At 41.3% G+C, this 144179-nt stretch overlaps 2 protein-coding genes and 1 pseudogene across 11 annotated transcripts; 2 read left to right on the top strand and 1 right to left on the bottom strand.

Annotated features, from left to right (window-relative positions):
* Nucleotides 1-32952: 32952 nt before the first annotated feature.
* On the top strand, nt 32953-67199 carry YARS2 (tyrosyl-tRNA synthetase 2). 3 transcript variants are annotated; one of them, XR_007717893.1, is made up of 7 exons: nt 32953-33811; nt 34844-35011; nt 39950-40105; nt 40721-40891; nt 44312-44599; nt 60258-60356; nt 66886-67199. XR_007717893.1 is itself a non-coding variant. In XM_050750048.1 (5 exons), the coding sequence occupies exons 1-5, from the start codon at nt 33033-33035 to the stop codon at nt 44469-44471; spliced, it is 1434 nt and encodes a 477-aa protein (XP_050606005.1). In that variant the 5' UTR covers nt 32953-33032; the 3' UTR covers nt 44472-44649. The 3 variants fall into 3 exon arrangements, 1 of the variants encoding a protein (XP_050606005.1); XR_007717894.1 differs by lacking the exons at nt 60258-60356; nt 66886-67199 and adding an exon at nt 45860-51975; XM_050750048.1 differs by lacking the exons at nt 60258-60356; nt 66886-67199 and having other exon boundaries at nt 44312-44649.
* On the bottom strand, nt 46124-113394 carry DNM1L (dynamin 1 like). Of its 7 annotated transcripts, XM_050750041.1 has the most exons (21): nt 113129-113365; nt 89662-89809; nt 84631-84669; nt 83089-83135; nt 82298-82369; nt 79507-79593; nt 77159-77321; nt 73220-73340; nt 71362-71493; nt 69551-69757; nt 61044-61164; nt 60672-60827; nt 60241-60330; nt 58391-58483; nt 54709-54765; nt 53927-54004; nt 53570-53602; nt 51272-51448; nt 50994-51103; nt 48884-49043; nt 46124-48299 (listed from the first exon to the last, which is right to left on the bottom strand). In XM_050750041.1, the coding sequence occupies exons 1-21, from the start codon at nt 113228-113230 to the stop codon at nt 48243-48245; spliced, it is 2250 nt and encodes a 749-aa protein (XP_050605998.1). In that variant the 5' UTR covers nt 113231-113365; the 3' UTR covers nt 46124-48242. The 7 variants fall into 7 exon arrangements, with proteins under 7 accessions (XP_050605998.1, XP_050606004.1, XP_050605999.1 ...); XM_050750047.1 differs by lacking the exon at nt 53570-53602 and having other exon boundaries at nt 113129-113366; XM_050750042.1 differs by lacking the exon at nt 84631-84669 and having other exon boundaries at nt 113129-113326.
* On the top strand, nt 61455-67006 carry LOC126931688 (nucleosome assembly protein 1-like 1; annotated as a pseudogene). Its single transcript, XR_007717895.1, has one exon. The product of XR_007717895.1 is annotated as a nucleosome assembly protein 1-like 1 (transcript).
* Nucleotides 113395-144179: the final 30785 nt, after the last annotated feature.

The raw sequence follows: 144179 nt of genomic DNA, 5'->3' as shown, positions 1-144179 counted from the left end.
TGCTTCAATTGCATTTCAGTAACAAAAAAGTTCAAAATAGCTTATGCAATAAATGTTTTTATCCCATGTAACAGGAAGGCCAGGTTTAGGCTTGTGCTTGGTTATTACAGCAGCTCGTTGAAGACATCACGAACTCAGTTCCCTGCTTTTTTTTTTTTTGGAGACAGAGTCTTGCTCTGTCACCCAGGCTGGAGTACAGTGACGCAATCTCGGCTCACTGCAGCCTCCGCCTCCTGGATTCAAGCCATTCTCTTGCTTCAGCCTCCCGAGTAGCTGGATTACAGGCGCCTGCCACCACACCTGGCTATTTGTTGTATTTTTAGTAGAGACGGAGTTTCACCATGTTGGTCAGGCTGGTCTCGATCTCCTGACCTCATGATCTGCCCACCTCGGCCTCCCAAAGTGCTCAGGTAACAGGCATGAGCCACCACACCCGGCCCTTCTGTCTTTCAGCTGTACCATCCTTGACATCTTGGCTTCTGCATTCCAGTTGATCTCTTCATGTTTACAAAATGGCTGCAGCAGCTCCAAACATTCCATCTTCACAGAGCCATGTCCAAAGGCCAGAAGTATATACCTTTCTTTCACCTCTTTTATAAGTAAATTTTTCTAGAAGTCTCCATCAAATATATTTTATTTCTTATTGCCCAGAATTGCATTGCACATCCATTCCTAAGCCAGTTTCTAGTGAGAAAAGTGCAACTACTATGCCTTTAAGCCAATTACATTTCACCCAAGGCTGGGCCTACCTCCCCTGAGGCTCGTGAAGTGTTTTACTGAGCAAGGGGGGAAAAAAAGGCTGTAGACTAGTCAGCCGACATTGGTAACTGGATAACAGAGACACTCAATGAAGGAAGAATTCAACTTTTTTTAGCAAATTGATTTCACCTGGCCTATAAGAGCACCTTGGTTTTTCAAACCGTGCAGCTGTGTCTATTTAAATTTTTCTACTATGATTGTTGTGTTGCATTTAGGACCCAGTCCATGAAAATCTGTGGGTAAAGAATGATGGGCGAGCTAGGAACTGCAGTTAGCCCCGTGATTTCAGGGAGAAGAATAAAAGCGATGCTCAGTTTTACAACGGGGAGTGGAGGAAAAGTCATTTCAGAAGCTATGGTGCCTCTTTTCCATTGTCTCCTTTGCTTGACATCTACCATTTCTCACCTGTAAGTTGTAATTATGGACCCGAAGTTGTACCTTCATTGACAGAATCATTCTGAAAGAAAGTTGGCCTGTGCCTGAGGTTGTTGGATAGTCTAGTTTCCCCACTGAGACATCAACCCTGGCAGTGTAGCCCAGTGGAGAGAACAGAATTTGAATTCTGACTTTGTCTCTGACTGGCTATGTGACTCTGCAGAGTCACTTTAACTTTCTGGGTGTCCATTTTACCTCAGTTCTTCGTAGGATTGTTGAGGGAATAAAATGAGATAATGTCAAAATGTCTGCCACCTGGGCACGCAAGAAAAGGTAGCGATTACTTCCTTCCGCTTGTAGATCTGGCTGCCACCCAGGGACCCCCGGGCTTGAACATCTGCCTCCTGCCCCTTCCACCCACCCCTGACCCTACCACCACCACCCGTTTCATTCCCATGCCTTTCACCGGGTCCCAGGGATCATCCCAGAGCAGAAAGCAAATTCCACAGTGGCAAAACAGGAAATGATGAGGGGCGGGGGAAATGTACCTGCTTCATCTCCTCATTCCCAGCAGCCTCTCCTCATGGCTCCAGGTTTCAGTCACTTCTCTTGTGGATCTGTTATCCACAACCCCACAGTTCCTGAGCTCCCCATTTCCACGCCAAACCCCATCCTTCTGGAGAACTCAAATCAGGGGTCTTCCAGGGACACAAAGTGAGGTGACTCCCCTTCTTGCTGCTAGGATTGCAGCAGGAGACAATGTGGTCTCGCTAACCCAGGTGGAAATAATATGTTTTCCTAGTTTTAAAAAAGCATCTGTACTACCCAGGGTAAATAATGAATTAGGTCAGCCCAATAGTAATAATGGATTTACTTTTCTGGAAAAAAAAAAAAAAATTTTTTTTTGGAAGATAGCTTGGAGCCAGCACATGTTTTCTGTTCATATGAAAGTCAGATGTGACAAAGACTCTCATTGCCTCCACCATACCCTTTTTCTCCTTTTTCCAACACAATAGAAAGTCTAACAGAGCACATGCTACTCAGAATAAAGACTGCATTCCCTGGGCAACTCGCTCGGGTCCCCTTCAAAGCCGTGGAAGCTTTGTTGTTTCGCTCTTCACAATAAATCTTGCTGCTGCTCAAAAAAAAAAACAAAGACTGCATTCCCCCACCTCACAACGGAGTGAGGGCATGGGACTGAGAGCTGGTCCATGGGATTTGAGCGAAGGACAATCCAACAGCTTCTCAAAACCTTCCTTCAGAGATGGTGGGCACGTGTGTGCCCTCGCCCTCCTTTTTCCCCTTTGTTCATCCTGTCTGGAAGCTGTTGCTGCCCTCCTGAACCACAAGGATGGAGGCTACTCTTGTTATGGCAGTACAGTGACCTGAGAGGAGCCGGGTCACAGCAGCTCTGGATCCCTTACCTTCAGACATCTGCACATGTGAGAGAGAAATAAATTTTAATTGGGTTTAAGCTACTATTTTGTTTTTTATAAATCACACTCAAACTTAGTTGTAACTATTACTTCTTGACACCACATCTGGAGCAAAATCAAATTTTTAAAAAACAGGCCGGGAATGGTGGCTCATGCCTGTAATCCCAGCACTTTAGGAGGCCGAGGCAGATGGATCACTTGAGGTCAGGAGTTCAAGACCAGCCTGGCCAACATGGTGAAACCCGGTCTCCACTAAAAGTACAAAAATTAGCTGGACGTGGTGGCACGCACCTATAATCCCAGCTAGTGGGGTGACTGAGACACGAGAATAGCTCGAACCCGTGGGGCGAAGGTTGCAGTGAGCTGAGATTATGCCACTGCACTCCAGCCTGGGCAGCAGAGCGAGATTCCATCTCAAAAAAAAAAAATTTAAATTTCCAAACCCAGAAGACACAATGCCTCTGTCCTAGATTAGAACACCAACTAGAAGATTAACCTGCTAGTGAGAACACACAGAGAATTGAATTCAGTGAGTTAATTTTGGACTTTAGATCCCTTTATCCTGTTGATAATGCTCTTTACAAAGCAGTCTTCAGTCATGCTCTGAAATTAATTCTACTATATAGACACTACAAGTCCAAGAGGGAACTGAAAGGAACAGAACTGACCTAATGATGCCAAATTTCCCTTGGGAACCATACCTGTAAGGGGAAAAAAAAAAAAATAGTAGTACCTAAAATAATTTATAAAACTATATAACTAGCCAATAGCCAAGATATGGAAACAAACGAAGTGTCTGTCATGGATAAATGGATAAAGAAAATGTGGTATATATGTATGTGTGTAGATAGATAGATAGATAGATAGATAGATAGATAGATAGATAGATAGATAATACTATTCAGCCTTAAAGATGAAGAAAGTCCTGTCACACACTACAACATGGCAGAACTTTGAGGACATTGAGCTAAGTGAAATAAGCCAGTCACAAAAAGACAAATACTGAATGATCTAAGTTACATGTGGAATCTAAAAAGTCATAAGCTGAACATGTTGGCCCTTGCCTGTAATCCCAGCACTCCCTGCAATCTCAGGAGTCCAAGACCAGCCTGAGCAACACAGGGAGATCCCGTCTCTACAAAAAATTAGTCAGACATTGTGGCGTGCATGCCCTTAGTCCCAGCTACTCAGGAGGCTGAGGTGGCAGAATTCCTTGAGCCCAGGAGGTCAAGGCTGCAGTGAGCCACGATCACACCACTGCACTCCAGTGTAGGCAACAGAGTGAGACTCCATTTCAAAAAATAAATAAAAATTTAAAAATCATACTCGGTGAGGCATGGTGACTCATGCCTGTAATCCCAGCACTTTTGGGAGACCAAGGCAGGAGGGTCACGAGCTCGGGAGTTCGAGACCGGCCTGGGTAACAAAGTGAGACTCCCATCTCTACAAAAAAAGTCAAAAAACTAGATGGACGTAGTGGTGCATACCAGTAGTCCCAGCTACTCAGGGGGCTGAGGCAGGACAATTGCTTGAGCCCAGAAGGTCAAGGCTGCAGTGAGCCGTGTTCGTGCCACTGCATGAGCCTGGGTGATAGAGCAAGACCCTGTCTCAAAAAAAAAAAAAAAAAAAAAAAAAGTCATATTATCACTATAAGAATGGTTATTGGGGGTTAGGGGTAAGGAAATGGGGAAATGTTGGACAACAGATACAAACTTGGCAGTTTTAAGGTGCATATGGTCTGGAGACCTAATGTACAGCACGGTAACTAGTTAATGCTGTATTGTATACTTGAAATTCTCTAAGAAAGCGATCCAAAAAAAGCTAAGGTAATAGATTTGTTAATTAGCTTGATTGTAGTTGTCATTTCACAGTATATACATATATGAAAACATCACATTATACATCTTGAACATATATATTTTTTATTGGTCACTTACACCTTAATAAAGATGTGGGGTGGGGAAAATACTATGTAGCAAGCGAAGTCTGTTTGCTACAGTGTATTTGCTGATAGATGTCAAGAGGAAATGGTTTTCTGCCAAACTTAGGTCACATTTTTTAAACACTTGCAGGGAAACCATAGTTGCCTAATACAATGTATTTGACAGAGGCAATGTTTGACAAAAGGCATCCAGCTTTTCATGTACATATTGTGTTTAGGAAACACTGCCAAGTCATAATAAACAGTCCTATGTGGATTTGTGGGATTTTTGCTTCATGAATCTTGCCTTTGGGCACTCGGCACCCTGTTTGACTTCTGAATTTCCTACTGTATCCCTGGGGCTAGATTTCTCAGCCCCTCACAGCTGGGTTTTGGACGCAGCTTAGGTGCTGCCAGTAGGATTAGTTGGGTAGGAAGGTGGAGGCCGTTTTCCAGGAGCTGTTATGGGTGGGGAGGAGGTCCCAGCGTAAGTCACCAGCCTCTAGTCACCAGCTTCCTGAGTGCCGGCAGCCTTGACAGTGGCAGATGTGGTGGCAGGAAGTGCAGCAGCCTGCCCCGACTTCTGCTCTTCCAGCCCTTTCCACAGTTGTATAATACAAGCACCCAGATTCCTGTACTAAATACTTTCTGGGTGTTGGGTGCACCAAACTCTCAAATCACTGCTGAAGAACTTACTCATGTAACCAAACACCACCTGTTCCCCAATAACCTATGGAAATAAAAAAAAATTTAAATACTTTCTGCAAATATCTAGAGTGAATTGTGTTTTCTGCACTAAACCCTGGTACATATTCTAACCATTTTTATTTTCTAGGAATTGGAATAATTAATTTACTGGAAAAGCCTAATCTTGTTTGTTAATGGAGTTTTTTTTAATGTTTATAACATTAAAACAGGGATCTTTGGGCTGGGCACGGTGGCTCATGCCTATAATTCCAACACTTTGGGAGACCAAGGCAGGTGGATCACTTGAGGCCAGGAGTTCGAGACCAGCCTGACCAACATAGCGAAACCCCATCTCTACTAAAAATATAAAAATTAGCCAAGCGTGGTGGTGGGCGCTATAATCCCAGCTACTAGGGAGGCTGAGGCAGGAGAATCGCTTGAACCAAGCAGGCAGAAGTTGCAGTGAGCTGAGATCACGCCACTGCACTCCAGTCTGAGCAACAGAGTGAGACTGCGTCTCTAAATAAATAAATAAAGAGATCTTTGGCCGGGTGCGGTGGCTCACGCCTGTAATCCCAGCACTTCAGGAGGCCAAGGTGGGCAGATCACGAGGTCAGGAGATCGAGACCATCCTGGCTAATACAGTGAAACCCAATCTCTACTGAAAATACAAAAAATTAGCCAGGCGTGGTGGCACATGCCTAGAGTCCCAGCTACTCAGGAGGCTGAGGCAGGAGAATCACTTGAACCCGGGAGGTGGAGGTTGCAGTGAGCCGAGATCATGCCACTGCACTCCAGCCTGGGGGACAGAGTGAGACTCCATCTCAAAAAATAATAATAATTAATAAATAAAGAGATCTTTAGTATGTCACAAAGATTTTTATTTTTTAAACATTAAGCTTAAATATCTGGTCATTTTCACATACAAATCTAGTAGTTTTTTCTATAAGGCTTTTACTTGATCTTAGATTAATATTTTAATAATGGATATGTTTAACAGAGTAATTTACCCCCAAATAATTAACACCTTAATTAATTAAATTTAGTAATAAATAGATTGGTAAATAGTTAAGTATGTTAAACTATAATAACATAATTTCAGTGTATCTCAAGGCCTTCACACCTAACAGGGTAGACCCAGACATTTAACAAACCAAACTCACCTAAACACTTAAATGGTGCTTACCAACCTGAGAAACCTGAGCATAAAGAGATAATACATCTGATGCCTTTAAATATTCAAATACTATTTATAAACCAAATACTTTCATCATGAAAATCACAAGACAAATATTAAACATTAAAATCCCAACTACAAAATTTCAGATTATCTTAAATAGATTAGATGTGTTAAATAACATACATAGGCAGATTATAATGATTATTTTTAAACTGAACACTGAGTGTACATAGAAGTATTAATATTATTTTTTTATTTCTGTCCTAATTTCTGTTATAGTTTCTGAGTCTTTGTGGGATTATATCGTTACCTATAACTAAGGAAAGCAGATTTATAGTCTCAGGGTAGCTGAGTCCAGTTGGTGTGAAATCAAGGACGAAAAAGCTGCCGCAGATCTAGGTACAGTCAGAGATTCTAGCCCTGGACAAGGGGTCTGGTTGCTGGTTCCATTCAATTCTCCCTAAGCTACAGAAGCCCTCTCTCCCCTTCCCACAAATTTTTCTTTGTAGAGTGATGGGACTTTTGAAGCATGTGCTTTTTCTTGCTACCTAGTCTCCTTACCCAACCTCTTACACCATTGTATTATCTTAGATGGGGTGCATACCTTTCTCATACACATGCGCACACACACACACCCCAAACTGAGGTTGCAACTAATCTCTTTCCTGCCTCATTAGAGTTCACTGAATCCTGCAAGCACACACACGTTGCAATTAATCTTTTTTATGCTTTACTTTATTACCTATCTCATCAGCCATTACCTTTTTAAAAACATTATATGGACATTGCTTACTTTTGGCCCTGATTCCAAAAAATCTAAAAAAAATTAAAATTTAGAGAACAATACTCCTTTAAAAAGAAAAGAAAAACTTCCTTTTTTCCTCCTAGGGAAAAACCATTGCCCCTGGAGCTTAATAGCTTTGAGCTCATGGGAAATGAAGAGCACTTCCAGGTCTGGAATTTACATCCTACTTCAAAGACATGTTTCCTAGATCGAGAATACTTAGCAGTTCGAGATGTTTTAAAATCATTTCTGAACAAGCCCCTACTGGGGCTTTTACTTTCAAGAGTTTGAAATTTTGGCAAGCAGATGCTTAAAGCTATTGATTTGTTCTGTCTTTAGCTACTGGAACTTATCACTGAAAGCTGAGATTTCATGCAGGAATTTCTTCTGTATCAGGAAAACAGTAAGAGAAAGGTCATTTCTAGCAATACTATGCTTAGCAAATTAATCTTTTTTTTGAAATACTATTCACCACATTAGTACAATACAAAAACCCAAGCAGTTAGCCAAAACTCCTCATTCTTAGAGTTGTGGGCTGAAGTTCAACATTTCTTGACTCACTGCCCATGATTCATTATTTTGAAAAGTTGTGTTTTGGGCTCAGACCCCACCTTTGATAATCACAGCATTAAAATTCAAAAATGATGGTCAAGGTTATTTATGTGGTGACCGTACACAAAATTTATTTCTGTATTCCACAATTCTTTATTGATTCTTGCTTATGCTTTTGACTTTGTAGTTTTAAGAAAACATTACCTTATACAGTCTTTCAAGTGACATCGAGTTTATCAAACAATTATAATGTGTTTGAATTTTTTAATGTTACTGTGTCCTGACAAAAAACAACCATAATTTGGGGATAAATGTGTCAGCAGCAAAAGTATGCATCTGGGTCTGCAGCAACCGCAGTGCTTGCCTCGGCAGAAGAAAGCATTCGACTGACGGATATAAGGCAGAAGGAGAGACCAAGGCAAGTTTTACAGCAGGAGTGAAAGTTGATTAAAAAGCTTTAGAGCAGGAATGAAAGAAAGGAAAGTATACTTGGAAGAGGGCCACCTGGGCAACCTGAAGGACATGTGCCCCATTTGACATTTTGACTTGGGATTTTATAAGTTAGCTTGTTTCTGGGGTCTTGTGTTACTTCCCACGCGCCCAACTCCTGAGATGGGGAAGCGGCTGGTCACCAGGTTCAGGTGTTTCCTATCTATTAGGAGCCTGCTGTTCCCTAGTGTCAGCTGTGACCAGTTACTAGAGAGACAGTTAACGACCATTTGACGATCATCTGTTGGTCATCTGACATTCCTGATGTGTACGTGGTGTGTGGGGGGCAAGGGGAGCCCTCTCCTGCCCTGCTCTTGCCCGACTAGCTACCTACAGTAACAAATGGAGTCTAAGGAAGTGATATAATGAAGACATTCCTATCCCCCTAAAAAACGTTCCTGCTTGAATGAGATGTTTGTATCTGGTTTGTCATAGTACCTGAAATTCAACAATTGGAGATTAAGGCTTTGATTAAATGTAATCTCTTTTAAAATGCAAATTTTCTTAGACAAGTTACACCAAAAGTTTAACCAGCATCAGAAGACTATATGGAGCAAATCAATGGCATTAACATAATAAATCATCACACAACAGAATAATATACAGTAAAGAAAAAGAAGGAGCTGTGGCTACAAGCAACAATGAAAATAAATCTAAATTTATGTTAAGCAAAAGACAAAAGTATAAAGTAAGTGTGATTCCATTTAAAGTTCAAAAACAAAACTACAAAAATTAATCATACATATTTTTCTAGCTTTGGAAAGCTATAAAGGTACAGAAGGAGCAGGACTGAACATTTTTTAAATAAAAATGCTATGAAGAGTTGCCAGTAAAAATTAACACCAAACCTAGGTCAGCAGTTACCTCTACTGGGGAGATTTGTCAGGGGCTCCCAAGGTATTGAAAATGGTCTAATACTTACACATAAAGTACGAGTTTTCTAGTGTGATATATGTCATGTTTTAAAAGTATAAAACTAGTTTTATTTTTTAAATAAGTTATGTATATTTAAGGTATACAACCTGATGTTATGGGATACATACAAATAGTAAAATGGTTACTGCAGTGAGGCAAATGAACATATCCATCATCTCACATAGTTTCCCAATTTTTTGTTGCTTTGTGGCAGGAGTAGCTAGAATCCACTCGTTTAGCAGGAATCCCTACTACAGCACGGTCTAATTTCCTGCCGTCTTCATGTGGGACATTAGCTCTCTAGACTTTTTCATCCCGTACATCTGCTACTTTGTAAGCTCTGACTGCATTTCCCCACTTCCTCCTCCTGCCCCAAAACTCATTTAAACATTAAAGATGGGCTACCATGATTCAAAACTGGAGGGGTAGAGCTTGAGGCCCAGCCTCAGGCTCCTCATATCTCTAGTAGAGGCCATGGTGCGCCACTAAAGATCCTCTGTTCTGGGTCTGAAACAGACAGCCCAGCTCCTGGGAGTGTTGGCAGCACCATTTCTCAGCTGAGTCTCTCTCAGGAACTACCCTTTGGCTGAAAACAGCCATAGCCCAGGCTGGGTGCGGTGGCTCATGCCTGTAATCCCAGCACTCTGGGAGGCCAAGGTGGGCAGATCACCTGAGGTTGGGAGTTCGAGACCAGCCTGACCAACATAGAGAAACCCCCCATCTCTACTAAAAATATAAAATTAGCCAGGCGTGGTGGTGGGCGCCTGTAATCCCAGCTACTTGGGAGTCTGAGGCAGGAGAATTGCTTGAACCTGGGAGGCGGAGGTTGCATCAAGCTGAGATCACACCACTGCACTCCAGCCTGGGCAACAGAGCGAGACTCCATCTCAAAAAAAAAAAAAAAAACAGCCCAAGGGCATGCCCTCTTCCTGGGGAAGCCCATATACACAGACTGGTAAAAATATAAAGGTTCAGCCCTTGACCCCCAATAGGATACACATGTGATGACATAAACTTGCAAAATATTAGAATACTTAGGGTTGACTAAATGCCAGCTACATATCACTGAAAACAGATGTCATTCTTTACAGCGTCTTCTCAAAAGTGCATACTATTGTCAAGAACCTCTTGCTGAGATGTTTTTCATCAGCGGTCTCTTATAGTAACAAATATGTTTTAACATTCTAGAATACAAATTCCATGATGGAATTTTCAGTTTTCTTTGTATATGAGGATTTGAGGCATTCTTTCCTAAATGGAATTAAAACAAAATAAAATATACAAGCCTAAAGTTTACTTTTTAAAGAAATATTACCAATGCAAATGATACAACTTCAGTTTGCTATGACCAGGCTGCTGGTTAAGGGCTGATATTTAGAGGCAAGGAATTAAAAAGTCAAAGGGACAGGACATCTGGAGTGTGACACCAGTATTTATCTTTCAGTCTTGTTGGAAAATCAGGTAGGACCTTCCCAACTGTGTTAAATAGAAGATTCCACCCTTTGGTCAGTTCTGCTTAACAAGATGAGCTCTGAGGGGGACTCTTAATTTATGCAACAAACGGGGAATTTTGAGAGAAGTGGAAAGCCTGTATCTTGGCTGAGAGTGGAAAAGAGTACAGAAATTATCTGAAGGCTGCTGGGTTTCGAAATGTAAACCCTCACTATCATTTGTCTCCTTCCTTCAATCTTTATGAATAAAATGTTCATTCAGACGTGAACTCTGGAAACCTACCTACCCAGAATTTCTAGAAACTCCATTGGCTCGGGAATTTATCCGGCAAAATTTTCCCTCTCTAAAAATGGCACTAAGAGGCCAGGCACAGTGACTAACACCTGTAATCCTAGCACTTTAGGAGGCTGAGACAGGCAAATCACCTGAGGTCAGGAGTTCAAGACCAGCCTGGCCAACCTGATGAAACCCCGTCTCTACCAAAAACACAAAAATTAGCCGCCACCCTCAGTCCACTAACTAGAGCCACATGAACTTGTCACATTTCTCCAGATCTTTCGTGCAAGTCCTTTCATAATTCTATGTCTTTGCTCACACAGAACTGTTCACCTGAAATATACTTTCCCCCATTTCTTCACCTGGCCAACTTCCTTTCATCCCTCAAGATGTAAATCAAAAGAAATTTTTGTGATGTCTCGGATACCCCAAGCAGAGTTGGTTGTTCAAATTGTTTTAAAGTTCTAAGGTCCAGCTACTTTACCGTTCACTGTCCGTTTCCCCTGCTGGGCAATAAGTGGATTGAAGTTAGTATTGGTGGATTGAAGTTAGTATTGGTGTCTTGGTCATCTGTGGACATTCAGCTTCTCAAGCAAGGCTGGGCACAGAATAGGCACTCCATAAATGTTAATCATTGAATAGGTGAATCAATGAAGATACAATCCTTGTATTTTGAAATAAATATTGCCTCTGCAATCTATACTGTGTAGGGCCTCCTTCTTTCCTCCTTCTCTTCCCGCCTAGTTATCACTTAAAGATGTATGGAATGTTTAAAACCTTAAGCCAGGCCTTGGGAAAACAGTGAGTCCTTTACTCTTTCCTAGTAGCATCCTTGGGTCAGTTGCTCCATTCAACTTACCACCTTTACCAGTATGATTTCTCATTGTTTCCACACTTTAAAGTGTGACTATTACTTTTGCCCATTGTAAAGCAGGGGTAGTGTTATTTTTAATGTCTTAATTTACTAGAAGTGTCCTTTGGCCCTTGCTCCCCACATCTTACCCACTTTTTTCTTTTTTGGTAAGGACTCTCAGGTTGGCCTTTCTGTACCTTTCTCTGACTCCCAGGACCTTTCTCCTGTGCCATGGTGCCATGGCACATAGTAAAATTCTACACAGGGGAAAAGCACAAGCATTAAACCAAGTCTCTTAAACATATGTGTATGTCTCTTGCACTAAAACCACCTAAATCCTTTAGGGAATATGGGCAAAGCCATGGGGTAAATGCAGTCACTCATTATAAACAAAAGCAGCTACATCAATGCAAGAAAAGACCTCATAGATACACGTATATGACATAGTACAGAGGCTAAAAACTTAGACTTTGAAGCCAACCAAATCTAGGTTCAAATCCCAGCCCTCCCATGTAACATCTGAGTTGCCTCAACTTCATTATCTGTAAATTGGTACTAAAATGATACCTATGTCATAAATACATTACACCTGCCAGCATGGTCTTAGGTCATCACCTATTAAATGAAACATTTTGGCTAGAAGATCAGCACATTTCTTCCAGCTCTAAATTATCCTGTGATTTTGTTACCATATATGTTCCTCTATTTCTTCTCTTCATTCCCTCCTTAGATTTGTAAAAGAAAGGGAATTAACTATCATTGTCGATGACCAGTCTTTTAGGTTTGCCACTGATTGACAGTTCCCTTTCCCTAAACTCTGATTTCCCATGGGCACATACACAAGTACTAGTGATAGCCCAACAACATCTCTCAAAGCTGCTAAACTGCTTTCTTTTGGATAGGGGTACTCTTAGATCAAAGATTAGGTTGAATATTGTTTTCGGTATTTCAGAAACACTGGTTTCTAGTCTTCCAGGTGATAAAGCATCAGACAAGAGAATTGTGACTATCTTCAGCAATGGTTTAAACCCCACAAGAAGACTATGATTACTTCTAGGTTATTCCCCTTAAAAATGTGGATATTTTTGAAGAGAACTCAAAACAGAATCAAACAGTTGTGGGGAAAGACCATCTAAAACCTTTTTTTTTTTTTTTTTTTTTTTTTTTTTTTTAAGACAGAGTCTCACTCTGTTTCCAGGCTGGAGTGCAATGGCGTGATCTTGGCTCACTGCAACCTCCACCTCCCGGGTTCAAGCAATCCCCCTGCCTCAGTCTCCCAAGTAGGTGGGACTACAGGTGTGCACCACCACACCCAGCTAATTTTTTGTATTTTAGTAGAGACGGGGTTTCACCATGTTGGCCAGGATGATCTCAATCTCCTGACCTCGTGATCCACCCGCCTTGGCCTCCCAAAATGCTGGGATTACAGGTATGAACCACTGCGCCTGGCCCATCTAAAAGCTTTTCAAAAACTAAGATCAGCTAGGCACAGTGGCTCATACCTGTAATCTCAGCACTTTGGGAGGCCAAGGCAGGCAGATCACCTGAGATCAGGAGTTCAAGACCAGCCTGGCCAACATGGTGAAACCCCATCTCTACTAAAATTACAAAAATTAGCTAGGTGTGGTGGCGCACAACTGTAGTCCCAGCTACTCAGGAGGCTGAGGCAGGAGAATCACTTGAGCCCAGGAGGCAGAGGTTGCAGTGAGCTGAGATTGCGCCACCGCACTGCAGCCTGAATGACAAGAGCAAAACTCCATCTCAAAAAAAAAAGAGAGAAAAGCTAGGCGCAGTGGCTCACTCCTGTAATCCCAGCACTTTGGGAGGCCAAGGCAGGTTGATCACAAGGTCAGGAGATCGAGACCATCCTGGCTAACATGGTGAAACTCCGTCTCTACTAAAAATACAAAAAATTAGCTGGGCGCGTGGCATGCACCTGTAGTCCCAGCTATTCGGGAGGCTGAGGCAGGACAATCGCTTGAACCCGGGAAGCAGAGGCTGCAGTAAGCTGAGATCACACCACTGCACTCCAGCCTGGGTGACAGAGCGAGACTCTATCTCAAAAAAAAAAAAAAAAAAAAAAAAAAAAAAAAAACTAGAATTATTAACCTTAGTAAGAAGTGACAGAAGGCAAACTTAATAATGGTCTTCAGACCTAAAAGCTTTTTGCAAAAGAATAATACAAACAGTTTTGAATCTCTCTTGGGTGCAAAACAAGAAAATTCCTTTTGTGATTGCGTGGCAATGCTTGCAAATGTACTTGTTACTTTTCCTTATGGCTGTTTGCACAAAATAGTCTCATTTCCTTGTATCTTGTTTTCTTGGTCTTTAACTAACATTTATTGGCCTTTTAAATGCAGGTATATTCATTATGAAAGAGCAGTTTCTAATCTGCTTCCTCTTACACGGCTATAAAATCCAAAGCAAATGATAAGAAATATGGGCGTGTGAGCTTTTTGCTGGGCAGTCTGCCGAAAGTCTACATTTTCACAGCCAGCGGGGCCCTAAGTTAAAGGTCGCTGTTAGGAGGAGAGCTGGGACCAGAACATCCCATAGGAGTCCTTCCCTCTTATCTACTGAGAGGATGGACTGGGCCATTACCGGGAGCTTAAAAACATGTCCATCTTTTTACTCAGCATCATGCAGAGGAAGAGTCCACACACCTCTCATGGGAAGAGAAGAAAAAAGAATCCTTCCCCTTTGTCTGTTTCTGAGGACATACAAGTCATCTAGACCACTACAATCCTCACTGATTGGAGGAGAAAAGCAGTTCAGGGCAAAAGTGGTTGCAGGACAGAAATACAATAAATAATAAAGGACAGGTGTGTCCACCCTTGCTAAAAATGTTACACATGATATGTTTCTTGTCGACAACCTTATAAAGTAGACATTATTATCACCATATTTTAGATGATGAAGCTGAAACTCAAAATGGCTAAATAACTTGCTGAAAGTCACAGCCAGAGGAAAATGGAGCTGAGATTCAAGACCACCTTTATTTTACTCCGAAGCCCATTTCTTACCCGCACTGTACGGCTCCCCCGATTCAGAAGGACTCTCATCCGAACGCTCTCAGGCCGGTCAAGCTGCAGAGCAGGACAAGGGCTGCAAGGGTTGGCATGGACCAGCTCTCAGAGAAAGGAGACATCTGGTTAGCAGGACTTTCACCAGCAGCGCAGAGATCAAAATGCAAGTGTTGAGCTAACCGTCACCCGAGAATCCCCACAAAATTCAAACCCTGGGTAAGCAGGTCAGAGTGAAGAATCAAAGCCCCTAGCCACAAGATCTTGGCTAAGAGGTCTGCATGCAATGACCTCAACTGAGGAGAAGCATTATCCGGCAGTACAAGATCCAGGCTGGATTCAAGGCTTACACCAGCTATGAAAAACAAGAGTAGAACTGAGTGTAGACCTGTTTGGATTGGGATCAGCATCACAGAATCTTTAAAAGAAAAAGGTATCCACAGAGTAGGAACACAGAACTGGCTCATTATCCCAGAACAGGGCATTGCTGTCCTCTGTTCTTGCTTTAAGTTGCATTTGATATGTGGATGAATACTGTCAAGGCAGCATGTTTAGCTCTCAAAGCAAGGCAAGGCTCTGTGTTGTGTTACAGGGCAAAGACTTGGTCCACTGCAGAGGCTTCAAAGTTCTAATAGAACTGATATAACCATACAGAGAGATGATATTCATAATGATCTGTGCCTTTCCCCAAATGGTTCCCCCATTTGGTATGCTGGCTTTTGGGTATATTTATGCAAATCCCAATTTCAGGCACCAGTGGTCTTGAGCAGCAGTTGCAGCCACTGTCCACTCCTTAGCCTTGGTATGTTTTCAATCCAAACTCGAGGCTTCTTGATGTCATCTTTTCCTGCCAGTAGGATTTCATTTATACCCTAAATGCTTTCCACCAGAGATAATGCTGAACAATATCCTCTACTCAGTAGATTAACTTCATTTGAGGCATTAACAATAGTGTCTTTTTAGCCAAAGCAGCACACCTGGAAGAACAAAGCAAGTTTTTGTTGTTGGCGGTGGTGGTGGTTGTTTGTTTTTTGTTTTTCCCTGCAAACTTTACCTCCTGGGTTCAAGCGATTCTCGTGCCTCCGGCTTCCAAATAGCTGGGATTACAGGCATGCATACCACGCCCAACTAATTTTTATGTTTGTTGTAGAGCTAGGGTTTCGCCATGTTGACCAGACTGGTCTCAAACTAGTGGCCTCAAATGATCCGCCCGCCTTGACCTACCAAAGTGCTGGGAATTATTTTCACAGGAACTGTTTGTTCAGATGAGGAACAAACAGTTCCTGTAAAAATAATTTATTCTTGCTTTTTGGTTTACAAAATATAACATTACCATTCTTGATTCCTTTATCTCCCTCTCTTTCTTCCATTCTTCCTTTCTTTCCTTTCCTTCCTGTTTCTTTCTTTCCTTTCTCTTTCCCTTTTCCTTCCCTCCCTCCCTCCTCCTTTCCTTCCCTTCCTTCCTTCCTTCCTTTCTCCCTCCCTCCCTCCCTCCCTCCCTTCCTCCCTCCCTTCCTTCCTTTTTCTGACAGGGTCTTGCTCTATCACCCAGGCTTGAGTGCAGTGACACAACCATAGTTCACTGCAGCCTCAACCTCCTGGGCTCAAGCAATCCTCCCACTCCAGACTCAAGAGTAGCTGGGAACACAGGCATATGCCACCAACACCACCACACCCTCCTAATAGAGATAGAGTCTTGCCATGTTCTCCAGGCTGGTCTCAAACTCCTTGGCTCAAGTGATCAGCCCACCTCGACCTCCCAAAATGAAAAAAAGTAAAAACCAGAAAACATTACCCTTCTTTCTTTAGGCTTTTTTTTGTTTTTTGTTTTTTGTGGTTTTTTGGGGGGGGGGTTGTTTGTTTGTTTGTTTGTTTTCAGATGGAGCCTCACTCTGTCACCCAGGCTGGAGAGCAGTGGTGCGTCACTGCAACCTCAGCCTCCTGGGTTCAAGCAATTCTCCTGCCTCAGCCTCCTGACTAGCTGGGATCACAGGCCGCACCACCACACCCAGCTAATTTTTTTTTTTGTATTTTTAGTAGAGACAGGGTTTCACCATGTTGGCCAGGCTGGTCTTGAACTCTGGACCTCAAGTGATCCTCCTGCCTTGGCCTCCCAAAGTGCTGGGATTACAGGTGTGAGCTACCATGCCCACCCACCGTTCTTTCTTAAAGCAAACGTTTTTTGAAGTCAGAGCCACTGCAGATGTATAATGCAGAGTTTATAGGTTTAGGGTGGAGTTTAGAAGCAGGGCTTACCTCTGGGTTATCTCTGTGCCCAACTCAGGACAAGGAAGTGATAAACCCAGAAACTCATTTATCTAACATGAGTTGCTTTTGAATTTATTATTGAGAATCATCATCATGTTTTGTGTTAAAGATTACATACTAACCATATCTTTCACCTTTCTTCCTATATCTGACTGTTACAACAGTTAATTGGGTCAATAAATGAATATGTGAGCTCTTTCTACCAATAAAGCATTATGCCTGGCATTGTAAAGGACACATTACTCAGTCTCATTTATTGCTGGCTTCTACCTATTAAAAGTAAAAAATCACATACCCTTTGATCAGTAGTGGAAGTTTTAGGAATTAATACTACAAATGCATTAGTACCTATGTACACTGGCATATGCAAGAGTATTCAAACAGCAGTGTTTGTAACAACTAAAGACTAGTGCTATTGATTATCAATAGTATTGGTTAAATAAATAAAGTTATAGCTTTTTATGAGATTATTTAAAAGAATGCAGTTGTTCTTCCTGTACTGGTTGGAAACTTTGCCAAGATATGTTAAATGGAAAAAAGAAAGATGTAGAAGCATCTATATGGGATGTTATTATTAGTCTTATGTATGATATATCTGAAAAAATGCAAAAGAAGCTGGTAACAATGGTTGTCTTCTGAAAGAAAACTGGACCTGTCTTTCAATGCCTCATATTTGGCTCATAGGCTTTTGATATTAATCCCAGGATAGGATGGTCAAATGGCTAAAATCACAGCTCTTATTATGTATTAAAGAGTCATTTTTATAATGAAAAGTAGTACAGGTTTTATTTCTATTCACATCTCTTTTATGTATTTTTGCATGTGGGAAATCCCAATTTACTTTCCAGTTTTCCACCCAATTAGCAACTTATCCAGTCTTTGAATAGCTTCCAGGTCCTTTCCATCTTGGGCAGAATCCAAGTGGGCTTTGAAAGAAATCACTCCCTCCTTGTTTTTTTGTGTATCATTTCAATATTGCCAAGAACACTATCTTGTAAAGTCAGCATGAATACCTCTGTTCTTACATGTTAAACTATGATGGGAGAAAACAAGACCACAAATAAGGGAGAGCAAAAGGAAAGAAATACGATGGAAATCCAAAGAGAACAAGAAAAATCAAGGATTAAGTTAGCTGGGGTCTGAAGTAAGAAGGATTATGTGTGTGCATTAAGAAACTAAAAAAACCATTAAACTCTAGTTTTAAAATATTACCAAGAGGGGAGCCAAGGGAGATTTACCACTGCAGGGGGTTGGCTCATTTGCACTTTGTTCAGCATTGCAAGGCATTCATCTTAAAATGGGGAATAAGCATTCCTTAGAGGGTGCAAATTTATCCACTGGGATACAAGATGGAAAAATTAGAATTTTTAATTTTATATTTTCAGTTCACTTTGTGGATGTTTTATTAGGTACATAATACATATTATTTCAGTAGGATACGTTTAATACATGCGTACACTGAAATATTGGCTGCCCAAACTTTATTGATAAGGGTACATGATGAAAAAAGGTTTGGAGGTCACTGGACCAGTGCTCCAGGCTAAGAATTAGAGAAAACAGATGGGAAGACATTTGCTTCTTTGGTGTCCAGGATTAGTGAAATGAAGGCAGAGGACTGTATGAGAATAAGACACTAGACATTTTAGGAAGCTCAGGACAGGCTCTAAGCCAGATAAAATTCTATGGTTTTATTGTAATTTAGTAAACTACACATATTTACGTTCTAAAAAAATCCTTATAACCATAGCTTTTTTTCTACACTAAGCTACAGAATACCACCCTGGTGGTGACTTGGGATTTAGGCACTGCAGAGAAAAGATCAAAGGGACAGGAGCGATAATTGAAATTTTAGCCCTAAAGGAAAAGTATCTTTAATCTCTAAAAGACCACAAATGAAGTTTGGCAGAAAACAGGGATAAAGTTCTAAGGGTTCTTTGGCATTTTATCATTCATTCAACCAAAAATATTTATGGAGACACATTTACTTCCACCAGGATGGAGTAACTGGTTTGCTGGACTTGTCTTTTCACTATAAACAACTGAAAAAATAAGATACACGAAACAACTGTTTTTAGACATTCAATAACAGGCTTTTCAGGACTTTGATCACAGTGAGAAAAGAATAAAATAAGGTCAGCTCATCATCTGAGCTTTCCAGTCCGCACCATCTGTAAAGGGAATCCAATCAGTGAACAACAGTTGTAATGACATAAATAACAGACAGCAGCAATCAGGAACATTGAAGAAATGTTCTCATTGGTTGAGGCACCTGTAAAATGGTAACATATAAAACTGTGTGAATCGTTTGCTTTAATTTAACAAATAACAGCATAAATAACAAAAAATACGTAAATACAAATACATACCTGAATGTATTGCAATAACAATTTCATTCTTACTCATGTGAATTCTAACATGCTGCTATGCTTGAACATCACCTCCAAAACTCATGTTGCAATTTAACCCCCAGTGTTGCAGTATTGAGAGGTGTGACGTTTAACAGGTGTGGAGGTGTGGCCTTTAACAGGTGATTGGATCATGAGGGCTCAGCCTTCATGAATGGATTAGTCATAGATTAATGGGTTATCCTGGGAAGGGAACTGGTGCCCTTATAAGCAGAGGAAGAAAGATCTGAGCTAGCACATTAACACACTCAGTCCTCTGGCCATGCATGCAGTGCCCTGTGCTGCCTCAGGACTCTGTAGAGAGTCCCCACCAGCAAGAAGACCTTCACTATATGTGGCCTCTTGCCCTTACACATCTCAGTCTCTGCAACTGTAAGAAATAAATTTCTTTTCTTTATAAATTACTGAGTTTCAAGCATTCTGTTATAACCAACAGAAAGGGACTAAGACACATGCTTTCTGGAATGGAAGATAAAACCACGGGTTATACCCTTAGTTCCCGTGTTTGTCATACAAGTAAATGTCATTATATGTGTTGTGGAAAAGGTGTTCTAAAATTTAGATGATTTTTAATTACAATAAGTTATCTTATGAATAGATAGTAGCGGTGATGTCTTTGATGAAGTCATAGGGACCTACCCTCTGCTTTAACTCCAAAGAGCATGTTAAAGTCAGACACACATTAGCAATAACAACAGGAATAACACAACTGTGATTTAACAATTTCATTATATACCAGGTACTTATTATATAAGGTGGCATTTAATCTTCACGACAACCCTTGAAGTGCATTAGAATCACTATTCATGGTTTGCAGTGAAGAAATTGAGGTTCTTAAAGGTTAAATGACTTGCCCATGATCATTGTAGAGGATTTGATCCCAAATCTCATTCCAAAGCTTATGTATTTAGCCATTACACAACATTGCCTTTCAAATCATAATCAGATGGCTGTTTGGGGAACATGGAATCAGAACCAGGAGAGTGAAATGAATGAAATGAGAATTGGTAGATCAGTCAACATTCAGCACAGGAAGAAACAACCCCAGGTATTTAAGGAGCAATCAAGAAGGAATCATGATTATTGGAAGGGCCAAAGGAGCAGGAGTCAAGGGGCTGCCACTGGACCTACCCAGTGACTAGGAGATCACAAAGCTGGGATAGGAAGTGGTAGCTGCTTCTCCTACTTCCATAACTGCCTCTCAAAACCCATGAAGCTGGACACCAGAGGCAAGAACACTGAGTTACCTCTTTCACTTCCTGATACATTCCCACAACTTGCTTCCCAGGAGAAACGATGTCAGAAGGATGGCCTCCGCCTCACCAATTTCTCATGAGTATATCTAATTCAAGGAACTTATTCATGTTTAGAACCCTACCTGCAAGGGAATCTGGGAAATGGAGCTTTCAGCTTTCTAGGACCTGCAGCACAGAAAAGCATATAGAAGGATTTAGGAATAAACGTCATTCCAATCTAACTAGCGTGAATGGTATCAGACTAAGACTGCCCGAAGTGCTCATCTCGCAGCAAACCTGAACAGCAATACCAGTACCATCCGTAAGCTCCTGCTAAGCTATAAGCTCTACAAGGACAAGAGTCATTTGTCTTCTTATCAGTGAAATTCCCAGAGCCTCATATAGGCCCAACACATAATAAATACCTCTTGAATGAAAAACTACATAAAGATCTTGTGCAGAGTGGCTAAGGTGATGTCCTTTGCTGTCAGAAATATCTGGATTCGACTGTTAGTAAATCTGTTCATCTGTGAGCTAGATAAAAAGAATTGCTTTCTGGATGTTTGTGAGAATTCAATAAAATAATGCATGTAAATCACTTAATGCAATGCTCAGCGCACACAGAATTCACTATTGTTTGTTGCTACTATTAGTTGTCATTACCAAACTTTGGTGTCACTTCAAACACCGAAACATTTTACATGAGGAAAATGTGCCTTTAAACCACAATTCTTTGAATACTTACGAGCCTGAATATTTTTTGTATTATATTGGCCGTTGGGATTTGTGTGTATGTGTGATTTGCTTATTCATTTACCTAGAAAAAAATCTTCTGGACCTTGGCCTAGGCAAATAATTTATGATGAAAACCCCAACAGCAAATGCAACTAAAACAAAAATAGACAAATGGGACTTCATTATACTAAAAGGCTTCACACAGCAAAAGAAATATTCAACAGAGTAAATAGACAATGTGTAGAATGGGAGAAAATATTTGCAAATTATCCTGCTGACTAATATCCAGAATCTATCTACAAGGAACAATTCAACAAGAAAAAATGAATAAATAAATAAACTAAAAAAATTTTTTAAAAAACCCAAACATTAAAAACTGGGCAAACCATACAAACAGACATTTCTCAAAAGAAGAAATACAGGCAGCCAACAAACACGTGAAAAAAATGCTCAACATCCAGAAAACCAAACACCGCATGTTCTCACTCATAGGTGGGAACTGAACAATGAGATCACTTGGACTCGGGAAGGGGAACATCACACACTGGGGCCTATCATGGGGAGGGGGGAGGGGGGAGGGAGGAGGGATTGCATTGAGAGTTATACCTGATGTAAATGACGAGTTTGGGTGGGTGCTGACGAGTTGATGGGTGCAGCACGCTAACATGGCACAAGTATACATATGTAACAAACCTGCATGTTATCCACATGTACCCTAGAACTTAAAGTATAATAAAAAAAAAAAAAAAAAAAAAAAAAAAACAGCAACAACAAAAAAAAAAATGTTCAACATCACTAATCATCAGAGAAATGCAGGCAGCCAAATTAAAACCACAATGAGATATCATCTTACACTAGTCAAAATGGCTGTTATTAAAAGTCAAAGAACACCAGATGTTGGCGTGCATGTGAAGAAAAGGGAATGCATGGCTGGGCATAGTGGCTCACACCTGTAATCCCAACACTTTGGGAGGTTAAGGCAAGTGGATCACTTGAGGTCAGGAGTTCGAGACCAGCCTGACCAATGTAGTGACACCCCATCTCTACTACAAATACAAAATTAGCCGGGCGTGGTGGCGCATGCCTATAACCCCAGCTACTTGGGAGGCTGAGACAGGAGAACCACTTGAAACCAGAAGGCAGAGGTTGCAGTGAGCCGAGGTCATGCCATTGCACTCCAGCCTGGGCAACAAGAGTGAAACTCCATCTCAAAAAAAAAAAAAGAAAAGAAAAGGGAATGCTTATACGCTGTTTGAGGGAATATAAATTAGTTCAAGCTCTATAGAAAACAGTATGGAGACTTCTCAAAGAACTTAAAAAAAGAAATACCATTTGACCTAGCAATCCCATTATTGAGTATCTACCCAAAGCAAAAGAAATCATTCCATAAGAAAGACTCAGCACTCATATGTTCATTACAGCACTATTCACAATAGCCAAGTCATGGAACCAACCTAAGTGTCCATCAATGGTTGACTGGATTTTTAAAATGTGGTGTATATGCACCATGGGATAATATGCAGCAGTAAGAAATAATGAAATCATGTCCTTTGCAGCAACATGGGGGACATTATCCTAAGTAAACTAACTCAGAAACATAAAATTAAATACTGCATGATTCCACTTATAAATGGGAGCTAAATAAAGAGTATAGATGGACATAAAGAGGGACATAATGGACACTGGGGACTCCAAAAGGGGGAAGGGTGGGAGGAGGCAATGGTTGAAAAATTACCTATCAGGTGCAGTGCCCACTATTGGGGTAATAGGCACTCTAGAATCCCAGTCCCCACCATTACACAATATGCCCATGTGACAAACATGCACATGTACCCCTTGAATCTAAAATAAAGTAAAATTCTTAAAAAAGAATCTTACACAAAGCATTAAAAATCTTAACTCAAAAATTTTTTTAGGCCGGGCACAGTGGCTCATGCCTGTAATCCCAGCACTTTGGGAGGCCGAGGTGGGAAGACTATTTAAGGTCAGGAGTTTGAGACCAGCCTGGGCAATGCAGTGAGACCCTGTCTCTACAAAAAATAAATTTAAAAAAAATTAGCCAGGCATGGTGGCACATGCCTGTGGTCTCAGCTACTCAGGAGGCTGAAGTGGGAGGAGCACTTGAGCCTGGGAGGTGGAGGCTGCAGTGAGCTGTGATCATGCCACAGCATTCCAGCCTGAACATTGCAAGACCCTGTTTCAAAAATACCCATTTTTAAAATTAACTTGTTTTCCAGAGTAGAAATGTTAGATAGAATGTCTGTATAATTTATTCCCAAAACAGGACATTTTTGAGAATAAAAGGGGTCATATAAATAATTAGGCTGGGACAAGAGGCATATAAACCAGGGCTACATTCACCTACTTACTGGAAGCTTTCTCAAATATATAGTGTGACATAATGTTACAAGTCCATTGGAAAGGTGTCTCAATTGGTGCTATATGCTAGATATTTGGTCACCATCTGACACCATCGTGTCCCTGATTGCCACTCCCCTAAACCTCCTTAAACTGTGCTTGGAGAAGAGTTACGTGAGGCATATAATGGGAAGAGAGGCATGGGTATCTAAGATTTCCTTTGGTTTTAGAAAAAAATAGCTATGAGAATACAGAGGAGTTGTTTTCATTTGCTACCTCTGTTAGTGACACCCTTCCAGGTTGGTCTCCCACCCATGGGCAGCTTTGAATGAGGTCAATGGTGATCAAAACTCTTTGGATCTGAGCAAAGCTGCTTGGATTTTCATTGGATCTTTCTGCAAACATGATATGTTTCATTGGTTAACTATCACTTTCTAAATCTTCAATCTTAATTTTTCAAAACTTGTCATAATACAGTTTCCCTCTAATAACAGCCATGTAAGCATGGACTTAAACTGACTTCTACTGCTTAAGCAAACCTCAGTAGAGGAGAAAATAGATGAATTTATTTATTGAATGATTTTTTTTTTTTTTTTTTTTTTGAGACACAGTCTTGTTCGGTCACAAGGCTGGAGTGCAGTGGTGCGATGTCGGCTCACTGCAACCTCCACCTCCTGGGTTCAAGCAATTCTCTTGCCTTGGCCTTCCAAGTAGCTGGGACTACAGGCATGTGCCACCATGCCCAGCTAAGTTTCTGTATTTTTTAGTAGAGACAGGGTTTCACCATGTCGGTCAGGCTGGTCTCGAACTCCCAACCTCGAGTGATCTGCCTGCCTCGGCCTCCCAAAGTCCTGGGATTACAGGCGTGAGCCACAGCACCCAGCTTCTTTGTTTTTTTTTTTTTTTTCTTTGAGAGGGAGTCTCACTTTGTCACCCAGGCTGGAGTGCAGAGGCATGATCTCTGCTCACTGCAACCTCTACCTCCCAGGTTCAAGCGATTCTCCTGCCTCAGCCTCTCAAGTAGCTGATATTACAGGCGCCCACCACCATGCCCGGCTAATTTTTTTTGTATTTTGTAGAGATGGGGTTTCACCATGTTGGCCAGGCTGGTCTCAAACTCCTGACCTCAAGTGATCCGCCAATCTTGGCCTCCCAAAATGCTGGGATTACAGGTGTGAGCCACTACGTCCAGCCCAGCCCATTTACTTCTAAAATGAGGACACCAAGGCTAATGTGTTAAATGACTTATCTAAGGAGGAACAGATATTCAAGGTCAAGCTGAGACAGCTACTCATGTCTGTGACTCCTAGTCCAATGGTCTTTGGACCACCACTCAGAAGCACATTTTGTTATGGTTGTGAGAATGAAGGAAGTAATATTTGACTTTTCTGCAAACATTATGTAAATTCAAGGTATTTGTTCCCCTTATGATGTTACAGAACATTAATGAGTGAGATGTTTCCAGACTTGTTTCTCATTTTGATAGCTAACCAGTCAGTGCTTATGACAGAAACACATGAAGTCCATATTGAAGACACTGAAAAAAAAAAACACAAAAATAGTTTTAATCAAAATGGAATTGCTCTACAAAACACAGACTGATTGCTTATTGTTTTGTTTCTTCTCCAATGGAGATATAAATCCACTTGGCCTTGACAGAGGGCCAATGATGAGTTGATTGATTCACTTGTACTCTCTGTCAGAGGGACCAGAAAATTACTATGGTAACTTGATAAATAGGAAAATTCCAAAATTATCTTCACTGAAGACATTATCCGTTTGATCTAAGCTTTTCAGATGCAATCACAATAGTGTCTCCAAGATCCTGTTTCTAAGAGGGAAGCCTGCTTTTCTCATCACATTAGCAAACAGCCGGGCAGACTGCGTTGCTTGCCAATCATGGCTGAATTACAGTCCTGACAACATGGCCTGGGAAAGAACATGCTGGTGGGGGACTGCGGCAGCTGTCACCAAGCTCAGAGCAGAAGGGGTGGATGTTCGGGAAAGGGTTCTGCGAGGAGAAAAATTCACTGCAGCAGGAGCGAAGGGAGACACAATTGCACATTGAAAGGGGAAAAACTGTTTGAATTCTACTCTACACCCCAATCACCACCCTCCTACAAGGGATGTCTTTCCCTTGGTCATATTCTCAACAAATGTTTTTCTCCCACAGTCCCCTCCTAATCTGAATGTTCTTCAACAACTATCTAGGAGTCACTCTTTCTCTGCTCCAAAAATTGGGGGTGGAAAAGGAGCCCAATCAGAAAGAGGAAATGAAGAAAGAGGAAGTGAAGAATTAAACTACTCAGAGAAAAGTAACTTCAGAGAATAATGTTATCTCCATGAGGACAGGAATCTTTCTTTCCACGAATGTGTCCTAAGCCCTTAGAACAGTGCCTGACTGATCAAATAATTCTAATAAATATCTGTTAAATGAATAAGCAAACATCTATGTCCTTAACCCACTAGAATGGTAGGAAATTGTTTCTCCATCATTATTAGCCTCCTTCCCCCTTCTAGGGTTTTACCAAAATTTGATCAACGTGCCCCAGGAAATAATATCTCTAATTTCCAATTGGTTCTGGTCATTCTAGCCATCCTTGTTGGCCAAGCCTTCAATAGTTCTCTGAGACCTCCAGCTGGCACTCAGGGGCTCTCCTGCCTCAAATGAAGCAGAGGAACCTTAGGCGAAGCCAGGAGCCCCAGGTCTGAAGTGTAGCAGGAGGTCGTCCCTTTGAGGACAGAGAGCAACGCACAGCTCCTCTGGCAAACCAGGGCCATAGCCAGGGCTCCCTTGCCCAGGTTTGGGGCAGGGGCATTCTCTTTAAGCTGGAGAATCCTACCTCCTTCTCTTCGATAAGCTTATTTCCTTAAACTTCATCCTATCTTAGGCTTCTGACTTTGGGAAACAGAAAATACAAAGAGTTCCAGATGACTCTGTATTCCTCCCTGCCTTGCACCTTCCCAAGGCACTGACACACACAACTTGCTACAAATGCATAGTTAAAATGAAAAGTGGAAAATGAAAGGTTTTTTGTTTGTTTGTTTGAGACGGAGTCTCACTCTTACCCAGGCTGGAGTGCAACGGCGTGGTCTCAGCTCACTGCAACCTCCGCCTCCCAGGTTCAAGCAATTCTCCCACCTCAGCCTCCCAAGTAGCTGGGACTACAGGCATGTGCCACCACACCCGGCTAATTTTTGTATTTTCAGTAGAGTCGGGTTTTCACTATGTTGGCCAGGCTGATCTTGAACTCCTGACCTCGTGATCCGCCCACCTCAGCCTCCCGAAGTGCTGGGAGCACAGGCATCAGCCACCACACCCGGCCTGGAAGATGAAAGATTTTTTAAACCCATAAATATCTCAAAATATTATCCAGCCATATGGTATGGGATCAGGTGCATAAAGTTAAGGCAATGCTGAGACCTCCAGGTTATTCCACTGGCTACAACAGCAGAAGGGAAGGGAAGGGAAGAGAAGGGAAGGGAAGGGGGAAGGGAAGGGAAGGGGGAAGGGAAGGGGGAAGGGGGAAGGGAAGGGAAGGGAAGGGGGGGGAAGGGAAGGGAAGGGGGGAAGGGAAGGGAAGGGAAGGGAAGGGAAGGGAAGGGGGAAGGGAAGGGAAGGGGGAAGGGAAGGGAAGGGAAGAGAAGGGAAGGGAAGGGGGAAGGGAAGGGAAGGGGGAAGGGAAGGGAAGGGGGAAGGGAAGGGAAGGGAAGGGGGAAGGGAAGGGAAGGGGAAGGGGGAAGGGAAGGGAAGGGAAGGGAAGGGGGAAGGGAAGGGAAGGGGAAGGGGGAAGGGAAGGGAAGGGAAGGGGGAAGGGAAGGGAAGGGGGAAAGGGAAGGGAAGGGGGAAGGGAAGAGAAGGGAAGGGGGAAGGTAAGGGAAGGGAAGGGGGAAGGGAAGGGAAGGGGGAAGGAAGGGGGAAGGGGAAGGGAAGGGGGAAGGGAAAGGGGGAAGGGAAAGAGGGAAGGGGGAAGGGAAGGAGAAAGGAAAGGAAAGGAAAGGAAAGGAGGGAGGGAAGGAAGGAAAGAAAGAAAGAAGAAAGAAACAAACTTGGGGTATCCTTCTCTAAACTCTAATATAGAAAGGAAACATCTAGTAACATGTTTCTTTGTCTAATTATCCTCCTACAATCAGCATCTTAAAATAAACTAATCTCTTATAAAAAATTTTTGGATGTTAATATGACCATCAGCTCAAAAAGCATTAAAGCCACTTCAATCAAGGGACATAGACTAGGTTTCAAGACACTTAGCTCACATAAATTTCTATAAATTTTAATAGAACTTAATGGTCTTTCCATTTTTTTGTGTGTGTGGGAAGGGTGAGCATTATTGATTTTACATTTTAATACATTTTAGGGGCATGATGAACCTGGACAGTAAAAGCATGCTTCCCTTGCCCCACCTAATGCAGAGGAGCTTCCTGAAAGAAATTAGTTTGGAATGAAAGGAGAGCAATTGCCTTGCAGGTAAGGATGGGCAGAGTGGGAGGATCTTTAGGACTTTAGATGTAGGTTTCAAGAAAAATAGCAACATGAAAGTCATGTGTGAGAAGATGTAATTATGAGGCAGATTGAGTTATAAATTATTATCCAAAGATAACAAAGGCATGAAACCAATCTTTAGAAATGATTCTTCCCAAGTAATAGGAGATAGGAATGTCATGGAAATACTTCAACTGGAAGAAAAGCCATGGCCTTTCTGAAGTAACCTACAATTTCTTTTTTTTTCTTTCCTTTTCTTTTTTTTTTTTTTTTTTTTTTTTTTTTTTTTTTGAGATGTTGTCTCACTCTGTTGTCCAGGCTGGAGTACAGTGGTGTTATGTCGGCTCACTGCAACCTCCACCTCCCAGGTTGAAGTGATTCTCCTGCCTCAGCCTCCTGAGTAGCTGGGATTACAGACGCCCACCACCTCATCTGGCTAATTTTTGTATTTTTAGTTGAGACGGGGGTTTCACCATGTTGGTCAGGCTGGTCTCGAACTCCTTACCTCTGGTCATCTGCCCGCCTCAGCCTCCCAAAGTGCTGGGATTACAAGCGTGAGTCACCATGCCCGGCTGTAATCTACAATTTCTATTTCTTGTTCCTATCCACTCCCTTTTGCATCCTATGTCACCAATAATGTTCTCCAAGGGAAAAAAAAAAAAAGAAAACACAAATAAGAATTATATTTTATAGTGATTATAATGATCAGAATTCCTCAGACTTCTTTCTGCTATCATTTGCTGTGACCTTTGGACAGCTCATATTTCAGCCCTAACCAGATCTCTGCTGTAATCTGAATGTATATTTCATATGATGCTACAGATAGAGAAATGCTTCAAAATTAAGTAGAGATCAGTTAAAACACCATTACTGTTTACTCTGTGTCTTTTGAATTCTATTATATTTATAGTTGTTTACATTTTGAAAACCAAGCCATTTAAAACAGGGATCCCTTCAAAGAGAACATTTATGTGGCATTTTGTTGCAGGAAAAGGTAACTGTAAAACACATGTGCCTCTAATTCAAGACCAGTTAACCTCAAGTTATTACAGTTGAGATAAATCATATTTTTAAAAATACTTTTTAACCCTTGTTCATTCACTTTTTCAGCCAATAAAAACAGCAAGAATTAACTTAGTCACTTTTTTGTAACCCAAATGCAAACCATGGGTGCAATCCCAGAAAATTTTAGCCATGGATATAATTCCAAAGGTTTGAAAGTCCCATCTTCTACTCTCGCTCCTGTCTTTGGGACAAAGCCCAATTTCCCTATAATACCAACACGAATTATAAAAAGAAAGCAGTGGGTCTGACCGTGTGTTCCAAAATTGTTGCTTGTTACTGTCATTGAGCTACTGTCAAGTCTCGTCTAGCACCTCCTGTGACACCACCTTCCTTTTTTTTTTTTTTTTTTTTTAGATGGAGTTTCCCTTTTGTTGCCCAGGCTGGAGTGCAATGGTGCGATCTCGGCTCACTGCAACCTCCACCTCATGGGTTCAAGCGATTCTCCTGCCTCAGCTCCGGAGTAGCTGGGATTACAGGCATGCGCCACCACGCCTGGCTAATTTTGTATTTTTAGTAGAGATGGGGTTTCTCCATGTTGGTCAGGCTGGTCTCAAACTCCCAATCTCAAGTGATCTGCCCACCTCAGCCTCCCAAAGTGCTGGGATTACAGGCATGAGCCACTGTTCACGGCCCGACACCATCTTCTTTTTTTTTTTTTTTTAAACTTTTAACTAAAAAGTAAACTTTAATATCGAAAATGCAAACTTGGGGAAGACAGAAAAGATCACACACAAGGCTGTCACTTCACACTTGGAAGGTTGCACAGCGGCCGGGCAGAGGCACTCCTCACTTCCCAGACGGTGGGGCGGCTGGGCAGAGGCACTCCTCACTTCCCAGACGGTGGGCAGCCGGGCAGAGGCGCTCCTCACTTCCCAGACGGTGGGCAGCCGGGCAGAGGCGCTCCTCACTTCCCAGACGGTGGGCAGCCGGGCAGAGGCGCTCCTCACTTCCCAGACGGTGGGCAGCCGGGCAGAGGCGCTCCTCACTTCCCAGACATGGGCGGCTGGGCAGAGGCGCTCCTCACTTCCCAGACGGTGGGCAGCCGGGCAGAGGCGCTCCTCACTTCCCAGACATGGGCGGCTGGGCAGAGGCGCTCCTCACTTCCCAGACATGGGCGGCTGGGCAGAGGCGCTCCTCACTTCCCAGACATGGGCGGCTGGGCAGAGGCGCTCCTCACTTCCCAGACATGGGCGGCTGGGCAGAGGCGCTCCTCACTTCCCAGACATGGGCTGGCTGGGCAGAGGCGCTCCTCACTTTATACTTTGTAATAAATTTTCATCCCAGGTAGAAATTTTCTATTTTTCATCATCCACAGAATTATTCTCCATTAAGCACAGGTCATCAAGTAACCCTGACATCGGTACATACTGTTGTAACAAGTAGGATTTTCAAATTACTAACACACCTGTAAAAGCCAGAGAGTTGTGTGTCACCAGAAACACATGTGTGTCCTATGTATTAAGGTACTAAATAGAAAGCACCATTTGCTGTGTGTGTGACAGTACTGATTCCATGTTAGAGGAAAGCTTGCTTACTTGAATACAATTATTGCTTTGCTTGAGTTTGTAGATCATTCACTAAAATCAGCCTCAGGAAAACAGGATATTGAACAGAGATAAAAGAAAATACTTAGGTCAGCATCTCTGTGAATGGGCTGACCGACCTGGTAAGAATAGGCTGATGGTACCTGCAGAAAGCCACAAAATATTGACCAAGAAAGCAATGATTTACTGCCGACCTGAGACTGTACATGTTTCACAAAAATATTTTGATAATCCTTTCTCCTAATTTCCCTTAAAAACCAGAGGTGGTCTTTGAACACTAGCTCACTGCCTCCCCCGGGGTTGCTGGCCTCTTGAATCAAACTCACTTTACTTTCACTACAGCTCTTGAGATTTTGGCTTTCAGGTGACAAGTGGCCCAGATGTCAGTTTACTTACATGTGCTCAGGAGAATTGCCTGCCATACCTACTGAAATCTGTCTCTGATCAAAGTGGTGGACCATACGACTGCAGATTGGCCTTGTGAAGTAGCTCATGCCTGTAATCCCAACACTTTGGGAGGCAGAGGTGGGAAGCTTGCTTGAGGCCAGGAGTTTAGGACCAGCCTGGGCAATACAGTGAGACCTCCGTCTCTACAAAAATAAAAAATAAAAATTAGCCAGGCATGGTAGTCCACACCTGTAGTTCCAGCTACTTGGGTGGCTGAGACAGGAAGATCTCTGCAGCCTAGGAGTTCAAGGCTGCAGTGAACCATGATCCTGCCACGGCACTCCAGTGTGGGCAACCGAGTGACACTTAAAAAAAAAAAAGACTGCAGATCAACAGGTTATGATTGCAAATTTTAAGATATTTTGAATAACATAAAAGAACACACTATTTTCTTATGCAGTTCGGAGTATGTTTAATAGTCTATTGAATGAGTATCTCAAAATCCTATTGAAGTTACTATCTGGCAATGAGAAACTAATTCACTGGTAGTTATACATGCAAAGAAACTAATTATTAAAATAAGTTTTCATTTTGTTAGATGACTTTATAACGTTAAAAAATGGAAAAGTCCTGTAGGGAATGATTTGGAACATGGCCCAGACTCCAGCCCCAGGACCAAGGCACTCAATCCCCCAGCTGCTGGGAGTGTTGGTTGCTTATGGCTCACAGCTGAGTTCCTTTCTGCACCTCTCTCCAAAAGCCTTACCCAGCAGCGTTTTGCTTCCTCCCCAGAAACATCCCACATTTAATGAGCAGTCAGTAAGAGGGTCTAAAGGTCTGCCCTGTGGCCTCAATTCAGGATGACTCTGAAAGGAAATCCCGGCTCCAGAGCCCCTACTGGATTGCCTGAGGCCTCTATTACAAATTGTTCACAGTTCAACCTCTTTCTCCCTCCGCCCAACCCGGCCTCCCTCACTCCATTATACGTGTTGTTCTTAAGAGCACACTCCAGTAACCCTCCTGCAAACCAGTCTCCCCCCAACTCAGAGTCCAGGGGTTTTGAAAGCGGTCCTAGAAATCAGGCTCTAACGTGGGATTTTGAAGCTAGATTACCTGCCAGCCAGTTGCCAGTAAGCACCTCATCCCTGGTGAGTATTCAGAGCACTTGTCAAGCTGCACGATGTGAATACTAATTTGAATCCACTCATGCTAAGCTGTGTCCCAACCTAGTTAACTGTATTTAAAATAAATAAATAAACCACAGGACTTGATACATGTACTTTATTGCACTGAGTTTTTCTTGCTATAGCTTGGACAAGACTGCCACCTCCTGGAAGAGCTGATGAATACTGGAGACTGAGGTGCAATTGGGGAATCGGTACTATGAAATTGCCTGCGTCTCAGCAGCAACTCTCTCTCCGAGATGTTAAACCAACTCCTAACCTTTCTCAACCTCTGTGAGCAGCTTTTTGCACGGAACCAAGACTTCAAAGAACTTGCGCATCACAATCTTTTTACGTGAAAATTTAAATACAAGTTAACATTTGTGAAGCGTTATGTGCCAAATGCTTTAATTCTTAAGGTTCACAACAGTCTTATGAGGTAGGAACTATCAAGCAGATCCACACTGCGAATGGGGAAATTAAGTTTCAGGGAACTTAAAGCGACGGCTCTGAGGCGGAACCGCCACTTGGAGTCGGAACTCAACTGCTGAGAGCGCAAGCTCCGTAACTACGTAACCGCCTTGGGCATGCGCAGAAAAACACTGACGTACCTTCCCTAGGCGCGGCAAGCAGGTGGGTGTGGCGGGGCCTCTGCAATCCCAGCATTCCCTTCGTGCCGCCATCAATATGGCGGCGCCCATCTTTCGGTCCTTTTCCTGGGGCCGCTGGTCTGGTACCCTAAATCTCTCAGTTTTCTTGCCCTTGGGGCTGCGTAAGGCCCACTCGGGCCCTCAGGGGTTACTGGCAGCGCAGAAGGCTCGAGGTCTGTTCAAGGACTTCTTCCCGGAGACGGGGACGAAAATAGAACTCCCAGAGCTCTTCGACCGTGGCACGGCGAGTTTTCCCCAAACCATTTACTGTGGCTTCGACCCCACGGCAGACTCGCTTCATGTGGGCCATCTTCTTGCGCTGCTGGGCCTGTTTCATTTGCAGCGAGCGGGCCACAACGTGATCGCGCTGGTGGGAGGCGCCACGGCGCGCCTGGGAGACCCGAGCGGCCGTACCAAGGAACGCGAGGCGCTGGAGACAGAGCGCGTGCGAGCCAACGCGCGCGCCCTGCGCCTAGGGCTTGAGGCTCTGGCGGCTAATCACCAGCAGCTTTTCACTGATGGGCGCTCCTGGGGCAGCTTCACTGTGCTGGACAACTCGGCCTGGTACCAGAAGCAGCACCTGGTGGACTTTCTGGCGGCAGTTGGGGGTCACTTCCGCATGGGGACGCTGCTGAGCCGGCAGAGCGTGCAGCTGCGGCTCAAGAGCGCGGAGGGCATGAGCTTGGCCGAATTCTTTTACCAGGTGCTCCAGGCCTATGACTTCTATTACCTCTTCCAGCGTTATGGATGCAGGGTCCAGCTGGGCGGATCTGATCAACTAGGCAACATTATGTCCGGATATGAGTTCATCAACAAGTAAGTGCCTTTAGACCCTGGGGAAATCCTGGGACCAAATAATTTACACACTAGTAGCCTGTGATTTACTCTTAGGATTGTAGGTTGCTGCCCTTCGTTCCAGCTCTTGTTGGTTTTATCCCCATTAAGGCTCTATAATGGCGTTAATAACACTGGCTAATAAGAACTAAAGGGCTGAATTAAGGGTATTAAGAGTAAACGGTGTATTCTAAAAATTAGCTGGGCGTGGTGATGCACGCCCGTAATCCCAGCTCTTCTGGAGGCTGAGGCAGGAGAATGGCTTGAACTCGGGAGGCGAAGGTTAGCAGTGAGCCGAGATAGCGCCACAGCACTCCAGCCTGGGCAACAGAGGGAGACTCCATCTAAAAAAAAAAAAAAAAAGGAAACCGTGTATTCTAGAGCTCTGCAGGAAACAGACCACTAGTGAAGATTTGGTCGGTCTGTTTTGGTTCCCCTAAGTCGTCCTTTCTAATTAGAGAAACTGCTTTTGTGTGTTTATACGAGAACATGACTGGACCTCCTTGAGTAGCTAGCCTCTGCTTTAGCTCTGCACCCTCCATGGAACTAGTGTTAGTCCTTGGTTGGTATCTCAAAAAGTTTTTTCAACTCCAAATAACTGACAAGTAATGCGGGTCTAATAGCATTTTCTTGAGAGAGGTGAAGGATAGGGCTAGCTCATGTGCTACAGAGCAAAACACATGTTTAAAAGGCATTTAGAACATTTCCTTTAGTGTCTCTTCCTGACACCCCTTCACCCAGTTTTCTCCTTCCCACTCAGCCTTTCAAAATCTCTAGTCCATTGTTAAGTAGCACTTCCCCTTGGCCTGCCTAGAAACTGCCTGGAACCACTCATGAGATTCAGAATGAATAGGGTGAGTACTGTAACAGTACATAAGAGGGACAAGAATTCAGATTTAGGAGGTCAAGGAAGTTTTCCTGGAGCAAGTAACCAGAAAGAAATCTGGAAGGTGAACAGTAGAACCTACCACGACTTTGCTTGAGGCACATAATGAAATTGTTCTTTATGCATAGGTTGACTGGAGAAGATGTATTTGGAATCACCGTTCCTCTAATTACAAGTACAACTGGAGCAAAGCTGGGAAAGTCTGCTGGCAACGCTGTTTGGCTAAACAGAGATAAGACATCTCCATTTGAATTGTATCAATTCTTTGTCAGGCAACCAGACGATTCAGTGGAAAGGTGAGTTCTGAATAATGGGCTCAGAAAAATTGACACCATAAACTCATGATATAATTTTAGCCATTGAATCTATGTACACTTTATAGTTTTTTTTTTTTTAACTTAGTTTCTGTCTGCACATAAACCATTACATCATAGAAGACTAATTTTTACTGTGTTCTAAAGTTAAACACTTTGTTGGTTAAAGCAGAAAAACCACAGTGGATGGCTAGAAAATGTAGAGCCAACTTTTTGATCTATATCTAGCAAGTTCTTAGGATTTTATCACCTGCATATTCTAGTTTTTTCACTCCTTTCATCTTGACTACCCTTATTTTTCCTTTGTCTTTCTTCTCTCACAAATATGACTTTAAAGATTCTCTTAAGAAATGATTTTCTCCTTAAATTAAATTGCCTTAAACTCTTGGGAGAATATGAATTAATGAGAAACAAACATACCTACAACAAAAAGTGAAAAAAATATTTTGATACTCTGTAACATCAAAGTAATCTAGGAATAATTCTTTAAGACTTAATAATAAATGACTTTCCTGCAAAATATTAAAAGATGCTATTGAGCAAAATAAAGACCTACATAAATGAAGAGTTAGACCATATTGATAGTACAAAAATATATCAGTTCTTTTTTGTTTTTTTTTGAAACAGAATCTCACTCCCATTGCCCAGGCTGGAGTGTAGTGGCACAGTCTTGGCTCACTGTAGCCTGGAATTCCCAGGCTCAGGTGCACACCACTATGCCCAGCTAATTTTGTATTTTTTTTTTTAGTAGAGGTGGGGTTTCACCATGTTGCCCAGGCTGGTCTCAAACTCCTAGACTCAAGCGATCAACCTGCCTCGGACTCCCAAAGTGCTGGGCTTACAGGCATGAGCCCCCACACCCGGCCAAGATACCAGTTCTGGATTTGATCCACATTTAGTACAGCACCAACCATATCTAAACCGGCTTTTTGTGGAACTTGACAAGCTCATTGTAAGATTGACATAGAAATAAAAAGGGCTAAGATTGGCCAAGATGTTTTTGAAGAACAGCGTGGAAGATTATCATGCCTTATTATAAAATTGCAGTAATTATGGTTTTTTCCTCTTTAGATTTAGTCCTAGAATGTTTGATGATATAGTCCTGGGGTTTTGATGTATTGAGAATTGATAATCTTTTTTTTTTTTTTTTTTTTTTTTTGAGACAGTGTCTCGTTTTGTTGCCCAGGCTGGAGTGTCCTCCACTTCCTGGGTTCAAGCGATTCTCCTGAGTAGCTGGGACTACAGGCATGTGCCACCATGCCCGGCTAATTTTTGTATTTTTGTAGAGGCAGGGTTTCGCCATGTTGGCCAGGCTGTCTTGAACTCCTGACCTCAAGTGATCCACCCTCCTCAGCCTCACAAAGTGCTGGGATTACAGGCTTGAGCTACCGCACCCAGCCTAGATAATTGATAATCTTTTTGAAAATTGCATTTTCTATCTGGTTCTGGTGTTTAGAAATACAATTACTTTATATATATTACCTTTAAATCTAGCAACTTTGCCAAACTCATTATTTCTAATAATGAACTTTAGGTTTAAAGGTACATGTTTAAAGACCAATGGCACAGATTAGAGAATCCAGACACACTCTAGCATATATGGTCTCCTTATCTCTGGCAAAGGTGGCATTGTAGTTTGGGAAGACAGTCTTCAGTGAATATTGCTCCATTAGTTAGATGTCTTTGTGGGTGAAAAAAATGAAACTTAACCTTACATAGTACACGAAAGTCGATTCCAGGTAGATTATAGACCTAAATCTATATCAAAAGACAAAACAATAAAACTTTTAGATAAATAGGAAAATGCCTTTATGACTTTAAGATAGAGAAAGATTCTTAAACAGGACACAAAAGGAAGAGATAGGTAAGTTAGACTAAATTAAAAATAAGATCTGGGGCCGGGTGCGGTGGCTCAAGCCTGTAATCCCAGCACTTTGGGAGGCCGAGACGGGCGGATCACGAGGTCAGGAGTTCGAGACCATCCTGGCTAACACGGTGAAACCCCGTCTCTACTAAAAAATACAAAAAACTAGCCGGGCGAGGTGGTGGGCGCCTGTAGTCCCGGCTACTCGGGAGGCTGAGGCAGGAGAATGGCATAAAAACCCGGGAGGCGGAGCTTGCAGTGAGCTGAGATCCGGCCACTGCACTCCACCCTGGGCGACATAGCGAGACTCCGTCTCAAAAAAAAAAAAAAAAAAAAAATCTGTTCATCATGAGTCACTGTTAAGAGTGGGAAAAGATTGCTATTTTCAGTACATGTATCTAAATGATAAAGGGCTTGTATTCAAATTAATATAAAGAATTTCTTATTTCACATTGCATGTCTGTATCAAAACATCTCATGCACCCCGTAAGTATATACACCTATATACCCACAAAAAATTGTTTAAATAATTTCAAAAATTAAAAATGAAAAAACTAAATACTATATTAAACATAGTTATTTTAATGTTAAAAACAGAAATTTCTCTAAGCCAGTGAGAAAAAGACAACCCAGCAGAACAAGGGAAACAGACTTGAACAGGTACTTCACAAAGATCCTATCCAAAGGCCAAAAACATATAAAAAGGTGCTTAGCCTTCATACTGAGAAGAAAAAATACAAGATAAAGGGCACAACGAGATACCATTATGCACCCTCCAGAATGGCTAAACAAAAGAGCTGGCAGAACGAAGTGCTGACAAGACTGTTCCAAGGTGGTGGAAGAATAAACGTATAGAACCACTTTGGGAAAACATTTGGCAGTACCTACTAAAGCTAAATGTGCACATAACCTGTGATCCAGCAGTTCCTCTTCTGGGCATATACCCAACAGAAATTAATGCACATAGGCACCAACAGTGGTATATGAGGCTATTCAGAGCAGCATTAATAGCAATTGTCTAAAAATAGAAACAGCACAAAAGTTCACAGAAAAACACGTTGTAGGATAATCATAGCATGGAATGCTGTACATGCAGAATCATGGATGACTCGCCTAAACATATCAACGTGCCAGAAAATAAATTCTGTATGATTCCTTTTATATATAAATCCTACAGACAGGCAAAATTAAGTGATGCTCTTAAGGGAGGCATACTGAGATGTTAAAAGTATCAGGAAAGACAAGGAAGTGATTACTATCAAAGGCAAAATAGTGATTAACTTGGAGGGGTGTGTGATATATTTGCGCATTCTTGGGTAAGGGCAATACTGTATTTCTTTTCTTTTCTTTTTTTGAGATGGAGTCTCACCTCTGTCACCAGGCTGGAGTGCAGTGGCGCAATATCGGCTCACTGCAACCTCCACCTGCCGGGTTCAAGTGATTCTCCTGCCTCAGCCTTCTGAGTAGCTGGGACTTTTTTTGTATTTTTTAATAGAGATGGGGTTCACCATGTTGTCCAGGCTGGTCTCAATCTCCTGACCTCGTGATCCACCCACCTCGGCCTCCCAAAGTGCTGGGATTACAGGCATGAGCCACTGCGCCCAGCCCAATATTGTATTTCTTGACCATGGTAATGGTTACGTAGATGTTTTATGATTCATTAAGCTGTATCTTTGCGAATAATGTACTTTTTTCTGTGTGTTAGGTATTTCACCAAAGAAAAAGTTTAAAAAGAGAATACATATAGGATGATATTAATAGTCATATATCACTTAACAACAGGGATATGTTCTGGGAAATGTGTTGTTAGGTGATTTCATCATTGCAAATATCATAGAGTGTCCCCATGCAAACACAGATAGCGTAGCCTACTACACACCTAGGCTATACAGTGTACCCTTCCTAGGGCAGAAACATGTACAGCACATGACTGTACTATTGAAGGCAATGGTAACACGAGGGTATTTGTATACGTAAATGTAGAAAAGGTACTGTAAACTATGGTATTATAATGTTATGGACCACTGGTAGACCGTACCAGTCCGTGGCCTATTGGTAACAGGGCCGCACAACAGGAGCTGAGGGGCAGGCGAGCAAGCATTACCACCTGGGTTCCATCTCCTGTCAGATCCCCTGTGGCATTAGATTCCTATAGGAGCACAAACCCTGTTGTGAACTGCGCATGCAAGAGACTAGGTTGCACACTCCTTATGAGGATCTAACAAATGCCTGATGATCTGAAGTGAAACAGTTTCATTCTGAAACCACCTTCCCTCCCTGCCGCCCCCTGGTGCCAAAATGGTTGGGGATGGCGGATAGATGCAGTCCGTCATTGACAGGAGCATCATTATGCAGAGCAAACTGATTTATATCAGTTTTTAAAATTACACAGTAGTTTTTTTTATGGCCACATGCACATAAAAGTATAAAAACACGCTTGGGAAGGATGGCAGCACATAAACTTAGATTTATGGTTATCTCTGGGGGCAAGGCAGGGATCGTGATTGGACTGGGGCCTTCATCTATGCCTATTTTGTTCCTTTTAAAAAGGATACATGAGGCTGGGTGTGGTGGCTCACACCCATAATCCCAACACTTTGGGAGGCTGAGACAAGAGGATCACTTGAGCCCAGGAGTTTGAGACCAGCCTGGGCAACACGGGAGACCCTGTCTTTAAAAAAAAAAATTAACAAATTAGCCAGGTGTGGTGGCAAAGCCTGTGGTCCCGGCTACTTGGGAGGCTGAGGTGGTAGAATTGGTTGAGCCCAGGAGGTTGAGGTTACAGTGAGCCATGATCATGCCACTGCACTCCAGTCTGGGCAACAGCAAGACCCCCCATCTCAAAAAAAAAAAAAAAAAGAAATTGAAAACAAAGATGCCAAAATAGTAACACCTTAAATCTGGGTGATATGTGCATGGGATTTACTATGTTCAGTATGTTTCTGTATGTTTGTTTCATATTTAAAAATAAGCAGGAAAACTTTAAAGGGTAAAGGAGCTGGACATATAAATTAGGTATGTGATATAAGTGTAACTCTTTATTTTTTGTCCCAAAGGTACCTGAAGCTGTTCACTTTCCTGCCCCTTCCAGAGATTGATCATATCATGCAGCTGCATGTCAAAGAGCCAGAAAGGCGGGGTGCTCAGAAACGACTGGCAGCAGAAGTAACAAAGCTTGTTCATGGACGAGAAGGATTGGATTCTGCTAAAAGGTAGTCGTTTAGTAGAATTAACACCTGATAGTTATTTAGTGGATGGACATGAGAAAAGTAGGAGGTATGCTGTTTTAGGGTTATCTTGTCGTTTATTACAAGGACTGTCAGTCAGTATTTGACTTAGCAATTTAAAATAGCCCGTTTATTGGAAAGAAGGATTATCTTGAATTAAGTTCATGAATTTTACCAGATAGATGTTTAAAAAATTTTTAGTCTAGGCCGGGCGCAGTGGCTCACGCCTGTAATCCCAGCACATCGGGAGGCCAAGGTGAGCGGATCACGAGGTCAGGAGTTCGAGACCAGCCTGACCAACATGGTGAAACCCCATCTCTACTAAAAATACAAAAATTTGCTGGGCGTGGTGGCACACGCCTGTAATCCCAGCTACTCAGGAGGCTGAGGCAGGAGAATGGCTTGAACCCAGGAGGCGGAGGTTGCAGTGAGCCGAGATCACACCATTGCAATCCAGCCAGAGCAACAGAGCAAGACTCCATCTCAAAAAAAAAAAACTTTTAGTCTAGAACTTGGACACTCTATAATTGGTTAATGGGTATTAGAACATGTATTTGAATAAACATTTATATAATGTGGCTCTTAAAATGTGTTTTTCAGGTGTACACAAGCCCTTTATCACAGTAGCATAGATGCACTGGAGGTCATGTCTGATCAGGAGTTAAAAGAGTTGTTTAAAGAAGCTCCGTTTTCTGAACTTTTTCTCGATCCTGGAACAAGTGTCCTAGATACCTGCCGCAAAGCAAATGCCATTCCTGATGGTCCCCGAGGGTAAGATTATTTAACTTTTAGATTTACAGTTAATTCACCAGTAAATGTTACAGTTCACAAGGCCAGGAGCAGTGGCTCACGCCTGTAATCCCAGCACTTTGGGAGGCCGAAGCAGGCGGATCACAAGGTCAGGAGATGGATACCATCCTGGCTAACACGGTGAAACCCCGTCTCTACTAAAAATACAAAAAATTAGCCGGGCGTGGTGGCGGGCGCCTGTAGTCCCAGCTACTTGGGAGGCTGAGGCAGGAGAATGGTGTCAACTTGGGAGGCGGAGCTTGCAGTGAGCAGAGATCCCACCACTGCACTCCAGCCTGGGTGACAGAGCGAGACTCCGTCTCAAACAATAAATAAATAAAATGTCACAGTTCACAGCATGTGTTTCCAGAGAGGGTGTTTTCCTGACAATGCTTTAGTGGCATCTCTTCCTTAGAAAAGTTAGTTTAGTCCAAGAATAAAGTATAGCCTGAGAGTACTTATTTTTGAAAATACCTTACATTTTCTATAATAGTACAATACTCATATACTGTCTCTTACTACATCTAACCCAGTCTTCCCTTCAACACTGGAAAAGTGCATTTGAGGGACATGTTGTTCAGTAAATATAGTGGCATCAGTGTACGGCTTAGGGATATGGTCACAATTTTAGAGGGACGCAGAAACAGAGGCCCTGTGTAACAGATTCACCCAGCCCCTCTCATAGTCTGTATCCTCTTTATATTCAGGGATGGGAAAGGTTACCTATCGATAGTATTATCTGAATTTCTGAAAATGAAATGAGCATATAATGGCCAAAACCGCAAGTACTTTTGCACTGACCTACTAACGTCATAAGACTGTTATTGTAAATTATATAATAATCCCCTTGAGAATTGCATTTTCTATTCGGGAATTGAGTAGAATATTTTAATTCCTCAGTTATGAGGTATTAAGGAATAAGGTGTTTCACAAAAAATAATTCAGCATATAATTGATGCTTGTCCATTTTTAAATGAGCAGTGAAATGGAAGGAGAAGTGTTGGGTAGCCGGAAGTCCCCCGGGTGCCTCTTTTACAGGAATTCACACATAAGTCAAATGCTTATCAGCCATATCATGGCCGTGATTATGAATGACATTTGTTATAGCTGCTGTTCTTTCAATTGTCTTGGATTGTTTGCCTCTGTCCTAAAGAGTCCTAGATTATTCTGCCTGGAGAAAGCACCCACTGTCTCCCTATGCATCACCTACCACTCCACCTTAGTGATTCCCTCATCTGCTGGTTTAATACACAGTGAATTTGAGGCTGGTGTCATATACTTCCCTAGAGTACGTCACTGAGACAAATAATTTTCCTCACTATGGAAGCAGATTTTGTTTTCTTCTCAGCGTTACTATGGTGTGTTCACTAATACTGGAAGCTTTACCACTACTGAAGATGACACCACATCTGATTTAGCCAGGGCTCTAATTAAATAAAACATAGAACATCATCTGGAAACCAGCAGACAACGTAAAATAATACTTTCTAAAAAAAAGGAATCTGCCTTAAGTAGAAAATCTTTTACTGATGAGTTTTATAAAACCATGTCCATGGCCAGCTATGGTGGCTCACACCTGTAATCCCAGCACTTTGGAAGGCCAGGGGCGGGAGGATTGCGTGGGGCCAGGAATTTGAGATCCGTGTGGTCAAGAATGTAGTGAGACTCCGTCTCTACCCAAAAATAAAGGTATAAAAATATTTTAAAAACTATGTCAGTAGTTGTTTCTTAATTTTATTTGGTAACACATTCAGATGAGAGAAAAACCACCATTTATCTTTATTAAGGACTTCCAAGATCTAGCCATGCTGTAGCCCTGACTTCGCAGATCTTACCTCTTTCTAGCTGCTCCCGTTTCCTGACGATTGTCAAGGTAGCTTCACTCCCAGTTTAAGTATCTCTTTTTTCAGTGAAATGTTCAGCCCTCACCTACCCAGTGTGCTCCTAGAACAACTTCTCCTAGGTCTTTTTTGGTTTTTTCTTGAGACAGAGTCTCGCTCTGTTGCCCAGGCCGGAGTGCAGTGGCGCGATCTCAGCTCACTGCAACCTCTGCCTCCTGGGTTCAAGCAGTTCTGCCTCAGCCTCCCGAGTAGCTGGGATTACAGGCGCCCGCCACCACACCCGGCTAATTTTTTTTGTATTTTTTAGTAGAGACGGGGTTTCACCATGTTAGGCAGGATGGTCTTGATCTCCTGACCTTGTGATCTGCCCGCCTCGGCCTGTCAAAGTGCTAAGATTACAGGCGTGAGCCACCGTGCCCAGCTTCTCCTAGGTCAGCATTAATCACAGTGTGTTGTCATTGTTCATTTATTTGTCTTTATCTCTCTGCTAGATTGCAGTACCATTTATATTTAGCACATAGAGCTCTGTAAATGTTTAGTGAATTAGTTGGATGATAAATAACTCCAGTGAAATTTATTTAACTTTATATATGCCATCAAAAATTTTGGTTAGTAATCTGATGTATTAGATCAGCTATGGATCTCCAGTTTCTGAAACCAACCAATTTCATTTTTAAGAAAATTTTTCATTTTAACAATTTGCTATTTGCATAGTCTCAATATAATTTGCAAGGACTTTCCAGCTTCATAAGCAAATTTCCTAAAGATTTCTGTAGCTAACACTGTAGTTGTGACTTGTGTCTCATGGATAGTTTACTGAAAGCAACAGTAGCTAACACTGTAGTTGTGACTTGTGTCTCATGGATAGTTTACTGAAAGCAACATTGTTCTCTTTTATTTTTGGAAGTTTCTTTTCTGTGATTTTTTTTTCCCCAAGGTGGTGGGGGGGAATTCTCCATTATTCCTATTCACTTCGTTTTTAAAGCCACTACCAACTGAATAGTTAGCAAAAGCAGTGAGATATGCCAGCTCTTTTTCTCCGCCAAACAAGAAATTTACCTTTATGCCTTGCATCTCAGATGCATAGGCATAAATTCCGGCCAGGCGCAGTGATTCACACCTGTATTCCCAGCACTTTAGGAGGCCGAAGCAGGTGGATCACCTGAAGTCAGGAGTTTGAGACCAGCCTGGCCAACATTGCAAAACCCGTCTCTACTAAAAATACAAAATTAGCCAGGTGTGGTGGCATGCACCTGTAATCCCAGCTACTCTGGAGGCTGAGGCAGAAGAATCACTTAGAACGCAGGAGGCGGAGGTTGCAGTGAGCTGAGATCACGCCAGCCTGGGCTACAGAGCAAGACTGTGTCTCAAAAAGAAACAAAAAACAAAGAGCATTAAAGGGAGGCAGAATCTATTAATAATAGAGCAAACATGAAGGTAACAGTCCAGGGCCACATGTTCTCAATTGGAGGGCCTCTGAAATCTAAGTGAACAGTCCTTTTTGGGGGACAGATCAACAGTGATTGGATCTCTCTACTTACTAAACGTTTCTGTTTTTTAGGTATCGAATGATAACAGAAGGCGGAGTCAGCATCAATCACCGACAAGTAACAAATCCTGAGAGTGTTTTAGTTGTTGGACAACATATTCTCAAGAATGGACTTTCCTTACTTAAAATAGGAAAAAGAAACTTCTACATTATAAAATGGCTTCAGTTATGATGAAAAGTCCTTCATGTTGTCCAAATAAACTTAACCATCCTTCATTCTCAAGACCTCTGAAGGGCTGGCTGCAGAACTGAGACCTTTGCTTATGCAAATCAGAAAAATAGAACGGCCTAGGACTCAGTGTGAGTAACTTCATTATTTTTATGGGCTGGTTAATAAATATTTGTTTAATGATGGGATGTTTTATTTTCTGATGTGCAAACCTTGATTACCATAAAAAAACATGACTTTCAGCGTTAATCTCTTTTTAAAATTATACTTCAGAAGAGAAAGAAATGCTGGCTTTCGTATCTTATCCTTCCTGCTCTCCTTTTTGTAGTGACGAGGAACAATAAAAAAGAGGTAGTGTAAGGAATTGTGAGGCAGTGTGTGGTGGCTCACACCTGTAATCCCAGCACTTTGGGAGGCCAAGCTGGGCAAATCGCTTGAGGCCAGGAGTTTGAGACCAGCCTGGCCAACAGGGTGAAACCCTGTCTCTACTGAAAATATAAAAATTAGCCAGGCATGGTGGCAGACCTGTAACTCCAGCTGCTCAAGAGGCTGAGCTGCAAGAATCACTCAAACCCAGTAGATGGAAGTTGCAGTGAGCTGAGATCACACCACTGCACTCCAACCTGGGAGATAGCATGAGGAGTGAGTGACACTCTGTCTCAAAAAAATAAAGGAATTGTAGCTGCTTTTGTATCAGATATGGAGCACCGATCTCACTAATGTTATATAGTTGTTTATAAAATCAACAGGGCCTCTAGTGTCCATATTAGAAATGGAAAAACTAGTATTAAAAACTTTGATTCAAAATTTGATTTTTTTTGTAGTTCAGGGAGCAAATGTAGTTCTCCCTAAAAAGGAGAAAAGTTAGATGAGGCTATGGTTGCTTTGAGAAATTACAGTAAGAAGTAGTTTCTTTACAAAGAATAGTACAAAAATCAGTGTGTGACTTTTCAGAAAGTTTCTAATTCAGTTGTCTAGTTCCTTGCCTGTGTTCCAGTGTAATTCTATTCACGTTAAGCCTTGTCAGTGGATTCCTATGGTAGCAATGTTTTTTTAAATTTAGAAATTTAAATTGGTTTTAAGTTTCAACTTTTCCCCCCAAGCAGATTCCAACTTGAGGTAAATTAAAAAGTTATACCCCATCATATGAGATGCAATCTCATATGCAATCATATGAGAATATCAAAAAGTATCCAGGTAAGGCAAGTTTTCAGGTCAAACTTAAAGGATTTGGAATCAAGACTGAGCTAGCTCTGCAAACATGAGGCAAATTAATTCTCCAGAACTATTTCCATATCTGAAAAATCAAGGCAATGGCCTCCCTGTTGCCTTGAGGATCAAGTGAATCACATACGAAATGATTAATCAGATTTCTTTTGAAAACCTTACAGGCAGCAGAGCATGGCTTTAGTGTTCAAATTCTAGCCATTACTACCTCGATTACTTGGAGCAAGTCACTGTCTTCATACGCAAAAATGGAGGTGTTATAATACCTTGGTGAACTGTCAGAATCTGGTAGGAAAAAAGTCATAAAATGTTTGGTATTCTATACAGTTATGTTCCAAAATAGATTTAGGTATTAAAAAGCTCTTTCTTTTCTCTCTCTTCCTTTCTCTGGGAGAAAAGTTAAGAATTCATTTTTTGACAAACTTTAATGTCATTTCATACCAGCAATTTTATTTACACAGCAAGAACATACAGGTTATAAATGTCAGAGATCATCTCTACATTTCAGATCTTGATTCAGTTTAAGGGCCAACAAAGGGAGGTTTTTCTCTTTCCATTAAGTTTCTTGCCTCCGATTTTTGTTGTACAAAGTGTGTAGTACTAGCAAGTGCATTACCATAGCATGTCTTTAATTTTCAATTTGAAATCTGATGTGCTTGAGAAAAGTGCATCAAAAGTTTTTGTTTTTGTTTTTGTTTACCTTACAAATTCAAAAGACTAGAATAATGGTAGTCATCTGGAAAAAGTAAATCATGGATGGCTATAATTTTGAAACTGATGCTTAATGATGGCAGTGATTTTTTAAGTGTGGTAACGTTTTGGGAGCATGTATCCTCTCTCAAGATGGTACTAGTAAGAGATTCAAAGTAGTACCATATCGGATCAGACTGATGATGTGGGGTTTTTTATGTTTGAGATCAGTTGGTGAGCCTGTTGTTCCTTAGTAAATTGGTGCCATAAGCTAAAGTTAACATATTCATATTTTCCCTGCCAGTAGTCCTTCATAAATATCGGGTCATAAACTGAAAAAAAAAAAAAAAATTATCTGCAATATAAATGTGTTGTCTATTAGAAATGGGGCTAGATGTCTTAAGGATTTCTAAGTATATCTTAAAATTTATAATGTTGTGGTTCATACCAAGAATCATCTGGGGAATTTTAACAAAATATGTATATGTTCTAAACCTCATCACTACCCCATAAATGCAGCTTAAATCTGAAGGAGTATATGTATCTAGGTTTTTTTCTTTTTTCTTTTTTGAGACGGAGTTTCGCTCTTGTTGCCAAGGCTGGAGTGCAATGGCACGATCTTAGCTCACCACAACCTCCACCTCCCGGGTTCAAGTGATTCTCCTGCCTCACCCTCCCGAGTAGCTGGGATTACAGGCATGCGCCACCATGCCCGGCTAATTCTGTATTTTTAGTAGAGACAGGGTTTCTCCGTGTTGGTCAAGCTGGTCTCCAACTCCTGACCTCAGGTGATCTGCCTGCCTCGGCCTCCCAAAGTGCTGGGATTACAGGCGTGAGCTACCACGCCCGGCCTTGGGTGTTTTTCTTTCAGCTCCTCCAGTACTTTCATACTATTCTAATACATTTTGTTGGTATGAAGCAAAAGTAGTTATTACCAGTGCATACATACAGTACATTGGTTTTAAGTTCCACCTCAAAGTGAATCTTAGAGCCTGGTTTAAGTGCTCCACTTTAGAGAGATGTACCTTAATTACTACTGTATTTGCAAATTAAGGGAAATTTAGGTCATCATTTGATTTTCTAAAACCTAAAAGGAACTGGCCATCATTACCAAGTCTTTCTAGATAATCAAGGGTAGATGGCTGTTTTTAATGTAGGAATTAATGTACACATTCCAGCTTTCAGGTTTAAGTATGAAGCAAAGCATATTTTAATTTGCTAGCGCAAATGGACCCAGAATTGGAAGGGCTATGTAACTACACAGTATGCACACCACATCCATGTCAGTGTCACAGATCCTCTTGTGCATTCAGCTTTCTTAAAAACACATCAAAGGCTGCAGAGAAGCTCAGAAAAACTAAATTGCAGGACAGGTGGAATACAATGACTCTATGTGAGGAACTTGCCAACTCACATCTTTCAAAGCCAGATCAGCTTATATAGTACATGCATTATAGTCATATGAAATGTTGTCTTGGTGCTTTCTTCTTGGAGGACTATGGCAGCAGCTTTGAGACTACTAACAAAGATTATTACACAGGTCATCTTATCCACAGGCAAACTGCTTTGCACAGCTAGAACATTAACAGTTCTTTTTAAGTTCAGATGAAACTGTCACAAGACAGACTTGATGTATTTTACATATACTGGGAAACTTTAGAAACAGCCATTTATTATTTGGATTAAATGTGTGATTCGTTCTGTAATATGGAATACACTTTTCAGTTTATAGCCAGTCTTCACATGAGCAGATTCATACCACTGCAATACACAGGAGTTCATAAATAAGATTCTACTCAGGTAGGCAGTAACTAGCAAGTTTTGAGTCAACAAAGTCTCAGTATTACATAGTTCTCTTCACCAAAGATGAGTCTCTCGGATTTCAGCAATAATTTGACTGGCTCCTTGTAATGCCTGCATTAAAGGAAATAAAAATTGTAAATGCTATTACAAAGTTATGAAATTAATCTGAATTATGCGGGGTGGTTTTTCCAGTGTATATGTGGTAGGTTTATAACTAACCAATAAATATCTTCTCTGGAATTTGAATCTAATCAAGTACCAGCCAGGTGCGGTGGCTCACGCCTGTAATCCCAGCACTTAGTCCCAGTACTCTGGGAGGCTGAAGTGGGCAGATCATGAGGTCAGGATATCGAGACCATCCTAGCTAACACGGTCTCTACTAAAAATACCAAAAAGCAGCCGGGCATGATGGCGGGTGCCTATGGTTCCAGCTACTCTGGAGGCTGAGGCAGGAGAATGGCGTGAACCCGGGAGGCGGAGCTTGCATTGAGCTGAGATGGCACCACTGCACTCTAGCCTGGGCTACAGAGCAAGACTCCGTCTCAAAAAAAAAAAGATTTTTATCAAGTACCAATAGGAAACAAGCCTAGCTAGAATATAAAGACTATATACATCCAAGAATCAAACTGCATTTAACACTATTTCTATGTTTCTATCTACTACCCAAGTATAAAAATTCCAAAGGTTCACAGTACCTTTAGCATATCAGCTGCTTCTTTCCTGCGCTGTGCCATGTCCTCAGATTCAGTCAGAAGATCATCCAATAAGGATGATTTATAAAGCTGGCCTACTAGCTCACTCTGAAGAGTGTCTTTCACATGATTAACCAAAAAATGCATTACTGCCTTTGGCACACTGCAAACAAAACCAAATTACGGAATTTTAGCCAAAATTCTACTTTTAATAATCTGGGCTTAGAAAATAACCTCATGAAATAAAGTTAAGTAAGAACACTCTACTACTTTGGATATTTCATTAAATGGCGTAATCGCCCTTTATATTTTTGCTTAATTATAATTAAACATTAAGAAAAGCAGTTCTCGGCTGGGCGCAGTGGCTCATGCCTGTAATCCCAGCACTTCAGGAGGCTGAGGCAGGTGAATTGCTTGAGGCCAGGAGTTTGATACCAGCATGGCCAACATGGTGAAACCCCATCTGCACTAAAACTACAAAACTTAGCTGAGCGTGGTGGCGCACGCCTGTGATCCCAGCTACTCGAGAGGCTGAGCTACTTTACCTTCTTTCCATCATCCTTATTTCAAAACTCTTCAATAGGCATTTACTCATAATAGCCAATAAGTGAAAAAAACACAAACATCAGCTGATGAATGGATAACACAGTATATCTCTATAATCTAGTATTATTCACAGATAAAAACATACATCACTTAATGACAAGGATATGCTCTGAGAAATGCATTATTAGATGATTTCATTACATGAACATCACAGAGGGTTCTTACACAAATGTAGATGGTACAGCCTACAACACACGTAAGCTATATGAGATAGCCTATTGCTCCTAGGCTACAAACATGTACAGCATGTTACTGTACTGAATAGGGAACTGTAATACAATGGGAATAATTTGTGTATCTAAACATAGAAAATGTACAGCAAAAATATGGTATTATAATCTAATGGGAACACATTCAAATATGTTGTGTGTTGACTAAAATGTTATGTGGCGCATGACTATACTGATTCATACTACAATACAGATAAGGCTTGAAAACATTAAGTGAGCCAGGTGCGATGGCTCACGCCTGTAATCCCAGCACTTTGAGAGGCCGAGACAGGTGAATCACTTGACGTCAGGAGTTCGAGACCAGCCTGGCTAATATGGTGAAACCCATCTCTACTAAAAATATAAAAATCAGCCAGGCATGGTGCTGCACACCTGTTATCCCAGCTACTCAGGAGGCTAAGGCAGGAGAATCGCTTGAACCCTGAAGGCGGAGGTTGAAGTGGGCCAAGACTACGCCACTGCACGCCAGCCTGGGCGACAAAGCGAGACTCCATCTCAAAACAAAAACACCCTCTGCAGGGGATGGGGGCAATAAAGGAGACAAATGGAATTTTTTCTTCAGGCCCACAGTGTAAAACACTAGGAACTATTATTTCTACCACAAGCTACAGGTTTAAAAAGTTTACAAGCAAAAAAGATAAATGGTTCTACAGACAAAATCATTTATTTCAATATGAAGTATATTTATTACTCTGTGCAGTAAAATTCATCTTAGCTGCTGACAGATTACCAAAAACTGGATACAGAATATTTTCTAATAGATCACTTCATACAACTAAATGTGTATTCTCCCTATTACTGCATGAAATGACATACCAGGCAACATGAAGGAGAAGATGCAGTAGGGGAGTAGACACATGCAAAAACATTCTGAACGAGAAACCGTATACATATTTCTTAGTAAAAGACATTCGTTTTGATGCTTTGGAAAACCAAGTTAAATTAAAAAGGCAAGTCAGTGTTACTAGCCAAAATAGTTAATGAAACTACTGAATTAAAATTTAGGAAAAAAACATTTTCTTAAATGACTCAAAATGTGGCAGCCATATAGAACAAAAGATTCATTTTAATAGCTTTTTCTAGCTGATACATGAGGTCCTAGTCATTCTGTGTTAACAAACTGAGTCTTGCTACAAGTTACCAAAGGACTATCAGAGAATCCATTCGATGATTTAGAATAAAAACCTAAAATTTAAAAAATACATGTATTTTTCAAACCAGATCATAGAATCATCCAGCAGTATTAGAGCCTGTGATTTATATTAAGTAATACTAACCTGTCTTGAATATTCTTTCTGACAATAAGAAAATATGATTTAATGAGTCGTTCAATAACCTCACAATCTCGCTGTTCCCGAGCGGATAGTTTCCGTGCAACAGGAACTGGCTAAATAGGGATGAGGGGGGAAAAATGTTACTTTTGTGACACTTTGAAATGGCAGCATTTAACATCTGAAAGTTATGTAAGTTTTTGAGACTTTAGTTCTTTCTGTCTAATCAATTTCCTACTAACTTGGTCATCTTATTAGACCTAAACCAAAGTGTCATGGCTTACCACATCCAGCAGATTCACAGCATGACCTTTTTGTGGACTGGCTGGCATAATTGGAATGGGTTTTGATTTTTCTTCTGCTAATAACTCTTCAGCTTTTGAAGTTTTCAGCATTCCTCTCCAATTGCCTGTTGTTGGTTCTTGAACACCATCTCCAACCCCACCACCTCCAGATGCAACCTGAAAAAACATGTTCCAAAACCTATACCAACCACATCATATCTGACCTTAACTAAAACGAAGTTCGTTTTATTTGACAGTAGTCAATATACATCCAGTACCCATCTGAAGTTTATTCATACAGATAATGAGGTCAGAAGGAGACAGTAGGTAGCATGTATAACTGAAACCCTGACCTAACTAAATAAGAGGTTCTGCTGTAAATTGTTTGCAAGGCATCAACCAATTTATGTTCTATTTAATTCCTTTTTTCTTTATCATTCGCTCGCCAACTTTTCAAAATCATTCCTCTTCTCCCACCCTTCAAACACTAAATTGTAGAAAAAGTATATGCTGCCCTTAAAATCAAAACTACTCGTTAAAAGCACAAAGAACTGCCATTCAGTTTAATTTAAGTAATCATAAACACTGTTAAACTCTAAAAGTTCCATGAACTTATGTCTCTGAAGTTAAGAGTTTATGTATTTCAAGTCAATTTACATTCCTATAGTCAACAAAATGCCATAAGGTATCAGTAGGAACTCTTTTTTTTTTTTTTTTTTTTTTTTTTTTTTTTTTTTTTTTTTTTTTTTGAGACGGAGTCTCGCTCTGTCGCCCAGGCTGGAGTGCTGTGGCCGGATCTCAGCTCACTGCAAGCTCCGCCTCCCGGGTTCACGCCATTCTCCTGCCTCAGCCTCCCGAGTAGCTGGGACTACAGGCGCCCGCCACCTCGCCCGGCTAGTTTTTTGTATTTTTTAGTAGAGACGGGGTTTCACCGTGTTAGCCAGGATGGTCTCGATCTCCTGACCTTGTGATCCGCCCGTCTCGGCCTCCCAAAGTGCTGGGATTACAGGCTTGAGCCACCGCGCCCGGCCAGTAGGAACTCTTTAACAAAAAGCAAGACTACATTTGCTTTTCGTAGGCTGACAGTCACTATGAGTTCTTTCAAATGTGGAATGTGATAAACACAACAGAAATCCCCTCAACCTCTGTACTCTTAAGGATTTGCAGAAAGAAATCTAGTGCTATCACATTAATCACAAGTGCTTTTACACCTTATTTTCTAGAAAATTTATTAATCTTGACTTCTAAAAGTCAAAAATGACTTTATAATGGAAAAACATAATTCATCAACATTTAAGAGGGTTTTTTTTTTTAGTTATTCTTTAAGAGCTTACAATCTAAAAATGGATTATATAAATTTAATAGAGGATTATGGCAGTAAGAAAAATGGTAGTTTGGGGTAGCATTCTGAATCGAAATACTTGCTTAAATCTGTCTTTAATATGTCAGTTAAGGTGAACTATAAATATTAGTATATTTATATTACACATTAACTTAAAAATGAGTAATTAGGTTTTTATACATGAATGACATACCAAATGAAATCTTAAGGAGAGTGAGCACATTCAGTGTGATGTCATGAATGAAATAAAACTTGTGCAGTGATTTAGATGGTTTGCTTAATATCTGAGCACAGTGGAGCTGAGAGAAGATAAGACATTTATAAACCTTTATCTCAAGTTCAGAACTTTAAATCTGGATAATTAAGGAAAGGAGCTAAATGGCAGAAAATCTTGAAATAGCAATGAGTCTGAATAATTTATACATTATTTAATTTTCCTCTAAAATGGTTATTAAGAATTGAAAACAGTCTCAAACTCTCACAGTCCCCCTGTTTGTTTTTAATTTGCTTAAGCTTCTGAAGCATATGTGAAGCTATATATAGGGTAACAAGTGCAAACTAACTGGAAGCATGAGAAAGAAGCATTAGATTAGAGGATTATCTATTAGTACTGAACAGATCTCAAGATCTTTAAAGAGGAAAGGAAATGTCCAAAAATACAATTCCATCTCTGAAATCTAGGAAATCTCTGAATTTCCTATCAAAATATGTTAAATTTCCTATCAAAATTTAAAACTATTCTTGAAGGTCACAGAAAACAGTGAGAAAGCCTATTATTGTTACTAATTAAAACGTTTAACGCCATCTTCCACCGGTTAGATAAAAGGAACATTAAGAACATAACACAGACAAGAGATAGATACCACTACACAAACAGGTTATTTAATGGTGTTACAGACAGTGTTTCAGTGAGAACCAGAGGTACCAACATTTCCATTCTGAAGCAAGAGACTCACATTTTTAGTTTCTCTTCTGCTGTCCTGAATTAACTGTTGAAAGATATGTTAAAACATGCAATTTAACAAGCAAAATTTAAATACCAATGGGTTGAAATTTTAAAAGTGCAGGATAATTTCCTCTTTAAATTACTTCTTTTTCTGTGTGCATCTTCTATATTGCAAGCAAAAGCATGTCAACAATATAAATTCTGCATTGCATTGTTATATAATTTTAAAATATATATTAGACTAAAGTGATCTGACCTTAGCATGGTATCCCATATTAATATTCTTCTATTCAGTGTATTGTTTCCAGAAGATTATGTTGTACCAAAGAACTAGGCATGCAGGCTTAGATTAAGAATCAGAACAGACCTTGCCATCAGCCTCAGCAGAAGCAGCGGGGGAGGGCTCCTGGGAGGCAGGTGCCAAAGCACTTGGAACTTTAGAAGACTAAAGGCAAAAAATGCAGGGGGGAATAAAAATCAAGGATGCAAAAATGCATTCAGGAACACTCTATAAATGTGAATTTTTCCCTTCTGTAACAAAATCGTAAAATAACATGAAAAATGAAAATAATCATGGGAGATAAAATTATTTATTCTGCCTTATTTCCTTCACCATTGTCACCTTTGTTAAAAGTTTCCTTCAGATGAATACATAATAAAAATCCAAATCCAAAAGCTTCATTTTTATTTTTGGTATTTGATAAGATTCTTTTCTGGCAAAGAAGTCAAGGTAAAAGATTTTTATACACACTTTAGTATTACAACTATTATAAGTATTACTAGTAATTAAAAACTCTATTCTGTGTATACTGTGTTTTCCAAGAAACCCTCTTATTATAATAAAATATTTAGTCATTTCAACTATTTACAAAGTTGATAAAGTCACTGACTGAATTTTTTTAAAAAGCTTGATGCTTAAATGCTTAAATAAACCCTTAAACCTACTTTTAAGCATTTGTCAGTGAATTCAAAATACTAATATCTTTAAATCACTCAAAACCCATTTTAAACTTGTCTTTACTCAGTTCCAATGGAGTGTTAAAGGGAGGAAAAGGAGAAACAATTACTCCTAGAACTGAATAATATTCTGAGCTCATCAGTCTATCTTTAGGTATTGGGAATATGCATTTAAAACTTTTTTTTTTTTACCTTGTCTCGTGATACAGCTGAAGGTAATTCTCTGGCTAGCCTGTTTCTCCTTTGTTCCTAAGAAACACAATCGAGCAGAACAAAAGTGATTATCCAAGTATTGAGATATATGCCTACTAAAAAATGTTCATGTTAATTGAAAAGTGTAGAGTAACTTAGAGATACATCCTCTCACTGTTGGGACTCATGCCATAATTATCATATTTTAAAATAAATAAATCATTTAACCCAAAGCTTCTCAATCTTTTTTTTTTTCTGCCCATACACCTGAAGGATACAATACAGTGTCAGTAACAGTGGCTCCCTATACTGGAGATTCTCAAATGAGGGGCAACAGAGTGACACCTTCTCCCCCTTTCCTGTCCTCACATAAATGTGGAACATAAGCCTTCAACATACCATGTGGAATTTGAAGTCCAGAGATCACAGAAAACTCCACAAAGACTTTAAAAGTCACTCTAACCTGAACACCTTTGTGTTAAATTCAAACAACTCCCCTCATAAAACCATATCTTGCCGGGCGCGGTGGCTCAAGCCTGTAATCCCAGCACTTTGGGAGGCCGAGACGGGCGGATCACGAGGTCAGGAGATCGAGACCATCCTGGCTAACACGGTGAAACCCCGTCTCTACTAAAAAAAAAATACAAAAAACTAGCCGGGCGAGGTGGCGGGCGCTTGTAGTCCCAGCTACTCGGGAGGCTGAGGCAGGAGAATGGCGTAAACCCGGGAGGCGGAGCTTGCAGTGAGCTGAGATCCGGCCACTGCACTCCAGCCTGGGTGACAGAGCGAGACTCCGTCTCAAAAAAAAAAAAAAAAAAAACAAAAAAAAACAAAAAAAAAACCGTATCTTGAAGAAGTATCTGTGGTTGACGTTATCCTATAAAAATGTTCCATTTCTTTATCCTGTCTCCAGGAAATAGTGTTGACAACTGAAAGTCCTTTCTGTAACCTGGCTAATTCAACAGACTGATCAATTGCCCACTGTTCTAATTTGCTAATATTATCAAAGTAACTTGTACAAAGCTAAAGAGACTGTTAAATTCAAATTAGAATGTCCCGAGCATCTGCTATATCCAAGCACCAAGAGAGATAGGTAAAAGATTATGAAAATATTGGCCAGGCACGGTGCCTCATGCTTGTAATCCCAGCACTTTGGGAGGCCAAGGTGGGCAGATCACTTGAGGTCAGTTCAAGACCAGCCTGGCCAAAATACTGAAACCTTGTCTCTACTAAAAATATAAAAATTAGCCGGGCATAGTGGTGCACACCTGTAATCCCAGCTACTCGGGAGGCTGCAGCAGGAGAACTGCTGGAACCCAGGAGGCGGAGGTTGCAGTGAGCAGAGTTCATGCCACTGCACTCCAGCCTGGGCGACAGAGTGAGACTGTCTTTAAAAAAAAAAAAATATTATGAAGATACAGAAATCTGTAGATGTTAATGGTGAATCTCTCACAGGCAGCATCAAATACAGTAGAAACTATTTAGGTTAAAGTCAAAATTGCTCCTAAGTAGAAAGTATTTCATGAACACAGTTCAACTTGCAAAAAACTATAAGTTAACAAAGCTTCACAATGCTTTTGTTTTTGTTTTTTGTTGAGGTAGAGTCTCGCTGTGTTGCCCAGGCTGGGGTGCAATGGCATGATCTTGGCTCCCTGCAACCTCCACCTCCCGGGTTCAATTGGTTCTCCCTGCCTCAGCCTCCCTAGTAGCTGGGATTACAGGCACCCACCACCCCTGGATAATTTTTGTATTTTTAGTAGAGACAGTTTCGCCATGTTGGCCAGGCTAGTCTTGAACTCCTGACCTCAGGTGATCAGCCTGCCTCAGCCTACCAAAGTGCTGGGATTACAGGCGTGAGCCACCGCACCCAGCCCACAATGATGTTCCATGTGTAAGAAATTTTTTTTTTTTGCCAGAAACTTGGCCCAATTTTATTTTTTCATGGGAGGGTATTCAGTAATAAAAAATAACAGATAGTAAAAGTATAGATATTAACAATCTTCAAAATAAAAAATTAGCATGATAAAATGTACGTTTTGAACAGGGATACAAAGCAAAAGGCACAGTATCTCGAATTCTCACCCTAGACTGTTACTAACCAGTTATGATCTGAGCTGCTCCCGGACCCCAGCAGACCTGGTGTACCTGCGTTGCTAACTGGACAGCTTACCAACTTTTTGAAGCCCTAGTGTCCTAATCTGTTAATGACATGATCTGCCCTCAGGGTTACGGTAAAGATTAAATGAAAATATCCACATAAAGTTCTCTGGCACAGTCATTATAACCACAAACCTATTCATTTGTAGAAAAATACTAATCTGAAATCATATCACATATGACCTTGTCAGTGTAACAAAACTATCACAAACACAAGTTTTTCATGATGTTAGTTTCAATGCAAAAAGAACTAAATCCTTTTAAGTGTCTACATGCTAATTTTTAACATAACTGTTATCTAGCGTGTTTTGAAGAGCCTACTCATGTATGCATTTTGGAATTTTTTCTGATAACAGGAATCACCAAAAATGTAACCAAATGTAACCAAAAATGTAACCAAAAATGAGTTCCCTATACCTGTGTTAAGAAGGTGCTTGTTTCCTGTAATAGTGCCCTGCAAAATAAGCACCAAAGGAATAACTGCTATCTGTAAACCTCAAGCTCCCCATTTTTTTTTTTTTTTGGAGACAGAGTTTTGCTCTTGTTGCCCAGGCTGGAGTGCAATGGCACGATCTCAGCTCACTGCAACTTCCACCTCCTGGGATCAAGTGATTCTCCTGCCTCAGCCTCCCTAGTAGCTCAGATTACAGGCACCTGCCACCAACCCCAGCTAATTTTTTGTATTTTTTAGTAGAGACAGGGTTTTACCATGTTGGCCAGGCTGGTCTCGAACTCCTGAAGTCAGGTGATCCACCTGCCTTGGCCTCCCAAAGTGCTGGGATTACAGGTGTGAGCTACCACGCCTGACCACCCCCCCATCTGTTTTAACCGGAATTGAAGTCAATAACACAGGATCCCTTCCAGCTTCTGAACTGCATATTTACAATTTTCTCACCATGCATACGCAGAAGAGGAAATTTGATACAGAAGGGGACTCTGAGGTCTTACTGAATTAGGGAGTAACAGGAAAATGTACTATTTTTGGAGAAAAGTGGCAGAGGAAAAAAGTGGCTTCTGGATCAATTGCTCTCTCCACCAGCCTTGGCTCCATCTGAGATCTTATTCAATTTGTTACATTAACATCAAAAGGAAAGAAAAGATCCATGAAATGCAGCCACCCCAGTACTGGTGAAAAAAGCACTTTGCTTTTCCAAATTTATGCTAAGTTGGTCAATTCTTGAGTGTTTCCTTCACAGCTTTCAGAGCCAAATGAAAACAATTTTAAACACTTCGTTGTACACACTTCCCCTGTATAAACTATAAGTTACCAAAATAGAGCCAGTCACACCAAATCAATGAATTCTCAGATTCTTTCTGAATTTCAATTTCATAAGCAGAAAGTAATAATGCCTCCAGGTGGTTTTGAGAATTAAGAAAACAATGTAATCCCCTCAGCATACTTCCTGGCATGCAGCAGGCACTAATGTGGCACATGTCTATTTTATCATTACTCCGTGCTAAGTAAGTTTGATATAACTGAGTTACAACAGATTTTTCTGTGAAAAAGTGTAAGAATTATATTTACCTCTATATTATTGTTCATTAGGCCACAAGCATCAGCAAAGTCTGGATGTTTTGTGTTGATATAAGCCAGTTCAATTGCCACTAAGTTATGGACCTAGAAAAAAGGTAAGTTAGGCTATATACAAAAATACATTAACCATATTTTACTTTGAGAAATTTATATATAAAACTTACGAAACAGACAATACCGAAAAAGTACAGGAAACTTATGCCTAAATTACTTGATAATTACATTCCAACTGATAAATCTTATGTCAAACAATAATTTACTCTAGCTTTAAAATTATTTACATTTCAGCATCTAAAACTGCATTTCTAAGAGGGAACAATAACATTAAAGTAACTACAAGTATTTTACTGTTAGGGAAAAATAGTCATCTATTTGATGCAAATCTAAATTCCAATGCTTTATGCAACTTTGCTATTAAAACTTCAGATCATCCACTATTCCATGTCACTTTTTAAGTTCATTTTCAACAATAAGAAAATAAGTTCATAACCAGGCATAAGTTAAAAATGTTAATTTTATTTGGGTAAAGGATACATCTAAAGACCTGAGGTAGTGACTGGTTAGCCTTAACTATAAAGCACCTAGTTAAAAAAATATGTAGTTCAAAATCCTTAGAGGAAAATTAAAAAGAAAAGTTAAAATTAATTTATCCAGCCCTCTACAGAATTGCTAAGTCTTTGTTTGTTTGTTTGTTTTTTGAGATGGAGTTTTGCTCTTATTGCCCAGGCTGCAGTGCAGTGGCGCAATCTCGGCTCACCGCAACCTCCACCTCCTGGGTTCAAGTGATTCTCTTGCCTCAGCCTCCCGAGGAGCTGGGATTACAGGCATGCGCCACCACGCCTGGCTAATTTTGTATTTTTAGTAGAGACGGGGTTTCTCCATGTTGGCCAGGCTGGTCTCAAACTCCCGACCTCAGGTGATCCACCCACCTCGACCTCCCAAAGTGCTGGGATTACAGGCGTGGGCTACCACACCACTAAGTCTTACAGAGAGAAAAAACTTAAGCCCTTTATTATGTGCTGTCCTAACAAATCTCAGGTATCAGAATGGCACTTATCAGTCCAGAACCGGGTAAAAAGGGTCTATTAAAATGAAGGTCCAATGATTCTGTGCTATATTCAGTCTTAGACATCAGAATCTGAGGGGTGTCCTCACTAAAGAAACAGCCAAGCAGCAGCACTTACATTCCAAGGATGGTTTTGTACTCTTAGTAACCTCCACGGGGCTCACCATCCTGAGCCAAGGACCCAAATGCACTTTTAGTGATCAGAAAGAAAAACAAAAAACAAAAACCCAGCCAACAATTAGAGGCATAAGGGCAATTTTAAATGCTTATCCCATATTTCTGCCAATTTCAGCATTTTTATTTGTGTGGATAGCAGCAACCCACAGAATAGTAGCAAGCAACTATGATATTATAGTTATTAGGTCATAACAAGCAAACTGCAGAAGTGGCCAGATTACGCCGATGTACCTCAAAGTAAGAGTGTGCTATAAAGGCTCAGTTTACTGAGGCTAAAGATGTTAAGCCTGTTAAGATCAGTGGTACTAAATAATACAGCAAAGGTATTCACACCCCTCAATCATAAATCTATTTTCAAGAAAACCCATGTCTGTAGGCTAACGATTAAAATATGAAGAAAAAATATACTTTATACTAGAATTATTAAAAATTTTCCTTTAAAATGAGACTGAAACTCAACTTCTTTTCCTCCCAATACACTGGAAAACATTATGCCTAAACTCTAAAGTAACCATATAATGTTTATTAAAAAGCAGTCAAGCAAAAATTTAAACTTTTACTCATAGTAATTACAATGATCTATGCTATAGTAGCTCACCATTTCATTTGTAACAGGCAACCTTTTACGAAGAAGACAAGTCACCACTTCAACTATGGCATCATGAAGTTTAGGAAATCGTAACAATTCCTATAAATGGTAGATGAAAGAAAAATGTAAGTTTGGTTTTTTTCTTTTTAAGACATAGTCTCACTAAGTCATCCTCCCACCTTAGCCTACCAAATAGCTGAGACTACATGGATAAGCCACCATGCCAGGCCAACAGTCATTTTCTTTTATTTAATGATCACAGAAATACTGAATTAGATTTAGAGCCTACATTTAAGAATCCTATTTCAAATCACTTTCAGGTAAGGGAACTACAGATTTTACCTTGTATCCCATCTTACACATTTCCTTCCACCCAGTGAAACCACCACTTCATGTTCTTTTCTAGTTTACGTGAAACCTGTTACATTTCTCTCCGTTACCTGTGTACTGTAATTGCTACAGTGCTGAATGATCCTTTGCATTTCCTCATGAACCAGTTCCACACAGCGGAGGCTGGGCTCTTCTAGACGTTTGATTTGCCGCTTCACCAGTAACTCAAATGAAACCTCAGGCACAAATAAAGCAGGACGAGGACCCTGAGAAAATAAAACTTACAACTCTTATTATATATGTAATTTCAGTGCTTCCCAAAGGTTAAGTCACATTTTTTGTATTTTTCATGCAAAATGCTTTTTAATTTCAAATATGAGAGCAAAATAAACTGTATAATTAAGTTTAAAAAGACATAGTATATGGGTAAGAAAAACTTTAACCTCATTTTTTTTACAGTCTAAAAAGCTAAGCATACTCACAGTAGCATTTCTAATGGCAGTCAAAATGTCAATAGTGTTAAGGCCACCAAGTGGATCGACAGATTCTAAGGTTCGCCCAAAAGTCTCATGGAAAATATAACAAATTCTAGCACCACCGCATCTGAAAGGCAATGAAGTATATGGTTTCTGGCATTGTGAAAGGGGAAAGAAGATACAAGTTAGAAGTCTTTCTAGACCTTTAAGTTCATCTTATTTTCTGAGAAAGCCTCAGATAAACAACTTCATTCATTCCCATTACCATGTGTTCTAATTCAACTCATTATGAACTAGTTTCTCTAATTTTTTTAAATGGGAAAAGGAATCATTAAATGATAAGTGTGTGTATGTGTGTGTATATATATATATATATATATATATTTGTAAATATGATACATGTTCTGACATAAAACAACAGTTAACTAAGAATTGCTAAGCACCTTTTCGCTGCCCTAGTTTTCCTCAACTAGAATATAAGCTCCTTGAGAATAGGAAACAGTGCCTTATATTTATTTCCATTGATTCACAGTCTGAAGTAGAGGTTAGCAAACTTTTTCCATAAAGGGTCACATAGTTAGTATTTTAGGCTTTTCAGGTCATACAGTCTCTGCTGCAACTACTCAACTCTACCATTAAGCACATAAGCAGCCACAGACAATATGTAAATAAATAAGCATAGCTTGTTAGCCAGGCTTGTCTCAAACTCCTGACCTCAAGTGATCCACCCGCCTTGACCTCCCAAAGTGCTGGGATGACAGGCATGAGCCACCTGTGCCCAGCCCTACTCTTGCTTTAGACAAATTAAATTTCTTTTTCTTGTTGTTTTTGTTTTTTTGGGTTTTTTTGAGACGGAGTCTCCCTCTGTTGCCCAGGCTGGAATGCAGTGGTGGGCTCTTGGCTCACTGCAACCTCCGCCTCCCGGGTTCAAGTGATTCTCCTGCCTCAGCCTCCCAAGTAGCTGGGACTACAGGCATGCACCACCATGCCCAGCTGATTTTTGTATTTTTAGTAGAGATGGGGTTTCACCACAATGGCCAGAATGGTCTCGATCTCTTGACCTCATGATCTGCCCGCCTCAGCCTCCCAAAGTGTTGGGATTACAGGCATGAGCCACCACACCCAGCCTTAGACAAATAAAATCTCTTGATATAGTTACTGAGCACCTTATGTTTCCTATCTTGTTTAATAACTAGTAACCCTGGTATTATCTTTTTCAAATTCAAGTCCAGTTGAATTGTACAAATACCTTTATAATGCCTCCCCAAAGCATCCCTTCCTCTCTATTTTTACAACCACTAATGAGTACCTTTTTATAGTAGCTCAGGTAAAAGGTACTAGTCTAATATTATGCTAACAGAAGTAAGCCATGCACAAAAGGACAAATACTGAATGATTCAATTTATATGAAGTATCTACAATAGGCAAATTCAGACACAGAAAGTAAATTTGGCCTGACACGGTGGCTCACACCTGTCATCCCAACACTTTGGGAGGCCAAGGCGGGCAGATCACCTGAGGTCAGGAGTTCAAGACTAGCCTGCCCAACATGGTGAAACCCATTCTCTACTAAAAATACAAAAAAATACAAAAATTAGCCAGGTGTGATGGTGGGCACCTGTAGTCCCAGCTACTCAGGAGGCTGAGGCAGGATGATTGCTTGAGCCTGGGAGGCAGAGACTGGCCCAGACTGTGCCACTGCATTCCAGCCTCAGCAATAAAGTGAGGCGCTGTCTCAAAATTAATTAATTAATTAATTAATTAAATTGGAGGTTACCAGCGCTGGAGGAGAGGGGAATGAGGAGTAATTGCTTAATAGATAAGAATTTCGGCTGGGCGCAGTGGCTCATGCCTGTAATCCCAGCACTTTGGGAGGCCGAGGCAGGCGGATCACAAGGTCAGGAGTTCGAGACCAGCCTGGCCAGCATGGTGAAACAGCATCTCTATTAAAAATACAAAAAATTAGCCGGGCATAGTAGTACGCACCTGTAATCCCAGCTACTCAGGAGGCTGAGGCAAGAGAATCACTTGAACCCAGGAGGCAGAGTTTGCAGTGAGCCGAGATCACACCACTACACTCCAGCTTGGGCAATAGAGTGAGACTGTCTCAAAAAAAAAAAGGGGGGGGGGGGCTGGGTGCAGTGACTCACGTCTGTAATCCCAGCATTTTGGGAGGCCAAGGCAAGTGGATCATGAGTTCATGAGATCGAGACCATCCTGGCTAACATGGTGAAACCCCATCTCTAAAAAAAATACAAAAAAAAAAAAATTAGCCAGACATGGTGGCACACGCCTGTAGTCCCAGCTACTGGGGAGGGTGAGGCAGGAGAATCACTTGAACTTGGGAGGCGGAGGTTGCAGTGAGCCGAGATCACGCCACTGCACTCCAGAGTGGGCGACAGAGCAAGACAGAAAAGACTTTGTATCTACAGTCTTGTTCCTAGACACCCTTCCTGTCTTACCTCCTATTATGTCCCATCACTATACATGCTGTTCTACAAAAACAGTATTCTTGCATTATTCTTTGCTGTTCCCAAGCCTGAAACACCCTCTCATTACTGGCTTCTCAAATTCTATTCAGAGCCCAATTCAAATGCCTTCTTATATGTGGAGCTCTCCCAAACCCTGAAATAAATGTCAATGGTCTCTCTTCAATGTCTGAAACGCTTCATTAGGTAGACACAGATAATTGGTTCATTAACTATTTATAAAGTGTTCATATACGCTATATGTACTTTTCTGAATATGAATTATATATAACAATAAGAAGTATTTAAATAAAAGTTATACTTTTGCAGCCTAATCGAGCCCAGTATTACCTTGACCTACTTTACCCACTAAACTCTTTAAAGGCCCATTTGTGGTCATCTTTATTTTTTTCAATATGCCATATATATAACCATTCAATAATTAGTCTGATAAATACTCTCTTGACGGAGTTGACCATATGAAGACCATCTCGGTTATACTAAAGTATATAGAACTACACACACACACACACACACACACACACACACACACACACACACACAAATGAGTTAACGTATAAATCTGAACAAGCTCTGTGGCTTGTACCCATGTCCATTTCTCACTTGGTTATTGTACTGTAGTTATGCAAGATGTCCAACAGTGGGGGAAGTTGGGGAAAGGGTACACAGTGGAGGGTGAGTGGGACCTCCCTGTACATCACCCTGCAACTTCCTGTGAGTCTATAATTATTTCAGAATAAAAAGATGTTTTTAGAGAAATGGTTGTTCTTGCTAGTAGTAAAACAGTACAATATGCTAACAATATGCAATATGTAATGAAAGATTCTAAGGATATTATATCCTTTAATCTAATAAACTTACTTCTACAAATTTATCCTCAGTGTTTACTCGGACACAAGCCCCAAAGATAGATGCAGGTAGTCCATCACAGCTTATATGTGTATATAACAGAAAACAAACTATCCAGTAGTAGGAGACTGGCCCAACAAATGAGGGTATATCTAAAAAGTAAAATACTATGCAAATCTTCAGACTGATAATGTATGAGATAGAAAAGTTATTTGTTACATGATTTAAGAAATGATTCCAAGATAGGTATAGCATCTGATTTTTAAAGATATGTAGTACAGGCATCTATGTGTTATAGATGCATAGAAAAATGCCTAGTTCAATGCCAAATTTTAGGAATTATCTCGGGTTGGTGAAATTAAGGGTTTGTTTTCGTTTTCAGAGATGGGGTCTCCTTTTTTAGCGCCATCTGCTTGCAGCGCTGCCTCTTGCTCCTCCCACCAACCGCTGCTGCCCTGAGTCACTGCCTGCACAGCTCCACCCGCCTGGCTCCCCATACTAGCCTCTGATATTTGAGTTCTTACAACATGGCAGACATTGACAACCTGCCTAGCTAGGGTAGTTAAAAGAGGAGTGAATACTCTCAAAAACCTGCATAAGTGCACAGATAGAAGCCAAATTATATGAGGAAGTTCACAATCTTGAAAGAAAGTATGCTGTTCTCTATCAGCCTCTATTTGATAAGCAATTTATGATTATTAGTGCAATTTATGAACCTATGAAGAATGTGAATGGAAACCAGATGAAGAAGATGAGATTTCAGAGGAGTTGAAAGAAAAGGCCAAGACTGAAGATGAGAAAAAGGATGAAGAAAAAGAAGACCCCAAAGGAATTCCTGAATTTTGGTTACCTGTTTTTAAGAATGTTGACTTACTCAGTGATATGCTTCAGGAACATGATGAACCTATTCTGAAGCATTTCGATGATACTAAAGTGAAGTTCTCAGATGCTGGCCAGCCGAAGAGTTTTGTCTTAGAATTTCACTTTGAACCCAGTGAATATTTTACAAATGAAGTGCTGACAAAGACATGTAGGATAAGGTTAGAACCAGAACCAGATGATTCTGATCCCTTTTTTTTTGATGGACCAGAAATTATGGGTTGTACAGGGGGCCAGATAGATTGGAAAAAAGGAAAGAATGTCACTTTGAAAACCATTAAGAAGCAGAAACACAAGGTACATGGGACAATTCGTACTGTGACCAAAACAGTTTCCAATGACTTTCTTTAATTTTCTTGCCCCTCCTGAAGTTCCTGAGAGTGGAGATCTGGATGATGCTGCTGAAGCTGTCCTCGCTGCAGACTTCAACATTGGTCGCTTTTTATGTGAGCATGTAATCCCAAGATCAGTGTTACAGTTTACTGGAGGAGTTACTGAAGATGATGATGATGAGTATGGTGAAGAAGGTGAAGAAGCAGATGAGGAAGGGGAAGATGAAGGAGATGAGGGAAATGATCCAGACTATGACCTGAAGAAGGATCAAAACCCAGCAGAATGCAAGCAGCAGTGAAGCAGGATATATGTGGCCTTGAGGATAACCTGCACTGTAATAGCCTAAACACAACTCTTACTTACTGCCTTATGTTTTTGTATTTTCTTGGTAGACTACGTAATTTTTGTTTTAAAGGACAGGAAACTGATATTTTAAAGACCAATTTGTTCTAGCTAGCATTTTCACTAGTTTTTCTGCCAGATATGTTGAATGCACAAATTCTGTCACACATGTTCATTCATTGCTAATAATTTGGTTCTTCTGGAATCTTTTTATGTAGCTCTTGGAGTACAGCTATGAAAATTAACAACTGTTAAAGGAAACACTTTTTTTTTTTCCCGGAATTTTTTCCTTGAAGAACCAAAGTATATTTTCAGCTGTCTGTTGAATAGGGTTAAGTCTGCTTGGATTAGCTATGCCTTTCATTACTTTGTTACAGAAATGCAGGGACTTATACTAAGACAATTCGTTTAAAAAAAAAAAAATTGGCATGTGCAGTGGCTCACACCTGTATTCCTAGCACTTTGAGAGGCTGAGGCAGGCAGATCACCTGAGGTCAGGAGTTCAAGACCAGTCTAACACGGTGAAACCCCATCTCTACTAAAATACAAAAATTAGCTGGGCATGATGGCAGGTGCCTGTAATCCCAGCTACTCAGGAGGCTGAGACGGGAGAATCGCTTGAACCCAGGAGATGGTGGTTGCAGTGAGCTGAGATCATGCCACTGCACTCCAGCCTAGGTGGCTGAGCAAGACTCGGTCTGAAAGAAAAAAAAAATGGGCAAGACAACTATATGGTTAAGAATTTAAGAATTTCCAGTATGACCACACCCAATAACTGTATTAGATTGTTAATGGATTATTGTGTTATAGGTGAAATAGTTAACTGTAAAGTAACCTGACTCAGTATAGTTACTGGTACAACAGTGAGATGAATAAGACAGGATTTTCAGAAGTTAGCCTGAATTTCACTATACTTTAAATTTAACCTCCATTAACTAAGCATCTTTTCTTTGTAGTAGGATCTACCTTCTGCTTCCCTGGAAAGGATGAATTTACATCATTTGACAAGACCTATTTTCAAGTTATTTGTTGTTTATTTGCTTGTTTTTGTAGCCTAAAATAAAAATTTCAAATACAATTTTAGTTCTTACAAGATAATGTCTTAATTTTGTACCAATTCAGGTAGAAGCAGAGGCCTAGCTTGAATTAAGGGTTATACTCAGTTTTTACCACATTAGTGAAAAGGGTACCAGCTTTGGAAAGAGATACTATACTAATAAGCAAGTGTAAAAAAAAGAAGAAGAAGAAGAAAATTTTAAGTGATATGATGCTTAAAAAAAAAAAAAAAAGTTAAAGTTCATTTTCTTTGGGGTAGAGCTAGAGAGAAGGCCCCAAGCTTCTGTGGTTTCTTCTAATTCTTATTGCTTAAAGTATGAGTATGTCAATTACCCATGCTTCTGTTTGCTATGTATTAAAATGTGTAGTACTGTTTATTTAACTACCTCCTGGATGTGTTAAGGCATATTGAGTTAAATCTCATAAAATGTTTCTTGATCTCGTTAAAAGCTCAAAATTTTGGGCCTATTTGTAATGCCAGTGTGACACTCAGCATGTTGTTCACACCACTTTGATAACTAAACTAGAAAACAGTTCAGTTATCAACTAAATTATCAGTTAGTGATCTTTGTGTGGCATATAAATATATATAAATATATACAAATATATATAAATATATATATATATATATATTAATATATATATATATAATTTTTTTTTTTTGGAGACAGAGTGTCTCTCTGTTGACCAGGCTGGAGTGCAGTGGTGCGATCTCAGCTCACTGCAACCTCCAACTCCCAGGTTCAAGCAATTCTCCTGCCTCAGACTACTGAGTATCTTGGATTACAGGCATGCACCACCACACCCGGCTAATTTTTGTATTTTTAGTAGAGACGGGGTTTCATCATGTTGGCCAGGATGGTCTCGATCTCTCAACCTCGTAATCCGCCTGCCTCAGCCTCCCAAAGTGCTGGGATTACAGGCGTGAGCCACCGCGCCCGGCCAGTGTGGCTCCTATTTTTATAGAAGTGGATGGATGCACTATTTCACAAGGTGAAAGAATTTTTTTCTGTATGACTGCGTTGTAGTACTACAGGGAGAGCACTATAGTATTGTAGTCATGAGAGTAAAGTGGAAATAAGACTATTTTTGACAAAAGATGCCATTAAATTTCAGACTGTAGAGCCACATTTACAGTACCTCAGGCTAATTACTGTTGATTTTGAGGCAACTTTCTTTTGACGATGGTGAGGGTGGACTATTGGATTGTCATTACAGGAAGGTCTAGATTTCCTGCTTTTAACAAAATTACATTGAATTCATTTTTAGAGGTGATGAAAACTTCCTTTTTGAGAAGTTAGTGTTAAGGTCTTGGAAGTGAACACACTGTTTGTAGTGCTATCCATTCCTCTCCTGAGATTTTAACTTACTACTGGAAATCCTTAACCAATTATAACAGCTTTGTTCTCTTTATTTTCAAAATGATTTCCTTTGCTTTGATTAGACACTGGTTTTTTTTGTTTGTTTGTTTGTTTGTTTTTGGCAACCGTAGTTCATCTAAATGCAGCTTTTTCTGAACTTTAAAGACAGAATCACTTTTTTTTTTCTGAGACAGAGTCTTGCTTTGTTGCCCAGGCCAGAGTGCAGTGGCACCATCTCGGATCACTGCAACCTCCACCTCACAGGTTCAAGAGATTCTCCTGCCTCAATCTCCCAAGTAGCTGGGATTACAGCTGCCTGCGACCACGCCCGGCTAGTTTTTGTATTTTTAGTAGAGATGGGGTTTCATCATGTTAGCCACGCTGGTTTCGAACTCCTGACGTCAGGTGATTCGCCCGCCTTAGCCTCCCAAAGTGCTGGGATTACAGGCATGAGCCACTGTGCCTGGCCAGAATCCCATTTTTAACTAACTGAGATAGCAAAATCATCTTTTTCATTCTTTTAGGAAATAGCTGTTGCCAAAGTGAAGGGTGTAGATAATACCTAGTCTTGTTACATAATGGGGATGTGGTTTGCCGAAGAATTTTCTTTATAAAATTGAAGTTTCAAGGGATGTCAGTGTTTATGCCATTTTTCCAGTTCCAAAATTATTCCATTCCATTCTAGAAATTTGAAGTATGTAACTTGAAATCCTTAATAAAATTTGGATTTAATTTTAAAAAAAGAGAGAGAGAGAAAGGGAGTCTCAATATGTCGCCCAGGCTGGCCTTGAACTCCTGAACTCAAGGGATTCTCCTACCTCAGCCTCCTGAGCAACTGGGGCTACGGGTGCACACCACCATGTAATTTTGTTTTTATGTTTTATTTTTACTTATCTGCATTTTCTAATTTTTTATGAGCAATTATAATGTGTGTACTAAAGAAACAAACACTTTAAAAGCTAAATTAAGAAATATTTTTCCTTATTAAAATAGTTTTACAAATACATGAAAATTTTACTTTGCTTTACATCATTTACAAAATATATTTTCACACAACCAGACATCATCCTATTATCTCTACAAAATTATATTTTTGTTTTATAGATAACAAATCTCAGATAATCTGAGCTGAAGTCATCTTCACAAAAGGAAAAGTGACCTAGCACTCTAGGTAACCAAATCTACAGAAACATTTCTTACTTACAGCTCTGAAGTTTCAATATATTTTGCAGTTCCTTCAATCGTGTTACAATATTCTGTGGCAAATTTGGTAATAAGCTGGAGTAAAGTAGCACTTTTATCATCCACGGGTTCACCGTAGCTATTTAGAAGAGACTGATACTGAGCAGCTAGAACATTTATTCTTGTTTTCAACTCTGGTAAGCAATCTCTGATGTGATGCATCAGTAACCTAAAAAAGGTTTTTAGAAAGGAAGGATTTAAAAGTAAAATAAGTCAAATTTTTAAAATGGGGAAAACCTATCAAATAATTTGTCCTGGCAAATGTGATACTGTGAAATACATATTTGGTCTTTGTCTTCATTTCCTGGCAGTCAGCTCCTAAAATCCTTGGACTCTCCAAAAGCATAAGAGTGTTTAGAGTGTCTTTGCATGTTAATGAGATGACTGGTAGCTAGATAGCTTCAGGATGGGAGCTGGTCACCAGAACAGCCTCAGAAGAAGGGAGAGAGGCCAAAGGTTGAGCTGATCACCAGTGGCCAATGGAGTTTCCATAAAAACTCAAAAGGACGCAGTTCACGGAGTCTTCAGAGAGTAGAACACATGAAGGTTCCCGGAGTGTGGTGTGCCCAGAGAGGGCACGGAAGCTCCACATTCCTTCCCACATGCCCAGCCCTGTGCATCTCTTCATCTGGCTATTTACCTATATCCTTTCTAATATGCTTTATAGTAAATGGGTATATGTTAAGTAGTGTTTCCCTGACCTCTGTGAGCCACTCTAACAAATTAATCAAACATGAAACGGGAGTCATGGGTACCCTGACTTATAGTCCATCAGTCAGAAACACAGGCTACAATGTGTGCTTACAACTAGCATCTGACTTGGGGGCAGTCTTGTGGGACTGAACCCTCAAACTGTGGGAGCTGACGCTATCGCCAGGTAAATAGTGTTAGCATTGAATTAAAGGACATTCAGCTACAATCCCCTGGAGAATTCCTTGCTTGATGTATGGGGAAAACTCCCCATGTATCTGCTCTCAGAAGCATTATGTGCCATACTGATTAACTGTGTGTAAATAGGAAAAAAACAATTTGTATTCGTTTTTCCTAAATCATAAAAGGAAAAAAAATGCAAATTATTTTCATATTACTGCAGTTACCACAGAGAAAGCAAGCCACTCAATCAATTCTTCCTATATAATTTTGGTTTCATTGACTTGTCATTTACAATTAGTAACCAGCAAAGTAAAAATCAACCTTATTAAGATCCAAATCTATCAGTCTTTAAGGAATAAAAGTAAGAGAAAATGGCTTCCACTTCAGTCATTTATAAATAATCTAGAAACATCTTCTAGTCCCCCACCATCAATGAGTATTCAGAATCCAACGTATACAACTTAAGTTATTTCTACAGTGAATAGGAATAAAAGACATTCTATTTCTTTGTTTTTCCATCTCCCTTCCCTGGTAAATAAAAGACATTCTAAGTTAAGAATAGATAATGTGAAAATTACAAATTTTAATGCAGTTGCTGAAATGCAAAGTGCAAATGAAGTCATCTCTAGTTGTATCCACAAAACTAAATTAACTGTCAAAATTTTCATAATTAAAACATCTTAAAATCACTTGAACATTCATTCTAGACTACATGATGATGTAATGTCAACCACCCCAATAAAAATAGAGACATCTACTCTTCAGGAACCTACTATATAAGAAACCATAAGTGAAGCTGTTAGGAACAGCATGAAAATGTAAGGAACTGAAAATGAACCCTCTCAGACACCTATTGGTAAAAACAAACACATCTCATTTCCAAAAGGTAAAAAAAATTACCTGTTTAGAGTCCTAGCAAGATACTTTGTTCCATTTCTATTGGCCAGAGATGGATATTTCTTTTGAAGAAAAGCATACTCATCACGGATTGAATCAGTTACACTCTTCTTGTTGTTAATATCTAGCTGGCTCCTGAGGTTGAAAAAATTACAAAACTATTCAGCTTAATGGTTGTCCTCTTCCTACCTCAGATGATGACAGCACCAGCCATTATTCTCTAATACCTGACAGGGACTGTTTTATTTAATTCTCACAATAATTTTATGTGACAGGTATTACTACCCCATTGTATAGCAAGGAACTGAGGCTCACAGAGACTAACTTACCCAAGGTCACACACTAACTGGCATAGCCAAGACTTGAACTAAGTGAATTATAAGTAACTAGTGCCTAAATAGAGTAGGCCTCATTATTACCATTAACTATAGACAAAAACAATAAGTAACAGGTATAGACAGGTATAAAAACATAAGAGTATCTTAGTCAACTGTATATTTTATCCATGCCAGGGAACTAATTTCGCCCAAAAATAATTAAGTTAATTTGAAGAACAATCATCTACAAATAATGAACAGTGTTGCGCCACCTCCTTGCCTGAAAAAAGAGACAGTTGGAATTGACAGTGGGGATGGGAGAATGACAGGAGGGATGGGATGGAAGGACATTAAAATAGAAGCAGACAACTGGAATGGATCTTATATATGAGGTAGTAAAAACATTTTCATTTTCTAAAGGCTTGAGACCCAAAGACATTAGGTGTCATTTAAACCTACATTGTATCTAGTTTATGGAAGAACTGGGACTAGAACTCAGATTTCATGATAATTTCAGGGTTTCCTAGCATATGAAGGCTTTGGACTAAAAGAGAGATTCATCCGAGTCCAGCTCTTTCACTACCCATGTGACTTTTGGTTAAATGTATAACCTGAGGTTTCTGATTATAAAATAGACATCAACACCTACCTCAGGGGATGCTGTGAGGATTCCAAGAGATACCATTTGCAAATTGCTCACAGTAGAGTGTCTAAAACGTAATTAGACACTCAATAGAGTGTCTAAAACATAATTAGACACTCAATAATAGTTTCCTTTTTCCAATTTTTAATACCAACTATTTATAATTAGGATACCTTTAATAAAATTTCTCCAAGTCACATCCTGGCAATTACACAAAATCACTAATGCTAGGGATTAAACCAATCTATTAAAATCCTGCCACCTTAAACTCTTTCTCGACTGTGTATACATTAGGTAATTTTTCCCTTACCCAGCACCTCCTCATACATTGCTTAACATGATAGGCAAGAATTCTTAAAGCCTGGCTATTACAACATTTCTTCCAGTTTGTGGTATTGCTTACTTTAGAAACATTTTCCATTAAAAATTTCTACGGGGGCAGGCACAGTGGCTCATGCCTGTAATCCTAGCACCTGGGAAACCAAGGTTGGAGGACTGCTTGAGCCCAAGAAGTCGAGACAAGCCTGGGCAACATGGCAAGACCTTGTCACTACAAAAAAAATTAAAAATTAGCCAGGTGTGGTGGTACACACCTGTAGTCTCAGCTACTTGAAAGGCTGAAGTGGAAGGATCACTTGAGCCCAGAGGTCGAGGCTACAATAAGCCACAATCACGCCACTGCATTCCAGCCTAGGCAACAGAGACACCCTGTTTCCCAAAAAAAAAAAAAAATTTTTATCTCTTTTCTCCCTTTAGGGCAATTGATTCTTTAGCAATACCAAGATCATAGTAAAAGGGAGAAAAAATACAGGACAGTATCACATTTCAAACAGATTTTAGAAATTCAGACTTGCTCTGAAGTGAGAATGCTACCAATTCTTATCCCATTCTAACTGCTAACCTGTTAACTACTCCAATTATTCCAAGTTTGACTGGAATAACCCTTCCCATCAATACATCCATGGCATCGGTACCCGCATCCATGAGATCAAGTTTAGTGATTACAGCTAGGGTTCTGCGACCTGGTAAATGCAAAAAGAGAAAAAGGCAAAGAAAAGAAAGAAAGAAAATGATCCATTAAATAAAACTATTAAGCATTAATAAAGGAAAACCCTCATCTATAATCGCACTTAGTATTACCTCTGTCATCATTTTGGTAATGCCTTTCTTACCAGTACTTTTTAAAAAATAATTTTAAACATTGTGTACAATTTTTAAAAACATTTTTGCCAGGTGTGGTGGCTCATGCCTGTAATTCCAGCAGTTTGGGAGGCCAAAGCGGGCGGATCACCTGAGGTCAGGAGTTCGAGACCAGCCTGACTAACATGGTAAAACCCCATCTCTACTAAAAATACAAAAATTAGCCAGGCGTAGTGGTAGATGCCTATAATCCCAGCTGCTCGGGAGGCTGAGGCAGGAGAATTGCTTAAACCCGGGAGGCGAAGGTTACAGTGAGCTGAGAGCATGCCATTGCACTCCAGCCTGGATGATAGAGCAAGACTCCGTCTCACAAAAATATAGATATAGATATAGATATGGATATAGATATATAGATATATAGATATAGATAGTATATATAAAAAAATAGTTTTTTCACATGCAATTTTTTGTTGACTCTTAGGGCTATTTTGTAAGCATTTAAAAAATCTATATAAAATTTACATCCAGGTGATATGGCCCATGCCTATAATCCCAACACTTTGGAAGGCCAAGGCGGACAGATTGCTTGAGCCCAGGAGTTCAAGACCAGCCTGGGCAAAGTGGTGAAACTCTGTCTCTACAACAAATAGAAAACTTAGCAGGGTATGGTAGTCCTAGCTACAGGTGAGGCTGAGGTGGGAGAACTACCTGAGCCCAAGAAGTCAAGGCTGCAGTGAGCCGTGATTGCACCACTGCACTCCAGCCTGGGCAATGGAATAAGACCCTGTCTCAAAAAACAAAAATTAAAATAAAAATATTGACTCCTTTTTGGTGTACAGTTCTAAGAGTTTTGACAAATGCCAAGAGATATTTCACAACCAACTCAAGACACTGCCGCCCCCCACCAAATTTTCTTATGCTAACCAATCAAACCAATTTTCCATCCCTAGTTTTGCCTTTTCTAGAATGTTATATAAACGAAATCAGATAGTACATAACCTTTTGAGTCTGGCTTCTTTCATTTAGCATAATGCAGTTGAGATTCATCCATGTTCTTGTCTATTAATAGTCCGTTCTTTTTTATTGCGGAGTAGTGTCCCATTGTATGGAATGTACTATATTTTAGTTTCACTCCTCATCTGAGAAATATGTGAGATGTTTCCAGTTTTTGGAAATTATGAATAAAGATGCTGTAGACATTTGTATATAGTTTTTATATGAACACTGGTTCTCATTTAACATGGTTAAACACCTAGGAATGGGACTGCTAATTTAACTTTACAAGAAACTGCCAGACTTGTTTCCCAAAATGACTATACCACTCCCACCAGCAATGTATGAGTTCAATTGCTCTGCATAGTGTACAATTTTTAGTCATAAGGATTTTTCTTTTTTTTTTTTTTTTTTTGTGCAGTGGTACAATCTCGGCTCACTGTAACCTTTGCCTCCTGAGTTCAAATGATTCTCATGTCTCAGCCTCCCCAGTAGCTGGGATTACAGGCATGCACCACCATGCCCGGCTAATTTTTGTATTTTTAATAGAGATGGGTTTTCACCATCTTGGCCAGGTTGCTCTGGAAATTCTGGCCTCAAGCGATCCGCTCACCTCAGCCTTCCAAAGTGCTAGAATTACAAGTGTAAGCCACCACACCAAGCATTTTTCTGTATTGTTCCAAATCAACAAAATCATCCTTTTTAATTATTTCATATTTTACTGTTAAAATTTACTTAATCCTTCCAACTGTTGGTCGTATTAAGTTGTTTCAAAATTTTAATACTATAAATAATACTAGGCCAATTATTTCCTTATGATGTATTACTAGATTAAGATTAGTAATCAAGCCAGGTGCAGTGGCTCACTCCTGTAATCCTAACACTTTGGGAGACTGAGGCGGGCAGATCGCTTGAGCCCAGGAGTGCGAGGCTGCAGTGAGGCATGATTGTGCCACTGCACTCCAGGCCTGGGCAACAGAGTAAGACCTTACATCCAATACAAAAAAAAGATTAGATTAAAAATACTACAATATTTATGGCTCGAGGGTCAGTTTAAAATAGAGTTAATACATATAAAATGCTTAACAGGTTTTTTTTGTTTGTTTTTTTACGAAGGTCTGGCTCTGAGCCCAGGCAAGAGTGCAATGGCATGATCTTGGCTCAGTGCAACCTCTGCCTTCCAGGCTCAAGCCATCCTCCCACCTCAGCATCCCAAGTAGCTAGGACCACAGGCCAGTGCCACCATACCCAGCTAAATTTTTTTTTGTATTTTTTATAGAGATGGGGTCTCATTTTGCTGCCCAAGCTGGTGTCAAACTCCTGAGCTCAAGTGATCCACCAGCCTTGCCTCCCAAAGTGCTGGTATTACGGGCATGAGCCACTGAGCCCAGCCTACTTTAAATAATAAAAATAAATGTAAATAAACTCTTTGATAAAGTTTATCTTTTACTTTAACTGAAGTGAACATTATTTACTCAAATGGTAAAAAAAATTTTCTTAAAAACTTGAAATATAAAATTTTGGGGCCAGGCGCAGTGGCTCACACCTGTAATCCCAGAACTTTGGGAGAACGAGGCGGGCAGATCACAAGGTCAGGAGATCGAGACCATCCTGGCTAACATGGTGAAACCCTGTCTCTACTAAAAATACAAAAAATTAGCCGGGCGTGGTGGCTGGCACCTGTAGTCCCAGCTACTCGGGAGGCTGAGGTAGGAGAATGGCGTGAACCCGGGAGGCAGAGCTTGCAGAGAGCCAAGATCACGCCACTGCACTCCAGCCTGGGTGATAGAGCAAGACTCTGTATCAAAAAAAAAAAAAAAAAAGTGTTAAAGTGACCCTGCTTATGGGATTTTTTATTGGCAGTCTTAGCACTATTTCATATCAAATTTTTATTTGAAATTATTCTTCAAAGCAGGGTAAGAAAAACACGACACAACCTTCAGACCCTCTAAATAGTAAGGTGAAAAAAATGGTTTCTATATGAGGCCATGCACACATTTGTTAGCAACAATAGTAACCACTCTCTTACAAGCCAGCATTTTATACATGCTACGAGATGTGCACTACATCATTAGTCAAGCATCAGTGACCCACAGTGTGAACTAATCCTTGGGGTTAAAATGCTTCATGAAAGGATTTTACCTTCATTTCTAAAAATCCCCTTTGCCTTGAGCATGTCTAAATGTTCTCTACCTCTGCAGAATGTAGATACCATAATTCTCTACTGTACCATAATAATCTACAATGATTATCTACTGTGTTATTTTTTTTAAAGAGTCTATGTTGCCCAGGCTGACTTTGAACTCCTGACCTCAAACAATGCTCCCATCTCAGCCTTCTGAGTAGCTGGGACCACAGGCACATGTGACCACACCTGGCTATGTTATTTACTCTTAAAAGCCAGCCATTCAAATACCTAAGTTGCAAAACAAGAAATCCTTTTTGCAAAGCCACTGTATTATTTTAAAATTATTAGGTAACCATTACAAATAAAGATGTGAAATATTTTTGCCTAGTCTGTATAGCAATTTAAAACCTTATTTTCCATCAGAATTTCTATTTTTATAAACAAAAATAGGAAAGCATTATCTTTTAAATTTGTATTAACAACTAGAGATACTGTTTTTAAAGAGAAAAATTCCTTTCTCAAGGGTAGATTTACCATTGTAAAATAAGCATCTCATTAAATATTAACATCTGTCCTTACCATCTGGATCTACCTCTCTTGAAATTTTAAGTGCCTCTGATGTTGCCATATCTGTATTAGCAGCAGTGACAGCGAGGATAATGGAATTTGGGTTACTGATGAACCGAAGAATGAGCTCTCTGATTTGAAGCTCAATATCCTTAGGTTGATCACCTACAGGCACCTAAACCAAACAGAGATGAGCAAGGAACTAATAGTTAAAAATCAACTCCACTTTTTTACCCACATTTAATCCACAGAATATAGGTATAGCCATTTACAAATAGTTAAAATAAAAATAAAGACATTAATAATATACTACAGTGGTATTTATGATTCTGGTAATGTGTCGAGTCTCAAACTGTAACTCTTGCAAATATCAAAAGTTAATTTAATACAATCCCCTGTTAAGAAGTGGTCAGTGTGGACTGGCTAGATACAAATTCATTCATTCATTCATTCATTCAATTATCAAGTGTTTACTGGCAGCCTACTCTATTTCAGGCTCTTTTCTGAACGTGATTTCAGGTCATGTCAGATTATGTTACAGTAGCGAATTTTAAAAAGACCAAACTTCCTGTCTTCATAGAACTTATGTTTTAGTAATAACAGGCATATAATAAACAAAAACATATATATAGTATCCAGATGGTGGTAAGGGCTATGGAAAAATAAGGCAGAACAGCAGGCTAGGGAATGATTAGAGAAGATTATGATATATTTTTTTTTGATACAGGGTATCACTCTATCACCTAGGCTGGAGTGCAATGGTGCGATCATAGCTCACTGTATCTTTGAACTCCTGGGCTCAAATGATCCTCCTGCCCCAGCCTCCCAAAGTGCTAGAACTACAAGCATAAGCCACTGCACCTGGCCATTAGGATTATGATTTTAATGTTTTAAATTGGTTTATGTTTTTAAATACAGTAATCAGGGAAACTTCACTGAGACAACTGACACTTAAGAGAATGAGCAGAAATTAAGCCAATAAGGGAGAGGTACATACAGATATATGGGGGAAAAACAGTCCAAAGAGAGTGAACAGTGAGGGCAGGAGGCTGAAGCAAGAGGAGTTAGGAGAAGAATAGGGACGTACCAAGTAGATACTTCAGATCTCTGTAAAAACTTGGGCTTTTACTCTGAGTGAAATGGGAGAAGTTTTAAGTCAAGGAATGACAAGCAACTGGAGAGGTTTTGAGCCAAGGGATGACACAATCAAATTTTCACTTTAATAGTATCACTGTCTACTAAGATGAGATCATGAGGAAGACCTATTATTTATTATTGTGCAGTAATCTAGGTGGCATGATAGTGGCTAGATTAGGATAGTAGCTATGAATTTATAAAACATGATTGAGTATTGGATATACTATAAAGGTAGGAAGAGCCAAGAGGATTTGCTGGCAGGAAGTGGGATGTGGGATAAATTTGTATCAAGGATGACTACAAACTCTGACTAAGCAATTGGCAGAATGGAGTTGCCATTTATTTATCATTTATTTAGAGACAGGGTCTCACTCTGTTGGCCAGATAGAGTGCAGTGATGCAATCATAGCTCACTGTAGCCTCAAATTCCTGGGCTCAAGCAATCCTCTTGCCTCAGCTGGGACTACATGCATGCACCACCCTGCCCGACTAATTTTTGTACTTTTTGTAGAGACATGGTCTCCCTATGTTGCCCAGGCTGGTCTCGAACTCCTGGGCTCAAAGAATTCCTCCCACCTTGATCTCCCAAAGTGCTGGGATTACAGGATAAGCCACCACACCAAACAGAGATGGGCAAGGAACTAATAATTAAAAATCAACTCAGCTTTTTAATGAGTTGCCAATAAATGGCATGAGTTGCCATTTATTGCAATGAGGGAAGACTACAGAAGGACCAAATCTAGTTGAGGAACAGGTCAGGAATTTGGTATTAGAGTTTGAAATGTCTATTAGACATTTAAGTATATATGTTGAATAGCAACTAGATACACAAGTCTGGAGATATTTGAATACCATCAATATACAGAGCCTTATGTAGTTAAAGCCATAAAATCTGATGAAATCATCAAGGGGAAAGTGTACCTAGAGAAAACAAGAGGTCCACAAACTGAGCTCTGGGGCACTTACTGTTTAGACATTGGGGAGATGAGAAGAAACAGCAAAAGAGACTGAAAAGGAGTGGCCAGTGAGACTGGAGATAAACCTGTAGAGTGTGGTATCCTGGAAGCCAAGTAAAGAAAGTGTTTCAAGGAGAAAGGAGGGCTCAACGTTATCAAATGCTGCTAACAGATCAAAGTGATTGCAAAAAGAAGCTGATTATTCTCATATGGGATGTCAAGGAAGTGAAAACAACCTGGCCAAATCTACAACTATTCCTTCCTTACCTTGGTCATTCCTGGCAAATCCACAAGTGTCAAATTGACAACGTTGGGTGAAAAAATCTTAAGATGAATTGGTTCAGGGCTTACTCCCTAGAAATAAATTTCAAAATATTATATAAAAATCACATTAAAATTTCAATGAACTATGAAGTAATAAACTTCAAGTACATAGACATTAATGCTTTTAAAAATGAATTAAGTAATGATCCCAAAAACTTTTTTTAACAATCAAAACCTGATGAAACACATGGGAAATTAGGTAGCAGCCATATTAACAGGTTATAAGCCTACCTCCACCCCTGTATCATATTATATACACATGTATTATATACCATGTATTATTTTACATTCTTTTCTCTTGATTATAAACATACACCTTTCCCCTTTTTTTTGAGACAAGTTCTCACTCTATTACCCAGGCTGGAGTGCAGTGGTGTAATCATGGCGCACACTGCAGCCTCAAAATCCTGGGCTCAAGCAATCCTCTTGCCTTAGCCTCCTGAGTAGCTGGGACTATAAGGTGTGTACCACCATGCCCAGGTAATTTTTTAAAAATTTTTTGTAGAGACAGGGCATTACAATGTTGCCCAGGCTGGCATATACCATTCCTTAAACATGTTTAATAGATTTAGCACTGAATAAAAGAATAACGTATTCCTCACTATCCAAATGTATGAGGCTCCAAGTTCAGAAGGTAAGGCATAGATAACAAGTTGTCCAAATCAGCTTGGTTCCTGATCTTTGAATATCAAGTGGCAAGAATGTGTATGGTAAGAGATTCCTCAAGAAGTTTATCTAAATCTTTAATGTCTAGTAAGAATTTGGATAGTGAGAGATACATGTATTTTCTCTCCTGTAGACTAAGATTACTGTGTAGGCTCCCTCCTCTTCACCACTGGCCCTCTGCAAGTTTTAGGATTAAATCAACTACATGTAAAAAGACACTTATGAGATGTTTATACCCCATCTTTGTACATGCCCTTCTTTACCCTTTAATATATCCTCTCATCAACTGTTTATCCACCTTACGTTTTCCCTCATTAACCCACTGAAAATTCTAATTTGCCAGCAAGTTTTTAATATCCTTTACTCCATGTTCCCTATACAATTATATTTGCTATTTTAGATTACTTTGTGCTACTTTTTCATTTTAAATACTGCAGTGTTCCAAAGCCAACAGATGTCAATACCTGGCATACCTATTTAGGTTGTATATTTCTCAGGACCTTTATTGCCATGGCATTCCCCTATCATGTCCAATACAAAGCTTTGCCCAATGCCTTTACAACTCCAATCTCATAGACATTTTAAATCCTTCAGGGCTTTATGTTAGGCATATGCAGTCATTTACATATTTTGACATAAAAATTATATAAGATCAAAGTATCATTTACTTCATTACATAAGTGATTTGGGAAAGAAGAGATGTTTCATAGATTTGGGGTTGGGGGACTTTTCATCTTTTAGACACTGCGGATGAAAAGCTGCTAGGTAAGTAAATTATATCCTCAACATAAATTAAACATCTTGTAGGTATACAGACTCAATCTTTAATGACATTCAGTTTAGTTAACTAAAAACATTTTTGAATCACCACAACACTCTAAATTCTGGTACTGTGTAAAATTACCACCAATTGCTGAGTTCAGTAAGTAAATGGGGACTGTAGGAGAGATAATTCAGACTGATGTTATGATCAGTAACATTCCAAAAGCCAAAAATATCCCTGATATAATTAGAGGAATGATGACAAGCTAATCTAGTTTCTGGCCACTTTTCCAACCCCTTCTACACAACATGGTTTCTAGAAATTCAGGGAAGTATGGCAGCAGTAGCACTAACTCAAAGGTAACCAGCCTAGAGTTCAATAATGGACAAACGTCAGTCAGTCACTGTATAACAGCAACAAATACCTTGAACAGTCATAAAGAGTTAACATGACTCTAAAAATGCCTTTCTGTCAGGAAATAATCTTTTAGCACAGTAACTGGCAGATACAAGGGTTCAATATTTGTTGAATATTAGTACTAAGCTAGGGCCTAAATGTGCCTCTGGATAATGTAAGAATGGAGCTAAGAATAAAAAGGAAGGGAAATAAAAATTTAAAGAGATATATGTAAAAATGTAAAGAGAAAAATAAGAGGAATAAAGAAGAGAGAAGACAGAAGACAGCAGGATTCAGGCAAGGGAGTGACAGTACGTAGTGTCAAGATTAACAGTATCTTAGATACCTAACTTACTTTACATTGTCACAATCTCAGAAAATAAGAAAATAACCAGTTGCTAATGTATTACTTTTCATTTTCACTAAAAAAAAAAAAAAAAAAAAAAAAAAAAAACCCAATGTGCCTCTCTTTGCTTTCATAAGCAAATCTAGCCACACACAGGCAAGAAAAAGAACTCCTCAAAAGATATAAATAAGTGATACAATGCTTCCTGAGTTGGAGTACAATCAATCCTTCAGAAAAAGATAACTTATTGTAGCAATATTAAGTAGAATTATATAATAATGTGGTATGTACATGACAGGAACAAGAATAAACATCTAAATAAAATACCTGATTTATATGAAAGCTTTAAGAAAGAAAAGGGATTTTAAGCAAAGTTCTACATATTTGTGAAAATACTCCATTTGTTTCAAAGTCCATTATGAATTTTCAATGTCCATCGCTTCTCGGCCTTTTGGCTAAGATCAAGAGTATGAATTTACAATGCCCTTCACATATTATCTACAGAATACCTCAATTATATATTTACTGATGCTTATGCCTTCTAGCTCTAAAAAGATGCCTACCTTATTATTTCCTGAAATTCTTTCTGTTTCATTTTCAATTTCTTGTCGAATTTCATCAAAATCCGTGTAAAGCTAAAAGTTTTCGAAATAAAAAAGCATAATATTCAAAATAAGATCAAAAGTTCTTAAGTTGGAGGGGAAGTCCATATACTTCAAGGATGTCTATGTATTTGCTTCAGAGAATAAATAAATTCAAATGAATACATATCATTTTCTGAGCTAAGGATTCATAGTTTTTTTATGAGTTGTTTTTTGTTTGTTTGTTTGGTTTTTTTTTTTTTTTGAGACAGGGTCTGACTCTGGCATAATCATGGCTCACTACAGCCTCAACCTTACATCCTCAAGCCATCCTCCTGCCTCAGCCTTCCAAGTAGCTAGGACTACAGGTGCATGCCACCATGCGAGGCTAATTTTTTTAATTTTTACAGAGACAGGATCTCCTTATATTGCCCAGGCTGGACTCGAACTCCTGGGCTCAAGTGATCCACCCATTTTAGCCTCCCTAAGTACTGGGATTACTTGCATGAGCCACTATGCCTGGCCATTATGAACTTTTCAAAGCTTCCTGATCCCACAACAATTAAGAATCACCAAATCACAGAGAAAATCAGCCTCAATTTCAAGTGTTTTCCAATAAACTGTGGTTGGAAACATTACTAAGATTTATTTTATAAGGAATAGTTATAGTTACTTCAAAATAACTTAATTGCCAATGATTAGAAACTAAATTATCAAGTATTCATACAAAATATTATTTTCAACATTATTTCATTATACGCTTGTGTGATTACCTTATTTTTGGTGTGAAGAAATTTACCCCATTCTTCTGCTTCCACCCCTGGAAAAAGAAAAACTCATTTATTAGAAACTTAGGAAACTACTGTTTATCTTTAGGAATTCAAAAAGGCAACATAATAAAACACTTGTTAACTTGTATTTAATTCTGCCATTAAGTACAAGTTAACAAGTATTTTAAAGTCTGCTAAATTATATTTTTCTAAAATTGTATTTTCTGCTAAATTATATTTTAAAAATTGTATGGTGTATTTCAAAAACATGACCAACTTCAGGCAGAGCTGCTCACATGCCTTCCCACCAGCTGAAATCTAGATTTTGCAAATAAAATTATTTCTCTTCATTTTTTTGGTGAAGTTATATGACAGTAAAAGGAATATTCTTTAGTTTTAAACATCTTACATATAAAAGCAGTTTTCTGACAAAAGTAAAGTTAGGGGCTAAGAAGAAAAATTAAGAATCCCACTGAGTAGTGCAAAAAACATATGTAACAGATTTAACACATATGACTCAAGGAAAAATTTTACAATGTGTCAATGAAACAGCTAATTCTTCAGTTCTTTTTAAAAATTTGGTTTCCTGTTGGTTACCTGTAGAGTCACAATTTGCTGTTCCTTTAAAGAGCTCTCTCATTATTATAGAGCTAGCTGCTTTGTAATTTACACACACTTTCAAGGTGATTTTCCCCCAGGGTCAAGACTTTTCCCTTGGAACTGGAGGCAGGAAAGAAATAAAATGGAAGAAAAGAAAAAACAAGAACCCTGGTATACGCAGCGTAAGGAGTTGCCACCCTCCATTAGTTTCCAGTCATAGGTCTGTTCCTCTTGTACTTGCTGAAAGAGGAAAATAGATTCACTGTTGCACTGTGTGAAGTAGTCTAAAACTTGGAGAGCAAGATACATTCTGTTTTTCCTAGAGAAACTAGAACTGTTTAATTGTGGAAAGATAATCTAACTTTAATCTCCTCCAAACACAGCTGTTTTGCTTTTGTCAAATTTAGAGAAGGTTAAAATATCTTAATAAGTTTATTGAATAATGCATATCAGCCACCTGAAGTCTAAATAAAAATGATTGTAAGATATTCAGATAAATAGAAGAGTGAGTCAATGCTTTGGTGGGATAAAGGTAAATAAAACCGGATCCTTTTTGCAGATAAAATGCTCACCTACTTGTAGCTTAGTACCTTCTTCCAAGAAGTCTCATTGGAGGACTGGAGTAATCTAGGTGAACAGAACTCACAAAATGCAAGTACTACATACCAAAGAGCTGTTTCTACTTTATCTTATTATATTTAAAAAGGCCTGACTTCACAAGCACATCTTCAAAAATAAAAATAAAATAAATTACATTCACCACCAAAAAAGCTTGCATTTTGATGCAATGCCAAAAAAATAACAAGAACCACTAAAACCTGCAATCAATGTGGATGGGCAAATAAAAATGGAAGAAAAAAAAATGCACACAGCCTGTAATAGTATATAAGCACACATGCAGGCATAAGAGAAAAAAAGGGTCAAAAGCAAATGGATAAAGGAAACCTTTAGAAAGGTGTCTTGAGTTTTTCCATGTAGCAGGGTCTGTAGTTAAAGAGAAACAGCACAGAATAAGTTTAGTGCTTATCCCTAAAATTTTAAACCTTATTAAAAATTCAAATGTGCAGAAACCTGATCACATTTCAAATGCACATAGCATTCAATCATTCAAAATTTACAACTAGAATTAGAGGGACGTATATAATATTTGTAAGTCACAGAAACAAAGCATATTGCTTGCCATAACTTTTTTAGGAAAAAACCTTTCCAATATAATTAGCTATATCTGCCTTGTCTGAAGGTAGTTATCTCAATTGATTGTTCAGTCAGTTACAGATGGAACTCCTTGTTCTACTCTTTCCCCCCTTCTCACTACTGCACTTGACTAGTCTAAAAAATAAAAATTAAAATTTTTAAAATAATAAAAAAGTTATGTCACCACTGTTTCTAACTCTGACACAAACGAAGCACAATCAATCCACTATTCAAAAATTTGGGACAGGTGTGGGGCTCACACCTGTAATCCCAGCACTTTGAGATGCCAAGGCAGACTGATCACCTGAGATCAGAAGCTCGAGACCAGCCTGGCCAACATGGCAAAACACCGTCTTTACTAAAAATACAAAAATTAGCTGGGCCTAGTGACACACACCTGTAATCCCAGCTACTCGGGAGGCTGAGGCAGGAGAATTGCTTGAACCCAGGACGTTTCAGCGAGCCAAGATCACTGCGCCACTGCACGCCAGCCTGGGCAACATAGCAAGACTCTGCCTCAAAAAAAAAACTTTGCCTGAGATATCTGATAACCTACTATGGGAAAAGATAAACTGCCTGATTTTTAAAAATCTACAAAATATACTACATACATCTTTCAAAACCTTAAAAGTTAGTTAAGTATATGTAAGTATTTGCCCCATTGCCTAAGACTGGACTGTATAAGGGTATTTTACTTGAAACATATATTGGATTTAATAGAACACTGCAGAAAGTTAACTCTTCACCTTTGTGGACTCAACCCAAAGGGAGACTACTACATGTATCATAGCACCTTATGCAGAAAAATTAATCCTATCTCTTTCCTTTAATTCTGATGTATAATTTTACTGCTTTTTTGAGGGGGCAACTGATTGCTTTTACAAATAGGTTACTTAAAGAAATAGGGGTAATAATTCAAATTATACCAAGATCTTAAGCATTATTCTGTGAAACAGGTATGTCTGCTTTTTTTTTTTTTTCTGAGATGGAGTCTTGCTCTGTTTCCCAGGCTGGAGTGCAATGGCACGATCTCGGCTCACTGCAACTTCCACCTCCTGGGTTCAAGTGATTCTCCTGCCTCAGCCTCCCGATTAGCTAGGATTACAGGCACCCACCACCACGCCCAGCTTATTTTTGTATTTTTAGTAGAGATGACGTTTCACCATGTTGGCCAAGCTGGTCTCAAACTCCTGACCTCAGGTGATCCACCCGCCTCGGCCTCCCAAAGTGCTAGGGTTACAGGCATGAGCCACCACGCCCGGCCTATGTTTGCATTTTTTAAAAAGAAAACAAAAAAGCTTTTGCTTTAGTTCAACAACTTTTCTCTCCAAAATAAATTTTTTTTTTTTTCACATTTTTTTTTCCAATTTCTACTGATACTGTTCAGAAGCATCATATATAGCACAATTTTGGCCTTTAATCAGCATGCTACTTTTGGATTTTGTCTCAAAGGAAAGCTGAGGAAAGCCTGATTTATTTCTTACAAAAATATGAAAGATAACTGTGGAGTTCTGTTCAAACTGAACCACCACTCCACTCTAAAACATAGTTTAGTATTGTTTTTAATAAAATTTTAACGGAAAATTCTTTCACATTGGCAGAAGGGGCAAGCTGAGATGACCATAAATGTACATATTGACACCTCAGTTATCTATCCCACAGTTGACAGAACGAAGAATCCTATGCTAAATAAATTTCCTGATAGTTGAATTATACATATTAAACACTAAAATGTTTTACTTTAGCCAGTTTTGATGGAGCTACATCTAAAATGGATTATACTTCTCCATGTCATCTTAGAATGTACTACTCAATCTATTATTGGTAACCTAGGTCTTTGTCATGTATCTAAGCCTTTACTGGCTAAAATCCCTACACAAAATGTTAGTAACTGATTCCTTCTTTTTTTTTGGAAAGTTAATGTTTTCCTCCCTTTCTTTTTTTTTTTTTTTTTTGAGACGGAGTCTCGCTGTGTCGCCCAGGCTGGGGTGCAGTGGCGCCATCTCGGCTCACTGCAAGCTCCGCCTTTCACGCCATTCTCCTGCCTCAGCCTCCGAGTAGCTCTACAGGCGCCCGCCACCACGCCCGGCTAGTTTTTTGTATTTTTAGTATTATCAGGGGCTGTCACCTCGTGATCCACCCGTAGTTCACACTCTTCTAGCTAACTATATTGTTTATCTGCTTCATGGTTTCTAATTTTCTCTGGGTTAGGATGATTTATGATATGCTAGAATTGGTTGTTTTTTTTTTTTTTTTTTTTTTTTTTGAGACGGAGTCTCGCTCTGTCGCCCAGGCTAGAGTGCTGTGGCCGGATCTCAGCTCACTGCAAGCTCCGCCTCCCGGGTTCCCGCCATTCTCCTGCCTCAGCCTCCCAAGTAGCTGGGACTACAGGCGCCCGCCACCTCGCCCGGCTAGTTTTTTGTATTTTTTAGTAGAGACGGGGTTTCACCGTGTTAGCCAGGATGGTCTCGATCTCCTGACCTCGTGATCCGCCCGTCTCGGCCTCCCAAAGTGCTGGGATTACAGGCTTGAGCCACCGCACCCGGCCTTAGAATTGTTTATTCCAAGGATAAAGAAGCTCTGATGAAAAACGAAGGAACTGTCTATCCTAGAATAAAACATGTGAAATCTAGTACTCAAATTTATATAATCTATATTGTGTTTGGGGTAGTTGCCATTTTAGGCAAATGTGTATACAAAATCAGCACTAAGCTTGGAAAAAAACAATAGGTAGGCAGATGTACTGACCAACCACTAAGAGGAGACATCAACAAAACATAGTGGGCACAGGCCGGGCGTGGTGGCTCACGCCTGTAATCCCAGCACTTTGGGAGGCCGAGACAGGCGGATCACGAAGTCAGGAGATCGAGACCATCCTGGCTAACATGGTGAAACCCCGTCTCTACCTAAAAAAAATACAAAAACTAGCCGGGCGAGGTGGCAGGCGCCTGTAGTCCCAGCTATTCCGGAGGCTGAGGCAGGAGAATGGCGTGAACCCGGGAGGCGGAGCTTGCAGTGAGCTGAGATCCGGCCACTGCACTGCAGCCTGGGCGACAGAGTGAGACTCTGTCTCAAAAAAAAAAAAAAAAAAAAAAAAAAAAAAAAAAAAAAAACATAGTGGACATAAAAACAAAGAGATACCAAGGAGCTGACACTTCTATAGCTGAAATGTACACCCTTTTCTAACAAGCACAATTTTATCTAAGGAAACACTGCCCAAAATTCAAATAGTTTCTGAGAGACAGGATATCACGGGCCCTCTCAAGGTGACAGAAGAAAATGAAAGTTAAAAAAAAAAAAGAGAGACAGACCTAATATATACTTTCTTAAGGTCTTAGTTTCAGGTGTTTGGTAAATTTGATGAAATCAGTTAGTGGGGATGAAATTCTATAAGTGTTATTCTATACATTTGAAGGTGAACGCTAGATTAATCCAAAATGATTAAATTCAAGGTTCAGAACTTCAGTAAGTATTAGAGAAATGCAAAGTGATGAATAACATACCCAGAAGCTACCTAATGTAATTAAAATGCTCCCATATATCCACTGGCAATCTATCTAAAAATATTACTTGCAACATCTACAACTACACTAACTTGCTTCAGTGACTAACATTCTAGAGTCATAGCAGATGCTCATGAAGTTTTCTTTCCCCATAAAAAAAAAATTCAACTCATCACCACCAACAGCTCCTACAGTAAATGAAAAAAATCAGACACAGAAATTAAAATAAGTTCAATTTTGTCAATACTATCGTCCTATCTTAAATCAGAATAAGAAGTAGAATAAAACTGCATTGAAAACAGATCTCTGCAGATAAGTAACAGATATGGTACTCTGCTGCAAAAGTAATTTAATAATTAGAGCTATGTTACGGAGTTCTATAAATAAGAAAATCTGAGCCAAATACTGAACTAAATAGGAAGATTAAATACATTACTCTCATTCAACATTTCAAACCTCACTAATATAATTACCACAGGATACATATTTGATAAGCAACTTAAAATCTGCTGATACACACACAGTTTTCCCTAACATATTTTCAATTTAATCAAAAAAGAACGGTTATGAAGGACAATGCCTATTTTCTTCTTCTTCTTCTTTTTTTTTTTTTTTTTGAGACTGAGTCTCACTCTGTCGTCTAGGCTGGAGTGCAGTGGTGTAATCTCAGCTCACTGCAACCTCTGCCTCCTGGATTCAAGTGATTCTTCTGCCTCAGCCTCCTGAGTAGCTGGGACTACAGGCGTGTGCCACCAAATCTGGCTAATTTTTGTATTTTTAGCAGAGACAGGGTTTCACCATATTGGCCAGGCTGGTCTTGAACTTCTGACATCGTGATCTGCACTTTGGGAGGCCACGGCAGGCGGATGACTTGAGGTCAGGAGTTCGAGACCAGCCTGGCCAACAAAGTGAAAGCCTGTCTCTACTAAAAATACAAAAAATTGCTGGGCGTGGTGGTGGGCACCTGTAATCCCAGCTACTTGGCAGGCTGAGGCAGGAGAACGGCTTGAGCCCAGGAGGTGGAGGCTGCAGTGAGCCAATATCGCACTACTGCACTCCAGCCGGGGCAACAGAGTGAGACTCACATCTCAAAAACAAAACAAAACAAAACAAAAACTACTCTTTCTTTACATTAAGAAAGATGCATATTACTTCTCACAGGACTTCTGTTTATGCTACAGCCACTAATTTCTAATTGTCTAATCAATTCATATCTTTTTAAGAACAGATCAAAAATGAAGAGCTGTAAAATAATTCTTATCTCAAATCTGAAATTTACCATTTTCTTCTCCTGTTGTTTTTCGTTTATCTTCTTGTGAAACATGGACGAGTTGCAGAATGAGAGGTCTCCGAGTGACAATTCCAGTACCTCTGGGAAGCAGGTCCCTCCCCACCAGGCTTTCTAGCACTGAGCTCTTTCCACTGCTCTGGAAACAGAATACATACAAGAGCAAAATGAGTTTCTTAACACCTTTTTTTGTTAATTCAATAAACTATATTAACAAACCAGCATACAGAATTGTTTTAATTAGTGCAGAGACTTTTTTTTTTTTTTTTGAAACGGAGGCTCTTATTGCCCAGGCTGTAGTGCAATGACCATGATCTCAGCTCACCGCAACCTCCGCCTCCCGGGTTCAAGCTATTCTCCTGCCTCAGCTTCCCGAGTAGCTGGGATTACAGACATGTGCCACCAAACCTGGCTAACTTTTTGTATTTTTAGTAGAGACGGGGTTTCTCCATGTTGGTCAGGCTGGTCTTGAACTCCCAACCTCAGGTGATCCACCTGCCCCAGCCTCCCAAAGTGCTGGGATTACAGGCATGAGCCACCACACCCGGCCACAGACTTTCTAAATGAAAGATAATTTTATTTCCTATTACATGATCTATTTGTTTTTAAGCCAAAACCAGAAAATAAAAGCCCTGTTTTCCCATAATTTTCCCACCTGTTTTGATACTCGGAGACCAACCAGGTTTCAAAACCTACATAATATTGGTATATATAAAATTATGCCTATAATATGTAGTTATTTTACTGTAAATGGGACAGTAATGCATATCTTTTTCTCTAACCTTCTATTTTTATTAATTATTATCATTACAATGTGTCACTCTATTACCCAGGCTAGATTGCAGTGGTGCGATCACAGCTCATTGCAGCCTTGACCTCCCCAGGATACGGTGATCCTCCCACGTCAGCCTTCCCAGTAGCTGAGACTACAGGCACGCACTACTATACCATTCTAATTTTTGTATTTTGTAAAGGTGGGGCTTTGCCATGTTGCCCAGGCTTGTCTCAAACTCCTGGGTTCAAGCAATCCTCCCACCTCAGTCTCCCAAGTGCTGGGATTACAAGCATGAACCACTGCTCCTGGCCTAACCTGCTTTTATTTTTAATGTAATAATCAGGGATATTGTTCCATATCAATACATTAACTACTTCTGTATCAATTCCCAGCACTTTGGGAGGCTGAGGCAGGCAGATCACCTGAGGTCAGGAGTTCGAGACCAGACTGGTCAACATGGCAAAACCCTGTCTCTACTAAAAATACAAAAATTAGCTGGGCATGGTGGCACGTGCCTGTAATCCCAGCTACTCGGGAGGCTGAGGCAGGAGAATAGCTTAAACCCGAGAGGTAGAGGTTGCAGTGAGCCGAGGTCACGCCATCACACTCCAGCCTGGGCACAGAGTGAGACTCCTTCTCAAAAAAAAGTAATAGTTAAAACAATATTCTACTATGTGTAAAACCAAACCCGAACTGATGAGCATTTAGATGGTTTTTGCTGTTATTAACAATGCTGCAATAAATGTGCTTATACATATAACCTTAGTCACTTATCCTATTACCTCACTAGATTTAGTTCATTTAAGTTAAATTGCTGTGATTGACGAGCATACAGATTTTAAGCATTCATACATACTGCCAGACTGCAGAGAAGATGGCATCAAGCTATATTTCCAACAGTTACCACTTTGTTCAATTTGCTACAGCCCCATCAGTATTAAGCATCGTTGCTTTTTTTTTTTTTTTTTTTTTTTTTTTGAGATGGAGTCTTCTTCTGTCGCCTAGGCTGCTGGAATGCAGTGGCACGATCTTGGCTCTCTGCAACCTCCACCTCCTGGGTTCAAGCAGTTCTCCTGCCTCAGCCTCCCAAGTAGCTGGGATTACAGTCGTGTGCCACCACGGCCAGCTGTTTTGTATTTTTAGTAGAGACAGGGTTCCACCATGTGGGCCAGGCTGGTTTCAAACTCCTGACCTCAAGTCATCTGCCTGCCTCAGACTCCCAAAGCATTGCTTTTTGAATCTTTGCTACTTTGCTAGATGGATACTGACAGCTCATTTAAATTTGCATTCCTTTATTATTGAGGTCAAGCATCCTTTTGTTTAAGGGCTTTCTATATTTCTCCTTTAGTGATTTGCTTATTCGAATACTAGCATTTTATATATTTCTTATTAGTTTATAATAAAGTTATTTATCCATAATAAGTATTTCATTGTATGTTGTTTTAAATATTTTCCAACTTTTTATTTTGAAATTTTCAATGCCACAAAAAAAGTTGCAAGAATGGTAACAGTGAATACTCATATATCTTAACATAATTCACCACTTAACATTTTTGACACATTTACTTTATGTCTCTCTCTCCTTACATGTACACACAAAGACTTTTTCTCCCTTTGCTGTCCTATTTGAGAGTTAGTTACAGAAATCATGATACTCCACTCTAAACATTGTGGCATGCATCTCCTAAGAACAAGGGCATTCTTCTATAAAACCACAATATAATGATCACATTCAGGATTTTTTTTTTTTTTTTTAAGAGATGGGGGTCTCATTCTGTCATTCAGGCTGGAGTGCAATGGCGTGATCATAGCTCACTGCAGCCTCTAACTTCTGGCCTCAAGAGATCCTCAAGCCACCTCAGCCTCCCGAGTAGCTGGGATTCCAGGAGCCAGCCACCATACCACTTACATTCAGGGAATTTAACATACATACAATACCAATATCCAATTACTAAATAATAACAAATATCAATACTAACAGCTTATGGAATAATCAAATAATATATAAACCTCTATTATACATTTTTAAATATTTCTAAATTTGTCATTTTTCTTAAGTTTGCAATAAACTGTTATTTTTCTATACAGTATATTATGTACTCTATTTTTTTCTTAGTCAAAACTTGTACTTTAAAAATTTATTTTCTACAAATACAAAAATCCTAATTTCATCTGTTATGTCAGACAGGGTCTGCAGGAAGCAGATGGCCCACTCAAATTAGATTAATTTAAAGAGGGTTTATTTACAAAGGACTATTTACAAAGCTGTGGGTGAGGCTTACAGGAAATCACAAGGGATATTGCAGTAACCCAGGCTAGTAACAGGAGAGCAGCTCTCATCACCCCAAAGCCTAAAAGGAAGGACCAGGACTAAGACTGACACAGCCAGCCAGCCCAAGGCTCCTACATACAGAATGTATGAGATGGGGAATCAAGACCAGGACATTTTTCTCCTCTTTCCTCCAATTCCCTGCCAGGGCTCCTCATTTCCACATCCAAATCAGAAGACAGAGGACATAGGGGCTCATTCATGTTGTCCAGAAAGGTCCCCTATGATGGAAAACACAAAAGCTGAATGGATCTGGAGAGTTAAATTGAAGAATATAAGACATATTTGAGAAACTGCAGTTGTGATATCCAGGGTAGCCCCCTCATTAAATAAAACAGGGTGCTTTCCATCATTTCATTCCTGTACTCTGATACTGTACTCTGAAATAATTTTAACAACATATAGACATTTCCTGTTCTTTGTATGTCTGATAAAATGTGTCCATAAAAAAAATTGAATTCTCTGATTTTCGAATTTATAGGCATCATCTACTCATAATAACCTCAGAATTTGTTCATTTTTCTTATTTCTAATATTTTACGTTCTATTTTTTATGAGACTTTCCAAATGACTATTAAATTGATTGGCCAAATATTTTGCTGATTTTGCTTTGTAATTGATTTTTTTTAATATTTCTAATTTCTTCTTCCTGGGATTCTTTTTTCCCCCTGGTGAAAGGAGGGTTTATCTGTAGTTTAAAAAAGCTCCTTGAATTTAAACGTTAGCTTTTTTCTCTATTTCGGCTACCGACACTTGCAACCCTCACCCACCCCTAACACAAACATACATTCCTCTAATCAGTCACCTCATCTTCTTTCTTCCACACCAAGAGCTGTGGTTCTCAATTACACAGTTTGTGACAGAATTAGAACAACACAATTACTTGTTTGCTTTTTATTTCATGTTACACAAAGATTCTCAAAATAAGAACACCAACAATACCACCACCACCATTATTACTGAAAGTAGTTTTTTAAATGTTTTGTATATAATCCTTCCATTCTCCTTCCCACCCTTTTACAGACCATATCTTCTTTCAAACCCTCATTTGGTCTTAGTTACGTGTAATACAAATCACCAGCCTTTAACGTGTCTCTAGTCATTCTGATTCTGACACCCATTCTCTAGTAGATTCCCCAGGAAGGGCTAATGGGAACAATATTCTTCAAATTCTAGCATATTGTTTGTGACTTTTATTTTTTATTTTTTTTAGAGAGTCTCACTCTATCACCTAGGCTGGAGTGCAGTGGCATAATTGTGGCTCACTGCAGCCTCCATCTCACTGGTTCAAGCAATTCTCTTGCCTCAGCCTCCCAAGTAGCTGGGATTACAGGTATATGCCACCACACCCGGCTAATTTTTTGTATTTTACAAAAGTGTATTATACAAGGTGTATATCTGCCCACCTTGGTCTCCCTACTGTCACAAGAGAAAGGAGACAATGAAATTCCATATTTAAGATAAGAACATGTACACCAGCCTGGGTGTGGTGGCTCACGCCTGTAATCCCAGCATTTTGGGAGGCCAAGGTAGGCAGTCACTTGAGGTAAGGAGTTTGCGACCAGTCTGGTCAACAAGGTGAAACCCCGTCTCTACTAAAAATACAAAAATTAGCCCGTGTGGTGGCGGATGCCTGTAATCCCAACTACTCAGGAGGCTGAAGTAGGATAATCACTTGAACTCAGAGGAGGAGGTTGCGGTGAGCCAAGATCGTGCCACGAACTCCAGCCTGGGAAACAAGAACAAAACTCCATCTCAAAAAAAAAAAAAAAAAAAAAGACAGTAATCTGATTCTTTTTTTCCTTTTTCTTTCTTTCTTTCTTTTTTTTTTTTTTTTTAAGACACTGTCTAGCTCTGTTGCCCAGGCTGGAGTGCAGTGGTGCAATCACAGCTCACTGCAGCCTCCAATTCCTGGGCTCAATAGCTCCTCCTCTCAGCCTTCCAAGTAACTTGGACTACAAGCTCACACCACCACACCCAGCGTGTGCATGCGTGTGTGTGCGTGTGTGTGTGTGTGTGTGTAGACAGGGTCTCACTATATTGTGTGTGTTTGTGTGTGTGTAGACAGGGTCTCACTATATTGCCCAGGCTGGTCTCACACTCCTGGGCTCAAGCAATACCCCCACCTCGGCCTCCCAAAAGTGTTGGGACTACAGGTATGAGCTACCACACCTGGCCTTGATTTTCCTTTACTTATAAAGGTAAGAGACTCTGTGACTTCTGCCTCTATGTCTGAAGGATTTTTATTTTTCCTTTGAAGTCCAATAATTCTTCTAGACTATGCCTCAGTGTTGGTCTACCGTGTCACTGTTCTTAGGTATGTGCTGTAGTCTTCCAAAGTTTAGTTCCCCATCTACTTTTATTTTATTAAAATTATCTTGTATTGTAATTTTTAGTACTCATTCTGTTCCCTTGCTACAGTTTTCTTCTTTGGGGACACATAATATACATATGCTGGATTTTCTTTACTTGTTTCCAATGTGTCAATTTCTACAAAATTCTTTTTACATATCTTCATTTTTAATGTCTTTCTCCTTTTCAGCTTCTTTCCCTCATAAGGTATTATCTGTTACGTTTACTTGCTCTTGTGTTCCTTCTAATTTGTCTTCATTTCTAAAAGAAATTTTGTTTCATTTCATTCATTCATTCAATTTATCCAAGACAAGGTCTCACTCTGTTGCCCAGGCTGGTGTGCAGTGGCGCCAGCATGGTTCACCACAGCCTCAACCTTCACAGGCTCAGGTGATCCTCCCACCTCAGCCTCCCAAGTAGCTGGAACTACAGGCAAATGCCATCACATCCAGCTATTTTTTCTATTTTTTGTAGAGACAGGGTTTCATCATGTTGCCCAGGCTGGTCTCAAATTCCTGGACTCAAGCAATCCTCCTGCCTCAATCTCCTAAAGTGCTGGGATTACAGGTGTGAGCCACCATGTCCAGCCATTTTCTTTTATTTATAATACTTCACTATCACTTAATTTTTAAATTTTTCTTATGCGAATTAATTTTTTGAAATGTCTTATCATTGTAGTGTCTTCTGTCTTGCCTTTTGTCTTAATATCTCAGTTTTTCTTTGTTTTCTGTCTTTCTGGTGTACTTTCATCTCCTTGTCTAGAGGGATCTTGTTTTTCTTCAAAAATTTGCATGAGATTTGACAACAATCATTTCATACTATTGACTTTTGAAAGAGGCTTGGCTCTGAATAGCTATTCTGCCTTTATACTCTAAAACTCCCTCTTGTTGTTTTCATATAGTATTCAAAAGTATAGTTTCTTGCTTTCTGAGATATCTTGGCCCTGTTCACCTCCCCTGCTTTTATCTGGACCTTCTCTTTCCTTGGTCTGTCTGTATTCTTCAGAGGACACTCAATTGTATCCTCACTTCCTTCTTCTTGTGAGGAGTGGGCCTGGAAGGGAGCTTTGGTTAGTTTTTAAAGTTTCATGAAGGAATGCCAGTCCCTTCAGACTTTACAACTGATCTCTTTCACTCACCCATTGTCGATGTGTGCAACACCCTTCCCAAATTCCCATTTCAGCTGGTATTCTAAAATCGGTCCTTTAAAAAGCTTTCTAGTGATTGCCTTTGGGTTATTCACAATTCTCCACTCCATCAGATGTGCCACTGCTTCATTCTGCTTCTTCCAGCATGGATAACAATGGTTTGTTCCCAATCTGCTGGTACTTGAGCATTTGCAGAGAAACATAGTCAACTAATTTTCCTGTACACGTTTTCTATGTGTTTTTGGTTTTCCTCTTTGTTCTGTGTTTAGGGGAAAGTCATATAGACATTTAGGAAACTATTCTACCACTGCTGTCATCTTCCCAGGATCCCTAATATGGATATTTAATCCCCTAGAAGTACCAAGACTAATGTTTAGTCTTATAAAAGTTATTTTATACTTCAGTCCTAAAAAGGAGTAAGGTACTGACGCATGCTATAACATCGATGAACCTAAAAACATTATTCTGCTAAGTTAGAGTCAGTCAGTCACAGAAGACCACATATTATTTGATCCTGTTTATATGAAATGTCCAAAATACGGCCAGGCGCGGTGGCTCACGCCTGTAATCCCAGCACTTTGGGAGGCCAAGGTGGGCAGATCACAAGGGCAGGAGTTCAAGACTAACCTGGCCAACATGGTGAAACCCCATTTTAACCTAAAAATATAAAAATTAGCTGGGCACGGTGGCACGTGCCTGTACTCCCAGCTAGCTACTCAGGAGAGGCTGAGGCAGGACAATTGCTTGAACCCGGGAGACGGAGATTGTAGTGAGCCAAGATTGCGCCACTGCACTCTAGCCTGGGTGACAGGGCGAGACTCCATCTCAAAAAAAGATAAATGTCCAAAATAGGCAAAATCTATAGCTAGAAAGTAGATTATGTGGCTGTTTAGGGATAGAGTGAAGAAGAATGGGGAGTGACTACTAATAGATATGAGGTTTCTTTCTGGAATGATGGTATAATCTAAAATTAGTTTAAAGGTGATAGAAAGGCCAGGCGAGGTGGCACATGCCTGTAACCCCAGCAATTTGGGAGGCCGAGGTAGGCAGATCACTTGAGGCCAAGGAGTTCAAGACCATCCTGGGCAACATAGTAAAACCTCATCTTTACAAAAAATAAAAAAATTAGCCAGGCAAGGTTGCACATGCCTGTAGTCCCAGATGCTAGGGAGGCTTAGACAGATGGATCGCTTGAGCCCAGGGGATTGAGGCTGCAGTGAGCCGTGGTCATGCCACTGCACTCCAGCCTGGGCAAGAGAGTGAGACCCTGTCTCAAAAAGAAAAGAAAAGAAAAGTTTAAAGTGATGGTTGTGCAACTCTATAAATATGCTAAAAAAAAAAACACTGAATTACACATTGTACATGGGGAATGTTATGGTATATAGAGTATATCTCAATAAAGCTGTTAAAAAACAAAATAAAGGAGAATGACTTCTTAAATAATATACAAAATGTACAAAACCATAGAAGAAAAGATAATTCAACCACAATAAAATTAAGACTTCTTTTCCTCATAGAAAAAATTCAGGGAAAACATTTGCGATCTATAAGTAACTGGTAACCAAAATGTATAAATAACTCCCACAAATCAAATTTTTAAAAATACCTAACAGAAAATAATGTGCAGAGATATGAACAAAAACTCACCAAACAAAACCTCAAAGGGCCAAGAAACATGATAAGATGCTCACACTCACTAGTAATCAGGAGGATGCAATAGAAACCACAATGAGGTACCAAAAATTTAAAATGTGACTATACAAAGTACAGATATAAATAAACAAACTTAACTCTGTTGATGGGAATGTAAATTATAGCCATCCTGAGGAGCAATAGCAATATCCAATAAATATACCCTATGATCTGGCAGTTCCACTCCTTGATTTGTTAAGAGAAATTCTCAAACATGAGACATTTATTTGAATATCCGCAGTACCACTGTTTACAAAAACAGCTATAGCAAACACTGGGGAACACGTAAATTTCAACAGGATATATTCCTATAAGGGACCATTATATAGCAATATAAGTGAACAAACCGGGATTATATGTGTATATATAAATTTCACATGACTGTGTAAAAAAATATATATACAGATTACAGCTACTTCATGATTGATAGTGAGTGGAACTTCTACTTGACATATGTCCCTATTACACTGTGAAAATGTACAAATATCTGAAATGTAAAAATGAGCCTCATGTTAAGATGGATGGGAAGGACACTGTGACTGGTTGTGTGTGGAGTTTGGTAGCACTGTGATTCATTTGATGCTTCTACAAACCACAAAAAACTACACATTAGAGAAATTATGGACTCTGTGTTCTTATGATGACTAGTTAGTTCTGAAGCACCTGGACATTATCTGAAGACTTCATTCTTGGAATAGAAGATGACGTTTCATCCCTGACTCCAATGGAGTTCAAATGTGAATAAAATGATATGAACTGCTTTGGTCATTTCAGAATTAGACTGAGTCACTTCTTGGAAAATACAGCTCCTAAACCCCAGTTTAGGTTGCTGTTATTAAAATAAGTATCATCTACCTAACAGGTACTCATGGTGACTGACTTTTGGAGACTCCAGAATGCACCAAAACAAACAAACAAAAAAATTCAATACATTCAAACCAAAACTTTTAACATGTTGTCTCTATTCCTGAGATCCCAGCAGGACTTCTTGAAGCCTGTGCTTAACTTGATCTCTCTGCTTAGATTTTAATTAATTTTGCTTAAATGTAAATCTTATTCTATAGAATGGAATGAGCAACATTTTAAAAAATTGAAATATATATCACCACCCAAAAAAAAAAAGAGAAAATGGTTATAGTATGAATGAATACAGAATTTTATAATCACAATTTCCCTAGGAACTCTAAATTTTAAACATTTCTCCATGCAATAACATTTACTGTGACAGATTGGAAGTCTAATGCCAGTCTGATTCTCTTTCCCGTGTAAGAAAGCTTTTTTCCCCCCTACTATTTCAATTTAGAAGCTTGTAGTATTCTTTTAATTTCAGAAATTTAACCAGGGTATGTCTCTTCTCTCAATATTTACGTGCAGCAATTGAGACCTGAAGATGTTGTACTTCAGCTCTGGGGAACTTTTGTCTTTTATCTGTTATGATTATTGTTTCTCTCCTCATCTGCTCCAAGTGCTCTTAACCAATCATCTATGATCAGGCTTTTGGCTCTCTTAGTTCTCACCTTCAGTCTCTTATCTCTAATAAAGTCCATAACATATGTTTTTGATCTGCCTTTTTAGGACAGGTTGTTACAGACTTATGTCTTCCCAAAATTTATAAGTTGAAGCCCTAACCCCCAGTAGCTTGGAATACGACTATATTTGCAGACAGGGCGTTTAAAGAGGCGATTAAGTTAAAACAAGTCCGGCCGGGCGCAGTAGAGCACGCCTGTAATCCCAGCACTTTGGAGGCCAAGGCGGGTGGATCACGAGGTCAAGAAATCGAGACCATCTTGGCCAGCATGGTGAAAGCCTGTCTCTGCTAAAAATACAAAAATTAGCCGGGCGTGGTGGCAGCGCCTATAGTCCCAGCTACTCGGGAGGCTGAGGCAGGAGAATCGCTTGATTGGAGGCAGAGGTTACAGTGAGCCGAGATCATGCCTCTGCACTCCAGCCTGGCAACAGAGCGAGACTCCATCTAAAAAAAACAAGGCTATTGGGGTGATAGGCCCATAATGCAAACTGACATGACTTTTTTTTTTTTTTTTTTTTTTTTTTTTTTTGAGACGGAGTCTCGCTCTGTAGCCCAGGCTGGAGTGCAGTGGCGCAATCTCCACTCACTGCAACCTACGCCTCCCGGGTTCACGCCATTCTCCTCCCTCAGCCTCCCGAGTAGCTGGGACTACAGGCGCCCGCCACCACGCCCGGCTAATTTTTTGTATTTTTAGTAGAGACGGGGTTTCACCGTGTTAGCCAGGATGGTCTCGATCTCCTGACCTCGTGATCCGCCCGCCTCGGCCTCCCAAAGTGCTGGGATTACAGGCGTAAGCCACCATGCCCGGCCCTGACTGACATTCTTATAAGAAGAGGAAATTCAGACACAGAGACACCATGGACACAGCAAGAAGGCAGCCATCTACGAGCCAAGGAAAACGGCCTCAAAAGAAACCAAACCTGCTGACACTTTGATCTTGGACTTGTAGCCTCCAGAACTGTGAGAAAATAAACTTCTGCTTTTTAAGCTACCCAGTCTGTGGCAATTTGTTATGGCAGCCCCAGCAAACTAATACAGAAGTTACAAACTCAGCTGCCCACACATGCAATGAATAAATCAATCCAGACTTTGGTCAAAATGACATCAGAATGTCAATCATACTTCAGTAAAGTGATTTTTTTAATGCCATCAGATTGTATTCTCCTGACATTTTTATATGAAAAATAAGAATATTTCTAACATCTGCCCAAAAATGGTCATTTTTCTTAAAATGTACAGCCATTTTAATCAGTAGTAATGGCTAATATTAATCAAACATTTAACATTAAATGATTTACCTCATTTAAGTCTAACAACTTTTATTAGATGGTTACTATTTAATTCTCATTTTATAGATGAGTTAGCTGCGATTTAGAAAAATTATGTAACTTGCCCAGATATACTTAGGTAACAAGTAACAGGGATGAATTATAACCCAGTAGTCTTCAACTTTCCCACTTTTGATGCAGATGTAGTAGGAAATATTTCATTGCTTATTTTACACTATAAAGAAAGAGCAGCACATATACGATGATAACTGGCAACCAGGGAAGGCAACTGGGAGCAATAGGAGCTGTGGCTAACTAGATATTAACTGACCCACCTAAAGCAGGCATTATTCAAATCCACTGGGAATACGGGTGAAGGGTTATCAGATTTTCTGATTTTTTTAAGGCAAAACCAGAAATCTGGGCCTTTCAACTAAATCCACCAATTTTTAAACATTGGCAACCAATTCATTTATTTTTAATACTGTATGTGTCAATACACACAGACTAAATGAAACACATCTGCGGGCTCCCAATGTTTTACCTCTCACCTAGATTCAGTATTATAAATGGTACTGGCTTCTTCAACAATTGGCTCTATCAGTGCTTTTTTCCCCACCTGGTGATTTAAACATCCAATGTCTAGGCTCTTCCCAGGAAGTCGAGTAGCTACAAGAGTTCTAAAGCGGCAAAAATCACAGCTAGCTTGCTCTGAAAATAGGGCTCCACTGGCACTACAAGGCCTTCAGATTTTTTTCTCCACAAACTCCCAAAGCTGATTCAGTATCCTGAATTATATTTAGGAGCTAAAGATTTGTGTGCCTGGTCTCAGTGTCATCTTTTAGTTTTAGTTTCTTCCAAATTGCACTGTATTGGGATTTTTAGTGTTTTGAATTTATATTTTGAGATGTGGCCTTTCACTGAAAAGGTTTTGTTGTATTTTCAGCTCTTCCCTAATAATCAGCATCAGTTGGGGCTGAGGAGTTAATAATGTTCATTCATACCACATTAACCAAAGCTGATTCCTTATTTAACTTCTAAGTTTTAATTTTTCATTGTGTAAGGCAGCTCTCTCAATTCTTTATTTTGACATTAATATAGTAAAGATATACTTCTCTTAATGTTTTACTTTTTATTTTGAAATAATTTTAGATTTACAGAAGGTTTCCTTAATATTTGCTTCACTTATTTAAATAAAATATTTCTAAGTGTATCCTTAGAAATGTTAATCTTATGGTACTTAAAACAGCTAAATTTGGCTGGGCGCAGTGGCTCACACCTGTAATCCCAGCACTTTGGGAGGGCGAGGCGGGCGGATCACCTGAGGTTGGGGGTTCGACACCAGACTGACTAACATGGAGAAACCCTGTCTCTACTAAAAATTTAAATTAGCCAGTCATGGTGGCACATGCCTGTAATCCCAGCTACTTGGGAGGCTGAGACAGGAGAATCACTTGAACCCGGGAGATGGAGGCTGCGGTGAGCCGAGATCACACCATTGCACTCCTGCCCGGGCAACAAGAGCAAAACTCTGTCTCAAAAAAAATAAAAACAGCTAAACTAAAATGTTTCTTCCGTATAGCTGAAACCCTCTATGTAATGACAAAATATATATATGAAGTTTAAACCACTTCATAATTTGCAGTTAATATGTGGAGTGCTTTTTGTTTTTAAGGGACCGGGTCTCACTATGTTGGTTAGGCTGGAGTGCAGCAGCTAGTCACAGGCACAATCACAGTGAACGACATAGCCCTCCACCTCCTGGGCTCAGGCAGTCTTGCCACCAGGTCTCCCAAGTAACTGGGACTACAGGCACAGGTCACCACACTCGACTTAAAATGCCGCTCTTACATGAACTTAATATCCAAAATCCAAACTTTCTAAAATACTGCAGACTTAACAGTCCTTAGGAAGGAATTTTTTCTTGGTTATAAAACTATATGTCCAGTACTTTCTGGATCACTGAAGAGTGAGAGATTCAGATATCTGACAAGGCTATGAACTTGAATAGCAGAAGTATCATCCATGAAAATCCCCACTTCTTCCATAAAAGCATGAAAAAGTAATACGAATCTACACATCCAAGAAGCTCGATGAACTCAAAGCAGGATAAACACAAAGAGATACACACATTGAGATAAATTATAATCAAACTGTTGAAAAACAAAGACAAATGTTAAAAGAAGCAAGAGAGAAGCTATGAGTCATGAACAAGGGATCCTCAATAAGAGTAACAACAGATACAACAGATTTCTCATCAGAAACCATAGGGGCCACAGCGGCTCTGCCTATGGAGTAGTCAGTCTTTTATTCCTTTACTTTAATAAACTTGTTTTCAAAAGAAAGAGAGAGAGAGAGAGAGAGAGAGAGAGACCATAGGAGCCAGAGGCAGTAAGATAAAGTGCTGAAAGAAAAACCCTGCCAATCAAAAATTCTAACTCAAAATGGTTAAGATGCCAATAAAACCTGAAGCAACCTATAGAGGCAACACAATCCCCATCAAAATCCCAACCATCTTATTTACAGAAATGAAGAAGCCAAATCTAAAATTCGTATGTGGCCCGCACAGTGGCTCACGCCTATAATCCCAGCATTCTGGGAGGCCAAGGCAGGCAGATCACCTGAGGTTAGGAGTTTGGGACCAACCTGGCCAACATGGTTAAAACCCCATCTCTACTAAAAAAACACATATTAGCCAGGCGTGGTGGTGGGCATCTGTAATCTCAGCTACATGGGAGCCTGAGGTGGTTGGATCACTTGAACCCAGGAGGCAGAGGCTGCAAGTGAGCTGAGATTGCGCCAGTGCACTCCAGCCTGGGCACAGAGTGAGACTACCTCTCAAAATAAAATAATATAAAATAAAATTCATATGGAATGGCAAGGGACCCCAAACAATCAAAACAATTTTGAAAAAGGAAAACAATGCTGGGAAAGTTACACTTCTCAAATTTAAAATATACTCCAAAGATACAGTAATCAAAGAAAAGAGCTGAGAATCCAGAAATAAACCCATATAATACATCTTTCGCTGGCCAGGCACAGTGGCTCATGCCTGTAATCCCAGCACTTTGGAAGGTTAAGGTGGGTGGATCACCTGAGGTCAGGAGTTCAAGACCAGCCTGGCCAACATGGCAAAACCCCAACTCCACTAAAAAAAACACACACACAAAAAATAGCCAGGCATGGTGGCAGGCGCCTGTAGTCCCAGCTACTTAGGAGGCTACTTAGGCTATTTAGGAGGCTGAGGCAAGAGAATCACTTGGGCCCAGGAGGTAGAGGTTGCAGTGAGCCGAGACTGCGCCTCTGCACTCCAGCCTGGGTGACAAAGTGAGACCCTGTCTCAAAAAAAAAAATCTTTGGTCAACTGATTTTCAGCAATACCAAGACTATTTAATGGAGAAAGAACAGTCTCTCCAACAAATGGTACTGGGTCAACTGGAGAAGCATATGCAAAAAAATGAAATGAACCCCTACCTTATACCATATGAAGATGTACTCAAAATGGACCAAAAGCCTAAATATACAAGTCAAAATAATTAGGGAAACAAACATTAAAAAACAAAAAATAAATAAATCTTCATGGCTTTGGATTTGTCAATGCCTTAGATATGACACCAAAATCACAAGCAATAAAAGAAAAAAAAAAAAGATAAATTAGCCTTAATCAAAAGTAAAACCTTTTATGTACTGAAGAACACTAACAAGGCAGTAAAAAGACAAGGCCGTGTGTGGTGGCTTATGCCTGTAATCTCAGTACTTTGGGAGGCCAAGGTGGGCGGATCACCTGAGGTCATGAGTTCAAGACCAGCCTGGCCAACATGGTAAAACTCCATCTGTACTAAAAATACAAAAATTAGCCGGATGTGGTGGCACGAGCCTGTAATCCCAGTTACTCATGAGGCTGAGGCAGAGGAATCACTTGAATCCAGAAGGCAGAAGTTGCAGTGAGCCAAGATCACACTATTGCACTCCAGCCTGGGCAAAAGAGCAAAACTGTGTCTCAAAAAAAAAAAAGAAAAGAAAAGAAAAAAAACAAAACCTACAGAATGAGAGAAAATATTTGTATATTACATACTGTTAAGTGTCTAGTATCCAGAATATATAAAGAACTCTTGGCCGGGCATGGTAGCTCACACCTGTAAATCCCAGCACTTTGGGAGGCCGAGGCAGGCAGATCACAAGGTCAGGAGTTCGAGACCAGCCTGGCCAATATGGTGACACCCCCATCTCAACTGAAACTACAGAAATTAGCCAGGCGTGGTGGTGCACGCCTGTAGTCCCAGCAACTCGGGAGGCTAAGACAGAAGAATCGCTTAAACCCGGGAGGCAGAGGTTGCAATGAGCTGAGATGGCGCCACTGCACTCCAGCCTGGGCAACAGAGAGAGACTCCATCTCAAAAATAAAAAAAAAAGAACTTTTACAATTCAACAATAAGACAACCCCAACAAGCACACAAAAAGATGTTCAACACCATTAGTTATTAGGGAAAAATGCAAAGCAAAACTACAATGAAATACTACTTTACACCCATTAGTATGACTGTAATCAACAACAGATAATAACAAATGTTGACAAAGATACAGAAAAACTGCACCCCTCATACATTGCTGGTGGGAATTTTAAAACGGGGTAGCTGCTGTGGAAAACAGTTTGGTGGTTGCTCAAAAAGTTAAACAAAATTACCTTAGAACTCAGCAATTTTACTCCTAGGTATATACCAAAATAACTGATAACAGGTACTCAAATACTTGTACACCAATGTTCATAGCAGCACTATTCACAACAGCCAAAAGGTAGAAACAACCCAACTGCTCATCAATAGATAATTGAATAAACCAAACGTGGTTTATACATATAATAGAGTATTACTCAGCCATTAAATGGAAAGAAAGAAGAGGGAGAGACAGCTCAATAGTACAGTTTTCTTTTGTGATGAAATTGTTTTGGACCTAGACAGACATGTCATTATGAACGCACTAAATGCCACAGAATTATACATTTTATAAACGGGCTAATTTTGGCCGGGCACAGTGGCTCACACCTATAATCCCAGCACTTTGGGAGGCCGAGGCAGGTGGATCACCTGAGGTGGGGAGTTTGAGACCAGCCTGACCAACATGGAGATACCCTGTCTCTACTAAAAATACAAAATTAGCCAGGCGTGGCACATGCCTGTAATCCCAGCTACTTGGGAGGCTGAGGCAGGAGAATCACATGAACCCGGGAGGCAGAGGTTGCAGTGACCCAAGATCGTGCCATTGCACTCCAGCCTGGGCAACTCCGTCTCAAAAAAAAAGAAAAGAAAAAGGGCTAATTTTATATTCCGCAAATTTCACCTCCATTTTGTTAAGCTAAAAAAAAAAAAAGCAGCAGCTCATAATCTATACAAAAAAAAGGGAAAAACACATTTATCGAAAAACACAAGAAAACAATGCATCAGAAGGAATTAAACTACAGTCAATAAATGCTAACATGTAGAAAGCAGTGCTCATGGAGAAAAACAAAAAGAGAGAGACATCAAACTATGAAAGAGTTGGCCAAAAGAGAAGGAAATGGCATAGGGGTCAAAAAATGCTGTTTTTCAAATAAAGAATTGCAGAATGATTTAGCGCTTAAAAAAAAAAAAAAAAAAAAAAAAAAGACAGTAACAGTGTTGGCCGGGCGCGGTGGTTCACGCCTGTAATCCCAGCACTTTGGGAGGCCGAGGTAGCTGGATCACGAGGTCAGGAGATCGAGACCATCCTGGCCAACACGGTGAAACCAGGTCTCTAACAAAAAAATACAAAAAAAATTAGCCGGGCGCGGTGGCGGTTGCCTGTAGTCCCAGCTACTTGGGAGGCTGACGCAAGAGAATGGCGTGAATCCGGGAGGCGCAGCTTGCAGTGAGCCGAGATAGCGCCACTGCACTCCAGCCTGGGCAACAGAGAGAGACTCCATCTCAAAAAAATAATAATAATAATAATAATAAAATAAAACTGTTGAGAAGGGCGTGCAGAAACCGGAACCCCAAAGGGGGTGTGAAATGGTGCAGTCACAGCCGGACACGGCAGCTCACACCTGTAATCCCAGCACTTTGGGAGGCTGAGGTGGGTGGATCATTTGAGGTCAGGGATTTGAGACCAGCCTGAGCAACATGACAAAACCCCGTCTCTAACTAAAAATATAAAAAGTAGCCAGGCAGTAGTGGCGCGCACCTGTAATCCTGGCTACTCGGGACGCTGAAGCAGGAGAACGGCTTGAGCCTGGGAGGTAGAGGCTGAGGTAAGCCAAGATCGCGCCACTATACTCCAGTCTGGGGGAGAGAGTGAGACCCTGACTCAAAAAAAAAAAAAGGTGCACCCACTATGGAAAACAGTTTGGCAGTTTTTCAGAAAGTTAAACATAAGAATTATCATATGACCCAGCAAGTCTACTTAGGTATATACTCAAGAGAATTTAAAAACACACATTCACACAACTTGTAAATGAATGTTCACAGCAGTATTATTCAAAATAGCCAAAAAATAGAAACAATCCAAAAATCCATCAATTGATGAACTGATAAACTGTGCTGTATCTATACAATGGAATATTTATTATTCTGCCATGCTACATAATGGATAAACCTACAAAACATTATGTTGAGTGGCTCATGCCTATAATCCCAGCACTTTAGGAGGCCGAGGCAGGCAGATCACTTGAGGTCAGGAGTTCAAGATCAGCCTGGCCAACATGGCAAAACCCCGTCTCTACAAAAATACAAAAAAAGTAGCTGGGTGTGGAGGCCACGCCTGTAATCTGGGCTGAGGCAAAAGAATCACTTGAACCCGGGAGGTGGAGGTTGCAGTAAGCTGAGGTCATGCCATTGCACTCCAGCCTGAGCAACAGAGCAAAACTCCATCTCAAAAAAAAAAAAAAAAAAAAAATTATGTTGAGCAACAGATGCCTGGCACAAAAGATCAAATCACATATTATAGGATTCCACTAATGTGAAATATCCCAAATAGGCAAATCCACAGAGACAGAAAGTAGATTAGTGGTTGCCAGTGATTCCTGCTTTTTCTAGTATCATGCACTTTAAAATCCAATGATTCACTAATATATTTTTCAAATTAGGATCTAGGAACCATCTGTATCAGAGTTACCGATGGTCCCTCACCCACGTCGGGCTTATAAAATCAAAACCTGTCAGAAGTTAGGGGAGGACAAAATGGGGGTGACTGCTTAGGGGCAGGAAGTTTTCTTTTTCAGGTAATGAAAATATTCTGGAATTACACTATGGTGGTACAACTTTGTGAACGTACTAAACACTGCTGAGTTGTGTATACTTTATAATAGTGAATTTTGTGTTATACGAATATTTCAGTATTTTTAATGTTAATTTTTTAAAAGTTGATTTGGAAATTAGTAATTAAAATCCAAATTATTGGCTGGGCATGGTGGCTCATACCTGTTATCCCAGCACTTTGGGAGGCTGAGGCAGGCAGATTATTTGAGGTCAGGAGTTTGAGACCAGTCTGGCCAACATGGTAAAACCCTGTCTCTAATAAAAATACAAAAATTGGGCCAAGTGCAGTGGCTCACGTCTGTAATCCCAGCACTTTGGGAGGCTGAGGCGGGTGGATCATGAGGTCAGGAGTTCGAGACCAGCCTGACCAACATGGTGAAACCCAGTCTCTACTAAAAGCACAAAAATTAGCCAGGCGTGGTGGCCTGCGCCTGTAATCCCAGCTACTCAGGAGGCTGAGGCAGGAGAATCACTTGAACACGGCAAGCGGAGGTTGTAGTGAACAGAGATCGCGCCACTACACTCCAGCCTAGGCAACAGAGCGAGACACCGTCTCAAGAAACAAAGAAAAAAAAAAAACAGCCATTCATGGTGGTGGGCACCTGTAATCCCAGCTACTCAGGAGGCTGAGGCAGGAGAATCGCTTGAACCCAGGAGGCGGAGGCTGCAGTGAGCCAAGATCGCGCCACTGCACTCCAGCCTGGGCGACAAGCGGAACTCCATCTCTAAAAAAATAAATAACCGGGCGCGGTGGCTCACGCCTGTAATCTCAGCACTTTGGGAGGCCGAGACGGGCGGATCACGAGGTCAGGAGATCGAGACCAGCCTGGCTAACACGGTGAAACCCCGTCTCTACTAAAATACAAAAAAATTAGCCAGGCGTGGTGGTGGGCGCCTGTAGTCCCAGCTACTGGGAGGCTGAGGCAGGAGAATGGCGTGAACCCGGGAGGCGGAGCTTGCGGCGGTGAGCTGAGATCTCACCACTGCACTCCAGCCTGGGAGACAGAGCAAGACTCCCCCTCAAAAACAAGTAAAATAAAATAAAATGAAATCCAAATTATTTTTAGGCTGGGTGCAGTGGCTCACACCTATAATCCCAGCACTTTGGGAGGCCAAGGCAAGAGGATCATTTGAGCCCAGGAGTTTGAAACCAGCCTTGGTAACATAGTAAGGCAGCGATTTTAAATTTTTAAAAAAAAATTAGCCAGGCATAATGGTGCATGCCTGTAATCCCAGCTACTCAGAAGGCTGAGGCAAGAGGACTGCTTGCACCCAGGAATTTGAGGTTACAGTGAGCTACGGATTATGCCAGTGCACTCTAGCGTGGGTGAAAGAGCCAGACCCTCAAAAAATAAAAATAAAAATTCAAATTGTTTTTCCTTTTACATTTGTCTGAATTACTGAAGATAGAATGCCGAAATCACTGAAATAAAAGGAAAAGCGTAAAGTACATTACTAGGAACACTAAGCCAGAGTCTCAGGTTAATGTCATCTGTATTCAGATACCTATATTGAGTGGTAGTTTAGATTACATACCTGGATGGCTCCCCTTTCCAATTCTTAATTTAAGAAATAGGATTACATTTCCCAAGTTGAGTCACAAAAGTTGTTTTAAGTCTTATCTCCTCTACCTGCAAAGTACACCATGGTCTAAAAGTATCATCAGCCTTCTCTCTCTCCCCACTATGTCTGTTCATTTCACAGATGGTCCCTACTAGCAAAAAAGAAAAACAATTTATTTAGCTAACACATAAAACATGTGAATGATTGATAGCTGTAAACATGAGTCCCTCACCTCCACTCCTCCAAGTCCCTAGCCCCCAAATGAGTGTTACTTGGGCATTTCATAAAAACAAAGTTTAAAACATTTAGAAGTCAGCAATGTTTGCCTGGGAAGTGATATATGGAGCAAGAATGCCACCAAAGTCAGCATAGTACTGGATGGTCGTATGCCATAGATTCAACTTCCCCTAATTTTCCTGCTTTTTCCAGTATCATGCATTTTAAAATCCAATGATTCACTATGTTTTTCAAATTAAGATCTAGGAACCATCTGTATCAGAATCACCTATGGTCCCTCACCCACCTCAGGCTTATTATCAAAATCTCTGGGGATAGGATCCAGGAAACTTATTTTCAAAGTGATTCTTTGGCCGGGCGCGGTGGCTCACACCTGTAATCCCAGCACTTTGGGAGGCTGAGGCGGGCGGACCACCTGAGGTCGGGAGTTTGAGACCAGCCTGACCAACAATGAGAAACTCCATCTCTACTAAAAATACAAAATTAGCTGGGCATGGTGGCGCATGCCTGTAATCCCAGCTACGCGAGAGTCTGAGGCAGGAGAATCGCTTGCAGCCAGGAGGCAGAGGTTGCAGTGATCCGAGATCATGCCATTGCACTCCAGCCCAGGCAACAAAAGCGAAACTCCATCTCAAAAAAAAAAAAAAACAAAAACAAAAACCTAAACCCAAACCTAAAGTGATTCTTAATAAACACTCAAGTCTGAGAATCACTATTCCAAAAAGTTCAACAAGATAGAAACTGAAGCCATTTAAGGTATGGATAATATGTAGGATAGACACTACACTTGTAGTTGTTTTTTAATTTTTTTTAAGACACAGGGTCTCACTCTGTCGCCCAGGCTGGAGTGCCATCGCAGAATCATAGCTCACTGCAGCCTCAAACTCCTGGACTCATGAGTCTTCCCAAGTAGCTGGGACTACCGGCACACGCCACACACCATAGTACTTGGCGAATTTAAACCTGTATTCTGAAGACATGATTACTGACGATAGGTTTACTAGGCAGAACTAAGTACAAAACACTTATATGTCTGGAATTCACTCACTACAACTAATCCATTAAATATAAATGTGAGGTATATATATGTTACATAATAGCAAAGAGTAAAAATGGCAGACATCACAAAGTAATGGTGTACTAGTATCCAAACCAAGATATTCTTGTTTCCCCAACACACTACAAAAAAGGCGGTGGGGGGAGGAAATAGTTTCTATTCTCTCTCTCTCTCTCTCTCTTTCTGCTGGGGTGCAGTGATATGCACTCCTGCACACACCTCAGCCTCAACCTCCCAGGCTCAGGTGATCCTCCCACCTCAGCCAGCTGAGTTGCTGGGACTACAGGTTCGCGCCACCACACCCAGCTAATTTTTGTATTTTTTGTAGAGATGGAGTTGCCCCACGTTGCCCAGACTGGTCTTGAACTCCTGGACTCAAGTGATCTGCCTACCTTGGATAATTTCTATTCTGTATTTCTTCTGGACTTGAGTAAAAGACTGATTATCAGTTAATAAGAACTTAGATGGAGATAACCCTCATTAAATCAAGCAGAAAAACTGACCTCTTGAGAAATGTCAAACATCAACATGCAGATACAGCATATGACTGTCAGTACTAGGATGGTTTCTGCACGTTAATGGCTTCCAGAAGGATGGGATCTTTACTTTTCTCTCCTGCCAGTCTGTATTTTGCCAACAGGTTTACTAACCAAAATAAACTCTATTTTGTGTAAAAAGAAAAAAAGTATTGATTTTAAACTATGCTGACACACTATATCCCTAATTCTTTTACTTCTTCATGCTGAAAAAGCACTGAGAATCTCTTTTAAAGGTATATGGAAAGTTTCTAGTGTGCAGCTAGGAGACACTTCTGAATCACTGACTATCAAAGCCTCAATTTATATTATCTCTAATTCTTTTTACAAAAACTGGTTTTTGATGATAAAAGTACCAGTGTTTTAAAACATTATGTGGTTAGAGTGAGCAATATTTATTCAAAATATTTAGAGCACTTACTACATGTCCCTGACTGAACAAAATTATATTCAATAAAAAATATTCCTTGTAACTTATGTTTGATGCTTCTGAGTCTCCAAACATTACAAATATTAAGTGTTACAAATACTAGAATATGTAGGCAAGATTGAGCAGAATCTTTCCCAATCCTATCGCAGACCAAGGAAATGTGTTTCTAAAACAATTTCTATTGCTTCAACTATTTAAAAGCCAAGCAAACAAACAAACGAGTACAGGATGTCTATAGTTTCCAGTGTCTGCATAGCCACTAATACTTTGAACATTAAGTTCCTTCTCATAATATTTATACCCTATACTATGTACCTCATGGAAAATGATGGGGAAACCGTCACCTTCTCAATAGAAAACATACTATTAAGAAATGAAGGCACTTAAAATCAGTATACTAATTTCTAAAATCCGTTTCTCTGAATTCTAATCGAAGTCCTATGATTCCTAGGTCAATAAAAGCAGCAGACAGAGAAAAGGAAATTTATACTCCTTCTCTGTCACTCTAGAAATAACATTTATTTCCTCAACATTTCTGCATTTAAAAAAAAAATGAGTTAGCTATGAGAAGACCGGAGAAACTGATGCCCAATTTAGGGCACGATCACAAAACTGTGGAAGACAAAAACCACAGCCTACGCAGAAAAATGGGACATTCCTTCCCAACACCCGCAGAACTCTAGATACACGTTTTGTTTTGTTTTTTAAATGCTTATTCGGCGTTCTCGAGACCTGGTGGAATTACACTGCAGGAAAACACTGGCGCTCACGCACGGTAGCGTCTCTCAGCCTCAACAGCGCGATTCCAAAACTAACTCTGCAGTCCCTGGGCAAGGCAGGGAGAATAAAACACCCGTCGAACGAAAGCCAACCGAGATGGGAACAGCCAATCCACCGAGCCCAGCGCGGCCCCGAGTGCCCCGCGCGTCCCCCAGCTGCCCTTGGAGGCAGCGGCAAGCGGACGAGGCCGCGCCCGGTCCCAGCGGACTTTAGTTCCGCCCGCCGGCCCATCCTTCCCTCTCCTGCCCCCGGGACCCGCCGGGCCATCCAGGCCCGCCGCGCCGGCTCCGCCCCTGGCCGGGCCCCGGATTCTCCGCCTCGATGCAACGCTGCCCCGGGCGGGCGGGTGCTGTAGAGCCCGGAGAGCCCTGGGGCCCCCAGCAAGGCCCTCCTCCCACAGGCCGCAAAGGCTGGCGCGGGAGTGGGCACTGCCGCAGCACCGACCAGGCCTGTGGCCGGGGGTCTGGCCCGAGCGAACGCCGCCTGCTGCTCTCACCTGCGTTCCCACTACGACGATTTGAGGCAGCTGGATGATGTCGGCGCCCACCGTGTTGAAGACGTCCTGGAGCTTGTTAATAACAGGAATTAGCGCCTCCATGACTCTGAAAACACGGGGCCCCAGTGCCCGCCGGCCGCGGCAATGAATGGGGCCGGGGCCCAGAGTTCGCCTCCTTCCTCCTTTCCTCCTCCCTCTCCTCGGAAGCCGGCACCCATTGGACCGGGCCCGCCGGCTACCTGCCCCCTCCCGGCAGGCCATGCGCTGCAAGGGAGGTGGAGAGGAGCAAGGCCTGCTGGGAGTTGTAGTTCTGGCGAGGAGGAACGCTAATGCCCACGGCTTCCAGGAGGCTGCGCGGGCACCGGCGGGCCCTTGCCTGGGGCTGGGATGCTGCGCGGGCTCTGGTCAAAGGCTAGGAGCGGGCGGGGAGCGCAGGAGGAAAACCATATATTTATGCCTGTCCTCAAGGCACGATGGATGTGACAGTACCGGGTGTGAATATGTGTTAAGCACAATGATGTGTGTCAATTATCCAATGTCACTTCCTTATGAAGACACTTTCTCTGGAAGAACGGGTTGGAAAGGCTTAAAGAAGAGCTTATGGCCGCAGACAACCAAACTGGGTGCAAAAAAATCTGTACGCTGATACTAGAATGTGTGGGGTGTTACTTTGCAAAAATAAAAAAACTAGCCCGGGTTAGAATACGCGGGTTCTCCAGGGGTTTCGTGAAAAAAAAAAAAAAAAAGCAAACAGGCCGGGCGCGGTGGCTCACGCCTGCAATCCCAGCACCTTGGGAGGCGGAGGCGGGTGGATCACGAGGTCAGGAGATCGAGACCACGGTGAAACCCCCTCTCGACTAAAAATACAAAAAATTAGCCGGGCGTGGTGGCGGGCGCCTGTAGTCCCAGCTACTCGGGAGGCTGAGGAAGGAGAATGCCGTGAACCCGGGAGGCGGAGCTTGTAGTGAGCAGAGATCGCGCCACTGCACTCCAGCCTAGGCGACAGAGCAAGACTCCGTCTCAAAACAACAAACAAACAAAAAAAACGACCGAGCGCGGTGTAATCCCAGCACTTTAAGAAGCGGAAGCAGGAGGATCGCTTGAGCCAGGAGTTCGAGACCAGCCTGGTCAACAGAGTGAGACCTCATCTCTACAAAAAGACAAAAAAAAAAAAGCAGGAGTCCGAGCAGCGTGGGGGCGGTGTTCACGAAAAAAAAATATTAAGAGTATTGGAGTTGGCCGGGCGCGGTGGCTCAAGCCTGTAATCCCAGCACTTTGGGAGGCCGAGACGGGCGGATCACGAGGTCAGGAGATCGAGACCATCCTGGCTAACATGGTGAAACCCCGTCTCTACTAAAAATACAAAAAACTAGCCGGGCGAAGTGGCGAGCGCCTGTAGTCCCAGCTACTCGGGAGGCTGAGGCAGGAGAATGGTGTAAACCCGGGAGGCGGAGCTTGCCGTGACCTGAGATCCGGCCACTGCACTCCAGCCCAGGCGACAGAGCGAGACTCCGTCTCAAAAAAAAAAAAAAAAAAAGAGTATTGGAGTTTTACAGGGGAAGCTAGGCATTTATTATCGATATTATGTATAAACCTTTATTTGTAGACATCTGATAACTGCCTTGCTCGCTCTTTGCTCATACTGTTTTTTTTTTTTTTTTTTTTTTTTTTGAGACAGAGTCTGACTCTGTTGCCCAGGCTGGAATGCAGTGGCGCAATCTCGGCTCACTGTAGCCTCCTCCTCCTGGCTTGAAGCGATTCTCCTGCCTCAGCCTCCTGAGTAGCTGGTATTACAGGCACTTGCCACCACGCTGGGAAAATTGTTGTATTTTTAGTAGAGACGGGTGGGGGGCGGGGTTTCACCATGTTAGCTCCAGGCTGGTCTCGAACTTCTGACCTCAAGCGATCCACCCGTCTTGGCCTCCCAGAGGATCACAGGCCTGAGCCACCATGCCCAGCCCATACTGTTATATTTATAAATGTTGTTTTTCTTTTTAGGCAGATAGTATCCCTCCCTCCTCTACTCCAAACCTCCAAAGATTTCCTATCTCAAAGTAAAAAGGTGACATTTGAGTAAAGAATTAAAGCAGGTGAGGAGAGGCCGGGGGCAGTGGCTCATGCCTGTAATCCCAGCACTTAGGGAGGCCGAGGCGGGCGGATCACTTGAGGTCAGGAGTTCAAGACCAGCCTGGCCAACATGGTGAAACTCCATCTCTATAAAAATACAAAAATTAGCCAGGTGTGGGGGCACAGGCCTGTAATCCCAGCTACTCAGGAGGCTGAAGCAGCAGAATCGCTTGAGCCCACGAGGCAGAGGTTGCAGTGAGCCGAGATCCTGCCATTGCACTCCAGCCTGGGCAACAGAGCAATACTCCATCTCTAAATAAATAAATAAATAAATAAATAAAGCAGGTGAGGAGAAAGCCCCCCTCCCCACCTACTTTATTTTTCTCCATTGCACTTATCTCCTTCTAACATACTGCATATTGAACTTGTGTACTATCTTTATCCCCTTGCTAGATTATCAGCTCCTAGAAGACAGGGATTTTTGACTCTTTAAATCATGATGTATCCCAGTCCTTAGAAAGTGACAAACAAGACAGTCATCATCTCAGTCTCCTGAGTTTACAGTCTAACACAGGAGACAGGTGATGACACCATTATAACTGGGTAAGGTACTATGACTGGTTGTGTTATGGAAAGCATAAGAAGAGGCCAGATGCCGTGACTCACGTCTGTGATCCCAGCACTTTGGGAGGCTGGGATGGGCAGATCACTTGAGGTCAGGAGTTCAAGGCTAGTCTGGGCAACATGGCAAAACCCAGTCTCTACAAAAAATACAAAAAAAATTAGCTTGCCTGTCATGGTGGTGCACGCCTGTGGTCCCAACTACTTTGGAGGCTGCGGTAGGAGGATCACTTAAGCCTGGGAGGTGGGGACTGCAGTGAACTGTGATCATGCCACCGCACTCCAGCCTAGGTGACAGAGTGAGCCCTGTCTCAAAAAAAAAAGAAAAGAAAAGAAAAGAAAGAAAAAGAAAAACAAAAGAAAAGAAAAAGAAAACATAAGAAGAGCACTTTTTCCAGTCAGAGCGGGAGGATAGAGGTTCGAGAAAGACTTCCTAGAGGTTACTAAATTTAATCTCCATGAGGACAAGGACCACCAGCGGTAATGGAAGTTGTGCACTAGGCAACTCCAGTGGGTGCTATTCATCTGCTTAGCTGTACACAATTGCTGCGGGGAACACACTTGATTTGTTCAGCAGGACAAATGGCAGGTGCCTAATAAATATTTGTGAACAAACGGATGAAATAAGCTAAGACCTAAAGATCCAATAGTGGTGTTTTGGCATCTTGACAGATTTTGTGAATATCTTCTGTTTGATTATTTTCAAAAAAAAAAAAAATTGCAGAGATAAAATAAGACAAAAATTTCAGAACTCCAAAAAACAGTTTTATTCCAAGTCTCTTGACTTTCTACCAAATATAATATTGCATAATAGTCCGATATTACCCACTTTGCTTCTCACCCCTCTGTTGATGGAGCTTTCGTTTTCTTCTAAAGAAAAGAGAAGGCGGCTGGGCGCGGTGGCTCAAGCCTGTAATCCCAGCACTTTGGGAGGCCGAGACGGGCGGATCACGAGGTCAGGAGATCGAGACCATCCTGGCTAACACGGTGAAACCCCGTCTCTACTAAAAATTACAAAAAACTAGCCGGGTGAGGTGGCGGGTGCCTGTAGTCCCAGCTACTCGGGAGGCTGAGGCAGGAGAATGGCGTGAACCCGGGAGGCGGAGCTTGCAGTGAGCCGAAATCTGGCCACTGCACTCCAGCCTGGGTGACAGAGCATGGCTCATGCCTGTAATCCCGGCACTTTGGGAGGCCAAAGCGGGCGGATCACGTGAGGTCGGGAGTTTGAGACCAGTCTGACCAACATGGAGAAACCCCGTCTCTACTAAAAATACAAAAATTAGCCGGGCATGGTGGTGCATGCCTGTAATCCCAACTACTCAGGAGGCTAAGGCAGGAGAATTGCTTGAACCCAGGAGGCAGAGGTTGCAGTGAGCCAAGATCATGTCATTGTGCTCCAGCCTGGGCAACAAGAGCGAGACTCAGTCTCAAACAAAAAAAAAAAAAAAAAAGGAAAAGAAAAAGGAAAGAGAAAATTGTGAGCAGTCTCTACTCTTCCTAACAAGAAAAGACAGACAAAAAAGTATGAAGCAGGCTCATGGTAAAGCTTCATGGGCATACTCAGTAACTGCTTTAAAGGACTGAGGTGCCCTGGAGCAAAACTGATAGAACTACAACTGTGGCAACAATGGATGCAGTCTTTTCCTATTTGCTAATGACAAAATTAGAAAAGCAAACTTACATATATTCCAAAAAGTAAAATATAATGGATGCTGCATGCCATTATATGTTTTCATTTAAATTATAAATTACCTCTTAGGATGGAACATCCAGAGTCTTTTATAAACATGCATCTTTTTCTAGAAGGAAAAATGATCATGTGACCAGTGCTCAAAAGTCTTCCTATCACTAACACCACCAATCAGTCTTAAGTAGGATTGTCCAGTAGCTGTCTAGACTCTAGAACATTGAGTTAATCTGGCACAGAAGAAAAGAAACAGGAAATGATAAAGACTTGAAAGTGGCTCCAATTTGGTAACTTAAAAATAACATAAGGTAGGATTTTTACACTGTGCACAGTATGTTTCACCAGAAGGAAAAGAAAAACTGATTTGGGGCCAGGCGTGGTGGCTCACTCCTGTAATCCCAGCACTTTGGGAGGCCAAGGTGGTGGATCACTTGAGGTCAGGAGTTCAAGACCAGCCTGGCCAACACAGCGAAACCCCATCTCTACCAAAAATACAAAAATTAGCTGGGCGTGGTGGCGTGTGTCTGTAGTCCCAGCTACTCGGAAGGCCGAGGCAGGAGAATCGCTTGAACCTGGGAGGCAGAGGTTGCGGTGAGCCGAGATTGAACCACTGCAGTCTGGGCAACAAGAGCAAAACTCCAACTAAAAAAAAAAAAAAAGAAGAAGAAGAAGAAAAAAAAAACCAGTGTGGGTTCTCACGTTTTATGTTCAGAACCAATAAATGGCTAAATGGATTTCCCACAAAAAAGAATCTTTGCTCATCTAGGAATAATGTGTTCTTCAGTGGCTTCCTGTGGGTATCACATTAAACCATTATCGGATATTGTCTCAAAAGGCCTTTAAAACCTCTTTTCAGCCGGATGCAGTGCCTCATGCCTGTAATCCCAGCACTTTGGGAGGCCAAGGCGGGCAGATCATGAGGTCAGGAGATCAAGACCATCCTGGCTAATACGGTGAAACCTCGTCTCTACCAAAAATAGAAAAAATTAGCCGGGCAGGGTGGCATGCGCCTCCCCCTACTCGGGAGGCTGAGGCAGGAGAATTGCTTGAACCCGGGAGGCAGAGGTTGCAGCGAGCCAAGATCACGTCACTGCACTACAGCCTGGGTGACAGAGTGAAACTCCATCTCAAAAAAAAAAAAAAAAAAAAAAAAAAAAAAAACACCTCTTCTCCTTCAACCATCCCTCTCTCATCATAGCGTTATTATTTAGGCAGGATAATTTAATTGCAAGTGACAGAAATTTAACTCTGAACTAACTTGCCTCAAAAATGACTGGAACGGCTGGGCGCAGTGGATCTGGCCTGTAATCCCAGCACTTTGGGAGGCCGAGATGGGCGGATCAGTTGGGGTCAGGAGTTCAAGACTAGCCTGGCCAACATCGTGAAACCTCGTCTCTACTAAAAACGCAAAAATTGGCTGGAGGGGGTGGTGAGTGCCTGTAATCCCAGCTACTTGGGAGGCTGAGGCAGGAGAATTGCTTGAACCTGGGAGGCAGAGGTTGCATAAGCCAAAATCATGTCACCGCACTCCAGCCTGGGTGACAGAGCGACACTCCATCTCAAAAAAAAAAAAATGACTGAAACTAGGGGCTCAGGCAGAATCAGAGCTCTACGTCTTATCGCTACATCATCTATTTCATTCTCTCACACAGTTTATTCCTGTGGAATGAGGTGAGTGTGCTGTGGTGGAGGCCTTAGGGGATCTCATTCAGCAAGCTGCCTCACGGCATATGGGGCAGAGAGAACTGGGGAGGAACTGAAACCTGGAACACTGGTTTCTGCCTTGCTTCTCTAGTATATTAGTTCCCTTTTGCTGCCTTAACAAATTACCACAAATTTAGTGGCTTAAAACAACAAAAATGTGGCCGGGCGCCGTGGCTCACACCTGTAATCCCAGCACTTTAGACGGCCAAGGTGGGCAGATCACGAGGTCAGGAGATCGAGACCATCCTGGCTAACATGGTGAAACCCCATCTCTACTAAAAATACAAAAAGTTAGCCAGGCATGGTGGCGGGCGCCTGTAGTCCCAGCCAGTCAGGAGGCTGAGGCAGGAGAATGGCATGAACCTGGGAGGCAGAGCTTGCAGTGAGCTGAGATCGCACCACTGTACTCCAGCCTGGGTGACAGAGTAAGACACCATCTCAAAAAAAAAGTATTGTTTTACAGTTCTGTAGTTCAGTAGTCTCACACAGGTCTCACTGGACTAAAATCAAGGTGTCACCAGGCTGCAAACCCTCCTAAAGCCTCTAGCAGGGAATCCACCTCCTTGTCTTTTCTAAGGGCCCCTTGCATTCTTTGCTGGTGACCTCCTTCCAACCTCTTCAAAGCCAGCAATGTCGAATCTCTTTGTTTTCGTTTTTTTTTTTTTGAAACGGAGTCTCACTCTGTCGCCCAGACCAGAGTGAGTTATCTGGGCTCACTGCAAGCTCCGCCTCCGAGGTTCACGCCATTCTCCTGCCTCAGCCTCCTGGGTAACTGGGACTACAGGCACCCGCCACTACGCCCAGCTAATTTTTTCGTATTTTTAGTAGAGACGGGGTTTCACTGTGTTATCCAGGATGGTCTCGATCTCCTGACCTCGTGATCCGCCCGTCTCGGCCTCCCAAAGTGCTGGGATTACAGGCGTGAGCCACTGCGCCCGGCCTGTCGCATCTCTTTAACTCTTCTGCTGTCATCAGACCTCTGACTCTCAGAAAAGCTTCTCTGTGTTTAAGAGCCCATCATTAGATTGGCCAACCTGGACAACTCAGGATAATCTCCCTGTCTCAAGGCCTGTACCCTTAATCACATCTCCAGAGTCCCTCCTGAGACACAAAGTCCACAGGCCCCAGGGATTAGGACATGGACTTGCTGGAGGGCCTACTGCACCTGGGTAAGGTGATTGGTCTAGGGATGGACCTGCAGGACCATTTAGAATCCTTCTCTGAGAATTTCCTAACTTGAATTTGAACAAAAATATGTTCTCTCTCTGGTTATAGAACTGTAAGCACGTGAGTCAATGTCTCCAGAGATCATGTTTCCTATCCCAAGGAATAAATTGGTTTGCAAGAATAAACTTCTTTATTCACCTTGAAGAACGTCCCCAAATTCAGTAACTTCCATATATACTTTTTTTTTCTTTTTTTTCTTTTTTTTTGAGATGGAGTCTCGCTCTGTCGCCCAGGCTGGAGTGCAGTGGTGCGATCTCAGCTCACTGCAAGCTCCGCCTCTCAGGTTCACGCCATTCTCCTGCCTCAGCCTCCCGAGTAGCTGGGACTACAGGCGCCCGCCACCACGCCCGGCTAATTTTTTGTATTTTTAGTAGAGATGGGGTTTCACCGTGTTAGCCAGGATGGTCTCGATCTCCTGATCTCGTGATCCACCCACCTCGGCCTCCCAAAGTGCTGGGATTATAGGCATGAGCCACCACACCCAGCCAACTTCCCCATATTTTTAAATGTACAGCACATAATATCGGAATTCTAATCCCCATAGTTAACCACACGAATTTCTCCATTTTTCTTTGTTGCCCTTTTCACACAGTATTATTGAACTATTATTTAAGTGCTTATTGTATGTGAGGCACAATACTAAGCATTTTATCATAGCCTCATGAAGTAGGTTTAGAGATGTGGAAACAGAGGCTCCAGGGATTGAAGTGAAGTGGTAAATTTACATAGCTAGTATGTGGCAGAGATGGGATGAAAAGGGGCTTTTTGGCAAAACTTTTCCTTTTTCTTTTTCTTTTTTTTTTTTTTTTGAGACAGAGTCTCACTCTGTCGCCCAGGCTGAAGTGCAGTGGTGCAATCTCAGCTCACTGCAACCTCTGCCTCCCAGGTGCAAGCAGTTCTCCTGTCTCAGCCTCCCCAGTAGCTGGGATTACAGGTGCACACCACCTCACCCAGCTAATTTTTGTATTTTTGGTAGAGACTGGGTTTCACCATATTGGTCAGGCTGGTCTCAAACTCCTGATCTCAGGTGATCCACTGCCTCAGCCTCCCAAAGTGCTGGGATTATAGGTGTGGGCCACCATGCCCGGCGGCAAACTCTTAACCTCTACACATTCTGCCTCGTGTCTTCATTCCTTTCTTCATTAATTCAACACATATTGATGAAGTACTTGTTAGGCATATGGATCTTAGCCAGGCAATATATTTTGCCGGAGAGCAGGGAGGAACTGTGGATATGGCACTAATATGCCCTCCCCCTTCACCAATATAGTGAGCTCACGAAGGGCAGAAGTGATTATCTTATTTAGCTGGTTTCCCCCACTACCTCGTATGAAGCTTGTTACATAATATTAGTCTACTGGATATGGGGTTTTCTTTTCTGTTTTATTTGGAAAATCTGAAATAACAAGGATTTAAGCGGCTCTGAATTGATATAATTGCAACCAGGATTGGCAATCAAATCTTGCCAACACATATGAGTCTGGCTTGGCATAGGACTCCTCATTAGAACAGGTGCCAAGTTACTTAGCTAGGGAGTAGCCTGGCTTTGTTCTAACTTAAAATCCCTAATGAAAGGAAGTTTATTTTGGATTAAATTAATAACTGGAAATTAATCAATCTTGGAAAAGGTCATTCAGACTATTTTTATCGCATGTGTCCAGTATTATTTTATGCCAACATTTTGACCATCAATCACAGCCAAGTTGCCAGTATCTGCACCTTCAAATCATAGTGGTTAGTGGGGATCTAATGTTAATATAAAATATACAGCTCTGTTGGGGAAGCCTCTTTGTCATATTTTGGAAACTGCCCATGTTTTGCAAAGATGATAAAGTAAACAGCTTTAATCAATTTGCTACTCCCTAGGCCTCAAGCTTAACACATACTTTGTTAGCAGGTGCAGGAAATTGTCTGCAGATGGTGGAACTGGCCAGATGGTTCAGAAGCCAGAAATTGAATCTAGTGAGATACTGATGGACCATGAGAGGGCAGTGTGACAACACAATTAAGAGCAGTAAACGACAAAATAACTTGGGAGTTGAGATATGGTCCTGATTTCTTCCCTTTGCTCCACACCCACACCCCAATAGAACATAGCCCTTCTTTTTATCCTCCTACCATCAAAACATGTGGCATATTTTAGTAACTATTTGAGATAATAGAGTTATTTTATTTATATTTATGTATATTTTTGAGATCAAGTCTTGCTCTGTAGCCCAGGCTGGAGTGCAGTGGCATGATCTCAGCTCACAGCAAACTCTGCCTCCTGGGTTCAAGAGGTTCTCCCACCTCAGCCTCCCAAGTAGCTGGGATTACAGGCGTGGGCCACTATGCCAGCTCATTTTTGTATTTTATTTTATTTATATATTTTTTTGAGAGACAGAGTTTCACTCTTGTTGCCCAGGCTGGAGTGCAATGATGCAATCTCAGCTCACCACAACCTCTGCCTCCCGGGTTCAAGCAATTCTCCTGCCTCAGCCTCCTGAGTAGCTGGGATTACAGGTATGCATCACTATGCAAAACTAATTTTGTACTTTTTAGTAGAGACGGGGTTTCTCCATGTTTATCAGGCTGGTCTCGAACTCCTGACCTCAGTTGATCCTCCCGCCTTGGCCTCCCAAAGTGCTAGGATTACAGGTGTGAGCCACTGCGCCCAGCTGTATTTTCAGTAGAGACAGGGTTTCACCATGTTGGCCAGGCTGGTCTCAGTGTCCTGACCTCAGGTGATCCGCCCATCTTGGCCTCTCAAAGTGCTGGGCTTACAGGCATGAGCCACTGCGCCCAGCAACGGTGATTTTAAATCACAGCAGTGACAACTGAAAATTATATGTTAGGCGTTCCTGTATTTAAACAACTTCACCTGCCCCATTTATCAAGCCTTCTCATTAGCCTCTTTTCTTTACAACTCTACTCCAGGTTCCAAATGTTGTTTGACATTCTTAGAAGCTTTTCATATCTCCCTTCTCTGTTTTTCTGTTTTTTTGTCTCCCCCAGGCAAACTCAATTTGCTCATATTTTATGGTGAAGAGAAATTTCGCTTTTAGCCCTTGGTTAACTACTACCTTTGCAGATCTAAAGGCTCCCTAGTACACTATGGCAAACAAAAGGGACATCTACTCTGGGATGCAAGATTATGGGAAGCATGACGTGGTTCTGGACTTAATGGTTCTGATGATATTTTCCTGATTCTCAGATAACAGTCGAGATAAAAAGATCCTGAGAACCAGCTGTCGCTTATGATAAATATACAGTAACTTCTGGTGTACTGATTTTGTGACATTGTTCGGGAAGTAATTCCTGCATGTCTAGCTAACACCTGTTTTTCCCAGGCACTCTAACAGATTTATAAGCATCTAATTTCCCATATTAAATATCTTTCTGGCCGGGTGTGGTGGCTTACACCTGTAATCCCAGCACTTTGGGAGGCCAAAGCAGGCAGATCACTTGAGGCCAGGAGTTCAAGACCAGCCTGGCAACATCGCAAAACCCTGTCTCTACTAAAAATACAAAAATTAGCTGGGCATGATGATGCACGCCTGTAGCTCCAGCTACTGGAGAGGCTGAGGTTTGAGAATCGCTCGAACCCAGGAGGCAGAGGTTGCAGTGAGCCGAGATCACGCCACGGCACACCACCCTGGGCAACTGAGCAAGACTGTCGAATGAATGAATGAATGAATGAATGAATGAATGAATGAATGAATGAATGAATGTTTTTCTGTGTAAACTTGGTAGTGGAATATATTTGTTTCCTGGGGCTGCTGTAACAAAGTACCACAGACTCGTTGGTTTAGAACAGTAGAAATATGTTGTCTCATGGTTCTGGAGGCTAGAAGTCTAAGACCAAGGTTCCCAAGAATTGGTTCCTACAGTAAGATACAATGAATTTCTCTGAGTTTCTCTTCAAAAATTTAGCCTACTGACTTCCTTGTCTTTTGTTCTCAAACTCAACTTTCCTGTTCCTCCTTGCCCCTAGTTACTGTAAAACAGGCTACCCCTTTCCTATCAGCTCTAATCAATAACTCACATCTGTTCCCTTGGTTACCTGCACCCATTGTTCCCCCAAAACTGCACGTCTCACATGCTCCACCTCTGTACCTCATGTCCCCCTCCCCTTCTATATTTAAAAATATATATACAAGTAGCCAATCAAGTCAGCTCAGATTATGCAGTCCAACCCCAGCCCATGGGGAAGGGACACAGAAGTAAAGACTGCATTAAAGATAGAAAAAAATCCTGGTTTCCGGCCGGGCGCGGTGGCTCACGCCTGTAATCCCAGCACTTTGGGAGGCCGAGGCGGGCGGATCACAAGGTCAGGAGATCGAGACCACGGTGAAACCCCGTCTCTACTAAAAATACAAAAAATTAGCCGGGCGCGGTTGTGGGCGCCTGTAGTCCCAGCTACTCGGGAGGCTGAGGCAGGAGAATGGTGTGAACCCGGGAGGCGGAGCTTGCAGTGAGCCGAGATCGCGCCACTGCACTCCAGCCTGGGCGACAGAGCGAGACTCCGTCTCAAAAAAAAAAAAATCCTGGTTTCCTTTGTTCTCTGTGCCCTTACAATCTTGATAGACACAGGTAGCACCCTTCTGCAGAAGTAAATTGCCTTGCCGAGGTAATTAAACTTTTGCCTAAGTGCTAGTTTTACTTCGCTGCACCAAGCATTTATTCCTAGAACATTTTTATATCCAACACTACTGAGGGCTGTAAGGGAGAATCTGTCATGCCTCTCTCCTAGCAGTTAGCACTTAGGTGACTTCAAGTATTTAATGGCTTGTAGCAGCATAACCCCAGTCTCTGCCTCCATCTTCACATGGCATCTTCTTCGTGTGTGTGTGTGTGTGTGTGTGTTTATTTTTTGAGATGGAGTTTCGCTCGTCGCCCAGGTTGGAGTGCTTTGGCGTGATCTCGGCTCACTGCAACCTCCACCTCCCAGGTTCAAACAATTCTACTGCCTCAGCCTCCTGAATAGCTGGAATTACAGGCACCCGCCACCAGATCCAGCTAATTTTTGTATTTTTTTTTAGTAGAGACAGGGTTTCACCATGTTGGCCAGGATGGTCTCAAACTCCTGACCTCGTCATCTGCCTGCCTCGGCTTCCCAAAGTGTTGGAATTACAGGCATGAGCCACTGCGCCCAGCCTCTTCTTCCTGTGTGTGTTCACATCATCTCCATACACAGATTTCCTTCTTCTTTTTTTTTTCTTTTTTTTTTTGACACGGAGTCTCGCTCTGTCACCCAGGCTGGAGTACAGCGGCATGATTTCAGCTCACTGCAACCTCTACCACCCAGGTTCAAGCCATTCTCCTGCCTCAGCCTCCCGAGTAGCTACGACTACAGGCACTTGCCACCATGCCTGGCTAATTTTTTGTATTTTTAATAGAGACGGGGTTTCACCATGTTAGCCAGGTGGTCTTGATCTCCTGACCTCATGATCCACCCACCTTGGCCTCCCAAAGTGCTGGGATTACAGGCATGAGCCACCACACCCAACCCAGATTTCCTTCTATAAAGACACCAGTCATATTGAATTAGGGCTTATGCGAATGACCTCATTTTAACTTGATAACCACTGTGAAGTTATCAAGTTCAACTCATAACAAGGAGTATGACAGATATTAGTAATTCCTCAAATATGTTCGCTGTATTCTCCAGCCTCCTTTGCAGTTGCGTTAGGGCTACATAACTAGTTCTGCAATAACTGTGAACAGAAGTGACGTGCATTTTTTCTGGACTAAGTCAGTGAAAACCCTTGCTCAACCCTCTAGGTCTCTTCCCCTGCTTTGACAAAACTTGAACAAAACTTGAAGCCATGTACTGAGATCATGGCTTCTCAGTAAGCTCCGCCTCCAGGGTTCACGCCATTCTCCTGCCTCAGCCTCCCAAGTAGCTGGGACTATAAGCGCCCGCCACTACGCCCGGCTTATTTTTTTCCCCTCCCGCTTATTTAGATAGCTTCTATATCAGTACATAAAAGTCCCAAAATATTCTTTGCAAGAGCTGCCTAGTATTTTCTTGTAAAGATTATAATTTAGCAGTTTTTCTCTTGGTAGATTATAGATAGCTTTGAATTTTTATTATGGAAAATGTTGCAGAAAATATCCTTGTACATGTATATTTTCATACTTATGTTAGTATTTCAGTAGGGTAGATTCCTAGAAGTGAAATTGCTGAGTCAAAAGTTATGCATCTTTAAAATCTGAATAGGTATTGCCAGTTTGCCCTCCAAAAAATTGTGCCAGTTTACATTATGGCAAAAGTATACAGGAGTATATGTTTCCCCACACTCATCCTAGAGTAGTTTCACTATTTTTAGTTTTGCTAATTTATAGCTTACAAAGTTAAAGAAATGTTTTAAAAAGCAATTATTTCCCCCCAAAAAGGAATCATTGTTCTTATTTGTATTTCATGATTGGAGAATTCTTGTGTATTTTTTAGTATTTTTCTTTTTTTTTTTTTTTTTTTTTTTTTTGACAGGGTCTCACTGTGTCCAGGCTGGAGTGCAGTGGCATGATCTCAGCTCACTGCAGCCTCACCCTCCTGGGCTCAAGTGATCCTCCCACCTCAGCCAACTGAGTAGCTGGGACTACAGGTGTGCACCACCATGCTCAGCTAATTTTTTTATTTTTTGTAGAGATGGGGTTTCACCATGTTGCCAGGCTGGTCTTGAACTCCTGGCCTCATGTGATCCACCCACCTTGGCCTCCCAAAGTGCTGGGATTATAGGCATTAGCCACCACACCTCCTGGCCCACTATTTATTTTTCTTTTTTCTTTCTTTTTTTTTTTTTTTTGAGACAGAGTCTCACTGTCTCCCAGACTGGAGTGCAGTGGCGCGATCTCGGCTCACTGCAAGCTCTGCCTCCCGGGTTCACGCCGTTCTCCTGCCTCAGCCTCCCGAGTAGCTGGGACTACAGGCGCCCACCGCCACACCCGGTTAATTTTTTCTATTTTTTTAGTAGAGACGTGGTTTCACCATGTTAGCCAGGATGGTCTCGACCTCCTGACCTCGTGATCCGCCTGCCTCAGCCTCCCAAAGTGCTGGGATTACAGGCGTGAGCCACCATGTCCAGCCCCAGTATTTATTTTTCTATGAACTGCCTATTTATATTCTTTGCCCACTTTTTTCCCCATTACAATGATATTTCAAAACACTCATTTGCATGAGTTTATTGTATTTATTGTGGCAAATATGCTGTATTATATATGTTGCAAACATTTTCTCTCAATATCCCTTTTGTCCTTTAATTTTGATAATAGTATTCCTAGCTGTATGGAAGTGAAGTTATAGGATCAAATCTGGTACGTAATACAGGGCATGTGTGTTGAGGGTTAGAAATCAGACTCCAAGAGTGAACATTGGACCAGGGCAGACACAAACCCTACAAATGCCTTCTTAGTGCCTAAGTGCAATGCTTACAAGACCTTATCTGAAATCAGCCAGCCTATTTGCCTGAATAAAAACTTCGAATCTTGAAGAGGAGATATTAATACGTTTATTAGTGAGGCAGGAGAATAGGGTCTGGAGGCAGGGAGCCTACGGCCAATTCATGCTGACTTTCTAGAAAGAAATCAAAAAGAAAACCCCAACTTTCCACACCTAAGTAACAAAAGGACCAGAGGCTACTCCCTTTGCAACCTCTCTCCCCCTTTTTTCTGCTTTCCCTTTACAACTCCCCTCCCCCTTTTTTCTGTGTGGCAGATGGAAAACTGAAAGTATGGTTTCAATTGAAAGCATGGTTTCAAATTGGTTGCTTTCTGCAGCCAATCAGAAGTTTGCATAGGAGTGTAACTTTGTAACTTCACTTCAGCCTCTGATTGGTTGTGGAAAGCAACCAATCAGACTGATTGCAGGCCACTACTTTATTAACTTTATTTTTATTTTATTTTGTGGCGACCGAGTCTCGCTCTGTCGCCCATGCTGGAGTGCAGGGGCGTGATCTCCGTTCACGGCAAACTCTGCCTCCCGGGTTCAAGCAGGAGAGGCACACGCTGCCACGCCTGGCTAATTTTTTTATTTTATTTTAGTAGAGATGGGGTTTCACTGTGTTGCCCAGGCTGGTCTCAAACTCCTGAGCTCAGGCAATCTGCCTGCCTCGGCCTCCCAAAGTGCTGGGATTACAGCTGTGAACCACCCCGCCCAGCCCACTACTTTATTTACATAGGGTGTATACAAAGTAACCAATGGGAAGCCTCTAGAGGATATTTAAACCCCAGAAAATTCTGTAAGGGTGCTCTTGAGCCCCTGTACTCTGGGGGCTCCTACTCTGTGGAGTGTACTTTTGTTTTCAATAAATCTCTTCTTTTGTTGCTTCATCTTTCCTTCCTTTGTGTGTTTTGTCTAATTCTTTGTTCAAGACGCCAAAAACCTGGACCCCCTTCATCGGTAACATTAGTACTTGTGCTGAACCCTCTAGCCACCTTATTTATGCCTATGGGATCAACTAATGCCCAGGAGCTTTGGCTGAGACATCAGGACCTCCTGGAGGAAGAGGAATTAAGAGAAGACTTGGTCTGCAGCATCAATCTTAAGCAAGCACTTGAAGGAAATTTAGAAAAATCTAAGTGGCTATTATATTTATACGTACAATCAATTATACTCACATATGATACCAAATATAGGTTTTCCAAAGGCAAAGAAAGTCAGGGGAACCATGAATAGGAAAATAAGAACACTAGGAATTGCACGGTATTAGAGCCTAAAGGAACATTAGGAATTTTCATCATTTTAAATTTTAGTCCAATTGCAGTATTTTACAAATGAGGAAACCAGGGCTCAGAGAGGTTAAATGTTGAGCTCAACTTCTCAGCTCCAGTTACTAGCAGAGAGAGAACCAGAACTCAGTTCTATTCATGCTCAATTTGACAGAACCTCCCTGATTTAGGAGTTCCTTGCATCTCTGGATGAAAAAAACAAAAACAGGCCGGGCACAGTGGCTCACATGTATAATCCCAGCACTTTGGGAGGCCGAGGCAGGTGGATTACCTGAGGTCAGGAGTTCAAGATCAGCCTGGCCAAAATGGTGAAACTCCATCTCTACTAAAAAAACACACAAAAATTAGCTGGGCGTGGTGGTGGGTGCCTGTAATCCCAGCTACTTGGGAGTCTGAGGCAGGGAAATTGCTTGAACCCAGGAGACGGAGGTTGCAGTTAGCAGAGATCGTGCCATTGCACTCCAGCCTGGGCAACAAGAGTGAAACTCCGTCAGAAAAAAAAAAAAAAACAACAACGACAACAACCCACTGGGCTCAGTGGCTCACACCTGTAACCTCAGCACTTGTGGGCGGATCACTTGAGGCCAGGAATCCAAGATCAGCCTAGCCAACATGGCAAAACCCCATCTCTACCAAAAATCCAAAAATTAGCCAGGTGTAGTGGCGCACACCTGTAGTCCCAGCTATGTGGGAGGCTGAGGCATGAGAATCACTTGAACCCAGGATGCGGAGCTTGCAGTGAGCAGAGATTGTGCCACTGCACTCCAGCATGGGTGACAGCCAGACTCTGTCTCAAAAAAAAAAAAAAAACCAACAAAACAAAACACAAAACCAACTCATACATTTTAAAATGTGACTTTTAGCAGAATTTGTTTAAATTTGGTAAATTACTAATTAGGCTTTCACAATTATTTTCTGTCATGTCTGAGATCCAGCTGCACTCTTTGGTAGGTCATCCCAAGCTCTGACATCAACCCAAAGACCCTAGAAGCATCTTTGAGTTTCGCCTAGAAATTCCGACTTCCCCAGGCCTCCCCTTACTCAGATTATCAGCTCCCAGGATCAGCAATTCAGAGCTACCTGAGGCGTACACCTCTGGCCCGCTAAACTATTCAGGTTCTCTAAAAGCCACTTTCCTGCCCTCACTCCCACCCACCTTGCCAAGTGCGTGTTGTAGATTTCACATCTCACTTTCCAAGTCTCATTATAAAATATTAGCATGTTGACAATCCAGTTACCTTTAGATGACCTTCAGAACACACCCAAACGAGGATGTGTCATCAAGCTGGAAGCTTCTCTGAAGCCTGTTTGTAGACTTTTTTCACTTCAAAGAAACAGTGGGAATTAATTTAAAAATTGAAATGCACATATACCCTATAACTTAAAGTGTATAAAAAAAAATTAAAATATATCACATAGGGCCAGGCGTGGAGGCTCACGCCTGTAATCCCAACACTTTGGGAAGCCGAGGCGGGCGGATCACCTGAGGTCCGGAGCTCAAAACCAGCCTGACCAACATGGCAAAACCTGGTTTCTACTAAAAATACAAAACTAGCCAGGCATGGTGGCGCACGCCTGTAATTCCAGCTACTTGGGAGACTGAGCAGGAGAATCACTTCAACGAGGGAGGCAGAGGTTGCAGTGAGTCAAGATCACGCCGCTGCACTCCAGGCTGGGCGACAGAGACTCTGCCTCAAAAACAAACAAACAAACAAAATGAATCATATAAAGGTAAATTATAAAATGAAGGGGAGATAAAGGTCACCTGGCTGGGCACAGTGGCTCACACCTGTAATCTCAGCACTTTGGGAGGCCGAGGTGAGAGGATTGCTTGAGCCCAAGAGTTCAAGGCCAGTCTGGGACACATAATGGTACTCCATCTCTATAAATAATTTAAAAATTAACTGGGCATGGTGGCTCATGCCTATAATCCCAGCTACTCAAGAGGCTGAGGTGGGAGAATCACCTGAGCCCAGGAGGTTGAGGCTGCAGTAAGCTGTAATTATGCCACTGCACTCCAGCCTGGGCAACAGAGTGAAATCCTGTTTCAAAATATATATAGATATATATGACATAATAGTCACCTAAACTCTTCTGACACCTCATCAAACCTTTTTCCCCAGAGGTAACTACCATTAAGAAACTTAGGTATGGCTGGGCACGGTGGCTCACGCCTGTAATCCCAGCACTTTGGGAGGCCGAGGTGGATGGATCACGAGGTCCAGAGATTGAGACCAGCCTGGCAACAGAGCGGGACTCCATCTCAAAATAAAATAAAATAAAAATAAATAAATAAAAGGCTTGACAGCGTGCCAGTATAATGAAATGTGCCCAATAATAGTAGCTGTTACTATCCAGTGTGGGCCTTGAAGCTAAGATATGTCTGAGCTTAAAATCTGCCTCTGCCACTCCGTACTTAATACATCCCTGAGGAATTCTAAGTTTCTGAGCCTAAATTTCCTCATCCTACCTTACTGGATTGCGAGGAGTAAACAGATGCTTAGCATGTTCCCAAAACATGGTAGATAGAAGCACTTAGCACCGTGTTTGGGTCTCTGAATGGAGCACGCATCAGCTACTTCCTTCTTTCCTTCCCAACTCACCACTGCACAGATGAGGTGTGTTTAACCTCCAGTATAGGAGTATTGAAGAGAGGTTTTAAAGTCAGAACACTTGTGTCCTTTTGTCACTGTTAAATCTTTTAAAGTCCTTTCTACAGGGTCAGCCTTACCCAACAGTCCACAAGGAATATGAGATGTAATGAAATAGTGATAAAATATATTCAGATTTGAATGTTAATCACTTAATCATTTAAACAAAACAAAACCAGAACACCCCACAGGGGACTCCTTTCTTTAAGGCACACATTTTCTTAATTTCTTTAGCTATCAAATAGCAGCTAACATCAGTTCTATTTCCCTGTTGTATTTACAAGTTCAATAAGAACACTAACCATAATGACATGTTGTCGGGATGGGGAGTGGTTATTGGAGGCTTTTTTTTTTTTTTTTTTTTTTAGACGGAGTCTTGCTGTGTCGCCCAGGCTAGAGTGCAGTAGTGCCGTCTCAGCTCGCTGCAACCTCCACCTCCCAGGTTCAAGCGATTCTCTTGCCTTGGCCTCCCAAGAAGCTGGGACTACAGGCGTGTGTCACCACGCCCAGCTAATTTTTGTATTTTTAGTAGAGACGGGGTTTCACCATGTTGGTCAGGCTGGTCTCGAGCTCCTGACTTCGTGATCCGCCCACCTCAGCCTCCCAAAGTGCTGGGATTACAGGCGTGAGCCACCACGCCTGGCCTGGAGGCTCTCAATCATGGCCCAAGGGAATGGCAAAGCTGAGGAAATACCTTAAGGAGTTGTTAGCGAAGGGAGGAGGAAAGGCCCTGTTTGCTCAGTGCATTGACCCGACTCAGGGCAAACTGACTCTGCATGATTGCAATTCATGTGGCAGGTACAGCTTGCCCAGTGGCCGAGGCCACTCCTACAGCAGCCCAGGCATCGGGCCCTCGTGTTAGCTATTTATATTTACACCATCTATGTGGTGTCCCAGGAGCATTTCCTAGATGAGCTGGAAGATGAGGCCAAAGCTGTCCGAACCTGAGCTCTGGCCGGGGCGTCAGGACGTCAATTTGGATGGGCATTGCACATCTCTGACCTGCTGCAGCCCCTTCATGTGGTGGATGATGCCCCACCACCCTGTAGAAACTGAAGCCTACTCACAACATCACTGGCCTTCTTACCAACCTTGGGCCATGACAGAGCCCAGGAAACCAGGAACTCACACATTTGGCCACTATCAAGGGAGCATTGCCCCCCTCACACTCCCTGTGTGCAACGATTGGGCCCTTCTTGTAGTTTGTCTTGTTTGAAGGATGTACAACCTAATCTCAGCTGTTCCCAAAGTTTCTGACTTTGTGATATATCCCCTTCACCTCCCAGTGGCACAACTGTTATGGGGTAGATGTGGCAGCTCTGAGCAGTGTTGGAGTCAAAAGTGGGAAAGATAGGGTCAAGTTAAGAATGATAAACTTGGCCGGGCACATCGGCTCATGCCTGTAATCCCAGCACTTTAGGAGGCGGAGGCGGGTGGATCACCTGAGGTCAGGAGTTTGAGACCAGCCTGGCCAACGTGGCAAAACCCGATCTCTACTAAAAATACAAAAATTAGCCTGGCATGGTGGCAGGCGCCTGTAGTCCCAGCTACTCAGGAGGCTGAGGCAGGAGAATTGCTTGAACCTGGGAGGCAGAGGTTGCGGTGAGCCGAGATTGCGCCATTGTACTCCAGCCTGGGTGACACAGTGAGACTCTGTCTTGAAAAACAAAAAAAGAATAAACTTGACTCACCCCCCGCCCTCCCGAAAAAAAGATGTTAAATTAAGCTAGAGAAATAGATGGCTCTGGAAAAGTTTAGCAATCATGGTGCAAGGCCACTTAAGGACAGGGACCGTGTTCCCAGTCCACTGGTATTGAGGCTATTTTTATCTCTCCATGAGTTCCCAGATTTCGTACTAGAGATAAGGCATCGCTTTGCTCAAGGGACCTTATTACTAAAGATTCACCCACTACATACTAAGAATGTAAGGCAGTTACTCAGGGCCCAGAAAACTTTCTGGTCAGATGCCATCATCTTTCCACTTGGCGCCGAGGGAAGCAGATCACTGGACAGAGGGACAGGAGAAAAGAAGACAGGGTTGCATAGAAAGTCACAGCTGGCAATCTTGGCTGTCCTCCATCGCTGTCTGAGGAGTGGTGGGAGTCGGGGAATGGGTAGCCAGAGAAGTGGAGGCTCTGGGGTGGGGCTTCCCAACCTCGGCACCATTGACATTTTGGGCCAGATCATTGTTTGGCGGGGGGGGAGGCTGTACTGTGCCTCCTGGGATGTTTAGCAGCTTCCCTGGCCTCTACTCACAAGATGCTAGTAACACTACCTCCCTATCACCACTCCCTTTGTGACAACCAAAAATGTCTCCGAACTTTGCCAAATGTCCCCAGGTGGGGAAGAAAGGGGAGGTAGGAAACCAGGTTGGGAACTACACGGCTCCGTCGTGTGAGAAGGCAAAGAACAGGAACATGCCCTGGCCACCTCCCAATTTCCTTTCTCCTTTATAAACATTTGGCTGTTTTAGAAAGGCTTTTTATGGATCCCTTAATTTCTTTCTCTTTTCCAGCCAGATAGCTATCTCTGCTTTCAGTCTAGACAGCGCACAACAGGCTGAGGCTTACCTGAGAGTCCCTCAGTGAAGCCTGTGGAGCTGGGTGGACAGCAGGAGGGTGTGCTGTCACAGGGAAGGGGCAGAGCACTGAAGTCTTGGCTGCACAGGGCTGTGGTACTGGGCGTGAGTACAACCCTTAAGACCAATGGACTTTCCTCAACTTTATCACAATGGTTCATAAAAATGGGGACAAGGGGCCGGGCGCGGTGGCTCACGCCTGTAATCCCAGCACTTTGGGAGGCCGAGGTGGGCGGATCATGAGGTCAGATCGAGACCATCCTGGCTAAAACGGTGAAACCCCGTCTCTGGGCCGGGCGCGGTGGCTCAGGCCTGTAATCCCAGCACTTTGGGAGGCCAAGAGGGGCGGATCATGAGATCAGGAGATCGAGACCATCCTGGATAACATGGTGAAACCCTGTCTCTACTAAAAAATACAAAAAATTAGCCGGGCGAGGTGGCGGGCGCCTGCAGTCCCAGCTACTCGGGAGGCTGAGGCAGGAGAATGGCGTGAACCCGGGAGGCGGGGCTTGCAGTGAGCCGAGATCGCGTCACTGCACTCCAGCCTGGGCGACAGAGCGAGACTTCGTCTCAAAAATAAAATAAAATAAAATAAAAAATAAAAAAATAAAAAATAAAAAGAAAGAAAGAAAAAGGAAAAGAAAAAAAAAAAGACACCTATATATGGGGGACCCCAGCTCAAGACTAAGCTGTGACAGTCTATCCCTTGGATTCGGTCGTGAGTTCTATTGTGGATAAGGTTGGAGAAATGTGCTTTGCTTTTTTTTTTTTTTTTTTTTTTTTTTTTTTTAAGGAAAGGAGAATAAGTTGACAGAATCAAGGAGCAAGGGCAATTTGACCATGTGGCGGCCGCAATGTAGACTGTTCCTCCCAGCAGAGCAGGATAAGGGGGCTGGCCGGGGAGCTGCCGGTGTTGCCGTCCTGTAAGGGATGCTAAAATATCAATGAGCACTTAGGCATCGCTGAAACCATAGTGATACGGAGAAAGTAGTATTTGCCGGAACTCCTGTAGAGCATAGAATGTGGTTAGTCACTTATCATAGTTTGAAACCCTTAGAGGGCACTCTTGAGCAACAATAACTGATTCCTAAACAGCTTTCTAGTGAAACTAGTTCCAGCTGATTCCACGTCTTTTCACTTGGTGAGTGGTAAATATACACAACTCTCTCCCCCAAACTGAAGAGCCCAGATACAATGGAAAGGTTGCCAGCTCTCCCCTAGAAGTTTAACTATTTTGTTCATCCTTCGGTGCTCTAAATACATGTTGAGGCCAGGTGCAGTGACTCATGCCTGTAATCCCAGCACTTTGGGAGGCCAAGGCAAGAGGATTGCTTGAGCCCAGAAGGTTGAGGCTGCAGTGAGCCGTTTGTGCTACTGCGTGACAGAGACCCTGTCTCAGAAACAAAAAACCCAATAAAATAAATACATGTTGAGCAACCATTTCAAGAATATTGATTTTAAAGGGTGCCTAGTTATTACCTTACTTGGTAGCCTGCGTGTCCCATCTGTTCCTGATCTCAGGCTGGCCCCATGGCCCACGTCATAGCCCTATAAACAGTGAGTTGTTGGCAGAAGCTGAAGGAATTATGTGTTGTGTTTGGTTGTTATGTTTTCCAAGGAATCTGTTGAGCCCAAAGACCTAAGCAACACACACCGGATAACTGGGGCTCAGCTAACAAATAGTAATGTGAAGTGTGGCAGCTGAGCATTCTCTCTTCTGTGTGGAGCCCAGCTCCACTGCCGGATAATACACCAAAGCTGAGAGGAAGGGTGGACCTGGCCCTTGGTTACCACTCCTGGCAAACTATCCTAGGTGGCCAACTGCTACTAGTGGGCTGGCACTATCATTTTCTTAGATGGATAAAGTGGATATTGGTGGTTCCCTAATAATAATGTGTTTCTTCTTAGACTTTAAATTTTTAGACAGAAAAAGTGGAAAACACAGAGAAGAAAATTAAAAAAAAAAAAAAAAAAACAGCTAGGCTTTTTTTTTTTTTTTTTTTTTTTTTAATTTAATAGACATTAATCTTTGGCTGTTTGAAGCAAGAGTTTGAGAAACTGTTCTTCTCTGGACTTTGGGCTCTAATCTCATACGTGGGTTTTTTGTTTTGGTTTGTTTTGTTTTGTTTCTGCTTTAGTTTTTCTTTTCTTTTCTTTTTTTTTTTTTGAGACAGCATCTCGCTCTGTCACCCAGGCTGGAGTGCCGTGGTGTGATCTCAGCTCACTGAAACCTCTGCCTCCAGGGTTCAAGTGATTCCCGTACCTCAGCATCCCGAGTAGCTGGGACTACGTGCCACCACGCCTGGCTAATTTGTATCTTTTGTAGAGACAGGGTCTCACTATGTTGCCCAGACTGGTTTTGAACTCCTGGGCTCAAGTGATCCACCCACCTTGGCCTCCCAAAGTGCTGGGATTACAGGCATGAGCCACCACAACCGGTCCACCACTGATTTTTTTAATGTGTCAGAGTTTTACCTTTTTCAGAATGTCATATATATAGTTGGAATCATATCATATGTAGTTCTTTGTTTTTTTAGAGACGGGGTCTCACTATGTTGCCCAGACTAGTCTCAAACTCCTAGGCTCAAGTGACATGTCAGAAGAACCAGGGGGCAGCTTGAGGGGTCTCCCACTGGCAAAATCTGGGACAGTTAAACATAAAAATTAACATGAAAATTTTAAATGTGGCCAGGCATGGTGGCTCAAGCCTGTAATCCCAGCACTTTGGGAGACTGAGGCGGGCGGATCACGATATCAGGAGATCGAGACCATCCTGCCTAACACGGTGAAACCTCATCTCTACTAAAAATACAAAAAAATTAGCCGGGCATGGTGGCGGGCGTCTATAGTCCCAGCTACTCAGGAGGCTGAGGCAGGAGAATGGCGTGAACCTAGGAGGTGGAGCTTGCAGTGAGCCGAGATTGCACCACTGCACTCCAGCCTGGGTGACAAAACGACACTCCGTCTCAAAAAAAAAAAAAAAAAAAAAAAATTAAAATGATGGCTATGGATTATAACATCCATTGAATAAAACAGGAACAGAGGGATCCAAATATATGAACAAATTAATAAATGATAAGAAAAAATGCTTACAGTAGGATGCCAACAAATAAGTGTAGAAGAAATGATGAAATGAAAATATTAGCAATTGACAAAACAAAGGACTCATTCAGAGTCATCAATGGACATTGATGGGTAAAAAATTCTTGAGCAGAATAGCTACATAATCTCAAAATATGTCTCCATATTTTTTTTTTCTTTTTGAGATAGAGTCTTGCTCTGTCCCCAGACTAGAGTACAGTGGCATGATCTCGGCTCACTGCAACCTCCACCTCCTGAGTTCAGGCGATTCTCATGCCTCAGCCTCCCGAGTAGCTGGGACTACTGGTGTGCGTCACCACGCTCAACTAATTTTTGTGTTTTTAGTAGAGACGTGGTTTCACCATGTTGGCCAGGTTGGTCTCGAACTCCTGGCCTCAAGTGATCCACCTGCCTCAGCCTCCGAAAGTGCTTGGATTACAGGCATAAGAGCCACTGCACCCAGCAAATATGTAGCCTTTTTAGTTGGCTTCTTCCATTTGGTAAATGCCCTTAAGGTCCCTCTATGTCTTTTCATAGTCTGATAGCTAATTTCTTTTTGGTGCTGCATAATACTCCATTGTCTGGATTTGTCACATTTGTCGATCTGTTCACCTACTGAAGGACGTCTTCGTTGTTCCCAAGTGTTGGCAATTGTGAATAAAGCTGCTCTATAGCAGGTTTGTGTGTGGACATAAGTTTTCAACTCATTTAGGTAAATACAAGGAGTGTGCTGCTGGATCATATAAGTTTAGTTTTGTAAGAAAAACTGTCAAACTGTAAAGTGGCTGTACCCTTTTGCCTTCCCACTGACCATGAGTGAGAGTTCCGGTTGCTCCACATCCTTGTCAGCATTTGTGGTCAGTGTCTCGATGTTGACCATTCTAACAGGTGTGTAGTAATATCTCATTTTAATTTACATTTCTTCAAAAACTTCAACTTTTTTGAAATATATTCAGACTTACAGAAAAGTTATAAATATATTAAAAGAACTCTAGTTTACCTTTCACCCAGATTCTTTAACATTTTTATCACATTGCTTCTGCTCTATCATTCTCCCTCTCTCTCATCTCTGAACCCTTCGAGTATAAATTACAGACACGATGTGTCTTTATCCTCAAATACTTCAGTGTATATTTTCAAGAACATGGACATTTCCTTACATAACCACAGTGCAATTATCAAAACAGAAAAATTAGCAGCTACAGTATGATGATCTAATCTACAGATGTTATTCATTTAACAGTTGTCTCAATAATATCCTTTATGAAAACAAAAAAGAAAGAAGAAATTGTGGCCTAAGGCCAGCACACATTTCATTTAGTTATCATGTCTTTTTATCCTTTACTCTGAAAGAGTTCTTTAGTCTGTCTTTGTCTTTCATGAGCCTAATTTTTTTTTTTTTTTTTTTTCTTTTTTGAGACAGAATCTCACTCTGTCACCCAGGCTGGAGTGCAGTGGTGTGATCGCCACTCACTGCAACCTCCGCTTCCCAGGTTCAAGCAATTCTCCTGCCTCAGCCTCCCAAGTAGCTGGGACTACAGGCGCCCACCACCATGCCTGGCTAATTTTTGTATTTTGAGTAGAGACGGGGTTTCACCATATTGGCCAGGCTGATCTAGAACTCCTGACCTTGTGATCTGCCTGTCTCGGCCTCTCAAAGTGCTGGGATTACAGGTGTGAGCCACCGTCCCCATATGAATTTAACATTTTTGAAGAATATAGGCCAGGTATTCTATAGAATGTTCCTCAATATGGGTTTGTCTGTTATTTCCTCATGATTAGATTACACCTTAAAATTTTTATTTATTTTTTCATGTAGCCCCAAATACTCAGATAGATTGCACTTTTAGCAGGAAAACAACAGATGTGATGTGTCCTCTCAGTGCCTCATATCAAGAGATACATGAGACCAGTTTGTCCTTACTGGTAATGTTAACTTGGTTAAGATGCTGTCCACAAAGTTTTTCTACCGCAAAGTTACTATTTTTATTCTCGTAATGAATAAGAATTTTATGGGCCAGGCACAGTGGCTCAGCGTGTAATCCCAGCACTTTGGGAGGCTGAGGTGGGCAGATCACTTGAGGCCAGGAGTTCAAGACCAATCTGGCCAAGAAGGTGAAACCACATCTCTACTAAAAACACAAAAATTAGCTGGACGTGGTGGCTCCCGCCTGTAGTCCCAGCTACTCAGGAGACTGAGGCACAAGAATTGCTTGAACTCCAGAGCTGGAGGCGGCAGTAAGCTGAGATCCTGCCACTGCACTCCAGCCTGGGGACAGAGCAAGACTCCGTCTCAAAACAAAATAAAACAGCAATTTCATGGAGACATATTTTGAGATTATGTAGATATCCCGGTCAAGAATTTTTTACCCATCAATGTCCGTTGATGACTCTGAATGATTCCTTTGTTTTGTCAATTGCTAATGTTTTCATTTCATCATTTCTTCTACACTTATTTGTTGGCATCCTACTATAAGCATTTTTTCTTATCATTTATTTATTCATTCTCTCATATGTTTGGATTCCTGTGTTCCTATTTTATTCAATGGATTTTATAATCCATTGCCATCATTTTAAATTTTTTTGTTAATTTTTTTGTTTAAATGTCCCATATGTTGCCAGTGGGAGACCTTTCAAGTTGCCTCCTGGTTCTTCTGACATGTCCCCATCATTCTGTGGGCCCTTTCTTACTTTCTGGTACAATATAATATTCCAGGCTTATTGTGAATTTTTCCTGCCCAAGCCCTTGAATCAACCATTTCTTCAAGGAATGCTGGTTCTTTTTAGTGGAAAATGGTGTTTAGAAAACAAAATACAAAAACAAAATTGGGGTATTACTTCTAGACCCTCACAGCAGACAGCTAGAAAATATGTATATACGTACATATATATAACCCCCTACATAAGTATTATATGTATTATATCTATATTTATACCTATCTAAACCATTAATACCTATTTTCCATTCCAATAACATAGGATTTATTATGTTCCCCCTTCCACATCTATATCTGCTTTCTCTGACAGTAGGAAACTTGGCTCCCATTATCCTCAGCATACTTATTTACTGGATTAGTCAAGATTCTCTAGAGGGACAGAGCTAATAGGATAGATGTATATATAAAGGGGAATTTATTAGGAGTATTGACTCACACAATCACAAAGTGAGGTCCCACAATAGGCCATCTGCAAGCTGAGGAGCCAGGAAGCCAGTCTGAGTCCCAAACACTCAGAAGTAGGGAAGCAGACAGTGCAGCCTTCAGTCTGTGACCAAAGGCCTCAGAGCCCCTGGCAAACCACTGGTGTAAGTCCAAAGGTTCAAAAGCTGAAGAACTTGGAGTCTGATGTTCAAGGGCAGGAAGCATCCAGCACAGGAGAAAGACGAAGGCCAGAAGACTCAGCAAATCTGCTCTTCCATCTTCTGCCTGCTTTATTCTAGCTGTGCTGGCAGCTGATTAGATGGTGCCCACCCAGATCGAGGGTGGGTCTGCCTCTCCCAGTCCACTGACTCAAATGCTAATCTCCTTTTCGCAACACCCTCACAGACACACCCAGGATCAATGCTTTTCATCCTTCAATCCAATCAAGTTGACACTCAATTTGAACTATCACATTTACTGAGTTCTAGAACTCAGCAAAACAAACAAACACATTAGAAATACTAAGCTCTGCCACTGGGAAAAACAAGTCAGTGATCTAGAGTTCAATATTTGTTTGCATTCTGAGTCCACATACTGTATGCAAAAGTTTGAGTTAGTTCTTTTCTCTTCAGTGTGGTTACGTTTTTCATGTGGTACTACTTGATATACGGGTATGTTCACTTGTTTATGTTCGTACTCCATGGGGGAGGGGAGTGTTCACAATTGGGTGTGTGTGCATGTGTGTGTCTGTTTATAAAACACTGAGATGCTTCAAAAGTCAAAACTCTGCAAAAAGGTATACTCAGGAAAGCATCATGACTTTTTTTTAGCAAATAATTCCTTCCTTCCTTCTCTTTCTTTTCTTTTTTCTTTTCATTTCTTTTCTTTTCTTCCTTTCTTCCCTTTCTTTTTTCTTTCTTTCTTTCTTTCTTCTTTCTTTCTTTTCTTTCTTTCTTTCTTCTTTCTTTCTTTCTTTCTTTCTTTCTTTCTTTCTTTCTTTCTTTCTTTCTTTCTTTCTTTCTTTCTTTCTTTCTCTCTCTCTCTCTCTCTCTCTCTCTCTCTCTCTCTCACTCTCTCTCTTTCTTTCTCTTCTTTCTTTCCTTCTTCTTGTTTTAGACAGGGTCTCACTGTCTCACCCAGGCTGGAATACAATGGTGCAATCATAGCTCACTGCAGCCTCAAACTCCTGGGCTCAAGCGATCCTCCTGCCTCAGCCTTCTCAGTAGCTGGGACTACAGGCACATGCCACCACGCCCAGCCAATTATTATTATTATTATTTTTTTACAGATGGGGGGTCCTCACTATCTTGCCCAGTCTGGTCTGTAACTCCTGGCCTCAAATGATTTTCCCACCTTGGCCTCCCAAAGGGGCAAATAATAATAATAATAGTTTTTTTGAGACGGAGTTTCGCTCTTGTTGCCCAGGCTGGAGTGCAATGGCGCACCACCACAGTCGGCTAATTTTTTGTATTTTTATTAGAGATGGGGTTTCACCATGGCCAAGCTGATCTTGAACTCCTGACCTCAGGTGATCCTCCCACCTTGGCCTCCCAGAGTGCTGGGATTACAGGCGTGAGCCACTGCGCCCGGCCACAAATAATTATTTTTTATTGAGGGTTCTTTCTCCTATTGTTTATAACTGTGGGCGTGGATCCTTTGGTTCATTCACTCTATATTCATTCTGTGCCTTCCTGTTCTCCAGTCTTCAAGCATATACATAGACATACACACAAATTCAGCAGATAGTGAAAAACCACAAGATGATTTTCAGATGACATATGTTTTTCCCACTTTTAAACATAACATGATTCTATGTGGAAACAATTTTTAAGTTAATTTTTTGCACAGTAATTATTTTTGTTCAGTGTATGATAATGACATATTTAAGTGATCATCTAAAAATAGCAATTTTTGTGAAAATGCCACAGCAGGCTATGAGGCCCTAATCTTATTTTATGAAAGCAGAGAGTTTCCTTTACTAAGAGGGTAGGCAAACTGGTTTTCTGTTTTTGCTTACCTGCAGGACAAAACAATGCATGAATCACTTCCTCTATAAGAAAGTGACGGTAGCCTAGGAGCTCATTATCCAAACCGTTTGCCAGCTTCACTCTGCCAGTCCCATTTCCTCAGGACATCTGTCCTTCAGCACTTCCAGCTCCTTCTGGGACAGTCGTCAGCAGCCTCTAGTTTCCTCACAGGCCAGGTGCTGTGATAATGGTGGTGGTAGTGGGCTGAGCCTATATGACTTTCTCTCTCTCTCTCTCTCTCTCTATATATATATATATATATTTTTTTTTTTTTTAAACTTTTTTTTCTTTTTTTGAGATGAAGTTTCACTCTGTCGTCCAGGCTGGAGTGCAGTGGCACAATCTCAGCTCACCGTAAGCTCTGCCTCCTGGGTTCATGCCATTCTCCTGCCTCAGCCTCCCGAGTAACTGGGACTACCGGCGCCCGCCACCATGCCTGGCTAATTTTTTATATTTTTAGTAGAGATGGGGTTTCACTGTGTTAGCCAGGATGGTCTTGATCTCCTGACCTCGTGATCTGCCCGCCTCAGCCTCCCAAAGTGCTGTGATTACAGGCATGAGCCACCACGCCCAGCCTAATTTTATTTTTTTAAGCCACAGGTCTTGCTATGTTACCCAAGCTGGTCTCGAACTCTGGGTTCAAGTGATCATCCTGCCTCAGCCTCCCAGCTGAATTACAGGCATGATGCCTACCTCTGAGACTGATTTTTTAAAAACAAGAATCCACTGTACAAAGGTTGACTAAGATTTTCACCATTATATTTTGAAGTCCTTTTTTTCTTTTTCTTTTTTTTCTTTTTTCTTTTCTTTTTGACACAGGTCTTGCTCTGTCACTCACGCTGGAGTGGGGAGGATTGCTCGAGCCTGGGAGGCAGAGGTTGCAGTGAGCATTCAAGCCTGGGCGACAAAGCAAGGCTCTGTCTCAAAAATAAATAAATAAAAACAAAATTGGGGCCAGGAGCGGTTGCTCACACCTGTAATCCCAGCACTTTGGGGGGCCAAGGTGGGTGGATCACGAGGTCGAGATCAAGACCATCCTGGCCAACATGGTGAAACCCCGTTTCTACTAAAAATACCAAAAGTAGCTGGGCTTGGTGGCACGTGCCTGTAGTCCCAGCTACTCAGGAGGCTGAGGCAGGAGAATCGCTTGAACCTGGGAAACAGAGGTTGTAGTGAGCCAAGATCACACTACTGTACTCTACCCTGACGACAGAGCGAGACTCCATCTCAATAAATAAATAAATAAATAAATAAATATAAAATAAAATAAATAAAAATAAAGTTCAGAGTTGACAGCATGAAAATATGAAAGTATGTGTGATTACTAGTGGAATGAGTGCAGATAAAAGAGATAATTCAGAACATCCTTATGCCTGAGACACCCCTGAGAGGTGTGAAAAACAACAAAGAAGACCAAGAAAGGGTCCAAGAGAAGAAAATCAGGGGTTGGGGCTGCGCGCTATGGCTCACACCTGTAATCCCAGCACTTCGAGAGGCTGAGATGGGAGTCCAGGAGTTCAAGACCAGTCTGGTCAACATAGAGAGACGTCCCCATCTCT

The sequence above is a fragment of the Macaca thibetana genome, chromosome 11, assembly GCF_024542745.1.
Source record: "Macaca thibetana thibetana isolate TM-01 chromosome 11, ASM2454274v1, whole genome shotgun sequence".
NCBI lineage: Eukaryota > Metazoa > Chordata > Mammalia > Primates > Cercopithecidae > Macaca > Macaca thibetana.
The sequence above is the reverse complement of the archived record's forward strand: the minus strand, read 5'-3'. Positions and strand labels throughout refer to the sequence as shown.

Bases quoted from the DNA above. Each gene is read 5' to 3' on its own strand.
- YARS2 (XM_050750048.1), top strand. From the start codon at position 33,033: ATGGCGGCGCCCATCTTTCGGTCCTTTTCCTGGGGCCGCTGGTCTGGT. The intron at 33,812-34,843 runs GTAAGTGCCTTT...CTTTATGCATAG, and splicing joins GGATATGAGTTCATCAACAA to GTTGACTGGAGAAGATGTAT. The intron at 35,012-39,949 runs GTGAGTTCTGAA...TTTGTCCCAAAG, and splicing joins CCAGACGATTCAGTGGAAAG to GTACCTGAAGCTGTTCACTT.
- DNM1L (XM_050750040.1), bottom strand. From the start codon at position 113,389: ATGGCCTGCCGGGAGGGGGCAGGTAGCCGGCGGGCCCGGTCCAATGGG. The intron at 71,494-73,219 runs GTTAGCAGTTAG...TTTCAACCTCAG, and splicing joins ATAATTGGAGTAGTTAACAG to GAGCCAGCTAGATATTAACA. The intron at 48,300-48,883 runs GTACTGTGAACC...CCTTTAATGCAG, and splicing joins AAGCAGCTGATATGCTAAAG to GCATTACAAGGAGCCAGTCA.